A 143,227-nucleotide genomic window follows, 5' to 3' on the forward strand; every position below is an offset into this window, starting at 1 on the left:
AAAGTCAAACTCACGCATCCAGAAGGATTAAAACAAAAGAAAGAGTTTCTTTAAAAAAGGCCTTAAAGAGCATTGGATTGAATTAGCTGACACCTGCAGATAACCTATCTAATACATCCCTCTACTGTACATATACTGTTATGGCCTTCTCCTGCCATAATGCTCCACTGAACACTTGAGGAAATCCCTTTACCATTACAAGAGAGACTCTGCTTCCACTCAGTCCACACTGACTTTTCTCAGTCTTACATGGAACTCTTATTGTGCTTATCTGGTATTATACCAAAGTTCTCATGTTTGCTGGAGGCAAAGAAATTAATCATTACCACCAATACCACCTACAGGGAGAATTTTAAACACCAAAAAGAAAAAAAAGAAAAAAACTTGATTTGTCACATTTTCTGGTTGTCTCACTAACTTTTCACTACTACGACAGTTTTCAGACACTAATTATCATTGTTGTTGATATTCAACAGATCTGTCAGTCTGCCTTAAAATCTAAATTGAATCTTCCACCAGTCAGCTACAAAAACCTGTTCTGCGACTAATTATATTCACTGTTATAGAGCAACTCAAGGACAATTTTGTGTGACCAAGACTTGGTGCAACAAAAAAGCCCAACATTTGACATGAAAGTAAAGCACATTCTCAACAGAAAACATGTCAGTTGCTTAAAAGGCTGTCATCTTGGGGAGCATTTTTTCATTTTCTCTCATACTTATTTTCCACCCACTTTGCATTCTTGTTATTGATCTACTATTTTGTTTATAGCACATCTAAAAATCTATCTCCTTATTTGTAAGCTCTTGAATATTACATGCCTATGACTACTTGTCTTTTACATGTCTTTTTTCATTCCCTACTGCAGTCGTTTTAAGCAGGTTCTTTACTGTACCCATAAGTTTAACACAAACTCCTGTGCTCATGAAGCAGCTGATAATATAACAGATCATCTAATAACGTCTTCAATCTGATATTGTATTTTTTTCCTTACACTGTAATACATTTTATATTAACTAGTAATAACTGCATTGTGAAGGGTGTAGCATCTTTTAAAATGCTGCAATATCAGTTTGAAAACATTATTATGTTCTCTGGAACTTAAAGGGATAGTTCACCCATTTTGAAAAATTTTGTATTTCACTTCTCCCCTAGCACTTATGTAGGACAGTAGTGGTGCTATCTCCCTCTCATTGTTACTGAGTGCTAGATACTGGCTGGATGCTCCAAATGCTAACCAAGGTGGACTTCCCCCTAGCTAATATTTTTAAAAATAACCACCTTCAGTACAGTTAGGCTGAAAACACCATTGCCATCCTGGCAGCTTTGTCGCGATTGTTTTGGCAGTAAACCTGTACGAGTGATAGGGGAGAACACCTATAATTTTTGCATTAGATCTCTCAAATATTGACACATTGTTCTTACATTTGTCTGATATAAACAGCAGAGATTTCTCCATAAATACAAGGCGGTCCATTGTTACAACCCACTCCAGTGCCAGGGAGAAGTTGTAACACTAGCTATGGTAAGATGTAGGGATGGGCATTTTCAGTGATTTCAGTATTCGAATACTCAAAATACATTGTGAACGAGTAATCAATTACTTGCGAATTATATATTTTACTGTAGAAAAAAATAAATACGGGAGGTCTGTACTTAACATTGGTTCTGCTAGTGTTTCCAGTCGGACACAGACCTCCCCAACATAGCCTATTGTTTACTAAAAAGCAGGCTCATGGCTGTCAGAGAACATTATTAGATCATACTTAACCATTTATGTGAATAAACAGCCAACACTGTAAACCAAGTGCAATTCCAAATGCATTTATTGAACAACTGCAACAAGTCCATCAATCACGTTGTTGTAACATTCAGCTGCCAAACTTCACAGCGGTACGGACTTCTGTTCTGTGTTGCTTAACACGCAACTCTCAATCAACAGCCTAAATCATAAACACAGAGTCCAAACAAATCTAATCTCTGCTCTGGTATCATCACATTGGCGCATTATCATCAAGGCAAAAGATGTGATGCGAGGCTGCCTGTTAGCTGTCTCCGCTGTTTTTTCCTTGTGCTTTAAAAGCACATGGTTAAGCATCGAGCTAGTGTTTCTGTGATATACAAGTTTAACGCTACATATCTTGCACTGCACATTATCATCGTCCTTTTTGTCAAAGTATTTCCAGACATCACTCTTCCTGGTCTCGGCTGACATGGCGCATGTGATGCCAAATGAGTTGTAGCCAAAACCAACACACTGCGCAGGCGCTTGAATAGTAAGACGTTACTCCAATACTGACGTCAACAACGAGTACTGGAGTAATCATACCCACCCCTCGTAAGATGTGACATAAAATAGGGCAAATGACCATGAAACAAAGCCTATTGTGGTCCTGATGCTTTCAAACTCGATTTTACCTCTTTTTGGCATTTTAGCATTTTTTAAAATATAACTAATCACACATATTTGGGTTGACATTAAGAAAAATAAATTTAACAAACTTGACTTGAAAGCCACTGTTTGATAACATAACTGCCTAATCTGAGTCACAGAAATGCCCAAAAAAGGCTTTATTTTTTAATTGGGGGTTAACTGTAATATTTACGATTAAAAAAAAAAAGTTACAGCCCCACCCCTTGCCAGCTATTTCATAGCTTTAGCAAATGGAATGGAATGAATGCAATGAATGGAATGCATCAAATTTTACCTGAAGGAGCACCAATCGCTACATGTTAGACATCGACATTACAGGTGTCAATCAACATGTAACACTTCCATTGGTGCTACTTGCTTATAAAAGTCAACAAGTTCTGATTACAGTGCTGTCCATGCAGTGTATCTATCTCTCTCTGGTTAAATTCTGTTCAGTGTGTGAAATCATCTGGTAATTTCTAGTAACTTTTTGGCACTTTTTAGCCACCCTCAACATTTCTTTTGTTATTTTATTTTCGTATTTATTTATTTATTTATTTAAGTAAGTAAGTTCTTTATTAAATTTATTTAAGTTTATTTATTTAAGTAAGATGAATTAGCCTCAGCAATAAGTGGTACACGCTCTACATGGTGTGCCAATGGGGCGTAAATCGTATTTAAATTGTGCAATACTATAATAATGAATCAAAATAATTATAGATTGACAAAAATTACAGAATCGTAATACATACTGAATCAGGACCCAATCATATCTGACTTTCCTTTTCTGGAATACACCACTTTGAATTACATAATATTCAGGAAATTTCACAACTTGCAGAAACTCTGTTACATTTAGCCTATTTGTCAGTAAGAAAACCTAGCATAACAACATGCAAACTGCTCTAAGAAAGTATTAGCAATTGAACCTGCAACCCTCTGGCTGTGTTGACAAAGCTAGAGGATGAGCATGAAGACACTGTGACATCCCTGTATCGCTGCGGTAAATGCCAATAAAGCAGACAGAAAAAGGCATACAGAGTCCAGACCTGTGTGCCAATAAATCCCAACACAGACTCCATCTATCGGCACAGCCCTGAGATAATCTGCCCTTTAGAGGGGAAGTTGTCGGCATTATGGCTGAGTGCTACAAAGCGTCGGATTTCTGTGGTGGCAGCAGCATGGCAGCCTATAGCTGGTACAGAGACCATCGTCTCCCTAGAAAGTCTCAGGTTTGATCCCAGCAAGAGTCATGTGTCCTTGAGCAAGACATCGAACCTCCTTACCTGCTCCTCATTGTAAATCTCTTCAGATAAGAGCGCTAGCTAAATGCCTGCACATGAATAGAAATAAGCAGCAAATACATGCAAACTGAAAAAGAGCTGCTGCTGACACACTCACACACACACACACACACACACACACACACAGATAAGGCTTATTGGTAGGCAACAGGCTGTGCCATCCCAATGTGTTTCCATAAAAGCTGTCATTAGTGATATTGCTCAGCACCATGGACAGCGACATCCAGCTGAAACATGCAGCCCCACAGTTCACATGGAAATCTGCTTCACAAAAAAAGATATCACCACCATATCCACCTGACTAATTCAAACAGAACTCAAACTATTGCTGTGCTGCACTTCCCAGCTGACAGGTCGTACTTAGACCTCTGTGCCTTACAGTGATCCAGACTAGAAAACCATGCAAAAAACAGACAACTGCAAGATATTTTTTTAATCCAATACAGTTTACCATACCACAACAAATGTCATGACATTTGGCAATGTTTTGGAGGGTTTAATGAGTGATGAGGGTTATGTCTGACAATGCAAGTCTAAGTGCACTTTGAGGATTACAAGCATGTCAAAACACCTAATGTCAGTGTGACATTAGGTATCATCCAGCATCTCAGAAACACTGGGAGTGACAAATATAGATTTGCTGCTATGGATTTCAACTTGAAGGAATGTTCTGCTGCATTTTTTGTCCAAAAGAAAAGTTTCAAATTTTGCAGCATGTATAAAATACAGCATAATAATACCACTCAGGACAGTCTATGGCAGAGCAGTGGTTCTCAGCTGGTGGGATTGCAGTCCAAAAGGAACACAGGCCAATTCTGACTGGACCATGAGCGTGTGGGTTCATTATGTCAAAAAATAAAGTTAAATTAAATTAAATCAAATTAAAATTAAGTAAAACTGAAGTGCAGATATCCAGTACGACTCTCGGTTCACTTCAGTCATATATATATATTTTATTATTTATTATGTTATATATATATTAAGTATTTTTTGGAAGAAATAAAGGGGATTTTATATAGATCTCAGAGAGTTAGCAGTGGATGAAAACATTGTGCATTACTGCACTTTTCATTTTGCAAAATCCGACTGTGACTTAATGAGCAGGGACTAATGTGGACACCCCCAGGTAGTTGAGAACCACTGCACTAGAACAAGCAAAGCTACCAGCAAAACAAGCATCCTCCTTGTTATTCATATTGGTGGACGTTAGCCATATGATGTTCACCAGCTGGAGATCAGATGAACCCCCTCCCCTTCCCAGTCCCTTCATTTATCACTACATCCCTGCCTACATGTACTAACTGATCTCACTGACAACATTTTCTTGTCAGTCATTGTTCCACTTGGTTCCCACAGATGTGGGCTAGTGGATGGAAATGGGTTTGGAAGTTTGGCTGGCATCAGTCCCGTTAGTTGCAGTGACTTGTGGCTCAGTGGTGAGTGTATTGATGACACAAGACAGTGGAAGATAAATGGATCACACTGCAGCACCATGGAGAGAGCAACAGAAACGTCCACACTTACTGTACTTTCAGCTCCTAGTCTTAGGATGACACACAAAGGTACAGTCTTCGCGTTCGCGCGCGTGGCTAGGCGTCGAAGATGAGTTTGCGTGCGTGGATGATGAGTACACGTGCAAGCGCGCGAATGCCCACGAGCAACTGCTATCAGGCAGCTACCAACCTATAAGCTGTACTGTATACTGAGAGATGAGCTGAATTTAAAAAAAAATAATAAATAAATAAAAACTAAATGCGTTATCAAACTGTAACATAGAGCAGCCTGACACTACCTCATTGACAGCGAGCAAATAGTGTAGCAAAATAAAATGTAAAATAACTGTGTGAAATTAACTGTGAATTAATAACGCTCAAAGCTGTGCAGTTATTGTGCTTCTTAAGTCCATTTGGATGAAAAAAAAATCCTGTGACATCTGGTTCAAGTGAATACTGTTAAAACACAACAGAATCAAAGTTCAATTCAACTGACGTTTCAGTTAAGGTATTATATAGTAATCAGATACTGTATTGCTGGCGAGGAGTCATACTCACACATACTAGACGCCCGCTCTACTGCCTTGTTCCCATCGACTAACGTTAGCACTCGTAGGGAAGGAAATTAACCGCCAATGTCGGCAGCAGTGTGTGGAAAAGTGCTTTATGCAGACAATTAGTCCGGAAAGCGTTCAACTGAGATTATAACACGCCTATTTCGTGGCCCAGATTAAATCCTGTCAGCACATTAACGGGTGCAGTGATGTTTCGAAAAGCACGGCACACACATACACACACGCGTACACACACACACCAGCGTCGTTACACGGCGTAGCTCCCTCCTTCCTCGCCTCCCTCCTCTCGCTCCCAACACAACACTCCCTCACTCTCCGGTGACGTCACTGGGAGATGCAGCTTTATGCTGCATTCAGGTCCTATGGGAAGGATACGAGCTTACTACTTTTAAGAATTTTTAACATAGGGCTGGGAATAGGAACAAAATCAAATGTCACCATATTTTTGACCCAATAACTCAGTATGAACATAGTGATGATATTGTAGGGATGAATATTGGTGCTTTCACAAAATATTTACATCATGAGATTTAATAGTGTGAATATGATGACCAAGCAGGAAAAGGTAAATCACAGAACAGCTACAACAGTCTGGTAAGTTCAGAAAACACAGTTTTAAAGCCTGTAACACAGGCTTTAAAACCAGGAAAAGACAACAGATATGCCACATCATATCCAAAATTCCAGACGATATCTAATCTCGTATCATGATATCGATTAAATATCAAAATATTGCCCCAGCCCTACCTTCAGATGGTAAATACTACTTGAAAACACCATTCAATTCATCCTTCAAATGGTAAATACCACTAGAAATGACTGTTTATTCAGCAATCAGATGGTAAATACTACTTGAAAATGCTGCTCATGTCAGTTTTCAGCTGGTAAACATCACTAGAAAATACTGGGCTTGGTGATGGACTCAAATTTTGAATGATGCCACCAGCAAGGGAAAATAGGGCTTGCAGGTGCAAACTGCAAATACACAGTGCTTTGCACCTGGTTGTGAACTGAGTTGAGTCAAAAGGGCAGAAAAAAATGAAAAAGGGGGCACGTCCTCTGTGTGTACCAATATGGGGCTCCATGGAAGGAGGGGAGATACATGCTGATATAGCCCCCCAACTGGGTTTGAGTAGTGTCTGCTACATGACAATAATTATAATGTTGTCCTGATTTTCTTTTGAAACTTGAGACAAAATAGAGCATGCAAGTGTCCCATTAGCATGTCCTTTGAAAAACAAAAATTAAAAATGTCTCATGTAACTATCTGGTAGTAAAACAATACACACACAACAGTTTTTGCACTAGGTTCCTTGTGATGTTAGGGCTTGCCATTAAGACAGACAAGACGATCGCATTAGGTCATGGAACCTACACTATTTTAGTTAAGAGTTTAAAACAATAGGGAAAGAAGAAGTGTGTGTGTTCGTAGATAGATAGATAGATAGATAGATAGATAGATAGATAGATAGATATTCAATATGTCAATGGCCCTCATTAATGAGCAACATCAACCGCTCAAATCCCAACTATCAAGTAGAGAAACATCACAACAGAGGGAAGTGAGCTCAGTGGTGGACCTTGTTGCTCTTTCTTCTACATCACCAAACCCTGCATCTCATACTGATGCCAAAAGGGGGCCTTTGGCTTCTAATGGGTGCCTTTTGCATCGATATCAGACCCAAAGCTGCGTGATCAAGCTGCATTATTTGACCAACTGGGATTGACACTGGCCGGTACCTTCAGGTTTTGGTAGGTTGTAATATTGTGTTTGATGCTACAAGCAAATGCAGTGAGGAATACATCTTTATAGTTCTGTGAGATGTGGTCATTTGACAGTAAGAAAGGCTGATGTTTTAATTCAGTTTGGTGTTACCTTTTGGTTCATAACAGAAAATGCAACATCTCCACTTACTAATTTGGCCTCCAGCCAAGCAGAGATGTTGGTTTACACTAAGAGGCCCCTGGTCCCTCCCCGTGTCCCTCCCCTACCAGATGGCATCAACACCTCTGAGCTGTTATACTGGAGGTCCTGAGCGCCCAGAGAGCAACAGTTGTGGTGCTATCCTCCTCTCATTGAGTGCTGGATACTGGCTGGATGCTCCACATGCTCTAAATGAGGTGGACTTCCCCCCAGCTAACATTCTTAACAGTTCAAACTTGACCATTCTAAAACAGACTTAATTTGACTAATATGGAGTTCATGATGACAAAATCTTCATTTAGGGTTGAATCGTTAAAAAAAAAAAAAAAAAACACAGACCACTTGGAATATGGTCCTCATCAAAATTAGACGGACCAAAAAGTTACTAAAACAAAAGCTAATGAATTACTTACGGATATTATTGTGGTTTTTCAGTCTCCAAATTTTTGATTCAATTTTGTTTTAATTTAATTTAATTTTTTTTGTGTGTGTATCTGACAATTTTGTTTTTGTATTTATTGTAGGTTAATATTTTTGTGTCATATGCAGTTACTTTACTTATTTACTGATCTTTACTTTTGGTGTGAGATACAGAGGAGGGGAGATAAAGAAGCAGCTAGCCACAACATTACTACCCAGCTATCTTTTAGTACTCCAGAGAAAGGTGTTATTTTTGCCCTCTAACATACATACAACATGTTCAGTGAAGAACATGGTAGCAAAAAATGATAGCAAATGGTAGCAAACTCAAGCAGTCTGCTTCCCTCTCTGTGGTGGCCGCTGCTACAGACCAGAAGTTAGTGGATCTCTCTAGATGTTGACCAGGACAAATACAGTTATAAAACAGTCATTGGAGCAACTGTATTGTCCGTGTGCACTTGGCAACCACATGTGCATTTCAGTTTTGGAAAACAACACTTGTACAGTGATGTTAAACTTCTGTTGGGTGGATTTTTAAGAATGTTAGCCAATGGCAGGAGACTAACAGTTAGCATTTGGAGCATCCAGCCAGTATCCAGCACTCAGCACTAGTAGAAATGGCTAGTAGTCATTGAGACTAGCATGAGCTGGGTTGCTCAATAAACTTACTTTGAGATATCTGGTTGCTCAGACATCATTTAAGCATGGCCAGTTCTCCCAGTGGACTTCTGCGATGGCAACACAGTTGGAAATTTGTGCTGCAACCTCAAAGACTCTGTACCTGTAATGACGTGAAGGGAATGAGATATTTCTTGCACCTGAAACAAACAAAAGGAGTCTTTTTTTTTTTTTTATCGAGGAAGAGATTCTGAAAATCTATGACTTACTGGATTTATGGTTGAGTTGCGGTGCTTGCTTTACTGTAAGCTCAAATGTATCAGTGACGAAAATATATAGTAAAATATTATTGACCAAATATCGGTCTCAGGTGATTATCAGGGCTGATATTCAGAATTTTTCAGTAACCAGCACTGTAATTTTGCCAGCTGATCATGTGCTGCTTCTCTGTCTGAAGCAGGGCCGAAACCACCATTTCAGCATTGGGGGGGACAGATATGCCTGAACATTGAATTGCTAATATACTCCAGCAATATTTTTGGGGGGGACATTTTTGGAATGCCTGAACATTGGGGGGGACTTGTACCTCTCAATGTATATGGGCGTTACGGCCTTGATCTGAAGGACAGTGGAACAAAGTGATTGGGTGGGTGTGTACCACTTATGAAGGCTGAGGGTCCTGGGTTTGAATCTGAGCCCAGGCCCTTTGCTGCATGTCATCCCCTCTGCCTCCCCTGCCCCTCCTGTCTCTCTCTGCTGTAACTATCAAAAAGCAGAAATGCCAAAAAAAATAAATAAATAAAAAATAAATTAATTAATAATTATACATTTTTTAGTTTTCTTTTGAACATTTTTAATTCAAAATTTCAGGTGATTGATTTGTGTGAGTTAATTTTCTTTGTGTGTGTGTATGTGCTATTGATGATGTTCATTTACAAACAAAACAAGTTTCTACTACTGGAAATTTTGACACTGCAAATTTCAAATTTACTCCAAATGAATATCAGTGGCCTTGGTCACTAATATCAGTTGATCCTGAAAAGAATCACTATGGGCAACCATTTGTCCATAGAAAACTTTAATTGTGGCAACTTTTGACCGCTCAAAAAGTCCCTGCTTTAACCATCAAAAGGTTTCTACATTTTTCTCTCTGCGCACATGAACGCAGCATAAGTGTCCCTCGCTCTGCAGCATGGCCTGCTGCACGAGAATGGGTCGGCAGAGCGGGGAAAATTAGAACACTGATTGGTTGACGGAAAGACAGATGGCACACTCCCATGCTGGATAAATAGTTTAGACCCCCCAGTAGCTGACCAGTCAGCTCCCTCTGCCACAGTGATGTATGTTGTGTCTGCATGACTATAATACAGTCATCCTGCTGTCAGGCTAGCCTGCTGCAGCTCCACTCTGAAGGTAATATCAGCAGCAAGCCAGCACACACTGTCGCTGCCGGAATGATCCGCTTTATTATCTGTTATTTCTGCAGTTTGTGGAGAAAAGCTCTGAGGAGGAAAGCCAAGCGAGCAGAGACACAGAGGGATGAGTCACATAGGTGTAAAATGGATAGTCATTTATCAGAGCTACAGTCCATTCAGCCTCAAATGCTGCTCTGTTGTCAGTGTTGCATCATATCAGGTGAAAGCCTATTAGCCGAGGTGTTTCTAGATGTTTCTATGATTAACCCTCTGGGGAATATGAATATGTCAGATCTGAATCAAAGACAAACACATGAGAGATGTGGTTAATAGTTCTAGGGGACTACACATATTCACTGACTTTTCTTTTCTCCTTGCTCTGCACCAGATATGGTGTATGGCTATGTCTAATTTTTAATAAATAATGAATAATAAGTATATAAATTAAAAAATGAACGAATAGGACAAAGCCACTTTGACTGTGATCGTCTGTGGGCCACTTTACAATACCACTTAAACTGACATGATTAGGTGTGCTGTCTGGGATATTGCTGTTTCTGCCCAATTTCATTTCTTTATTTTTTATTCATTTCTTTTCTTTTATTTTATTTTACAATTGTTTCCATTTTTACAAACATATTTATTTAGTTAGTTAGTAAGTTAATTAGTTTTCCCTGTGTTCATTACTCTTACCATAATGCTCAAAATTACTGAAACAAATCTGTCATTATTTTATTCCTCCACCCTAATCCACCCAGCCAGTGTTTCACAGCAAGGTGCCAGTGCAGGAGATCTATTAGCATCTGTCTGACTGCAGGTCAGTTCCTCTGAGACTGTGTGGATGATCAGTGCTGGTATCTAGCACCAACCTCCCTAAGCCAGTGTGTGAGGGCTGCGGATTCCCACAGCAGACCAGCAGACCTGTGTGAGCTCACGTCTCCAGACACCTTCCAGAATCACAGCTTTAGCCTTCCACACATCTCTTGCATTATATCATGCGTGGGAGGATAGGATGTGTAATCCTGCCTACATCGCATACACACATAGGGATGAACTGCCTGGTGGAGACACATGCAGACTGGTCCATGTAGACTTGGGTCAGTCTGATGCTGTTTTGTGTACACATCAGGCTGATGCTTTTATTAAAGACCCCCTCCAGATCTATTCTAAATGCTTAGAGACTGGTTATCCAATGATTGTTGTATGTGTTTATCCCACTTTAAAAAATACTGACAATGGCTAGAAAACACCTCTACATCCTAATCCTTAATGAGTATGTGAGAATCTATGAATATGCAAATTTCCATTGCCTCCAAGAGATACCCCGACTCCACCGACCCCTTCGCTCAGGAAAACTAGCCAGCAAAATCAGACTTGTTGATGTATCTGAATGCTAGGTTTATTTCCCAATTTGTTTATATCACTGGCACTTTGCAACTGTAATATTTGCTGAGGTTGAGCACTGTAACGTTTGCTAGCACTTTGCACTGAATCTCTAGCTACAGGAGGCTAACTGAACATAGAACTGGCATTTGTCTAGTTAGTGTTGGTCATAGCTTTGATTTGAACATTTGTTTTCTCCCACCAAGTTCACATCAGTCGCCAAGCTCCCCCTGCACGAGGTCTGCTAGATGATGATAATGATCATCATCTAGCGACTTACAGTGAGCCAATTTGTATACCAGGATGATCTGGATGATTAACAAATATATGTGGTGTAAATTAACATGTACAAAATCATTTGTGTTTGGCTATAATGAATATTATACTGCATATGCTCTATTCATTTGCACTTGTGCAGCTTTCATGGTGTGAATTCCCAGCTGTTTTCTGGACCATGGCCAGCCTACTGAGGCTGACCTACATAGAAGCTGTGGGACTGGGGAAGAAGACTCACGGTGGTCCCCTCTCACAAGACTGAACTCTCGTTAGCGTCGTAGGGGCATGAAGTGTGGAACGCACTGTTATGTGTTAGAGCATCATGTTGTCGCTGAATTGCTTGAGTATGTGAACACAGATCAGAAAAAGTTGCTAGATTTGTTGAAAGTTGCTTTTGAGGGATTAAGTTGCCAAGAGTCTGAAAACTCCCCAAATCTAGCAAAGTCGCCATGTTGGCAAGACTGGTCAGATTTTAGGCGCTAACTTGCATGCCTCTACTTTGTAGACACTGACAAGTTCTACTTATTTGTAATGTCACAAATTGTGCCCTTAAACTAGCCCTAAATGTCTAAATGTTGTTTCAAAGGCCTGATAAGTATAGAATTCTTGATGAAAAACGTAGTTCTTGTAGTTTTTTGCATAAAAATTGTCAATTTAAAGACACTAAGGATCAGCTCAAATATCAGCTATATGTAGCTTCAATCCAAAAATGTCAGCATCAGTATTTGTCTTGGGTCTCTTCCTGTTTAAATCCCAATGCAGACATTCTGACACACAACACCTTTCTCCACCAACTATCTCTTTCAAGGTTACAGAAAAACACCAAGTAGTTACTACCTCTTCTTCTGCTACTGCTTGTTTCTGTTCCCGCAGCAGTGTTTCACTGTCAAACTGGCAACGTTTGGCATTTTCATGCTGTGATTATAAATGGATTGTAAATGGATCAGCTTCATTATCGTGCGTATAAACGTTCCTTTTCCACCTTGCGGAAGTCAAAAAGGGATAAGGAGCTGAGCTTGACAAAGGGCATTCTGTCTGCTCTCCATCTTCAGAGCTGTCATCAGCCTCCTTCCCTGTTTTCCATCAGCCCCTGTGTGATTGCTCCCTCCTCCATCATGTGTCACCTTCACTCGCTACAGCCCTAAAATTACAGTCCGTGGCCAATTTTTCTTGTCTCGACTTGCCCCCACTCTATCTCTTCTCTCCTCTTTCACTATCACAATCAATTATCACATTTTCCATCCCCTTACACTCCTCTGCTCTCCATCTCATCTCCCCCTCTGTGCACAGTCTGTGGTGTATTTATGTCACTGCTGAATAACTGAAGCCCAGAAGTAGATCACTGTTAAGTCTCTATTTTCTGACCATTAAACTGCCACTGTGTCTACAACACAACAATATAGAGGTTGTGTAGTTTGAGCAATTTCCTCTATCAACCCAGCATGGATCTGTTATGGAGGTCCATCAGGAAATTGCGAGTTTGTTAATAATGTCAAATATTTAAGAAACATGTAAGAAAAAGATAGATGCTGGAAGATTCTTGTGGTGTATGTGAAGATCGAATCAGTTTTAAGTAAGAGTTTTAACTAAAAGTGAATAGTCTGGTGTCAGTCAATCAGAAATTAAACATAAAATTAAATTTCGACACTCACCATCTTACATTGTTTTGAAATGGTTGCTATTGTTGACATAAAGGTAGTGGACATTCAACATAAAGAAAAATAACATAATTGATTTAAGGCTTTGACAAAGGCTTTATTTAAAAAAAAATAATAATTTAAAAGTTTTTCAGAAGGGATGCAAAAGAAGCTACAGAATTTGCTCCCAAATTTGTCATACAGCAGGCTAGTGAATTTGATGGATCATATAACACTGGATTTTTTTGCTGCATATACTAGAAAAATCTTTGGCAGAGGCATTAGGGTGAGCTAGACAGCTCTGCTAGAATTTGTGGATGACCCGAAGGGAGGCATATATATCAAGAACAGTAGAGGACCCAAGACTGACCCTTGAGTAACACCACAAATACACTGTGGCATAAAGGATGAGGTATTTCCGTCCTCCAAAAGCAGAAAAGATTCTGTTGCAAAGGTATCAATGTAATAATGCAAGAGCAGAGCCATTTAGACAACAGATGTCTCAAAGCAGTGTAAGGTAGGGAGAACAGTCAAAAAGCTGCATTCATATCTAACAAGACAAGGAGCAGAGACTTCCATCTGCTGTAAACAAAAGCTTGTGTGTGCCCTTACAGCCAAACTGAACTCTGGTGGAGTGTTGGGTTGTAGTTATCTGGACATTATTTAAATGCACATGGTGACGTAATATCCTCAAGTTGCTCCATGCTTCCCTGGACTGCTAATCTAGAATCCTGCATTTGTGTCTCTCTATTCACTTCCACAGTGTGGCAAAACAGCTGCCAAAATAACTTTTAGCACATAAACCAATACAAACAAAGCAGATCATGCCAAAATAAAGGACAAGATCTGATACCCGTTATTTGAGAAAATTAAATACCTTGTTATTTTTCTATTTGAAGTTGAAAGTAGATCTGACAGGTTATGTCTGCAGCAAACTCTTGTATAGCAACCTTGTGCCAGACCTGATACACATTAACTAATTGTAGTTCCACAAAATCATGGGTACTAGGACTTGTTGTTTTTGAAATAATCCACAACACTTCTGTACTGTTCACTTGTGAGACTAATCTCCATGTAACTTACCTCACTGATACTCATTATGTACAAAGCAGAGGCCACCGTATTGGGATACTTGAAATGATGAACTACATATGCACATCATTTCAATTCTGTGGACAGTGAACAGTCAGTGAAAATGTGCGTACAGAATAATGACAGAATAAGAGGGATGTGTCACTGTGAAGAGCATGTTAAATAAAACTTTAATAGTTTAACACAACGAAGTTCCATAAAATGACATAGCCATATTACATATCTGATGTTCAGCATTATCATACATCTACTTCTCTTGAAAATTTACATTCATCTCTTACATACACAAATGTTTTAGTATGTACTGCAAGAAAGTTGGCCAATGGCAAAACAGGGTTTGGGTTCATGTGATTAAATACAACGAAGATGTCACGTGCAAACACGTACAAGTTGTGCAAACCCACTTTCTAAGTTTTAAATGAATTAGAAATTGCACAGATTTACAAAACAAAGTATACACAACTGTTTTCAGTTTTAGTCCGTAAATTTCAGCCTTCGCCAGCTTTAAATGTACTTCTGACGTAAATGTGGCAAGTGAAATGAGAAAAAATTAATTTCAGTGTGCATTAAAAATTGAGACACCCTACAGCAGAAAACTGCCACACTGCCCTCTAGGGGTTGAAACTTTCAGAAGCCTTGCTGAATGAATTTCATTAGTCTGGGTTTCAGTGGAGGGATTTAGAGGCAACACATGATGGCAGCTTCAAAACAGACTCTGGTAACGGCACTGGCCTTCAAAATTCCATATTGGTCCAACCCTAATATCAAAGTACATGCTGTTAGTTGTCTACATTTTATACTGACTGTCACTGACCAATAATGGTTTTAATACATTCAATTTCAAATATCTGACATCAAGCCCTTGGATTCTTTTGTTGGTAGGACATTTTTTGGCTGAGAGGAAAAGATTTAGGACCCAAAGGCACTTTGAAAAAATGAGCAATAAAAAAATATTCAAATTACTATGTTATCATCTATTTGGCTTTTTCTATAAATGTGAAAGGGGTAATGGCATTGCAAAGTAGCTTTATGTGAGGAGATCTTCCATTAAAAGGATACTTCAACTCATTTATTTAATTCTGATGTTAGTGGTGCTATCTTCCTCTCACTGGATGCTCAAAATGCTAACTGTTAGCCTCCTGCCATTGAGGTGGACTTCCCTGCAAGATAAGTTCTTCCGGACATTTGGAAAACACAAGCTGCCTACACACAAACTGGATTTAGCTGGTAGTTCCACACAAATGGAGGCACAGGACGTCCAGAGCGAGACGGGCCTGTCCCGAGCACAGCTGGTCAGGCTCCAGATGGTCAGGACCTTCCAGCCCCCGCCAGTGTGGAGGATAAGGACCCGCCACAGCCACCCGCCTCACCGTCTGGTCTCAGTCTGTCTGCCCACAAGGTTCTGGAGAGTAAATGGTTCGACAGCCTAATGATCTGCTTCGTCACACTGAATGCCATTTCGCTGGGCATCGAAGGCGAATGGTTGAACGGTTTCAGAAATACCCGAAGGACTCAGACGTCAGGAACTACTTTAATGACGTGTTGAGCGCTTGTTGTACGCTGTCCATCGTTTTCACATTTGACCACTGGATGGACCTGCTGCACTACATCATCAGCAAGACTCCAGAAAAAGATTTTACTTTTACTGGACGTGCTTCATCGTTCTGTGGCTCCTGCTAGCAAGCGTCCTCATCTACAACCTGATGGTGTCTGTCCTAGTCAAAAGTATTCAAACCCTTCGGACACACCTGGATGAGGAAGTGAAAAGGGCCAGGGTGAAGGCCGAAAAAGACATTGCCATGGCCAAAAGAGTGCAACAATCAGGGGAGTTAGCAGGGGCATCAAGGGCAAGGAGGGAGAGGTCTGCATCTGCTGAAGAGGACCGTCCAGACTGGGAGAACTTGGGGACGTACATACAGACTGAAGGACGGCAATGGGACCAGGACAAACTCTTGAGGTACTTTGAGCTGATCGAGGACCTGCAGTGCCATGCTGAGCAGAGGGAGAGGTTTCGCCGACACTTTGAGCAGTGCACCCGGCGTTTTGAGCAGCACGTCAGGAATCGCCGACGACAATGAATGAATGAGTGATTTTTGGGTTAGCACTTTGAGATTTGTTTTAAATGTAAAGTGCATTACAAATAAAAAGTATTATTATTATTATTATTATTATTATTATTAACATTATTATTATTCCAAATGGGTGAATTATCCCTTGACCTAAAGAAGAGGGGGTTACATCTTCAGCTAAGCAGTGTATAGATGTAGTTTCTTCCGGATCTTAAAAGCTTAAACAACTTTGTGAATAGCTTTCATCAAACTGAATTACAGAAAAAAATCTTTGCTCATGATCTCATCAGTACCTAGCTCACATCATCAGATTATCAATCAGAGGATACTTTTGAAGCCATATAGCAGTCACCTCATAAGTCAATGAAAAATGGCTATTTGGCCACAACACTATTTTAAACTTGAAAACAGACCTCTTATAATACACAAGATGAAGACTGCACCCTGCAAAATTATTCAAATTCCACTTCAAAGGTTTGCAGAGGTGAATGAACATACCCTCTTGTTTTTTTTTTTCACTTGTTTTTTTTTTACTGTGATTCATCTCTGTTGTTTAGTTCTTTTTAGCTGTTCATTTGTTTTTGTATGTTTTTGTGCTTGAGTGATTTCTCAAGTGCACAGTAATGCCTACATTAAAGACTAAGGTTATTTGTCCACTACTAAAATGGTATGCAGAGATTTTAAAATAAAGAAACATGAATAAAAACAAGCACACTTCTGCGCTATTTCTAGGTTTTGCCTGGTTCTACTTTAGAGCAATTAGACTTTTGCAACCTGCTGTTCTTTTCATGCACTGTCACTGATACTTCAGCGTGCGGAGCAACAGAGGATCAGAGCATGAGATCTCTAACTCCCAGAGGAGGGTTAGTGCATTTGCTGGGACTTCTTGCTCTCTTCATTGCTGTCATGCAGGCACTCGTTAATGTGAGCCTGGTGTACCGGCCAACCTTCCCTGGTTTTTGTAACTGCAGTGTCATCATGATGCTGTGTCAATCAGTGTCAGCACTCCACGTTTCAAATTCCTGGCAGCTCTTCTACCCTCCCAGAGTCTCAGTTCCTCTTCGTTCCCCTCTAATTTCCTCACCTTCTTCAGCATCACTCATCAGCCTCCTTATCCCAGTGTCTCTCAGAGGCTAACGCTCCTGTGGTGCTGCTTGACGAAGCTTTCCTGCCGCTCTTTACCAGCCGCTCCCTTCTCTTGGTTAGCTCTGTCCTGCAGCGGTTCGTCTGTTGCCCCCTCCCTGCCTGCTAGCATCTGCAGTGGCTTTGTATTCCTGGCCCTGTCCCAGTCCTCCCCCACCAGGCTTCCGGTGTCACTGAGGTCCCCGAGGTGCTCCACTGAGTCACACTTCTCCAGGTCGGAGGCAATGGTCTGCAGACTGATGACGGACATGCAGTCTGATACGGCCTGCTCGGCCTCAAGCCTCTCCCTCTGGCCCCAGCCAGACTCGCGGTGCCTCTCCACCCACCGCCTGGTTTTCTCCCCGTCTGCCCAGTCACTCTCTATACCACTCACCCCTCCACAGCTACCTACATGAATCCCAACAGCAGCTCGAACCTCGGCCTCAGCTCCAACCGGGGAGCTTCTCCCCCCACAGGCTGAAGGATGCCCCCTGCTGGCCAGGATTCGGCCCCTCTGGGCGTGGATCTGCTCACTGATCTGCTCCAGGTTGCGCAGAGCCACAGAATAGCGTGTTTTCACTTTGGCCACCCGCTCCTCCAGCTGTATCACCTTAGCCTTATGTTCCTGCAAGCAAATAGTTTCAGGCTATTAGTAAGGATGAGGGTAAACCCTTATCCACATAGGACGCATATTTGATCCATTTCTTTGACAGGTGTGAGATATGCGTCTGCTGTGACCGAGACGCTATCATTTTATTCAGCACTGCACCATGCATCCTGTTCCACTGTTTACACACTTCAGGTGTATTTTTTTTTTCTTGGGCACATCAGAGAAGAGTATACTGTCTGTGATGCATTTACCTATAAAGAAATCATATACATGTACATGTATTGTCAAAGTGTGTTTATTTTACCCTATATATTCAGGCTACATATACAGGTCTTATTAATTCATTGTAGGACAAATTCTAAAAATAAGTTACTTAGATTTTTCCTTATCTATTTTGCCACCTGCCACTTACTCATAAGTAAAGTAACTGAGCCAAGGCCTGGCTCTTACTAAACTGTAGTACTAAACTGTCTTCTTCTACTTTTTCCCTGGTTTCCACTTGACTCCACAGCTTTTGCAATTACTGCTGCCTGCAGTTACAGCCAGGAATTGCAGCTTCTAATGTTAAATTTAAGGCGCTGTTGTTGCAGCCTGGTTGCAGCTAGTGTAGATCAAAAAACCTAACACTACTGTGATGCTCACGCTTCACTTGCGCAAGGCAGCCTGCACAGATTCCGGGTAATACATGTCCTGGTGGCTACATAACATACCATGTAATTGAAGACTTGAATCTGTCCCAATAGAATGCAAGCAACAGGACCAAGAAGATGTTTAAGTTGAGGAATCAGGGAAACTCAGCTAGTGTATGACAGTTAACAAGCTGTTAACTAAGCTTATAATGCTGGACCAAAAGTTAGCATCAAGTACTACAGGCACAATTCAAACTGGAAAAGGCATTTCCCCTGGTTAAATTATGATCAAGATCAAAATGTAATACTTTGCTCGCATGGCAATAATCCCTAACATAAAACAGGCATCAATTTTCAAACAAGACAAGTTAATAAAGCACAGTAATACAAAGTGTCATATTCTTGGTAGATTGTGCCAAGTGGCTGAACCAAAGTTTAATTAGCTGAAACAGTACTTGAAGTAGCTGAGGCTAAATCTTTGATCACTTGTTTGTATATCACAAAAGTATCATTAAAGGTTTACGCCAACGTTTTGGGCAAAATGTCCCCTTTTTCCGACTTATGTTTGATCCCATTTTCACCTCTGTATGTCCAGTGCTTCTGTTCCTATTCCTAGCATTTCATGTCAGACAGGCATAATGATTTAAAATCTATCTGCAGCAACTCTGAAGCGGTCTTATGCACACAATTTATTATGTGTATATGAAATACATGTCTTGGAATTAAAAAAAAAAAAAAAAGTTATTGTAGGAAAAGTGGTTTGATCTAAAACCGCTGCACACGTTTATCCCTCTGTCTAGTGCAGTGATCCATGCACCGCTGAAGGTACAGGAAGACCCGGCGCAAAATGTGTGAATTGGTGCAGATTTTTCTGTGCAGATCACTGCGCTAGACAGAAGGATAAATATGTTCAGCAGTTACAATTCCACCATCTAAATTCTCCTAAAACTTAATTCCAAAACATGCATTAACACCTTTCACATTCTGTTTGTGTTAATGATAAACTTCAACACTTATGGGGATCAACACTATGAAGAAGCATTATTATGGGCTTTTCATCTCAGTGCTACTATATTTCAGTTTGGGCTCCCACACCAGCAAATTCTCTAGCAGCAGCGCGAACTGCTTAATGCAAGTCCTGTTTAAAAGTAACGTTTTATGAACTGCATGCTGGCATCTGATTTGAAAACCATCCTCCTTTTTGTGGAAGCTGTGGGCTTGCCTGATCGCAGCGTCCTGGGTTTGAATCCCACCTCAGGCCCTTTGCTGCATGTCCCCTGCCTTTCCTGTCTCACTACTGTGACTGTCAAATAAAACAGAAGTGCCAAAAAACAATCTTAAATAAATAAATAAATAAATAAAAGCTAAGAGTATTCTTGAGTTAAAAGAAATATGAGAAAGAATCTCTTGTTAAGTTTGAGAATAGGAGTAAAAGTGAAACATATTTTATTGATCTTAGACCTATAGCCCACGTTGGGCCAATGTATGTGTGCTATCTGGGTAATTTAACAACATTCTGATTTTAGCAGTGTGATAAACATGGACCCATGTTTTGGCTTGTTTGTTCTCCCAAACTCAGGAGTCCCTTTGCTCTGCGTATTTGTTGATCTACTCAGCAGAGAGAAAAAACAACGTGGCACAGTGTACAGAGCCCAATCCCTCCCTGTCCGCCCAATATAGTGTACTGTCTCACCACGGTTTGTTTCCGATCAAAAACTTCACTGGTCATCTCTAGCTCATCAAAACAGAATCACATTTAAAAAAAAAACAAACAAAAAAAACAATACCAATGGAGTGAAAAATGAAAAAATGAAACAAACAAAAAAAAAAAAATACAAAAAAAGATTCCCCTGTTCAAAACTTTGTGGCTGCAGACCATTGTACAGATGCAATTTTAGTCCATTGTACTATCCACAGTCAGGATAGAGCAACCCATTGGTCAAGCTGACTGTGTGAAGGCATGACTGTTTCTTAAGTTACTGAAAAAGTAACTCAAACAAATAAAATGTCACTTTACAAGCACATGAATTCACTTATGTCTGCAAAGAACACACCTCCAGAATGTGGTTGAACTGTGCCTTGAGCTCAAAGTAAGGCTTTGACTTCAGGATGACCTTCTTGAGGGCTTTCTGGAGTGTCTGGACGCGAGCCTCGGCGTCCTGGCAGAGCTGGGTGACCCGCTGGTGCTCCCGTTCACTCCGGAGGCGCTCCTCCTCTGCCTCATTCACCTAGCCCACACAGAAAAGATGAAACCATGCAGCCATACTTCATACTCACCCATGTCAGTCATCGCCTGTCTGCTACACGAGACAGGGTTCCCCCCTAATACCCATAAATGAATGGACCAGTCTCCATGATGGAAAAATCTTCTTCCTTCCTGGCTTGCTAATGTTGTTTTTCTCTAAAAAATAATTAACTATACGTGCAATATATAACAATGAGATGGATATAGGAATAAGATGAAAACATTTGCATTGGCATCAAATATACACAAAATGCCCATTATAGTCACATTAATAGGTCTACAGAGGCCATGTCAGTCTTGTTTATCTTGTAGTTTACTGTAACACAGTGAGCCCTGGAACATCCTCCGATATCCCTTAGCTTTCCCAGGGAACTAAATTTCCTGACTTTCCCTGTCTGGAATGCAGCATAAATTCCATGATATTCCATGACCAGTAGGGAGTCAGACTACAGAACAGAGTGAAGAACAGCAACAGCTCCTGCTGAACTCTGCAGCCACCTTTACCCACTCCCATCAATCATTCAAATCGCAACGGCACAATGACCTTTAAAGTTTAATACAGTGAGAACAGGATACCTCATTCCCCTTCACATATGCTCCATAGTTTCCCTCTGGCAACATGGGAACACTGAGTATTACTTCAAAGATGTACATGCCTTGTGAGTGACTGAGTTGAGAATCTCTGCAAGTCATTGTGGATGTCTTCACTTTGTAATATTATGAATACTTAGAAATAACTGTACAGGAGTGCGCAATTATACTACATAGAAGATTTTGTATAATGGGTGCGTTAGAGGGGAAATTAGTGTGTGAATGAGTACACTCAACCTTGATGTAAGAGTAAGTGCACATTAATCATTATTGATGAATGACAGAGAGCACTGCTCTGCGGTGGTCTTGGCCTATGAACAAATGCTGATCAGATTCCTCACGTTATAACTTGCACTGTAACCATTTTAGGATAAGATCAAACTGTATCTGATCGCTATAGACAAAGTGGGTTGTTGCAGCATCAATTAATAATAAAGATACAGCAAGGACAAAAGGGAAAAAACAAGAACAGTGCAAATAGAGGTTACCGAAGAAGATATGCTGCTGACAGGTTCAAAATTAGAACATACTAAAGGTGCAGTAAGTATTTTTTTTTAACATAATAATTCTGTGGAAGAGCAGAGGTTCATTAACCCCCTGAAACCTCAGTAAATTCACTTGCTTTCTTCAAAAATACAGAAGAAAGGTCAATTTTGAAAAAGACAAAAAAAACATACCTGAAAATTTGGCAAAAAATATTTTGAAAATACAAGAAAACCATACACTATTTATAATTAGTAAAATTATATATTTAAATGTTAGATCAGTAATCATGGATTGAGGTCAGATATCTTTGGCTATTACATAAGACATCAAACATATAATGGTAGATAAAACAATAAACAAAAATAATTACTGAGAGAGAGCTCCATCCCTTTCAGACCTGGTCTTGAGACTGATCTGTATGACTAACAATTATACTGCTGACAGCTGCTATCAACAAAAGTTAAATAGTCTGTCTGACTACTGTCTTCTCATTTTAAAAAAAATCCCTTGTTTTTACTGGTGCCTGGTAATAACACAATCTGTTTGTGTTCTCATGTGAGTTTGGCACATTGAGTTTGGCTCACATTACATTTGCCACAGTGCTGTGACCTGTTGCTACTGTACAAACAGGAGAAGCATGCAAAGACTACTACAACTCGGGCTGGCTGATATGGCCCAAAATGAAAATCTTAATTTTTTTTTTTTCCAAATATGTCACAATCTAGATTTTTCTTGTTCTTCACTAGCTACTACTACTAACTGATAGATATCTTTGTAGGCATGATCATAGGACTGGCGATTTGCACATAATTCTATTTTCTACACAATCAATCAATTAATCAATCAAGAGGGAACCACATTTTATACTGCTAGCTACTATAATGTTATAACTTACACAGATTTAAAACATAAATATGATTTATTGCCTAGCCCTAACTACGACTGTCTAAAAGTTCTATGTGGAAGCCTTTTAAAAAACATAAAAGAACAGACAAAGGCAGGGGGCCATCAATAGCTAGCTTTGTCTTCAGATGAGGCAGGTTTGATGATAGGCATACAGAGAAACCCGCCCTCATCACAAGGATGATAGCCAAAGACATGTAAAAACATCAGCTTCATCGAAGGTGAGAGGTTTCAGGGGTTGGGGTGGCATTTTTGCCTGAACTCCCCATCCCTAATTCTTAGACTCCCACAAAGAGCTGATCAAACTCAGCACATTTCCCTGCCTGAGACACACCTCTAAACACAATCCAGGATAAAAAGGAAGGCTGAGTTTGTACCTTAGCCGTGGCATGGTTCAGCATCTCCTGCCAGGTTGGGTCCAGGGTGTTCCTGTCAGCCAGAAGGCCCTGCTCTGCCACGTACACCATCTCTCTGGCAGCGGTGTGCATGGACACAGCCCTCTCATACCTCAGAGCTGCCTTCTGGGTTTCCTGTTGGGCCTGGAGGAACAGTCAGTGACAGCTGAACAAACCATGTCCAAACCAATCCAAAGGTAATCCATGGCATCGCTAACACAGTGCACTCATTTCAAGGCAGTAAAATAGCCAACCTAATACCAAAACCAAAGACCATAATCTATCCAGTACACACACTGCAACAACACAAATACAGATATACAGTACAGGCCAAAAGTTTGGACACACCTTCTCATTCAATGCGTTTTCTTTATTTTCATGACTATTTACATTGTAGATTCTAACTATGAATGAACACGTGGAGTTATGTACTTAACAAAAAAAGGAGAAATAACTGAAGACATGTTTTATATTCTAGTTTCTTCAAAATAGCCACCCTTTGCTCTGATTACTGCTTTGCACACTCTTGGCATTCTCTCCATGAGCTTCAAGAGGTAGTCACCTGAAATGGTTTTCCAACAGTCTTGAAGGAGTTCCCAGAGGTGTTTAGCACTTGTTGGCCCCTTTGCCTTCACTCTGCGGTCCAGCTCACCCCAAACCATCTCCATTGGGTTCAGGTCCAGTGACTGTGGAGGCCAGGTCATCTGTCGCAGCACTCCATCACTCTCCTTCTTGGTCAAATAGCCCTTACACAGCCTGGAGGTGTGTTTGGGCTCATTGTCCTGTTGAAAAATAAATGATGGTCCAACTAAACGCAAACCGGATGGGATGGCATGTCGCTGCAGGATGCTGTGGTAGCCATGCTGGTTCAGTGTGCCTTCAATTTTGAATAAATCCCAAACAGTGTCACCAGCAAAACCCCCCCACACCATCACACCTCCTCCTCCATGCTTCACAGTGGGAACCAGGCATGTGGAATCCATCCGTTCACCTTTTCTGCGTCTCACAAAGACACGGCGGTTGGAACCAAAGATCTCAGATTTGGACTCATCAGACCAAAGCACAGATTTCCACTGGTCTAATGTCCATTCCTTGTGTTTCTTGGCCCAAACAAATCTCTTCTGCTTGTTGCCTCTCCTTAGCAGTGGTTTCCTAGCAGCTATTTGACCATGAAGGCCTGATTCGCACAGTCTCCTCTTAACAGTTGTTCTAGAGATGGGTCTGCTGCTAGAACTCTGTGTGGCATTTATCTGGTCTCTGATCTGAGCTGCTGTTAACTTGAGATTTCTGAGGCTGGTGACTCGGATGAACTTGTCCTCAGAAGCAGAGGTGACTCTTGGTCTTCCTTTCCTGGGTCAGTCCTCATGTGTGCCAGTTTCATTGTAGCACTTGATGGTTTTTGCGACACCACTTGGGGACACATTTAAAGTTTTTGCAATTTTCCGGACTGACTGACCTTCATTTCTTAAAGTAATGATGGCCACTCGTTTTTCTTTAGTTAGCTGATTGGTTCTTGCCATAATATGAATTTTAACAGTTGTCCAATAGGGCTGTCGGCTGTGTAGTAACCTGACTTCTGCACAACACAACTGATGGTCCCAACCCCATTGATAAAGCAAGAAATTCCACTAATTAACCCTGATAAGGCACACCTGTGAAGTGAAAACCATTTCAGGTGACTACCTCTTGAAGCTCATGGAGAGAATGCCAAGAGTGTGCAAAGCAGTAATCAGAGCAAAGGGTGGCTATTTTGAAGAAACTAAAATATAAAACATGTTTTCAGTTATTTCACCTTTTTTTGTTAAGTACATAACTCCACATGTGTTCATTCATAGTTTTGATTCCTTCAGTGAGAATCTACAATGTAAATAGTCATGAAAATAAAGAAAACGCATTGAATGAGAAGGTGTGTCCAAACTTTTGGCCTGTACTGTATACATAGCACCTTAATGTACACAATCGGATTTCTTGCCTTGTTAAGACTGTTAATTGGATGATATTTTTTGCAACAATAATCACTGATGAAAGTTGTACGTAACTATGTACCTTATGTAACTTATGGAGCTGAGCCCAAAGTATCATCAAGAGTAACTAAACACTAACTCACATAAGGCAGAAAACCTCCACTGTACTGCCCTCGAGGCCTTGGTTGAAACTTTGAGCCATGCAGCACTTGTGGCCACCACATCAGTGATGTGGCAGCAGGCATTTTTTAGCAGCTGTCAATTGCAAAGTTTCAACCACTAAAGGGCAATGCAGCAGAAATTTCCCGCTTGGGTTGTCTCTCTTTAAAAGACAGGTCAGGAATAAAATGTGACTACAACTAAAATGTAGTTTAGTCAAAAGAGTTAGACAAAAACTACATCAAAACTAGCTGTCCAAATTTGACTGAATTTCTGTCATCATTATTTGGCCGTAATTATGATGCCCAAAGATATACAGTTGAAACAAAATAGTTCTGACATTTCTGGTGTGACTATTTTATGATTATTACAGCACCATCTCGTGCCAGTTGGACTAACTGCTAGTTTAAACTGACAGTTAACCCTAAAACAACATCTGACCCATAAAGACATCTTGACCCTGGGCCTGCAGGTCATGCAGACTGTTTTTAACCACCGAGGTCCATATAAAAAGCGTGAAATCCATGGGGTCAAAATTTTCTGCCTATACCATGTCATTACACACAGTAAATGTCAGGCAAATTCCAGCAAATGTTTCTGTAGCTTGCAATTTCTGGCAGCACACATCCTCATTCACTGGTCAGTACACAGTCATTCTGTACACAATTCCAGAAAACAGCACAAGGATCACTGATCAGACAGCAAAGAGTAGACGGACTAATATGCAACCAACGGAAACAAGTAACAGGTACAAAAAGAGCTGAGTGTATTCCAGTCATGCTCCTCAGTGAGTTATGTCAAAGCCTGGGTGGAAGTGTGTCTGGCTGAGTTTGGGAGCAGACAGTTGAAGTCAAGGTGACTCAAATCACATGGGGGAATGTGGCCAACATCTCTGCATGAGGAAACAGCAGGAGGGCCTGGCTGGATGCTGAAGGCTACCCAAATTTTAAGGTCACTGCTAAAAGACTGATAACAGCTTCAGTTTGAACATCATGAATATCCTTTTTATGATGTGGAATCTTAAAGGGATAGTTCAGGCATTTGGAAAAATGTGATATTTCACTCCCCTCTAGCTGTTGTGTAGGACAGTAGTGGCTCTATCTTCCTCTCATTGTTACTGAGTGCTGGATACTGGCTGGATGCTCCACATGCTAACTGTCAGCCTCCTGCCACTGAGGTGGACTTCCACATGGCTAACATTCTTGAAAATTCAAACTTGACAATTCTAAAACAAACTTAGTGAAAAGTGGACTGACATGGAGTTAATGATGACAAAATTTTCATTTTGGGTTGAGCTGCTCTTCTAAAATACACAGACCACTTGGAATACGCTCCCCAGCAAAATGAGACAGACTAAAAGAAGCTTTTCTTTTAAAAGGTTACTAAAAGCAACACTGATGAATTTCTTATAGGTATTACTATGGATTTTCTGTCTCAGACTTTTCAATATATTTTTGTTTTAATATTTTTCTTTTTATTGCTATCTGACAATTTTGTTCCTGTATTCATTGTAGGTTACTATTTCTCAGTTATTTTACTTATTTACTGATCTTTACTTTTGGCTTGTTTTGGTCTTTTAGCGTTATTGATACAGTATGGTTTTAATTAATGCTTGATTTTATTGTTGCTGTTTTTGCGTGGACCCAAAGAAGATTAGCGACCACTTTCTGGAATGCAAATAAAGAATAAATAATTAAGAAAACAATCAAGACCACTGCTGCAGCCTCAAGTTTAATTTGACTGAAGGTGCCTTGAGGTGGACTTCCCCTACAGGTAAGATTCTTAATAATAACCGCCTTAATACACTCAAAGAAGGTTTTTTGGATAGAGTTCCTCGGTTGTGGTGGTTATTTTTCAGAATGTTAGCCATGTACACAATCGGATTTCTTGCCTTGTTAAGACTGTTAATTGGTTGACATTTTTTGCAACAATAATCACTGATGAAAGTTGTACGTAACTACCGTATTTCACCAATTAATCACCCGGGCATTTAATATGCAAAATCAACTTGGACCCCGGGCGTTTAAAAGAACCAGGCGGCTATTCGCTGCAGGCGAATAGCCGCAGCCTTAATACACTCAAAGAAGGTTTTTTGGATAGAGTTCCTCGGTTGTGGTGGTTATTTTTCAGAATGTTAGCCATGTGGAAGTCCACCTCAATGCAGCAGGCTAACAGTTAGCATTTGGAGCATCCAGCCAGTATCCAGCACTCAGTAACAATGAGAGGAAGAGAGCAGCACTACTGTCCTACAGAACAGCTAGGGGGAAGTGATTTTTTTAAATAGGTGAACTATGCCTTTAACATGACAGCTTCACTAAGTAGGTCTCAGACTTGCTGTGGCATCTGGTGTGCGAGCCACATCATGAACAACAGCAGTGTTTCAGTCTTACACAGTGATATGAACACCTCTGAATCTACAGTGACGGGACGTTCTCATTTTTCATCTACATTCTGATAACTGTACAAACGACAGTGCTAACCAGTTCAGATTTATTCTCTATTATTTGCTTAACTATTTTCAGTGAGACCCCTGATCTGTATCCACACCATTCCCATTAGTTCAATTACAGTTTTCTAATTACCCTTCATAATACTGATTGAACATGACTGTCACTCCTGCCCCATTTCTTCAGGGGTTAAAGGTTTTACATAATCAATTACAATTCATTAGAGCCAAATCATCCACACTGAGCAGTCACTTAGCGGTATGACAGAGATCACATCTGCATTACCAGTATTTAAAATGTGCATTTTGCAAAAACAAGTACATATACTGTGGGTCATGTATGTGTATGGATTATAGAAACACTATGACCAAATGGATACATTTTAATCATAAGCTTTATGAGCACAAGACTCACATGTATGCTATTCTATGGCCTGTGCAGTACAGGATTTTCAATATTGATTTGGCACAGTATGCAGAATTCCTAATTAGCTAATGTTTTTTTTTTACAACTCTAACTCATTTTCTCACTCTGCTTATTCCAATTTGCTTCTGAATGAAAACTGTGACAATTGGGTCTTGTAGGTGACCTCTTTTTCCATTTGACAGCTGTTTTAATTTCTCTATCTTTTAACACCAAAATTATTAGCTGTATATTTGTCCTTATAGAGTTATGAAATTCTACAAATGTATACCGTTTTGTGTCCCAATAGTTCTATTTTGTCCAAATACAGCCTATGCAAATACACTGCACACGCACCTCTTTGGCAAGTCTTCGGGCTTCATAGTAGGGCCTTGCTTTCTCAATGCAGGCACCCAGCTGGGACCCTTGAGCATTGAGCTTCCGGGCAGAATCTGTGAGGATTCTCCTGTAGCTCGACCTGGCATCCTGTAGGGAGCAAAGACAACAAAAACATCTAACATTACTTTGTTATGCATTTCCAGAGCCCTGGCCATGTCACTCTGTGATATCCGAGCTTGTGGTAGTGCATTATGAGTGTGCAGCCTGTGTTGGATGATATCTGACACAAGCATTGTGGTCTAACACAAAGAGCTCACTCACATCCAGCTGCAGCTCCAGCTTGTTGATCTCATCACTGGCCTGATTGAGGTGCTCCAGCTCCTCCTGATGAAATACAGGAAAACATATACTATCATATCATATACATTAACATCTATAAAAGCAATGGAGATATGACAATATGATAGCCTTTTATTAAAGATTTGCAAACCAGGAGTAGGCTTAATGTTGGATGTTTATTAGAATGTAGTCGTTTGACCAAGAGAAAGGACTGAATTTAATAACATGAAATTAAATGACTTATGTAAGAAATCATAGCACCTCATAATGGGCTACATAAGCACATCCAAATAAGCTGCAATATAAGCTTTTTCAAGAGGCCAGTTCAATAATCATGTTTCTGTATCTAACATGCCTGAATTCTTGGGTCCAGTTCCTCTTCATATTTGCCACCCTCCTCTTCATCATATCCAGCCTTTTTCTGGTTCCCTGCATCTCCATCATCCTCTGCTTTCATCTTGCCTGCTGTGTCCTGGTCCCCTCCTCTTCCTCTGAGCAGCACGGTGCTGCGCTCTCTGTCCTTTGCCTCCTCCCCCGGGGTTTCCTCCCTCAGGTCGCAGGGCTCGGGGCCTCCGGCGCCGGTCGGACATTCACGCGAGGTCCCCGGCTCCATTTGCGGCCTGTCGCTCGGATCCCTCCCTGACAACTTAACTCAGGCGTGAATTTGAAAAGACAGCGCGCTGGTAGCGCTGGTGATACTCGAAGCACACGCAAAATACACGGATATGAAAAATATTACAAAGTCACGCTGTTCCCTCAGTCTGAACATCTTGCTAACGCTAGCTAGCCGCACCGCTTCGTCTCCAGTCCCTGCACTGCTGAGTGAAGCTGCAGTTCACTTACCAGTGACACAACGCTCTGTACTTTACTGTATGCAATACTTGGTTTTTTCCTAAATTGTTCTTTTATGTATACTTTTTTAACTGTTTATCCTTTTTATAAATCATAATTTGTCAAACTTCTCTATTGTCATGCTTTCATCTACCGAATAATCTGACATCATTTGTCTAATGCCCAGTTTTATTATTCGATTTTTGAAATGTATTTTCCTTTTGTCCAACAGGATCCCTTTGTGACCCTAATGTTCAGATTCTACGTTTTTCCTGTCAAACCAACTATTTTTTACTTCTGGATAATTCATTTATTTAAGTGTGCTTTCCATCCCAGCACTCTAAAAAAAAAAAAAAAAAACACCAAATGCAATGAATACATGAAAAAAGGTTGGAAAATACACTCAGTTGTGCCTGATATTCTCCAGAGTTAAAAATGTCAGTTATGATCCATAAATCCTGTGACCTGTGGGAACGCTTTTCAGTGGTTGCCCTCACCTCCAGGAGGACACTGTTATCCAACACCACCTGTATTCCTTGCTTTATGCAAACAGGATTCAGTACTTGCCTATGTACAAAATACATCACTATTCAAGAAGAACCAGTAAGGTGCATTTTCTCAAGATGACCATTTAATCCAAACCACATGCAAAGTCAACATATTATGAAACATACAAAACAACTCAATAATCTTTTACAGTCCCGGTCATTCTGTCTTGCTGCGTTCACTGAACAATCTGCAGTAGGAAACCTTTAGGTCATGAAAACATTTAAAAATCGTAGTCCGTGGAACAGCTGTCCTCCAGTGTGAAATCACGGCTCCTTTTCCTGCTCCTCTGGTTATGTGTGAGACTTCTGTCGTTTCCAGAACCTCTTGACCTCGCTGTGTCCTTGCGGTGTCACCACCATTACCCTGTGAGCAACGTTTTGCCACACCAGACAGCCCAGACCCTGCACAACGACAAGGGTTCAACCAAAGTGACTAAGACATCATAGCGTATCCAACAGGTACTGCAAATCTGTACGGGTATAACTGCAAGAAGGCTTGATCATAATGGTACATGATGGCAATGACACTTTAGTAAGATGAAAAGGTTAAGGGTTAAACTACTGATCCTGGAGGGGAAACTGCACTGCTGCAGTAACAAAAAGTAATAGGATACATCAGAGAACTGAAAAGGGAAGGGTTTGTCTGCAGCCTGGAGACTAGTCCAAGGCATCATTTCCCCTAACCTTAACATCAGTGGTGTAGCCGTACCTTGTACTGACATAAGTGGGTGTGTCTTGTACTAGCAAGGGCATTTCTAGTCCTCAAAACAGCAAGAAGCCATGTGTCGGCAGCTCGGGCAAAAACCCAGTTGAGATGCATATTGCGCATGTACTATGTACATGTCCAAAGAAAACCCTGAATGATATTAGCATAACCCACTTGCCTTAATTAGAAAATGCTAAATATTACCAACCAGCAAATTACTGTCTGTCTACTGTCAAAGCTCCTCCGATAAATTTTAGTCACGTTCAAATGGAAACCTATGTATTAAGAGGTAGATCTTTACATTTTGACCTTTACCGGGTACCGTGGGCACTATTATCATGATTATTTATTTATTGTCGAGTGCTCCTAGAGTGAAAGTGATGTGCTTTTCACATGAGTATGTGTACATACCACAGTACACTGCTCTGACAGTCTATTGGTATGGACATATTCTCATATTCTCATATTCTCAACAGTCTCTCACCAATTTAACTGGCAGTGGTAACTAACTAGTTATACAGCTTGTTGGGAGTCTATCTTCAAAAATGAAAAACATGAACAGAGCCTGATCCTAAGTTTTTTTAGGTGGAGAACTGTACTGATATTTCAGGTAGCCCCTCCCATCTCTGTTAAATTGGGAAGAAATCACAGATATTCAAATCTGTGATTGGTAATTAAATGTTGGTAATTAAAACTCCAACATCCCATCCGAATAGGGCTTTGGTTGCATGACTTAACCTTAACGCTAATCTTAACCAGCAAATCTGTTCATCTAAAAAAGGATTAAGTCTATGTTTTCATGTCAAAAAATACTGATATGTGAACAGGGCTTGAGGGCAATTTCACCTTCACCATAATAGCCAATTATCACTTAACATACTGTTTGCTACAGTGTTAGCATGGAGCCTATCATTCAACATAGTGTATGAGAAAGTGTTAGCGTGGACCCAATGCTATCACTCAGCTTAGTGTTCGCTCATGTCTTAGAGCCTACATATGATTTTGGTGTCTATGTTTGCATGCTGTATTCCTTTAAGCAGAAATGTATGCAAATGTATGTTCATATAAGCAACAGTTGAATTTACTCAGATAAAAAGACAATGTGGGATTTGTGCATTATACAATGGTGGAAAAATATACATATTATAAAGTATAATAGTGGAAATAGCAAGCAAAAATTCCAACCTGAGCCCTGTCTCGCAGCACCTCAAAGTCAGCCTGGGAGAGGAACTGGTTATAGAGCACTCCTGATGGAGATGGAAGAGCAGCAATGAACACACTAACACATGAGAAATGAGGCTAAAGGCCAGCAGAAAGTCAATACCTGTTCACTCTGTAACAGTTTACAATTCATTGGAGGGCAAGGGTTACATCTCAGCCTTATTGACTGAGTGCTATCAGGAGACCAAGGCCAACGTCTGTCAGTCATAACCTTCAGGCAGGACAAATGAAGAAGCCCCAAGAAATCAATCAGCTTAGTAGCTCTCCGGAGAGCCCAGGCTCCACCAGAGAGCAGTTCAGCTTTCAATTAGGTTTCGTTTGCGCAAATTGATTTGAAATTCCCTTAAGCTCCCCTAATAATTTGCCCTGAGCAATCATTATTAGATTGTGAATAGAAGATGTTTGACCCCTGTCGCTAAAGCCAAGACAAAAAAGAATGTAAAAATCATAATTACAACTGCAAGAGAATCATATATTCCCCCAGCCACACATTCATATACAAAATGTATCTGTATCTTTTATGTATTTTACAAGTTGCGGCACAAGTTTCCCTTCAAGGGATAATGAAGTGAAGTGAAAACACACACACACACACACACACACACACACACACACACACACACACACACACACACCTTCTGTGAACTGTAGTCGATCTCTCTCCAGCTCCCACAGTCTGATCTGATCTGTTATGGTTGGAGGCAGTACCGGGGTCTGAAGGACAAAAAAAGGCATTTAATACTGAGTACTCTGGTGAGCCCGGCACAGGTCAGCCAGTCATTATTACTGGAATTAACAGTGTGAAAAGGACTGGTAGGTCTAATGTACCTGTTTGAGCATGACAGGGTGGGCTCTGGTCCTTAGAAAGTGGATAATCTAAAAAGCAAAAGATTTGTTATGCATAATAAGGTGGAGTAGACAAAGTTGCCAAGGGAAAACCTGATCTCAGAGTGTCTACAGGTATCAGAGGGAGTACAAAAAAAAAAAAAAAAAAGATTTTGTAGACAAATCATCTTTTTCTTATTCAAATAAGCATTGTGGACTACATATAAAGTTCTATATAAATGGTCCAGTGCAGAGGGTAGGTTCTGACCAAAATGCATTTTTCAACATTATAAGAGTTTCCTTTAGGTTTTATAATATCAAAAATTTTGCCTTGGATGCACAATTTGATTCATTTTGACAAAAACGGATAAAAAAAAAAAAAAAATAGATTACTTTTTTATAGAAATGAAGGCCCAATAAATTCAAATTTGAGACTGTTATTTTGTAAGGCCAAACATTTATAAAATTTAAGATAAAACAGTAAGACTTTTAAGGACCCTCAGGGGTCCCTTACTGTGAGGCTAAACGCTGGTCCCTCAGACAACCTGGATCTACTTAGACCTGGTAGCTGTGTCTGAATAACTTATTTGGATGAGGGGAAACTAAATTTAAAACTAAATAACTAAATATTAATGCAAGGTATAAAAGCCTAGAGCACACACTGCCTTGACTATGTGATGGGATCTGCCCAGAATGAGCTATATGGAAACACAACCCACAAGTGTTTGCATTTGAGAAAGTGTCTGCTCATGGTGTGAAAACGTCATTTCCACCCACAGACATAAACATCACTGTTGTCTTTGTTGCTGCCTTGCTACCTGTTCACCTACCTTGCCAAAAAAAGAGGTGTGATCACCATGTGGACAGAATGCACACAACAAGAATGCATATAAACCAGGGTGTGGCTGTGATCACATTATTCATTATCCAGACAGCATATCCAGATACAAACTGCATTTTAATAATGTGGAAATGAGGCCATAATAGCAAGTTACTGCAAAAAAAACCTAAGACATGCAGGAAGTATATGAAGAAATATAGCTATCTAAGGAGACCTCAAGACCTTGAGCGAATACTGCATTTAGATGAGTACCTGCTGTGCGGTGATACCATTGGCAATGGCCTGCTGTACTGACTCCCTTGTGACCTGAGCCACGACTACATTAGGGAACCGGTACAGCATCTCGCTGAAGAGAGCGACAAGAGCAATCTGAAGTTCAGAGTCTAGAAACGAGACACAAATGCATTCAAGTCAATAGAAGATCTTAAAAGCTTAAATGTGATCAATTACTGTGAACAAATGAGGCCATGGCCGTGTAAAGCGGTAGCTTTTAGGGCTCTGTCTAGGGCTGCCCCCCTGAAAGTTTATGCATTGAATCGAGTATTAGAGAGACTACTAGCAATATACACTCTGGCCACTTTATCAGGTCCACCTGTACAACCTAATGCAGTTCAATGCAACAGCTCTGCCATCAATTCTACCTTTTAAGAAAGTTTATAGCGTTCAGTTTGTGTTGACATTGTGGAGAATGTGTGAATTTAATTCTGTGTTTATTACTGAGGCTGTAGTTTACAGAGTTCTTGTACTGGACTACATTATATTGAGAGGTGTTTCTCGTTTTTTGTCCTCCATATTTATATACATGAGGGGGACAGAATAGTGGAAACAGCTCTCAATAAAATGCGTTCCAGTCCAACAGCAGCACTAACTATGAGTTTAATGCCAAACACAGAAGTGATTGAACACCTCTATTACCGTGACAACAAGACAAGCTGAGCATTATAGGCAGCAGAAAAGGAAACTTTATGGCACAACAGTTGTATTGGATTGTATTAGATGGTACAGGTGGACCTAATAAAGTGGCCAGAGTGTAGAGTCAAGGACAGAGCAAGACAAGCGCACAGACACACTGCAGCCTCTTGTGTTCTTACAGTATTTTGACATTCAGTAGCATTGCTACTGCTGAAAATGCACCCCAACACACAATGCTGCCTCTTGTAGAAAAAAAATAAGCAAATACTGAGAGGGCCTGGGAATAGGGGCCTATATAGACCTAAGTTGTTTGTTTACATTTTCTACTGTTAAAAAGAATGAAGTTACGAGAGCTTCCTTTAACCAGAAATATGTGTGTGCTGTCTTGTTATTCTGACAAAGCTGCACAGCATTTCAGATCATCTTTTTGAAGCTGTCTTGATTAATTTGATTTGATAATTTGAAATTTCATTTGATTATTATTGAAGACTACTTTGATTATTATTATTGCTGATGGTTTTTCTAAGGTCTACCAACAGTACATTTTCTCCAACTCTAAAAGCATTATTTCGAAAAAGGGACCCCTCTTCCCACTTCATGCCATAAAACAATCTTATGGTGTGCTGTAGACACTGTTGATCTTCAAAGCCATGATCTCGTTTGTTTACTCTCTCAACAATAATGTAATCATGATTTATTGATGATGACATGCTAAATATCCCATGTTGTGACATACTTGTGTAGGCATAGATGCGATAGTTGGTTTCTACCACGATAAAGCCTGTGTCTCCGGTCCCAGGGGTGATACTCATGTTGGAGGAGGACGAGGAGTTGGTAGTGACTCCTGCAGCTAGAGTGATGGCCAGTCTTGTGGGATAGTATCGCCTTGACTTCCTCTGACATGGAAAAGAAGGATTTTAGAAATTTTATATATTGTATATTTTGCATATATACAGTGGCTATAAAAGTATTCAACTTGCACATTTAAACAATCACAAGTATTGTTACTGCTCCTTTTATGACTACTACTATGTTATTGCTACTCCTACTTCAACTACTATTGCTACTCTTTTAAGTACTTTTACTTCAATGCTAGCTCTTTTACTTTGTAATTACTTTGGACTAGAGCTGAGTAAAATGACTTCCAATCAACAGCACAATAAATTCAAACATTTACCTTGATAGCAATTAATTAACAAAAAATTGTTTTATGTGGATTTTTTTTTTTTTTGTTTTTTTTTTGTGTAGTTCATATAATACAGACACACAGAGCGACTATACTGGCTGTATTTAACATACTGCACAATTCACATTTAGAAAAAAAACTACAAAACTTGGAATATTTACCAGATTTTGAGCTTCATATTGCATATATTTGTATAACTTAATGTCACATTGATTTTAATCTCAAGTTTGCAAATTCATGTGATATTAAAGAGCTGACTGTGCTGCTGTCATTTGGCAATGCAGAGAGCCTCCCACTGTGCAAACTATAGTCAAAATCTATAATGTGCTCCAAACTTGCTTGTGTTAGAAATGGTATTCATAAACTGTAACTTGACAATTTTCACAGCTCATGAACACCTGCAGCAGTGAAAGCTTTTACCAATATTACTGACATGAGTACAAGTCAGTTGGTGAGAGGTTCAGCCTCTGCCCAGCCCTACTTTGAACTTGCCTTCTATTTTGTTGTCTTGTCTTGTTTTGTTTTGGTTCCTTGTACCTCTTTTTTGGAAGCATGCTTCCTAAATAAAGTTTTATTAATATCATATACCAATGTTTACTTAAAAGTTATTCATATCCACTTTCTTTATTGTATCCTAATACTATTTTGCTGCAAGAACGATCCCCATGAGGATGATTACAGTTTCTTTCTATCCTAAAGAGGTGTTAAGGAATTGAGGAGGAAACTGTTTAAGTGTTATTAGTGATTCTTTTCTCAGTGCCCTACCTTCCTCTGGAAAACCAGACCAAACTCCCGTAGGTGCTGCAGGAAGATGAGTAATGACTCACTCATGCCCTCCACTGAGTAGTCCTGAAGCACACAGGCAAAGCATCATCAATAAAAACATCAAAATTAAAACTAAGCATGAATTGCAGAACTTTGAGTGCTCCATGACGACACCAATTTACGCTTTTTTGGAGCAAGTACATACTATGTTTTGAGAATCAAATATTACCAAAATGCTGTGCACTCACTCTGCCAAGAGTGGAGAAACTGAGCTGGAATAAGAATGACAAGATCTCCACCAGGTCCATTCCCCGGGACTGCAGGAGAGAAGGAATCAAAAACGGTATAGAACAAGAAATTGCTTTTCAGGCTTTTAGTATAGCAGAGCTCTTCCACTATACCCTATAGCATCGTGCTGAAATGGTTCAATGTAAGAGCCTGATGGTTATGTAAAGCAGTGATTCTAAATGACTGAACTGCCACCCAGTACTGGGCCATGTAGTGCTGGCTACCAGGCCACAACGATGTTATGTGACAGCATTTTCAAAGTTATTGTCTCCATGTTCACATGTTGATCCCACCATGTTGTCCTATGTAAGTGATTACCATCACTCAGTCGTGTGAAACTGCTTACAAAGGTACAGTATGTACTAATTTGTTTGTTCAAAAGCACAAATGACCATAACACAGCACAATGGCTTCCTAAGTGTTGCTGATCAAGACCATCAATCCACTGTTGTTACCATGGTGATTGCTGAGATTTTCAATCCTGATCAAATTTAATCAATTTGAAGTGATTTCAATTTTAACAATTTGATCTTACTGATCGTGTACAATAATTTCTAGATTAAATATTATTCACAAACTACTATTAATACATTTCCTGGTAAGATTGCCATTGATTTTCACATCTTCCCTCATTTTTTCTCTAAATTGGAGCAGGGCTTAGTATTTCAGTGCGGCTCTGATTTTTCCTTTCCATTCATGTTCTCCCTTTGTTCCAAGTAGGGCATGACAGAATGATTAGCAATTACATTTAAATGCTATCATCAGAAGAACAGAGTGGAAGTCTGATTGGGTCAGCTGGAAATAAGGTTCGGATATTAGGCCAGTTTAATTTTTTAGTAGAAAATTATAGGTTACTCAGAGCTGACAGAACAGAAAGTATTGTGATTAATTTACCTACTGCTGCAGAGGCATTTTGCAGCAAGGGAATTAATAGCCCCTTGTTGCAATATGATAGCAATAAGAGTGTTAATTAGGCTCACTTTGTCCTTGTTTATTTCACATTCATATCACTCCAGGCGATACACATTCTGTCCCCCAACTAAGCCATTGATCAGGATTTTACAAGCTATTAACCACTGGCTGGTACAAAAACATGAATTTCAGCAATAGTCTATTACATATTCCTTCAACCATGTACCACTATGACACAGGAATCTGCAGGATTTCATTTCAACCAAACACTATAGCGGCTGAGCTCAATCCTCTGCATTCGAAGACGTGCTAATCAGTGAAATCAACTGCTATTGTGGCATGAATGACAATCCACTCTTAGCTGGAATGCACTACAAGACTTCCAAAATCTGCACACAGATGGAGAGCCCACACACTGACATGATGTTAACTGATTCTCATACTTCTGTTTGGTGAAGTACTCCCGCCAGAAAAGTTGACAAATATGGTCAAAATCCAGTTTTATTCCCTAATTCCCCAATATAATAAATAGTTAAGTAAAATTCAACAGTGTTAGAACAATCCAGATTTACAAGCTCCTATATATGTCCCTTAACCATACCACTTTCTACAGTACTTTCTACAGTACAGTCACCTGCGTTTAGTACAGCAAATAACAGCTAGCCGCGCTCAGGTATGACCATATCTTGGGAGCTGGGAGAGGATAACTGTTGGGAAGGCCCCCTTCCATCCAGCAGCAGTTTTTCACCTTCTCATGGGTGCCAGGAGAGACTAGACTTTTGAGCTTTTAAATTCGGACTGTGGTAATGCCTTTTTTCCTGGTGTTTGTTTTTATATTATGAAAAAAAACCTGAATTTGACCCTCTGTTCCTTCCCTGAGGCCACCTCAAATGTCTCAGCTTGACTCAGTAAGCACCTCACAGCACTATTAGCAGGGATGATTCTTGGCTTGGTTAAGCCGTGAACCCAGAATGCCCCCATCTTTGTCTGAGAGGTTGGAATAGGTGCTGGTAATCCCTCATTTTGTGTCAGCTTTAAGTCACAATGTCACGCTTGATAACTACTGATCTGAACGGATAAGAGTCGTATATGAAATAAGCAGGTACCTGCACAGTGTTGAGGTACTGTAGGGTGAAATACCAAAGCTGAGAAGCTGTGTCTAACAGGAGGAACTGGAAACCAGCTGAGGTGATGCAGGGTGCCTCTCCTGGTTCACTGCAGGGGGGACAACGCAATGTCAGGACCTCACATGGAGATTAAAGCAAAATTGAACTCTGGTGTCATGGCAGATGGCGGTAACATCAACAGGTAAGAGGTAGACAGTGGAAGAAAACAAGATTTGTCTCACATCTGCAAAGAATGAACAGTCATACTAAACAGGAAACTACCTGAGGGTCATAGCAAGATTTTTTTTTTTTTCGTGCTGCCCCTTGCAATATGTTTTGTTATGTTAAATTATGTTATTCCACACATATGCCTCATTTGCTTAAACAGATGTTATGGCAGCACACCTTAATTTGCTTGATTTCTATGGTGCATCTAATTAGTCCTTAGCAATTGATTTTGAGGTTTTATAGAAATGCGGCTACTGACTGGCAGATGATCTCTGGGAGGTTCCTGGGTATAACCATTACAGCAGCGAGCACTTAGCAACTAAGATGGAAACAGAATTAAACTAAAACCCTCTGATCTTGCAGGTCAGCACTATAGGGCTACGGTCTGTGAGTGTGAGTGTGTACCTTCTCATGAGTCCTGCCTGTATGAGCAGCTGAGCCAGGTCCTGACTGACAGCAGCACTGGGAGAGCCCACCATGAAGTGCAGGATGACCTCCCAGCGCTCCATAGCGTAGCGGTCCAGACTCTCTATGTCCCGTGCATGGCGATCAGGGCCTAGAGTGCTCCCCTCATCTGCCCACGCTCTGCCCCTGTGCATGAACACATCAAGGGAAGACTGAATAGAAACACTAAGAAAAATACAGTTTCTCTATACGTATTGGACGTTTTACTTAAAATGATAGTTCACCTGCACATGTCAGTGCAAACTTTGAACAGGTACCAACGATACAGCAAGCTACTTGCTGCAGTTCCCTGTCAACTCTCTCTGTGATGAACAGGCTCTGAAAATTTAGGTTGCAAACTGTTTCCATTCACAGTGAACAGCCAGCCAGTAAGAAGAGAAAAGGAATCTCCCTTTACTTCCTTGGTGACCTATGTTCTGTGAATTTCAAATTCTGCAATTAAAAGAATCTAGTTTGAATTCTGTGCTGCGGTCCTTTTGGAGTAACATGGAGAAGATCCCATGTAGCTCACTACATCTTAAAGGGATACTCCAGCTATTTAAAAATGTTGATATTATTTCACTTCCCTCTGTTTTGTCATGCTGTGAAAGTGAATGAAGGGACAGTAATACAGTATTTTGGAATATCAGCCCAGAGAAGCAGGGAGCATGGAGCACGTCCAGGTAAATGTTGTGTAAGACAGCGGTGGTTCTATCTTCCTCTCATTGTTACTAAGTGCTGGATACTGGCTGGATGCTCCACATGCTAACTGTTAGTCTACTGTCATTGAAGAGGACTTTAACATTCTGAAAAGTTCAAACTTGACAATTCTAATGCACAAACTTGAATGAAAAATTGACTGACATGGAGTTAATAATGACAGAATTTTCATTTTTGGTTGAACTATTCTTATAAAAAACACAGACCACTTGGAATATGCTCCCCATCAAAATTAGATAGACTAAAATTATATTTTCTTTTAAAGTTACTAAAAGGAAAAATTGATGAATTTCTTTTAAATATTGTTGGGATTTTTCTGTTGGTGATTTTTTAATTTAATTTTTTTTTTTATTTTTTGCTTTTTATTGTTGCATATCTGACTATTTTATTTTTGGATCTTTGCATTTGGCTTGTTTTGGTCTTTCTGTGTCATTGATACAGTGTGATTTGAACTGCTGCTTGTTTTTATTGTTGCTGGAGTCCATGAAGATTAGTGACCACTTTCTGGAAGCTGATGGGGATCCAAATAAAGAACAAAGAAAACAATAAAGACCACTGCTGCAGCCCCAAGATTAAAACCTGACTTACCCGCCAAGCAGCGCTATCCTCAGGTTGTCTTTGAACACAGGATTTAAAATGTATCCCTGCAGACCACCCTGCAGCTGCTGACTGTGCCACAGGCGGAGTCCTGACAGCACTGACACACATTCATCATGGTCCCTGCCGTTTGAAGCCACAGACAAAAATGATCACAGTTATCAGTGTTAAGCCCGAGAATTTATTATTTTATTTTACTCCAGTGTTCCTTGACCAGTGAATAGGTGTAATCAGTCACCCTCCCTTAAAGCACAATTTCACTTGGTGTTGGGTGGTGTAGTTTCTTGATGGTGGGAGTTCATATGGTGGTAAAATATCTTCAGTAGTTGCTCCATGGTCCCCTGGATTGCTAATGATAAATGTAGTATTTCTTTGTCTTCATTCACTTCCATAGTGCAGCAAAACAGTCCCACAATAACACTGATAGCACATGAACCAACACCACCAAAGCAGATTATGCTAGTATAAAAACAAGTCCCAGTACCCTTTTTTTTTTTTTCAGAAAATTAAACATCTCTTTTCTTATGGTTGAGCAAACATAAAGAAGCAACAGGCAAAACACGGTGTTCGCTCCTAATAAAGTTACAGTAAAGTCATTTCAATATGCGGTGGTTAATTTTTGTATTCATCTCTTTACTTGTGATTTTCCTATTTGAAATGCAAAGTAGATCCAACAGATCGGATCTGCATGAAACTTCCACTGCTTGGGATGGGAAGATATGACCCAGTTGTACATGTAAAATAACTGTAATTACACAAAAAACGGGAACTAGAACATGTTGTTTTTATATTGACAGTCCACTTTATTCACATTCATTTACATGGTAAAGTATTATTTTGGGACCTGTTTTGTTGCACTGTGGAAGTGAATGGAGAGACAGTATTGTGGATTGGCAGGCCAGGGGAGCACAGAGTAACTCATGAAGATATTTCACCACAATGCAAACTCACAACATATCCAGGTACAAATGTTCCGTTTTGCTTAAAGGAGTTGCTGACCCACATAAAAAACATTCATTTGTCTCAGTTTCAGTGGAGAGTTTTAGTGTCCCATGATGGTGGTCTAAATGGCATTTTGGAGGCTTTTCCACCCTGACGAGAATAAAACTCTGGGAGAAACACTGTCCCAAGCTAAGATTTATCTGTAGCATCCCACTGTGATATCAGAGCCGCAACAAAAATACATTTGCACCCTGCAGACAGTAACAGTCTAGTCTGCAAGCTACATGCTGCTGGGTTTGAGACAAACTTGTTAACTCACCTCTGGCTGTCTTTTTTCACCCAAAGAGCCACCGCTGCCTGAGGCAGGGGCTGATCCAGGAACAGCATACGCATCACATAGTTCTTAGCCAGCGCAGGGAGCTCTCTGTAAAGAATCATTGCACATCATCACGCCTAGAGCCAGACCCATAGCCTATATTTATTCATATACTGATATTCCTGAGTATCACGCACCTGTAGACAGCCAGGCATGTGGCTGGGTGGTTGTACAATCTGTCCAAAATCTCAGGACTCAACTCCTTCAGGTATTCATGTAAATTCTTGCACTGTAACTGCACACGCAGCTTCATTTCCCACGATTAGATAATTAAATGTAATCAAACAGATCTAATGGCCGCCAGTTTCTGTGGAAACAAATAGATACATCAACATACATCAACTATCAGCACGTCATCAGTCACAGCCTTGATACGTCCCGTTTCTCTGGAGGCTAAGTCACGCCCCACTCCATTGAATATCTATCTATCTGGAAAATATACATACCTGATAACACAAGAGTCGGGACGTTTTACGAGTGGTTAGGATCCACATGTCAATTCGGCATACATGTTATCGCCGAAAAAGTACGAGGCTTCGTTATTTTAAGAACATGTAATCTCTATCAGCTTTAGCTCGCTGACTGGTGAACTATGTGCCGGATTGAAGAGAGGCTTCTTTTGATTCACCACCGATAGTGTATTTATCTTTCCCGCTGCTCAAGATTATACCCTAATCACAGGTTTTCGAATGAAGTTTGGCCACACTCAGCTAGCTAAATTACCAACAGTGACAACACACAGGGAGGTAAGGAGAGAAACGCAATTTGATGAATTCATAACAAACGCAAAAACGGACGGGTTACCACACAAACTGATAACTACTCGCTGAATTCCTGCTTCTAATCACCGAGTTTTCATGAGCTGCAGCATCCTCGTCAACTTTTCACCAAGACGCCATGTTACCTGATCACGTGACCCCTGCGCGTCTTGCTATTCGTTGAAGGGTACCGGAAGCTTTTTCTTTCTTTCTTTTTTTTTTTTTTTTACAAGGCTACCTCTTTAGTCTTAAAAGTGGATTGAGTGTCATCAGACTTTATAAATAACAGCATATACCCTCAGCTTTTCATGAAGAATAAATTATCCAGTGCTCCAACTGAAACACCACTTTATTAAAGACTACAATGAATACCTCAAACAACCGTAAGATTCATTGACAACATTCAAATATTGTATGATGGCATGTTAACTAGGCAAACTTCATACCAGGAACAACAGAATATTGTAATGTAGATTAAAAACAGACATGAATACATAATATATACATATATATACTCCCCATAATCAATAAAGGAGTGCATGTCCTCTTTGCCAGTGGATTTCTTCATGTGTGATCAGCATTCTGGAAAGAAGCTCTCACATTCTGAGGGACTGACAACAACAAAAACAACAACAACAACAACTCAAACTAAACTTGGCCAGTTAAAAAAATATACCAGCCAATGAAACAGACTCAGGAAAGTCAGGTACATCATCAGTAGGGTGTTAAAGTGTTGTGGGTTGAATTCTTCCTTTAAAGGTCACTTCATACACACATCCTGACACACAGCTGCTTAAAAACAATGACAAAGTTTGCAGACATAGTAAAAGCTGAAGGCACATCTACAACTGGAAGTGAATTTAAAAGGGGTCAGTGTCAGCAGCAGTGAGTTTCTTCAGCTGCTTTATGCAGAGAAATAGGCGGAGGGTAGTGAGTGTTTTGACGCCCTCTGAGAGAATTCTTTCTGCTGCAGGTTAGACAGCAGACCATGGAGTGGAATGCTGTCGTCTCTCTTCTCAAAGTATTTTGACTCCAAGCCTGCAGGCTCTCTGCTGTGTGTGCTGGCTGGCTGCATCGTGCACTGTTCAAAAGGGCTGATGTCGACGGCCTTCATCAGAGGCACGCCGGGCTTGGGCTGAAACTGGGCCCTCAGTCCAGCCGTCCCGGGCAAAACAGAGGGCGTCTCGAAGGATTCAGGACCCTGCGGCGTTCTGGACAGCTGCTTTTCGTTCAGCTGCTTGTTCAGCCAGCTTATAACATTCTCGTTGGTTTTCAACACCTCCCTGCTTTCGTTCAGTTTCTGCACCGTGGTCTCCAGCTGCTCCTTCAGTTTGGAGACCAGCTCGTCCTTGGTGACCAGCTGCTGCTGAGCGTCTTGCAGCTCCTTTTTGGTGTTTTGCAGCTTCTCCGATGTTTCCTGGAGCACCTTCTCCTGCGACACTGTCACCGTGTTTTTGACTTTGATTTTTCCAAGCAGCCCTCGCAGCTCCCCTTGCAGGTTCTTAATAATGCTGTTGGCCTTTATCAGCTCTTCAGACAGTGACTTCACTGTGGCATCCAGTTTTCTGATTTGAAGTTCTTTACTTTCAGCATGTCCTTCCACCGATTCCTTCTGCTGCTGGGTGGCTTCCAGCACCTCTTTGGTGCGACACATCAGCTGGTCCTTGTCTTTGATCTCCTGCTCCAGGACGGCTATTCTCATCTGCAGCTGGCTGACCAGACGCTCCTTTTCGTGGCACTCGGCATCCAGCGTCCCGTTCTCCCTCCGCAGAGACAGGATCTGCTGCTTTGACCGCTGACACTCCTCCTCTGCACCCGCGACTTTAATAGTCAGGTCCCTGATGGTGGATTCGTTCTTGTATTTCCTCTCTGTCAACTCTCTGTTGGAGGTTTCCAGCTCGCTCACTTTGCTCTGCAGCTGGCTGGTGCTCTTCTTGTGAGCGCTCTCCAGCTCGAGGCGGAGCTGCTCATTCTGCTGCTGCAGCCTGGTCTGGACCTCCAGGGCCTTCTCTCTCTCTGACATCATGTCCTGAGAATGGCGGCTGGACAGTGAGCTGGTCTGGCTCGTCCATTCTGACCGTAGTTTGTCCAACTCTCTAGTCTTCTCTGACAGAGTCTGCTGCGTGTAACTCAGCTGCCTGGACAGATCATCCTCAGTCTTCTTCAGTTTGATCTCTAACGTCTGCTTCTCCCCCTTCAAAGAGGACAAGCAAACCACCAGATAGTCCTTAATCTCTTTGTCTGTGCCTTGAAGGAGCCGTAAAGACAAGTGGTTGAGGTGTTTGAATGCATTTGTCTCCACAACACTGAAAGTAGCAGAGCTGTCGAGGGCTGGAGCCTGACACAACAGCTGCAGGAGGAATCTCGGGCTGTCTGACTCCTGCTCTGACATGCACAGATTCAACAAGTCAATAAACTTCTGAGGAAACGACGAGAAGTCTATCAGCAGCCCCTGCTGAACTTTCAAACTCTGGAAATCCTCTTCTGATATGGACAGACGGAACAGAAAATATGGGTCTGCGTCATCTGTTAGCCTGACGAGCAGGTCTTTCTTGTGGACGGGGCTTGTTGTCAGCTGGAGTTCAATGGCGACTCGGATGTTCGCTTTCCTCTCATCGCAGTCTTTGCACCTCACGTTGACTTGTAATAGTTTGTTGAAAAGTTCTTCCATGGTTGTTTTACACGGCAAATATCTCCAACTCACACGCCGGAACAAGTCTGGAGTAGCTTACCTCGGGTTTGTTTTCTGTATTTTTTGACGTTTGGCGCTTTACAACCGCCAATCCAATCGCTGTCGAAACGGAACGATAATATGAGATCGTTACTGAAGAAGAGGTTACACTCTGAGAGACGTAACTAAACTAAACTAAACAGATATAAATAAGAGAGACTATATGAAACGTCACATACTGTCCTGTTATTTATATTTATCACTTGTGTTTATTTTTTTCTAAATGTATATATATATATATATATATATATATATATATATATATATATATATATATATATATATATATATATATATATTTCGCGTGTAGAGAGGTATATTTTATGTAGTCTTCTATAGTTACTGTGTAATGTCTGGTCAACCTGCTGCTGGAACACAAGAATTTCACAATTTGGGATCTATCTATCTATCTATCTATCTATCTATCTATCTATCTATCTATCTATCTATCTGTCTCTCCTCTCTGCCAAATGTTTGCTCTCCCACTGTAAAAATCAGCGAGTGAGGGCTCTGTTCTGGATTTTTCAATATCTTTGTGCAGACTTCCGGCCGACCAGACGGGGGGGTGTGGCGAGTGAAAGGGTTTTTTTTTTTTTTTTTTTTTTTTTCAATCAATCAACGTATACACGCACACACACGCACACGCGCGCGCGCACACACACACACACACACACACACACACACACATACACACACACACATATAGATACACATACATACATCATTTAAGTATAACTTATTATATGTGATGGTGAAAGTAAATGTTGAAAGTATTTTGATATCATTACCACTGAAATTAAGAAAAGTGTCAATGTAGTATAATCACTGAAGAAGCAAATCTTCTCCCTTTGACATATTGTTGCCATTTGAAAAAAACCATGATAACTGTCTTTATCATGAAAATTGAAAAAAATATTTTTTTCCCTTGCAACATTTTAATGAGAAAAAGAAATATATCATTATCAAAAAGCAAACTGAAGAGAAAAGTCTGCCACTAGGCAACTCCATCAAGTGAAATGTTAACTTGTCCCCTTATATGAAAGAGGAGGACACATGGGATATTTGAGCCTTTCATGAGCATTTAAGTTAGTTAAGTGTGATTGAGGAGCTATTGGCTGGCATAGTAATGCATAATCAGGCAAAAGAGAGTCAGGTGATAAATTTGATTCATTTATTATGCAAAAAATTCCTTCAAATCAGGAGGTAGGGCTGGGATTGCTCAGACACCTCACACATCTACAGGCTACTTAGAGAAGAGTCATCATCTTGCTCGAATTCCTTTGGGTCATTGTATGTTCACACACAGCAAAATTTGCTGTCTCTCATAAAAGAAAACTGTTTCCATTCACTCTGCTCAAACACATACTCACATACCCACACATTAAAATATGATCAATAAGGTGCTGTGAAAAGGATAAGATAAAGTGCATATGCAGCGTCCTGAGGAAGTATTGTCTCTATTGGGCCTTTTTCACCAGCAAAGTGGAGTGATGTTTAGCGACAGGTTGTTCACTGCACCACCATTGATTTGCAGACTTCATCTCTGTAGGTTATCTCACTGCAGTTTAAGATGAGTCCCACCAATGTTGTGTCATCTGTAAATTTTAGGATTGAATTTGTGGGGTGTGTAGGTGTGTGGTCATATGTATAGAGGGAGTACAGGGCGAGGGTCAGACTCGGGGAGGTGTAAGGGCTGAGTCTCACTGCCTGTGGGCAGTTGCTTAGAAAGTCCTTAATCCACAGACACAGTTGGTTACTGAGACCAAGGTCCTGTGCTTTCCTGACCAGCCTGCTGGGGATATTAGTGTTACAAGCAGAGCTGTAATCCACAAACAGCATCCTAACATATGTCCCCTTCTGCTCCAGGTGTGCTAAGGCAGTATGGAGGGCTGTGTTTATGGCGTCCTCAGTGGATCTGTTCACCCTGTATGCATACTGCTGGTCTGAGGCCGGGAAGAGGGTGGATTTGATGCGCCCCAGAACTAGTCTTTCAAAGCACTTAGAAATGATGGTGTCAGTGCAACTGGTCTGTAGTTGTTCAGGGAGCTGACGCTGGTCTGCTTGGGCACCTGGATGATAGTGGCAGTTTTTCAACAGGCCGAGCTAGTAGCATGCACCAGGGAGAGATTGAAGATGTCAGTATCAGTGTCTGTGGCTCCTTTAGTTTAACTAAATGTCATCTTCATATACACTCAGTGGCCACTTTATTAGGTCCACCTGCACAGTCTAATACAATCAAATCCAACAGTTGTGCCATAAGGTTTCCTTTCCTGCTGCCTATAATGCTCAGCTTGTCTTGTTGTCACGGTAACAGAGGTGTTCATTCACTTCTGTTTGGCATTGAGCTCATAGTTAGTGCTGCTGTTGGACAAGACTGCATTTTATTGACAGCTGTTTCTAATATTCTGTCCCCCTTATGTTTATAAATAGGGAGGGCAAAAAATTAGAAACACCTCTCAATATAGTCCAGTACAAGACCTCTTCAAACTACAGCCTCAATAATAAACCTAAAATTAATTTTGCACACTCTCCGTTATGTCAACAAAAACTGAACATTAGAAACTTTCTTAAAAGGTAGAATTTATGGCAGAGCTGCTGACCTGAACTGCGTTAGACTGGACAGGTGAGCCTGATAAAGTGGGGTATGTATACACCATATCATACAAATATGAAGAAATACCACATTTTACAAATGTTTGCATTTTACAAATGTCTGATGTAAGAAAACATCGCAAAATGCTTGAAAATTTGGATTTTTTTTTTAATGAAAAGCACTTTATTCAGTTTTATCCAGTAGCAAATTACAATAAATAAAATAAATGACAAAACAGGATAACTGGAAAAAAGGTAAATAAAAAAAAATTGCTAAAAAGAAAAGGAGAACAATATATGAGACTCACAAATGATTGCTAATTAAGACAAAAATAATATAATAAAAATATAATATGGGCTAGGATGCTTTAGACCGAGGAGCTGATGGAACAGATCTTGTGGTGACAAAAAGGAACAATGTGTTTCTGACAACAAGATCCATGTAATAAAATCTTTTTTGTCCATTATGAAAAGTGATGTGGTTAATGTGAGAATGATATGACAGTGTATTGGGGCCACTGCAGGGAGGAAAAAAAACATCAAGATTAAAGTGGTAAACTTACAAAAAAAAAAACTCAAATTTATTAGAACATTTTAAAGTCACAGAAAGAAAAAGAAAAAAAAAAACTTTGAAAATTTGTGACTATAATTTTATAACTTTCAAGTTTTTTCTCATAAATTTGTGAGTTTCTTCTCATATATTTACCACTTTAATCTCTTTTTTTTCTCGGAATATTATCCCTCTCTCCCAAGCTCCATGATTTTTTTTCTAACTAACAATGCCACTAAAACGCTGTCGTAGGATGATCTTATGTCTAATCATGACTGCAAAAAGACACCAACAGAACCAAAATAAATGATATTTTCACAAAAGCAACAGTTTATGCTATGATGCTAAGTGGGTATTTCTGTCCTGCGGATTTCTATCATCCTGAAACATGCACATATACACACCGTGTAAACAAACTGCATTCAACATTGTGAATGCAGCTGAAAGCCATTGAGATGCTCTGCACAGGGCAGTGAAGGGCATGAGGTGGCCATTTGCTCAAAGTCAGCAGATGGGAAAACAGAGGCAGGTAGGGGAATGACCGGGAAAACACTGGCTCTGTCCTCTCAGGAATCCTCTTTCTCCTGATACCTGGAATTCACATGAAAATCATGAGGAATCATCACACAGCAGGAATGCACTATGCAGAAAATGTCATTATGAAGTTACAGACAGCATGAGGGTTCACACTGCAGATCTGACTGTACCAGCTGTAGGTGGCGCACCAACTTGATAACACTCATTCTGCATGACAAACACTACGTTCATATTCAATACCTGCAATGTATACAGGTGAAGAAGACAGTCTGTCCTTCATCTGCTGATCTCATTTGTTTGGTTTGGTAAACCATCCCCTCTTTATTGCATCGAGAGCAACGTCTGTCAATCTAGAGAGATCAATTGTCAAAACAAAGGCTTTATTAATATATGCAGCACACAATCTGAGTCCAAGAAGCAGCTGATAGGAGTGAGTTATTCTTACCACAGGTCCCTTCAGTTCTGAATCGTTGTCCTCTGCCACTATTGACGACTGCTCCACAGGGTTAAAGATCACTGTGGAGCGGATCTCCTGGCCTGAGAGCTCTGGCAAATAATTACACAGACTTACACATTGGGTTTTTTACATTATTTTTGGCATTAGCATTGGTATTTTAGAGGGAGACAGGAAAGGCAGCGATGAGAGGAGGAATGACATTTGAGTGCGGATCAGACTTCATATATTTGTCAGAACCTGACCTGAGATGGGAGCATGCTAACTGAGCTTGACTCGAACCTGACAGGCTTTCTGTTTGTTTGTGTCTGAACCCAACCCAAGCTCCAGATTTTGCTTGTCCTCCATCACTAGGTTACATTCATCACCTGAGATAGCCTACATGTTGCCTTTGGCATCATCACATAAACTTCAGCACTGTACAGGAAGTCGCCCTGAACTATGACTGCCTAATAAAGCAAAAATGTCCAAAAATAATCTAATTTAAAAAAATAATTAAAAAAAATCCTCTAAAGCAGAGGTGTCAAACTGGTGCCATGGAGGGCCGAGAGGCTGCAGGTTTTCATTCCAACCGAAAACTCCACCAGCTGATTTCACTGATCACCCCACCTCCAAGCAGAGAGGAGGGACTAATCAGTGAAATCAACTGGTGGAGTTTTCGGTTGGAATGAAAAACCTGCACCCTCTTGGCTCACTATGGCACCAGTTTGACACCCCTGCTCTAAGGGGTTTCCTCAAAGGTACTCTCCAAAGTGCCAAACAGTCACGATATATAATCACACCACTACAATATATTGTCAAATAGTCTTGCAGGAGGCAGGAAGAGAGACAAACACAAGATGAATGCAATATAGCCACAGGCTGTATTGCACTGCATCAATTTATGTGCTGAGCCACGTCCCTATTGAAGCCTCATTGGACTGGTACCTCGGACGGGCAGGCTGAAGGCGCAGCGCGGGCATCTGAGCGTGTCCCGCATCCCGGGCACAGGGAGCACGCTGCCACACTCAGGGCAGAAGTTGGGATCCCCGCTGAAACACGACATCACTGTGAAAATCAATCATAACACGTCAGAGGCAGGCCTGTCACTGCAGCTGCAACTGCTAACCTGCCCATTACTTCATGTCTAAAACATTAAAACTGATGACTTCTTCCAATCACACCCAAATCAGTGTCTTCAACTCGCTTCTTTGGCCTGACTAGCAGGCAAGAACACCAAGCTTTATTTTGTAACAACATGTAGAAGAGGTCCCTCAAAGTAAGCAGAACGACCTGCTTTTTACCCAGATTCCCCTTGGGACTCAAGAAAGGATCTCAGACTCTGATTTTTTACATTTGGTCTACTTTTGTTCCTGTCTACAGGCGTACAGATGACTCTGCTGTGCAACAATGATATGACCCTGAGAAAAGCAAGTCATACTTAGCATTTAAAGCTATAACCAGCAAATGTTTAGAATCTTTACTTGATAAACAACTACAACAATTAATCGATGATCACATTTACAATACATTTTCTGTCATCGAGTACAGGTTGACCGACTAATTCATTTAGCTCTACTGTCCATGTTGTGTTTCAACATGTTCTACTCATTCAACAGTGTACGTGGATAGTACAGGATTATATTCCAGTGTTATAAATGGCACAACACGTGTGCCGAACATCTACAATCAGGAGCATTTAAAAATGTAACAATTAAACAATTTTATGGTCACTCGATTTGAAAGGGGTTTTAATGAACCTAGATTTTTGCATAGTGTTTCCCAAGTAAAATCAAATTGTTAACCAGGAATGTTTGTTTAATTCCGCACGAGTTGAGAGGTCTGTCACTTCAGCACGCATTAGCAAACTAAAACGTTACATTCAGTTGTAGCAGCGTCGTCAACACATCATCATCGTCATCAGATACAGGGCGACTTACCTGCTGGATGTAAACAACGTCCTAATAGCCAGAAATAACTACGATTTATCAGAGGACTTCTGCGAAACTTCCCGCGTCTCTAGTGCCAGTCAGGCACGTGTACGGTCGCATGGTGTGGGGTCCTTCTACTCACGGTCGAGAGCGGATGACGCCAGAGGAATACGATAGCGCTTCACTTTGAATCGACGACGGGGTTTATTTTTTATCTGTGACACTTAAGGTAGGTTGCTGAAAATGAATATAAAAGTATTGCATGTAACTTCCAGTCGGCGGTATATTTTTCAGAAATGTTAAAGTGACGTGTGGGCAGTCAGCTGGTGCAGGAGCCGAGCTGCTGGGCTGCTCGCTAGCCTCCTAGCTGAGGGCAGCTAGCTAACAGATGTTTTGGTGTTAGCCAATGATGCACGACTGTGGTGTGTCAAGTGGTGTGTCAGTGTGCAGGGTCCCACTGCGAAAACCCGTTTCCTGCGGTAACTCAAGTTGTACCATCCTTTGTCCGATACGTTCCTCTCCGCTGTAGGAAAACATTTTACACAGGGTCTTCTGGATAATTCGGCATACATAGAATATACAAACTGCAGCTTTTTTCAGTGAAAAACAAACTTGCATTTCGGTTTTGTACACCTGTCTTAATACAAGTGTCACGTTTCTGTTTACTAACATCGTTACTAACACTTGGACGCTAGGTGCAATTTGCAGAGTTTGAAGTATTATTAGGTTTTCCTAGCCGACAGTACATTCATAAAGGGCTGTTACCTCATTATTGCAGAAGAGCCCTTTTCATGTAGGTCTACATTCCTTAGGCCTAGGCTAGCCCTAAGCCTGAGGGATGTGTATGTTCTGTGGAGCGACCAATCACGTTTCTCTATGTGTCGGTCTGATGGACGAGTCTGGGTTTGGTGAAACCAGGAGAACGTTCCCTGCCTGACTGCATTGTGTCGACCATAAAGTTTGCTGGAGGAGGGATAACGCTATGGGCTGTGCCTCGGCCCCTCAGTTCCACTGAAGGGAAATCTTAATGCTTCAGCTCACCAAGACATTTTGGACAATTCTCTGCTTCCGGCTTTGTGGCAACAGTTTGGGGAAGGCCCTTTTCTGTCCCAGCACTAACTGAGCCCTAGTCCACAAAGCTGCTGGCTGAGTTTGGTGTGGAAGAACTTGACCGGCCCGCACAGAGCCCTGACCTCAACCCCATCCAACACCTTTGAGATGAACCAGACCAGAGATTGTGAGCCATGCCCTCTGGTCCAACATCAGAGTCTGACCTCACAAATGCTCTTCTGGATGAACGGGCAAAAACTCCCACAGACACACTCCAAAATCTTGTAGAAAGCCTTGCCAGCAGAGTGGAAGCTGTTTTAGTTGCATGTTTCTATCCTAGTGTTGAGAGGTGTATTTTGTGTAGTATATATTGTGTTGTCCCTGTACATCTATCTATCCAGTCCATGAAACAGGATTAGAAAGTTAGCAAGATAACTTTAAAAAGTGTCACTGAACGTTGTCTGAAATTTTGTCTATTAGGCCTAATCGTAACTGTCATCAGGGATAACTGGTTCATTATGCCAAAACTAACATTCAGCCTATCTTTTTTAGACTGAAATCACAATCACTGGTATTTAGTATCATCTGTTGCACAGTTGTCTCACTAACTTTCTAATCTTGAACCTTGTTTGCCAGGCCTTAGATTTAGCAGCTCAGTTCACACTTGTACTTATTAACCCAGGCCTTACAGTGGGCTCTGGGTTCAGGCTTCACGCTTGACAAAGCTCAGGGTTAATGTCTTCAGAACACTTTTGGCACATTTTTTATTGGACACATTTTTTATTGTTGTTTGTTTTGTTGTTTGTTAAATACTTTTGTTCTAACCTTGACTCTTACCTTTGTTCTAACCTTGGCTCTTTACCTGCCAAATGTGGGTAAAGTTTGAGTTTGGCGGATATATAAATTGTGGTCACTAGCCAGGTGGCCACTAAATAATTTGGAATTACCGTGCAGGGCCAGGTTTACATCACTGTGTTTTTTTTTTTATATGTGTCAGCTAAGACTAATGTGACCCTCATTGTTCACCATACCTATTGTGATGTCAGCCAATCAAATTAAAGCTGCCTATGCCAAGTTCACACTATGCAACTCTCAAAGTCATCAGATCACTTTTGTGTTCACACTGGACAACTTGAACTAGCAATCTTCAGTCATGGTTTTCACTCCACATGATTGAGCGGTGACAGGGTGGTCACACATTACATTAGATTTACAGGCGCTGAGTGAACGCTGATTTGCCTCTGGTCTGGGGTTTTTGTCAGTGAGCTCCAAAAACCGTTTGCGACAGGAAGATCAGGCCAAGTGTGAACTTGGCATTACCACTATTTGGCTCATTCTACACCATGTCTCTCCATGGTTTTGTCGTAAGAAACATCTGCATTTATGTCTTATTAGAGATGTGGTGACACATTTGCAGTATTAGGCCACCAAAAAGACAACATGAAAGCGAACAGAGACGTCATGGAAGTTGGCATTCTTACAAGAGGTGTCGTCTGAACGACGTAGGAGCCCTGATATCCTGGCTAAAATATTAAGCTCCAAAGCACAGTGTTTAAACAATGCATAGTGCAGTTTTATGGCTGGTCACAAATGTTTTTGGCTTGTACGTTTTCTCAGTTTACCTGCCTTTTGCAGATGTATCAAACACTTCATTTTAGACCCTGCCAAGTACCAAACCGATGCCAGTGTTTAATTAATAAACTCTATGCCTCACTCTATTTTTGTGGAAGAAACTGAGATCATTTTATGTGTAAAGCAACAAAGCCACTCCCTTTGGGAACAGAGCCAACAGGCAACAACATCACTCCAGTGGCTCACATGGCAGAGCATGTAGCACTTATCAAGGCTGATTCCTGACTACAGCGGCGTGGGTTCAGGTCTGAGCCGGGCTGTTCACTGTGTGTCATCCTCATCTCCCCTGTGTCTCGTTACTGTCACTATCAAATAAAGCAGAGATGCCAAAAACATAATCTTTTTTTTTTATTTTTGAAGTAACATAAATGTTAGAAGTAGTAAAACCAACACCAATCAGTCCTTAATACACACACGCACGCACACACACACACACACACACACGGAAATAGATAAATAAATAAATAAATATACATATGCATACACACACATACGTATGTATGTATATGTATCTGCACCATCTGCACCGTCTAATATAATCCAATCCAGCTGTTGTGCCATAAAGTTTCCTTTCCTGCTGCCTGTAATGCTCAGCTTTAGCTAAACAACTTTAGGTGCAGCAGTGTGGAGGTTGGTGAAGTCAGTCACATCTACTGAACAGACCAGAGGCCTGTATCACGAAGCAAGCTTAGTTTTCGCTGGATTAGCCAGACCTGTCCGGATACACTAATCGAGATCATGGTGATCAGGGATAAGCGGTATCACGACGCTGGTTATCAACTCGCTCATTCGATCCAGGTTTGCCTCATCAGGAGCCGTGAACGCGCACGTATAAGGGGCGGAGTCTGAGGCAGCCGACCAATCACAAACATGAGCGATAAGGAAAAAAGCACAGCGTATGTCACGGCGGAGGTGAGGCATGTTAGAGCCTACTGGAAAAGTATGAGGAGGAAAAACAACATCTACACACTAAATCGAACGCCGCGGCTGCCGCGAAGAGAAGGCAGAATGCTTGGCAACGAGTTGCCGACTAAATGCGCAAATTGCACATCGGTGGCTTAAGTCCACATCTGACGCTGAAACCTATGAACTCACTGCACTGCACAGATGTGCTGCGTGTATGAGAGATATTTAATTCGTCCAGGTGTAATCCCTCAAGGGTTAAAAGAACGTGGGACCAAGTAAAAACACAAAAACACAAGAATATCATTACATTTTGTAAGTTTGTCATTTTATTATAGGCTACATTTATTTATTGCCATTTATTATACAGGCTATAATAAAATGAAGCGGACGCCAAAAATTAATCACGTCAGTCAGTGCATCAGGTTGACAGCCTGAATAAAATCAGATACTGAGCTGCGATTGAACAGGAAAAAAGGAAACTATAAATGCCTACTCGCCCTCTTGAATGAAGGGTACAAATGATCCTTTTTCATATTTGCATCAGCGAGCTGTCAATCTGGCCCATTCTCTCACCCAGGAATAATTTGCCCCCCAAAAATATTTAGAGCTAATTAATTGAGCCATTTTAAATGTCCCTAAAATGTTGTGAAACGCCTCTAAAAAATACTTTTAATTATCAAATTAAAAAAAAAAAAAAAAAAAAAACAGAAACGATTTCTCATTTCTGTTTTCCTCTCCCACAGAGTGTCAGCGCTGTACAGCAGGCAGCTGTTAGCCAGGCTGAAGTGCTGCTTCACATTAATATTACATACTCTCTCTCATACAGAGAGTTGTCGGCAAAATGTTACGGATATGGCCGGTCAAGGAAAATCCTTTAATGCCGTAATGCTCTCCTTATTTGGACTCGTTGTTCAATGGGATCGTCAATGATTGGTCAGGCCACGGTTTGGCAAACAGCTGATTGGCCAGGGGGCGGTGCTTTATGTAGGATTCAATCCTATCCTGAAAGTTAGCCTGCCCCGTAGCAGGCTAGCGTTCAGGATAGGATTAGGACAGGTTTTCTATCCCGATCAGAGGTGAACCAGCTTTGTGATACAGAAAATCCGGAGTTGAGCCTGAAGTTATCTCGCTAACCCCTTAATCCAGCTTCGTGATACAGGCCTCAGCTTCACTATGTGGTGGCTATGGCAATATTGTGGCAATGTGCCTCAGATGAGCCTGTGTATGGGAGACACTGCTAGTTTACTGACAGCATGAATTATCTGTGCAGCTTTGGCAAGGATGACTGAGAATGATGTGGACAACGAGCTGTTGGATTATGAAGAGGATGAAGTGGAGGCAGCGGGCGTGGCTGAAGTGGGGAGTGGGGACGGCATGTCAGTAAGGAAGGAAGGAGTGAAGGGCTCCTATGTATCCATTCACTCCTCTGGATTCAGAGACTTCCTGCTGAAACCAGAGCTGCTCAGGGCCATAGTGGACTGTGGATTTGAGCATCCATCTGAGGGTAAGTAACCTAACATTCTTACAGCCTTACGTGTGATATCTCAGGAACCCCTTGAGGGAATTTCTTCAAATTTGGCACAAATGTCCACTTGGATTCAAGGATAAACTGATTCGATTTTGGAAGTCAAAGGTCAAGGTCACTGTGACCTCATGTGTGTCCCATTCTCATAAACATCATATCTCAGGAATGCCTTGAGGGAATTTCTTCAAATTTTGCACAAATGTCTACTCGGACTCAAGGATGAACTGATTAGTTTTTGAAATTTTGGTGGTCAGACATCAAAGATCAAGGCTCCTGTGACCCCACAAAATTCATTTCTGACCAGAACTGAAGAAGTCATGAGCCAATTATGACAATGTCTCACACAAATGTCAAATAGGATAAAATGATGAAGTGATGACATTTTATATCCAAAAAGTGAACCGTCAGATTCAGTGTGACATTATTATCTGCAAAAACATTTTTCTGGCCATTATTCTATGCTGTTACTCAGCATTATCACTTCACTTCCTACTTGGGTCTACCATAGGTTCATAGGTCTTGCTGATATTGAGCTTCAGTATTAAATTTCTGGACAGTCTGGACAGACTTTCCTGGTACAGAAAGACAACTGTAAGGTTATAATTCTAGTTTCAATATGTTTTTACCTAAAAATGTAAAATGATGGACCCAATCTACACAAACCATTCCACTCAGTCAGTGTAAATTTATTAGAATTCTTTTTCACCAAGAGTTGAATATTGTAATTAAAATGTCTTCAACTGGCTCTCAGAAAGCTGAATATACACGATGAACCAGAATACCTTTACCAAAGCATTATCAGGTCTCATTTTACAGATTAATGAATTACCACATTAATCTTATACTCTTAATTTGTTTTTCTCTGGGCAAAAAATTGGATTGTTTGGATTGGATTGTTATTTTTTTGCAGTTCAGCATGAGTGCATCCCGCAGGCAATCCTTGGTATGGATGTACTATGTCAAGCTAAGTCTGGGATGGGGAAGACTGCAGTGTTTGTTCTGGCTACCCTGCAGCAGCTGGAGCCTGTAACTGGACAGGTAACCTCTTCTTCCACCCAACAGTTAATGTTTCCCTGCAGAGATGTTGGACAGTTAGATGTTTTCACTTCCTACCTGGAAAAATGCAACAGAATATCCCTTCAAGTTAGAATTTTAAATAGGGCTGGGCAGTGTATCAATATTATATTGTTATCATGATATGAGACTAGATACTGCCTTGGATATTGTCATATCATGATATGGCATAAGGTTTGTCTATTGATGGGTTTAAAAGCTGCATTACAGTAAAAGGAGGCAGTTTTCTTTCATTTATTACACTGCTTGAGTCCTTTTGGTATCGCATGTCACAAAAATAGTTCGTATTGGACATACAGTAGTGCTACAGTCCCAATGCAGACTTACCAACCATAGGAGGAACTTCATCTTAACTGTCATTCTGCTCATCCCCTTCTCTTGTTACAGGTATCTGTCCTGGTGATGTGCCACACCAGAGAGCTGGCTTTTCAGATCAGCAAGGAGTATGAGAGATTTTCCAAGTATATGCCAACTGTCAAGGTAAATATTGTAACCCAGTGGTTTTCATTTATAGCCTCACTTTTTATTGTTCCACAGCACAGCTGAGCACCGAAGGTTGGCCTTTTTTTGGCACCAACCAATTTTTAATATTTTAATTTTCTTTTATATGTTATTTAACCATGAAATGCCTCGCTGACATTAGAAATCTCTTTCACAGGAGTGAAATCAAATCAGTAGCAAAACATGTTAAAGGGATACTACACTCATGCATAATTTTTGTATCAAGTACTCACTGTGTGCTGCTTTCAGATGCCGATGAAGAACATTTTGCTCACAAGCTGTTTTGGTAAACTGATATTCATAAAACACCAGCCATCTCTGATCCGATGGGGAAAAAAAATAGGTACAAATTTTCATGATTTTACAACAGCAAAACTATATCAGTTCAGTTTAAAAAGCTCACACTCATCAGGCTGTATAATCTAAGTCTCTGACACTGGTGCTCACTACTTCCCAAACACCTGTGTTTTCACCCAAACCTTGCTGCATCCATCCAAGCTGCTCACTCAGTGAAATGCACACGCCTCTGTAAGCACACTTTTGCAGAAGTGGTCTCTGCAGCAGTCGCAATGTGTCAGACACCATGCATCGCACATTTAAAAGGCAACACATAGCAAAGGCGGTACACCCAGGGCGATTTGCACCAATTGTGGGGTTGTGGTTCGTGATACAACTTGGCTTTGTGAAATACTCCATTCTGATTGGTCAGTCACAACATTTCATGGTCCAGTACTTGTGAATGACTATCGTTATGAATAACTGACAGTGGCTTGAAGTCCCTACTAGCAGGTTTGGTACATCTGATCTATTTACAGCCATTAATTAAGTTAATAAATTGACACCGAGCTGCAGGAGCCAAAAATCATTACAACATGAATATCACTTGCAGTTTAACATGACTTGCAGGGTAACATGAAATGTTTGGTACATGGTTGAACCCTGAAGTATCACTAGAAAAGAGAAGAAAACCAGATGAAAACAACAATGACAAGGTAGAAAGCTTGCTGAAATGTTACAAAAATGTGTAGGCATCCAAGTTTAGTTGATGGTTGCAAATTTAGCCTATAGATTGGTTATTTGAACTTCTTGTTTTGACATAGTCTTGAAGGCTAACATAGTCATTTCAGTTTTAATATTTTTTGTCAAATTATTCCACTCTTAACCTTTTAATAAGTGGGATAATGTATAGCCTGCTATTCATTCTTGCAAAATAACACCTGACATGGTAATCAGCACCTTGAGTAGTCTTGTATTGTCATGCTGGGCTGGCTGTACCGTATTTCTTACACAATCCATTTGATGTCTGTGTTTGTCTCCAGGTGGCCGTGTTCTTTGGCGGTCTGTCCATTAAGAAGGATGAGGAAGTCCTGAAGAGAGAGTGTCCTCATGTAGTGGTGGGAACGCCGGGCCGGATCTTGGCACTGACTCGCAACAAGACTCTCAACCTGCGGCACATTAAACATTTTATCCTGGACGAGTGTGACAAGATGCTTGAGCAACTTGGTGAGTAAATATGTCTTTCTTATCTCCCCATATTTAAAGGAAAAATCCACTCTAAAGCTCCACTCTTTAACCATGTAAAAGTAATAGCTATTGTGGATTTATCTTGCATTTCTTGGCCCTTTTTGATGCTTGAGTGGTGTATTTTTCTCATACCTGTAGATTTACAGTGCAGGCTCATTTGATAGCAGAAACATTTTCAGCTATCTAAAACATCAATGGTTAACAAAAAGTTTTTGTATCAGTCCCTTAAAATCATAGAGCAAGAGCTTCTTTCTAGGGACTCTGTTTTGCAATAACATTGAACAATCATACAAGAGGGAAACTGTCACAGAAGTGGCAGAGATACTAATTGGTCCACTGACAGTAACCTCAATAGACCAGAATGCAAGACATTTTGTGTTTTGCCCTATCACTCTACCTATATACAGTGTCTAAAATTAACTTCATGGCTCACCTGCCCAAGGCTGGTAAACCAAAAACATTTTACTTGCCAAGAGTGTTTTTCTTAACCTGTGCAGCATGATTAAAATAGATATTTTAGACAAAAGGTGCTGTTTAAAGGGCCATATCAGTGATTTTGCATGTTTATCCACAAAACATATATACTTCACGATTTTGCTGTTTTTTTTCCCAAAGCAAGCAGTCATATTTTGGAACTCTGATACCATTTTTCCTACTTTTTATACAGCTATTTGATTCCATTTATGCCACCATGATATTAAAATGAACATTCAGTATCGTCAAATTTTCTTTACACCAGTATTTCATCACCATAATAAACTCACCCGCTTAAGTTTTCCTAAAAGGAGCAGCACTGTTGTGTTTTGATGACTTGAAACTGGCCGGACTGAAACAGTCCCTCTCTCTGCCAGTAAAAAGTCCCCAAGGAAAAATTGGCGAATTATCTTTTTTGTGGTATATGAAGGATGACGACTTTGTTAACTGTAGAGGCAGAACATTATACAGTTGGTGTTTGAATCAAAAAGTCATGTTTGAAAACAACTTTAGGTGCAGCAGTGTGGAGGTTGGTGAAGTCAGTCACATCCACTGACCAGACCAACTTCATTATTGCATGACTTGCAAAATGTTTTTTTTTTGTTTTTTTTTTTTGTAAAATCTGGGTAAATTGTAGTTAATGGACCAAACATTCATAATCACTGGTATGGTACTTTTTATTGTATACAATCAGGTACTATTTGAAACAATTAATAAAGAGGAAAGGACAGACTAATAGCATTAATTAAATGCTAAATTAAACTTTACAGTTGATACTGAGCTACTGTTTAGCTTTGATTTCAAGGAGCCAAGCTCTGAGAGAGCATACATTGGCCAGCAGGAACAACATTTGAGACTAAAGACCAGTGACTGTGCATCACTGCCAGTCACTGAAGTTGAAGTGGGCGAGGGAATGTGGCTACATCAAAAAGGAAATTAGAACACTTCATCAAATAATTCCTCTTGGAATTCACTGAGCATCAGGGTGTGAGGCTTGAGTTTTTCTTTACTATCTTATGTGTCATTCCTAATGTCCTATTTTGATATGGCATTAACTGAGCCAATTCTGACATGATTCACCATTCTCTCCACCTCATGCAGACATGCGCAGAGACGTCCAGGAGATTTTTCGTATGACACCCCATGAGAAGCAGGTCATGATGTTCAGTGCCACCCTGAGCAAAGAGATTCGTCCCGTCTGCAGAAAGTTCATGCAAGATGTAATTACGCCTCTCCTCTTGCATTCACCATGCCTGTTGTTGGTCCCACCACACCTCCACTTCTCCCTGTGTTATGCCATGCCACCTGGAGTGGGGGGGCACAGAGTCGCTGTTTCGTCACGACCTCCATGAAACCGAGTTACAAGCAAGCAAGATATTTTTTCACCGTGCCCCACCCAGGCCCTTCAGTGTTTGGGGAATGTGGGGAATTGGCAGCCCACTGTCATGTCATGGCTCTTTTAATTTAGTGAATGACCAGTGTTTGGTCACTCACTTAGCCTATGATAACACAAGCAGCGACTTTGTCAGTGCTTTTTTTGCTGCCATTTTTTGCCATTGAAACTTGACTTTTTTGTTGAAGTTAAGTGGGAGTTTCATAACCGTTTTTGTGTTGTTTAGTTGTAGAGATCTCGTTGCCGTCTCCTGTCTCCCTGGCCTCTCCGCAAGCTCTATTTGAAGTAAATGACCAACCGTCGCTTACTAAGACAAAGTCGCTGCCTGTGTGAGTGCATGCTAAGCCTGCAAAAACCCTGCAGACTCCCACTTACTTGACTTAAAGCTACAATATGCAACTTTTTACCCGGAGACACAAATTTTATTATTAGTCCTGTGCTATTTTAGTCAAATTCCTTCCCCAGCACTTGTCACTCATCTTGATGAGCTGTCATCCAGCCTGAGGTTGAGCTAAATAGCATCTGTAAGCCTCTACAGGCATTGAAGAGGCAGTTTCTGAACACAGACAGTTAATTTAATTTGCATTTTATTTGATAGGTACATTATTTGAGGTACATTGCAAATAACAATTATATTTTATAGTTGAAATACAAAAGTTGTGCTGCACAAAGAATTTATAACTATTGCTAATTTCTAAACCTTGTCCCTTGTTGAGCTTTCAAAGAAAGTACAGCTGTTTAGATTATACAGTAAATACAATATACAGCAGTGTTTCCCCTATCATTCTATTGGCGGGGTGCAGCTCCTCGCCAACGGAGCCTCCTGCCTTGCCTGAAAGTCACACTAAATTAATTTAATTTAATTAATCTTCAAATTTAAAAAATAAATAAAATCACAACAGAAATAATTTAATGTCACATTTCTATAGAATATGTCTATACTGTGTTTTTATCAAATAAACTACATACGTTCAGGTTGGTTATTAATCTAATGTATATAATGTCAGTATGGGGTCTATCTGGTGGAAATGCACTCTGCTGTCTTGTGAGAAGGAGGGCAGGGCTCTGCACTAATCACACAGTCACGCACGTGCACACGCGCTTTGGGGATCCCCCCTCTCCAAGCCAGAATCCTAGGGGAAAGACTGGACAGTGTGATTAAAAAGTACATAAGCTTAAAAATTCTACATAGCACAATATCACAAAATGCAATACTACCTAATCATCTGCACATAAAATAGCAACACTAACAATCACTGTTTTTTGCTGTCATTCTTTTCTTACCATGTTCCTACATTGTTGTTGCTATGACCTCCCTGCTCTAAGAATGCTAGGCTCACTTTGATAGACACAACCAGATCACTACTGATATCACACCCACAGCAAAACATTCCAACATCATTGAAAAGCCACTTTCAGGGGAGAAGATTTGCATAAACACACAGTGTCACAGGTGCCGGTAATTTAAAATATATCCTGTTTATTAAGTCATTTAGCCACTTTAATGTCATAAAACTTGCATATTGTATCTTTCTGGTCAAATTACAATATAGCGCATTTGCTATACAAAAAATGTCTCATTTGACATGATTGTACTCAGTGTTTTCTTTGCTTATGGTTAGGAGCCATAATGGACTGTAGTTTAACTTGTTCTGGTTGCCCACATGGTGAGAGGCAACTGTGAGGCAACCAGTGTCCCAGACCAGGAGACCAAATGTCCTAGTTTGAGGCTGGGCTGAAAAGCTTTAAGATCTGCTACCCTACACATGTAGCTGTGTTAGCCCTTCACTGCTAGGTCAGATGTAGTTCATCTGTTTCTAATCAAACAAATATATGTTACAGTTTGTTCACCTCGTGATTTCAGTATCCAAATACGACCAGTACTGCCATGTGTACTGGTGGTGACAGGGAACTTTGCCTCCTTGCCCTTACTGCTTAATGCAATCAAACAGAAGCAGATAGCCTTTGAAGTGTGTGGTTTTGCAGAGCAAAATCAATTAGTCATATCTGAACTGTCAGGTTTAGTTAGGAATGACACTATTAATTATCTTGGCTGGGGAACCAAAGCACTGCTCCAGATTTCTCATAAGACCTATAGATGTAAGCAAGGTCTTTCCTGATCTTTAACTTTAGGTAATGCCGCCTACAAAGCTCCCAAAGAGAGAAGAAAAAATACACAAATATAAAGCATTATCACAAAAAAGGTTCAAACAAATAAAATAACCATGTTTAGGCTGCCCATAGAAAAACTGAAAGCTCAGTCACTGAGGGTGAGCCAGACCATGGCCAGCTCTCATGGCACTGGCAGTTGATCACTTTTCCAATGTCTTCATTTGTGTTAGTCCACCAGCCTCACTAGAGTGCACTAGTAGCTCTATGTCAGCTGAGTCTACTTAAATGTAGTTCAAATAACTGTCTTGAGATTGACCAATAACGTAGCCTGCACACAACTCAATCTTGGAAAGGAGTCATCTTTTGGCCTTGAACTGTAATCCTGGTATTGTAGTTTCAAATGATAGCAGACACAAAGCCTCTCAAAGACAGTGGCACGTAGAAGGAAACAGGAAGTGTAGTGTGCAAATGTGAATAAATAAGAACTGATAGTAGCATATCTGAAAGAATGAAGGAGGAATAAAAGAATGAATAAAAATAAAGAGAGCAAATACATATTGACTGGAAAAAGTTCCACTCTACCATACTTGCTCTAATATCACAAAGACAAAGAACAGCTAGAAGAAAAAAATGAAAAGATGAAAATCGAGTTTAGTTCTGTAAACACTGTTATACTACTGTATAGATGTCGCAGTAAAAAACTCCACCTGACACTCCTAAAATTTGAATTTGGCAATTAGTAATAACACAAATGTCTAAAAGAATAAATTGATGAAGTGATGACATTTTATATCCAAAAGGTCAAAGATCAACCTCACCGTGACATCATAGTATTCTGCAAAAACATTTTCTGGCCATTATTCAGTGCTGTGACTCCATATTTTCACTTCACTTTGTCTTGATAACCAATGACAGCCAGGACAGGGAGCCTCCTGTTCCTCTGGGAGTCCTCCCTAGGCTCATTGATTTTGCTGATATTGAGCCTCAAGTGATTATTGTTGCTCCATGTGATAAAGCTGTTTAACAGTCTTCTGTACTCCCTGGTAAAAAAAAAAAAAAAAAAAACTGCTATTTTGCCTAAAAATAGACTTAATACCTTAATATGAAATTCCTTCAGTCGTCACTGTAAATATTCTGAGTGTGGAAAGACATGGATGTAAACTACAATTTGGCTGGTTGGCCATGGCACACTAAGCGTGAGGCAGTATTTCTAGCTTGTGTTTTAATCTTAGCAATAGCAATAGGTCTGTGTGCGTGTGTGCGTGTGTGTGTGTGTGTGTGCGCGCACGCGTGCATATGTGTGTGTGTGTGTGTGTGGGGATGGAGCTATTTCTTTCTCTCTCTCCCTCTCTCTCTCTCTCTCTCTCTCTCTCTCTCTCTCTCTCTCTCTCTCTCTCTCTCTCTCTCTCTCTCTCTCTCTCTCTCTCTCTCTCTCTCTCTCTCTCTGTGCATGTGTGTGTGAGTGTGTGTGCGCGTGCCCTCTGCTGATACCTCTCCATTGGTATCCTGCTACTTTCTTACTCTTGGTATGTCTTCTTTCACTATACCCTATTCCCTTCAACTGCTGCCACATGGGACTGTTTGTTATTTATACATTGCTCCATCATGTATCTCAAACTTTCTTTGATCCATGCTAATTTTTTCCCCACATAATTCAATAACCTCATTGCCTGATACCTGAACTAATCACTCCCTCTCCTACTTTCTGCATATCGCCCTGTTTAACCGATTAAATCACACCATCACATTCCCTCTGTCCCACGTCCACATCCTCCCTTCCATCTTCTCATTGTCCCTAACCCTTTCCAACTCCTGCCTGCTCCAGCCAATGGAAATCTTTGTGGATGATGAGACCAAGCTGACTCTGCACGGGCTGCAGCAGTACTACGTCAAGCTGAAGGACAACGAGAAGAACAGGAAGCTTTTTGATCTGCTCGATGTGTTGGAGTTCAATCAGGTACTAGTTGATATTCATTATTTTCTACCCATGGAGCTAGAGGAAGTTGTGGAATAGTGATTCTGCATTCATGGCACAAAGGAAATAATCGCTGCCACAACTTGGTAGAGCTTACACAAGCTGTGGTTGGTTTTATTGTACATTTGACTGTGATCATCATGCATCCGCCAGCGCCCCCTTGAGGCTGTCTTGTGAAAGCTCCTGAGACTACAGTTCTTGACCAGTAGTTTCCAGGGATGGAAATTTTGATGTTGATTACTCCATTAGATAAAAAATGAGAACTTGAGTACCTTTGTAAAAAAAAAAGAAACAAAAAAAAAAAAAAAACCCTGATATGTAAATTGCCCTTATCCCAAAAGAAGACAGTATTCCTACTAAGCTGTTAAAATGGCTAATGAAGATGAATATTCCACCAAAAATCCTGTTTACATGCAGGCTTGCATATTTGTTGTTTGACTGTGTGATCACAGCCTCTTTCATTCTCTCTGAAATGGTCGGTGGTGCCATATTTTCATATATCCAGTAACCTGCTGATATCCAAGTCTTTCATAATGTTTAAAAGTAAGTGTGTTTCTCCTTCCCACCAGAAATGTGAGCTTTTTTGTGAATGTTTCTCTACCACAGCCTTGCAAAATTTTGGCTTGTTTTTTTTTTGTTTTTGTTTTTGTTTTGTTTTGTTTTGTTTTTTTACACAACGCATACACACAGCTGACCTTAAAATGGAAAGAAGCCGTGTGTCGCAAACTGCAGTAAAAACCCCAATTGAAATGCATATTCCTGATGCACTGTATACATGACCAGAGAATGCTCCTAATTATGAATAATATTGACATATCCCAAAGGTCTTAATCGGAAAATGCTGCATTCAGAAAAAGGTCTAATTTGGAATATCCAGACGGAATATGCTGTTTACATGTCCTGTATCAAATTAGGAATACTGACAGAATAATATTGAAAAATTTTAGTGTACATGAAAACAAACTGTGTGTGTCACAGTGGTAAATAATAACTTCAGAGTCTTTTATGTCATCAGTTGCATGCAGAATGACTAGACACCATCTCTTTTGCATTAAATTTGCTATTCGTATTTGTTGGGAAAATGAAAGCCTATGGCCAGCGCAAAACCCTGCAGCTTTTTAGTGGGAAAAGGGCTTTTGAATTCAGGAAGTCAGAGAAACCAGGGTCCATCACCAGTTTGCAGTTGGACAGTTATCACTGTTTTAGATAAGAACACTGGAATTCTATCCGCTCTTCTTGGGTGAAGTTTATTTGGCACTCTAACACAGCGAAACACAACATAAATTGTAACCCTTCTCTGACAAGAGTCCCCAGCCCACTGTTTTGACACACTGGTCCTGAGGACAAAAGACAGAGTAAAGACGGTGTGAACAGTGTGAGCTCAAAGGTCTGTCCTAGATAGTAAGGGCATTCTGGTTCTTGCAGGTACTTAATTTGCAACACAGCACTTAAGTAACATAAATTAAAGCTACATTAAGCAATATTACATGCACTTTGTTGCAGTAAAATGATCCCCTCCAGTTTGCGAGTCATCACCTGTGGGTCTCGTGGGTCCACCGTACAGTTTGTATCCCGCCTGTTGTTATGTCCTGGTTAGAGCTTTCTAAATTTGTGTATCGGCCTGACAAGCTCCTCCTCTGCCCTGCACTTCACTCCCCCACTGCTTCACCTTCATTAAAAGTGTCAAGTATGTCAGTGTGCTTCCCTCAGAGATTCCCTCTCCATGTTGCGAGACACTTATGAAGCGAGGTCAGTTAGGATTGGGTGTGCCTCAGCTGGGCTACAGGTTACTCCTGGCTCTCCACTTTCCAGTGGAGACTTGATCCCTGCCCTGCTGGCCACACTCGTGTTCTCAAGTATTATTCATGACCTTAAAACAGAGCTGAATAGTGCTTTACGAGTGTATTTACTGCCTGAAAGCTGGTATATATATATATTGTTCTATTTACTGGTGAAAGCTCACCTGATTGCTCTTTTCTGTTAGAAGGCTCATGTCTACCATCTTTGCTGTGTGACATGAATGCAGCAATACTCGTATTAAGTGCTGTTTGCATTTTTGTATTTATTACAACAAGCATGTTAACATGGAGGTATAACAAGGCATTAATCGCTCATTTGAATGCACAAATCGAGTATATGAATGGCACCAGAAGCCATGCTAGTGCATTATTCTGTTCTCCAGGTGGTCATCTTTGTCAAGTCTGTCCAGCGTTGTGTAGCTCTGGCTCAGCTGCTGGTGGAACAGAACTTCCCTGCTATTGCCATCCACCGAGGGATGCCTCAGGAAGAACGGTAACAGTTGTCTGGAAATATAAAATGTTTAAAGACGCAGACATATTGAAGTTATAGATCAAAAGTATTAACCCATACATTAATGATTTTGACACAATTTGCGTCAAAAATCGCATCACAATCTGCAACCTGACCTGAGCCCGATGGGCCCTGAGGAAGAATGCCAGGCTCTGGTCAGGTAGGGCTTTTTTTCCTCATCTGTGATGTCTGGCCTAGTCGAGCACTAGTATTTGTTTATTTGTTTGTTTGTTTTCACATTACTGCCCCCATATACTATAATATAAGCTTAATATATAAATTCCTTTTACACTAATCTGTCTCCGGTGCTCGTGACGGGGTCACAGTAGCACATGTCCTTGCAGTTGTACTCTTATTAAAAATTAATTTGGGCTCTGCTTGGGCCTCAAATTTCATGTGACCTGACGGGCCAGATCGGGTATAGGTGGGCACGGTAGGGTTTGGGCCAAAATTCTAGTCCAGTGCTGACCTCTTCCCTGATCAATACTCAGTCCTATTTTAGACAGACTTTTATTTTGTTTGTTCAAGGTGGGAAAAAATGTGGCCGCTTAGATTTCAACAGATGGTGATGTGACCTGTTGCACCCCATTTTGGAGTTTAATAAACCAATCAGTCCACAACTCAGAAATCTTGTGATCAGCTCAACTCATCAGTTCTTAAAAAGTCTCAACTGAGGCACACCCAAAAATTATGGCTTTAATCATTTAAAGGGTAAAGATGCGTCAGACATGAGTACTGCTGTATGCAAACTATGCCAAGGAAAATTCATTGATTGTTGTAATTCCTGGTATGTAATGTTCAGATTAGTCAGGAAACAGCACCACACTTTTTGTTTTGCTGGTTGGTTTCTATCCAGCTCTGAAGTTATTTTTGAAAATTCAGTCAAAGTAAATTTGAATGACGTGCCCATGATAACTGTCTTTGGAAGTATGACTGAAAAACAAGCAAAACTGGCTTAAGGTTGTAGTTGAACATGCAAGGGCCTGGAATTTCTGCATTGTCATGGAATTCTCAGAAGGTATGGGGAATTTTTAAGTGCTCTGGAAAAGTCAAGCCATATCAGAGAAGTTACAGATGGTTAACTGTCTAGGAAAGTAGTATAATGTGTTTTGTAAACATTTTCACACAAAACGCTTTAGTAGTTTTCCACCCAACCGGAGTAGAAAGTAGAAAGTAGACTGTTGGAATTAATGTCCAGAAAGAAGCATTAACATGAGGAAGGTTAGCAATATAGTTTTTCATTTGATACATGAATTCTAGAGGTTCACTGATGGCAGCTCTCCTCCTTCATGCCTTCTCTAGTTTATCTCGGTACCAGCAGTTCAAGGACTTCCAGAGGAGAATCCTGGTGGCCACCAACCTGTTTGGTCGAGGGATGGACATCGAGAGAGTCAACATTGCCTTCAACTATGACATGCCAGAAGACTCAGACACTTACCTCCACAGGGTAGGTCTTAAACACCTCCCCACCACACAAACACGCACACACACAAACACATACACACACAGAGAGAGAAATAGCTCCATCCCTGTAATGCATATCCATACAGTCTGTATCTGAATATATATAATCTGGTTAAGGCAAAATAGTAATTACTTCCAGTTCTGTAAGTATGGGCATAGCCCTCTAACAAGCTTCACTTTTGGAGGTGGTACAAGCACAGCTCATTTCCAGGCAGATGAGCCATCTGGAGCCAGTTACTACATGGTCAGAATGTTCTGACATGAGGGGCCAAACAACAGGCAGCAAAAACACACAGGAAAACAATGCATACTGCCAGCTGGGCAATGAATAGCTGCATACCTTTATCAGAATTTATCAGGCGTGTGACGATTCAACAGTGCATCTAGATGCAGCAGGTTTCATGTCTAAGATGTGGCTGCAGTAACTGAGGCAGCCTATATCAGCACAGAGGTGAAAGAGGGTAGCAACATGTTTTATCTTTGGCAACATAAACAGTTTTATGTGGTTGACCTCTCCTGCTACCCCAAAAAACCCTTTACATTTCCAGTTGTAAATGTGGTGTGTGTGTTTGCCAGGTTGCTAGGGCTGGCAGGTTTGGCACCAAAGGCCTGGCCATCACCTTTGTCTCTGATGAGGGTGACGCACGCACTCTCAATGATGTACAGGACCGCTTTGAGGTGAACATCAGCGAGCTGCCCGATGAGATTGACATCTCCTCCTACAGTAAGAGATTCACTGCTGATTATCATTCTTTCAGCTCTTAAATTATCAAAATGCAAGGCCTTAAAATATTAAAGAGTAACTCAACACTAAATCACAGAAGGTGGAAAACCTCTGCTGCACTGCCCTCTAGGGGCTCAAACTTTCAGCTATTCAAGCCCTTAGGGCAGTGCAGCAGAAGTTCTCTGCTAGTGTTGTTTAACACTTCAGAAATGGTTTCATGAAAACAGAGGTCTTACTTCTTTTTTTCATGTAATGCAGGTTTATAAGGTTTCCATTTAGCAGTCATAGGGAAACCTATTATTATTGCTGAAATACCTATTCAGTATCATTCCTTTTTCCTGCTTCTTGCTGAATAATTCAGCCCTACATGCTGAACTTTTTCTGTTTCAGCACATGGACAGTTTAGCCTCCTTGGTACTTGGTGTGCTTATATGATAGGGTGTTAAATCCAAATAGCTGTCACACTGACATGGTTACCAACTGTGCCAATCTTTTTTTTTATTATTCCCATCATGTTGGATGTTTGAATACTTGAATACTTTGCACAAGCATCAGCATGACGATTTAGTAACAGCCAGCCAAGTATGACATGTTGGCATTAAAAATGAAGGAATTACAGCCAGCGTAAATTCAGACCACATTTTGGATGTCTTCAATTAAGATGAAACATTCGGCTTGGTCCATGTGTTTCTACTTAAACATGACAGCAAGTGACTCAAACATTAACTCAAACTGTTAAACCTACAGATAAGCTTGTAACTGCTTAGCTCACAAAGGGAGGAAAAAAAGCATGGAGTGTTTAATGGTTTAATGGTCAGTAAAGCAGCACCTTAACAAGTGATCTCCACTCTCTCTCCCTGCAGTTGAACCAACACGATAAAGACCAGATGGATCACTCTGCGTTTTGCAGACGCTTTGTTTTGTATTTGCAATTTAACACTGATGATAGATGCAGTTTGTCTTTATATCAAACTGGACATGTCAAACAACATATTTTCCTAATCCTATGACATAATTTGTTTTTGAATGATTAAAACTGGACACAGGATTGTTGTGTAGCGCCTTCTGCAGATAGAAATAAGGATGTCAGAAAATTGACTTTTTCATTGTTTGTTTTTATTTTGGTTTGTTTGGTTTATTTAAGTTTCAAATGTCAGTACTTGTCACTGGATATTTTATTATGTTGTCTTATGAAGCACAGGTAGCTCATTTTATAGGTGTTATAAGTTAACTTGTTACCAGAGGCAGTTTCTAGAACTGACAATAGAAAAGAGGAAATGTATGTAGGGAAAAGAAAATGCTGTTTAGCACTGTGTGGATTAATAAATCTGTTTTTTGGCTGATAAATTTAATCTCCCATTTTTTGATATAACTCTGTGATTCCTACAGGCTGCTGTATGTTTGTTAATCATTCATGAAATGTAGGTTGTCTTAGCACACACACTATATGTTTGACTGTGATGGGAGTTTGGAGTTTGCCCTCATGGATTGAAACCCAGCTGGTGTTTGAAGTCGTCAAGAACTGTCAACATCTGAAAGACCGCAATTCTGTCATGATGATCTTGAATTTCAAGAATGAGACTGAATTTTAATTTCCATTCCTCAAGCTTTACTAAATACATATGCAGGCAGACTTACCTCTGAAATGTTTAATCTTGGATGAAAAAGTCACTTCATGACATGAATGCAGGTTTTTAACTTCAAGTGGTTTTCTCAATGTGCATTTCCTCATCTCTGTGCGAATGTCTTGGCTTGGAAGCCTTGTTTAATTTCTCCACTACTGATAATCTGGGTTTTGGGTGTTTGTAAAAGTGCAAGTAGGCAGGAATCCAACAGGATGACAAGTGAAAGGAAGCAGGGACAGAGAACTTCCTATCACAGGTCACTTAACAGAAGCACAACCACATTTAGATTTTTCATCTTTGATGCATGAACCATTGTGCAGAGGAAGGATTGTACAGCTGAATAAACACTATTAATAAAAAGGCACACCCTACTCAGGAGGACAAATATCAAAATAGTCAATTTTATTTGCAATGTATTAAAGTTATAAACACGTCAGGCAGTGGTTTTACACATCAACATACAGACATGGGAATCAGTCAGTCAGCCGTCCAGAGGATCTCCCAAAGATAAATACAGTACAGTGATTACCATTTATCCAACTCTTGGCCTCTCATCAGACTTCTTGCAGAAACAAAAATAGTAAAACAATCATTGGTTTTTCAACAAACCTAACCTTACCAAACCATGGTTTGGATGTCATGTAATTACAACTTGCATTGTATTGGTATTCATGGTGATAATACTTGAAAAAATGTCTGGCTTGGTAACGTTTGACTCAAGTCATTGCAGCATGGCAAGCTTGTTAGAACTCATTGCAAGGACAGTTAAATAATTCCCAAATGTGATCATTTTTTAGCCTTCATATCTAATAATTTTATCCTTCATATACACAGCATTTCTTTCAAGTAAAATCAATTTCCTTTTCCATTTTGACACTAAGTTCATTCACTTGTGTTGTGTCCTGAAAATGCAGATTCTTGAACCCTCAGAGAAGCAGAGGGCAGTTGTAGAAATAAACTTGGTCTCTGGCATCTGATACCATTCGGGAATGAAACAAAGCAAATCTCTTCAGCCATCAGATTGATGGAATTAAATGGTGGGCTACTCAAATGTTTCAAACATCACAGAGAAAAAAATAGGACCTTCCAAGACCAGCTCAAGCAGATCAACCATAATACTACGAGACTAACTGTTCATTTACTGCTGTGCCCTGCCCTTACTGTCAAGGATGATATTCATAAATTATCTAAGGATAGTGGTGCTGATAATTAAAAGGAAAACGCTAGCCTTGGATACTCCCCCATTGTCAGGTCACATTAATTAGTGATATTCAGTGCATTCCACAAGTTATTTATGATCAAGAGTCACAATTACATTTTCTGGCTTAGCTGCTAACCCTCTTCCTGCCTGATCTACTTCTACTGAAGTTAGTGACTTCCTGCATTCCCCAAAAACAAACGTCCTGTGGCCTCACTGCAATCTGGTCTACTGAGGCTACTGTTAGTGAAGAAATTGTTGTCTCTGCACTTGTGGTAGGGATTTCTCCCTTTATCACTGCTACATATCAGTATGAAATGGCAGATCTAGACAGAGGCCCATACTCTTTGATTCTGAATGACTCCAAAACCTACTCCATTGTAGCTATCCTGGAAAAATCTTGACATGATACCACGTCTACATTTGGCCATGTATACCAGGAAATATGAAACTGAACAAAATGCACCCATAAATGCAAATATCTCATTTTGACAGCGGTAAAGTGTTTAAGCATGGAGTCTTCCTTGAACAAAAAAGTCTGAATACCGTCCTTGTGAAATCTATTTGGCCATTTGACCTAATCACTCTAAATCAGCACCCTATTTTAGAAGCTTTATGAAAACAAACCTGGGTCTAGGCTTATGAACATAGTTCTCCCATCCTGCCCTGTTCTACCGACTCCACTGATGTACATCCCCTTCTGTTTTGCTCAACTAATTTGCGTTCAACCATTATGTCTAACTATATTCTTTGGTTTGAGAGGGTGTTCCTCTGAGTAAGGTTCTCTCCCCTCTTCAACACCATTCACATTTCAGAGTCTAAATCTAATCTCTCAGCTCCAGCTAACATCATAGTGCGTCCAGCCCTCTGGTGGCGCCAAGAATACCCTTCGACCCCGGGACAGGAAACTGACGATGCCTCTGTAACCTGTACGAGGGACACCTGATTTCAAGTCATCCATCACCCCTAAGTTTCGAGCAAAGACCTTGAAACTATCCCGGCTAGAATATTGCACTCGATATGGACCTGTTCCCCTTAAACTTCCCCCTTGTTGCAGGTCCTCAATCTTCACCAGTGGAGCACTGTAAACCTCTTTAATGAAGGTTTCATCGTACTTCTCCTTCAGCAAATAAGACAAATCTTGTTTGGTAAAAGGCACAAAATCAGTGTTTAGCTTAATGTAGCGCAGGTACTGGTCAAAGAACTGACCTAAACTGACGCCTTTTCGGCCAAAGGTGATAGTCCGGGAGATCTCCGGTCGGATGCAGGACCGATCCTTGCGCTGCTCCGGTTGACGCATCCAGTCGTCCCAGAACGCAGACGGCCATTTGGGTTCCAGTTCGTCCCACAAATCCTTTAGAAGCATCCAGCCCAGACCTGGGAAGAAGTCCGTTCTGTAGAGGAGGTCAGCCTTGCCTGGATCCACCAGGGCATCTCTGCCATTGTCGTTCCAGGCAGAAACACACCACAAGGTAGGATCAGAGTGTAGGATGGGGTAGAGCGCTCGGAAATACTCAAAGAAATCCGGTGCTACCTGTAAGAGAAAGAGAGAGACGTAATGAGATGCTGGCACTTAAACTGTAGCGCATCATTTCTGCAAGATGACTTCTGAAGGGGTGGTTAGTCGAGAGCAGAGGTTTTCAAACTCTTTCATCTTCTGGACCCCCAAGTTGATTCATTAAGCCCCAGACACCCACTTGAAATTATTTTGCCCATGGGACACTGATTTGAAATTATATTTTGGTTTTGTGTTAATTGTGGAATTGTCTAGGTGTCTTGTGAATTGGCTGTGTCTTCAAAGTGGAGAGATCAAAACGTAAAAAATTATCACTAGTACATATTGTGTCATAGCAGTGTCTGGGGAATTAACCCTTTGAAGCATGAGCAAATTCGCTTGATTTCAAAAACATGAGGAAGTCAGAAAACATGAAAAGAAATGAGAAAGAAATTAGTCAGAACTTTCAAGAAAATTACCAAAGCAGTTGTTTATAAAAAAGATTTTTTTCCATGAAAAAACATGCCTTCTTGCTTTAGAATGCCGGCCCTACACCAAATGACTTATCAAATAATTTCGCTGTTGCAGACGGATGTCCAATGTGGGCATAAAATCCATAGAGTTTTGATATCATCTGCACCAATTGGTGTAAGGTCTTCTGACTCAGTCTTTTTCTCATCTTGACATTCTGATAACATCAAACATGTTTATTATCAGAAGTCTTTAATCTTGGCTCATGCAAAGAGTCAAGTTCAATGATGAGAACATTGTTAACAGCCAATAGGAACGCTCTCTCCAGCACTAAACAGGAAGCACCAAGCAGAACATTAGTGAAAAACCAATTAAAGAAATTACCACTAAATCAGAAAAAACAACACAAAACTAACAAACAGGAAAGAAACAACCACCAAGATAATTAAATAATACAATTTTTAAACAAATTATAAGTATATTTATTAAAATGTTATTTTAAAAGGTCACATCACTGATGCTGGATTGATGTCGGACCTCTTGTGTGTACACACACCTTTCATAAGGATTTAATACTGAACACTAGCAAAAAGGCTAGTGTTGAAAAAAATGAGGGACAATATGGGGCAAAATCACTTCAGATGGAGGCATGTGGCTTATTGAAAGTTGACTTGGGGGCCAGAACATGAAAAGGCTTGAAAATCCCTGTATTATAAGATAGGTGAACTTTATAAGCAAGAGAGGTGACAAATGATGAAAATAAAACCTTTTTACCACACTGAAAACTTATTGTGATCCACTGAGCCATTAATGGTATGATGTGTTACCTGTTTTAGCTGAACTTTGACTGCAAAGTTTAAAGGGGTGATCCAAACCAAACATAAAAATAGTCTGAGTCATCAGTGTTAAAAAATGTGGAGGGGTGAGTAGAGAGCAGTTACATAAATTAACCCAGAGTTTCCTTCTTCACCTCCAAAACTGTCAGTTTTATAGGGTGAAGTTTCTCCCTGCAGCTGCTGCTTTAAGTCAACAGTTATTCTGAATTTTCTGAAACTTTCCTATTGCTAAAGCAGTTTTTGCCCCAACTAAATATTCAATCATATGGATATTTATCCTGCTCTGCTTGCTATGAAGAGGGGTTTTGATGGTTTGCCTACAGATGTTCTGGGCAGTGCCACCACAGCCAATCCATTAAGATGTTAAATGTGCTAATCTGAAAATGCAAACTCGGATTACAGCTGTTATTTCTGACGTTGTTTCTTCTGTAAACACACAGACACCTTTCTATTACTATAGCTGGGGACTTTACACTAACCTAAACCTAAGTCTAAATTAACCTGTCGTACACCAGGAAAATATCCTCACTGTGGGGTGATTTCTTCATCAGTTAATCCCTGTGAATATTTGGTTTATATATTTGGTTTAGATAACTATAGTGACTACAACCAAACACACACACAGTTGGATATGATGTGCATGGCACAGAATGGCACTGAATGGACATTACAGTAAGCCTTAAGAGGACACTGAAAGTTTAACTTGGGTAGATACAGTACTGCAGTTACATAGTATAAATGATCCATGCTGCACATCATTTGTTTTAGTTTCAGTAAAAGCAAAATTGAGGGAAGGAAATGTTTTCAGTAATGTACGCTGCAGACAAATGTGGAACATTATGAGACCAGCCCCAGCCATTATTAACCCAAATTTGAATTTGAGCCAGATATAATTACACCATTGCCATCAAAAGGGCTACTGAATTTGATGGAAAGTGCTGAGCAGTCAGAAAGTCTAAGTACAACTGGGCCTGGGCCACTTAATGCTTTATTTAAGAACGGGTGGCTGATTGCCTTATTAAAAACTGAATCTTGTGGAGTGCATCACCATAAACACGATACAATCTGAGCCTCAACACAACTCCTGAAAATGATGCACTTTACATTTACATAGTATAAGAAATTAAATTAAATGAGTCCTACAGGAAAAACTGTCTTGGTAGTAGAAAAAAAACGTGGATACAGTAAAGGAAAAAAGATTGCACAAATGAACAGACAAATTGAAAATACACAAAACATTAAACATTTTATTATATAATGTAGAAATATATGGCTCAAAGTATCAAAAAGTATGGATTCCAGAATTAAAGGGTAATTCCGGTGATTTTGAATGTTCATCTCTTTGACTATTTACAGCCATCTTATAACGTTCTGCTTCAGCACCTGACAAAGCTGGCATTGTTCGTAAACCAGGAATGGACAATTCTCCGTGAAACGCAAAAACGCAGGGACTAACTTTTGGCATAGGGAGTGTTTCACTACGCTCAATTTCGAGTGACGTCTCTGAAAATTCATTTTCACATCATAGTGGTATCACATCATAGTATATTTTGTAGATATTGGGCCAAACATGCAAAACCACTGATTTGGTCCTTTGAGAGGTTTGTAAAATCGCAGCAGCTTGCCTGCTAACGAACTAAATAGGTACAATATTTAATAAATGATAAGATGTATTAGCCCAGAGTATGCCCCCTTTGATTCCAACCTGATACCATAGCCAGTGATTTCTCTGAACCTTGGAGCAGAGGGACCTGGCGTGGGATTGCTTGTAAATGAAAGCTTTCATACAGTGCTCTTCCATGGAGCCTCTTCTACCAGCCACAAATGGTCAGAAAAGAATGACATCATCAAATAAGTCACTCATGGCTATTATAATGAGCGATGAGTGGTAACACAGTGATTAGAGTGCTTACCTCCAAGTCATCTTCCACTATGACCACAGTGGAGTGGGAAAAAGTGTTGAACACTTGGTTGAGGGCCCAGCGGTAATGTCTGGCGATTTTGTAGTATCCTTGGAACTTCCTGTGCTCTGGCCGGACCCTGATGTCCGACAGGTCTGGTTGGCTGATGTGAGTCACTTGATCACCATACGAGTCAATCACACGGGCTGTCTCTGCGTGACCACAGTCCTGGCTGACAATGATTGGATAGAGTTCAGCAGAAGGGCGGTACTGTATCAGTCTATCGAGGCTCCTTCTTACAGTCACTCTGTCACAGGCAATAACTAGAATGGGAATGACAACTTGAGGGCTAGCAACTGTAACCTCCAATTTACTGTTCTGAGCTGTCTGTTCTTTTATGTCAGGGTCCTGTTTCTGCTCTGACTTAGAGTACGGTGCTGCTGTAAGAATCACATTTACTGTAGTTTTTGCTTCAGTTTGGTCCTCATGAATCAAATTGTCTTTTGGAGGAAGCGAAGGTTCTGGCGACTGGTTAGTGTTGTTGTCCTCTTCCTTCTGCTCCTCTTTTGTGCCATCTGTTTCTCTTTTTTCAACGTCTTTCTGCTGAGCCCACAGTGACCTGTGGCTTTCTATCTGCTTGAGTAGCTTTTTCTGAGTCTCAAGCTGGATTTCAACTTCCTCAGCCAGTCGAATCACCTCTCCGGCCAGGTTGACCTGGTCTACCTTTCCTTTGCCCATGCCCCACTCCTCCTTTCCCCCTGGTTCAGCTCCTCCACCTTCTCCGAGGCGGCCGATTGGAGGACGTCCCCAAAGATAAAGCAGCAGTAAAGCATTCCAGGCAACAAACAGGAAAGCTCCACACAATATGAGAGAACCTTTCTTGCGAACCATGGCCCAACGACGCCAAATTAGGAAATGGGTTGAGGAAAAGGCTTTAGGTAGGGAACGAGTAATTAAACAGGAACTCTTGTGGGCCGGGGTCACAATCACAGATGAAGGAGAGATGAAAACACTGAGCAGGAAGCTGACAACTGATCACATTCTAATTATGAAGAAACTGAGACTCATCCTGGCGTTAGGCCTCGATGGTATCACGGTGACACACAAAAATTACTTTATGTTATTCTGCATCCTTGCACAGAAATGTGAAACTGAGCTGGGACAGGGCAACACACAAAAGTTCAGCAAAGGGGTTGCGGAAGTATGGATAAGATTAAAAAAAGGAAAATGGGGGTCACTTTGGGGTGAGGGAACGTGACTCCTTGGATGTTATCCTTCTGCCATCATCCTGAAAACAGAGAGGGGGGAGAGAAGGCATAAGTAATGAAATACATGCAGCACATTTTACTGTTTTGAGACGAAGCAAAGACAGAGGTGGTGAGGTGGTATTTGTACAGGTTCTCTATCCTCAACAGTCACTCTATGTGAAAGGTCCAGAGGAGCTGACAGGATTTCCTGCTCTTCTGCATGTGATGTGCAGGCTATTACTACACAGCTGACTTCAACAAAACTGTCAAAAGATCAAGATACCCTTCCTTGTATGCACTTAACCAATCAAGATAAATTCTATTTTCCTGCCCACTGATCATTTGAATGGAAAGAGTGACTTGCAGCAGCAACAGAATTTGGTTACCAGAGGTAGGTTTTGACCGATGTGTTTTTGGAATGCGACTGATACATATAAAGGTACTTTTAAAACCAAGGTGATCACAGGAGACGTGCAAATACTACTATAAAAAATAATTTGAGTTATTTCATATCAGTACACAGAATTCATGTGACAAAGTTAGGTATTGACTGATGTGCTTTTTTTTTTTTTTTTTTTTTTTTACATTAATTTTGGGGCATTTCTGTCCAAAAAAAATCATCAGAGAGAGGGGATGACATGCAACAAGACATGGGCCAGACTGGAACCCACGCCGCTGTAGCTTAGCCTTAACATGGTATGCATTTTTCAAGGCTGCTGTCAGTAACAGTGTTTGTGGATGGAATCATCCATATAACTTACAATTTTGTGGTAATATTCAGTTTCTTAAATGACTGTGAAAGTCAGTGTTTAAACACAATTTTCTTTTAATATTGTAAAAAAAAAAAAAAAAAAAAAAAAAAAAAAAAATGACCTCTGTTCAGGCTTATTTACTAATCACCTTTCCCCATGTTTTTGAAAGAAATCAAGCAAATTTGTGGAGGTTTTGAAGAGTTAAATCTCACTTCTTCTTTTTTTCCAAACCATAAAAGTATTAAATGTTTCATCTAAAATGTTATCCTTGTTAGGGTGGAAATGCCTCTCAGACTACATTTGGAACATCATGAGATACAAAAATATTCACATGAAATCCAACATAATAATTAAACAGATTTTATGTACTGGTGTCTGCCTCAGAGTAATCTGTTAGCCTTACCATAGACAACCGGTGTAGTACTGATTGATTCTTCTGGACCAGGTCTGATTTTCAATTAGAGGCAAGTACCAGTGGTGTATTGGAAACCTAGTGCCTGTCTGACCTTACTAAGAGCAGCCTACATCTCCTAGTGTTAGTAATACTGTAAATCCTCTGGGTTATCTCCAACACTCAGTGATCAAACTTAATTAGTTGGGAATTCTCAACCTAAGTGCCATTTCTGTTTTAAAGCTGCGGTTCAGGATCAGGAATTTATAGCATGAACAGTTTCTACTTGGTCGAAGAAAAAAAGAATAAACACATAATAAAAACATCAGTTGTATGAAGCTGAATCATTAGCCTTCCACTTCTGTCTGTCAATATCTCAAACTGAGCTGAACAGTCAAAGTCCAACTTCCTATAAACAAATAGGCACCTATGAAAATGTTCTGAAAGTTACATAAGGCCACGTTGCCATCCCTGATCAACCTGGAAACATTACATGTTCAAGAAAAAACAGTGAATAGCTTTCTTTGGTGTCTAAGTCTAGTTGACAGTTAATAGATTAGTTGTTTCTGCAAAGAGAGGGAGATAACAGCAGTTACTGACGCTTAGGGAGGTTACACAGGAGATCCTCAGCAACGGAGGTGCCTAAACCAATTACTGCTGATAAGTACAAGCTGTAATCTTGTGAGGGTGGCTGCTTTACTGTTAACTACCGAGCACAAACCATCGGATGAACTAAGGATCCCAATCCGTGTTCAACCCAATTCCTATAACAGACCAGTCAAACCTGTTTATGTCCCCATTACATTGACCCTACAGGGAAACAACTGGTGATATTTCAGTCCTGATAAGAAAACTACCAGCAGCCAACCTTCAAAACTGTAATGACAATGAATAGTACATCACAAGTACACTATTAGGCTTCAAACAAATAGACTTGTATGTGGACACACTGCAGCATTAGACAGCAAAGGCTCAGTTAAGGCAGAGAAGCAACAGAAAGAATGCAAGAGGCAGGGGAAAGAGAAAGATGCAGCCGGACAGTGTTAAAGGAAATCCTGGACATTGTGGAGAGTGACAGAAAAGGGTCAGACTCATCTAAGTCAGAAGTATCAAAGCAGTTGTCTACAGCAGGTAAGTCACTGACAGGAGGTGAGCCCCACAGCTGAGGTATAAAAGGTGCTAAAGTAACTGTACCTGAAGCGAGAGCAGCCCACAGATCTGCCATGTTTCCCTTTCAACGCTTTAAGAGGCTTACAGACAACAGGAGGCTGTGAATGTGAGAGAGGGCGGCCGGAGTGGGAGGGAACTGTTGCTCCTCTGACAAAACGGTACCAGCTGAAACTGTGACTGAAACTCTATTCTTGTTTAACATCCTCCTCCCTCCTCCCGCAACGTGGAACTGACTGGTAGGATCATTCAGAGGAGCATGCGGCCAGGGACGGAACATGGCATCACTTCTGTAGCCTCTGGACACGGTGTAACCAACAATCACAGCTACTTAGTTAGCTAACACCGCGGGTGCTATTTAGCTCCAGTCAACAACACAGCAAGCTATTATGAGACCAACGCTAGCTGCCTGCTCTGCTAGACGAGCCCCGGCTCTTACTCTTCTCATACACTAACAAGTTGACTAGTTGTGCAACGGTTAGCTAGCAAGCTGTTATAAGGCTAGCGAACAGCAAACACATGAACAAAGTTGACAAAATGACACAGTCAGATGAGATGTGGTTCGATACATCGTGTGCAAAATGTTTCTTATTTACTGTGCGTCGGTAACGTCAAAGGGCTACATCTTGATAACAAGCTAACATACAGTGCTGACGTGCCACTAGCTAATCTTGCTAAGCCCAAGCAGCGGCAGTGAAGGTGTTCTCATTCATAGTCCGAGCTGGCTGCTTGGATTTAGCCTGGAACAAAGCTGCCTCACCTTTTACATGGCTTTCTGCAGGAGTCGGAGTGGCTTGCATCTTCAAAGGAAGCTGGCATCAAGCTATAACGCTGGCCGGCCGGCTAGCTAGCTAGCTACTAAACCCACCCTTGTGTTTCCTTCGGTGTCACATTCACAACACATCTCTCCGCTGCTTCTCAGCGATTCCAGTGCCGGCTGGACCTCCACCTCTGGCGCCCATTCCCCCTGCTCTTTTAGCCCGCATTAACTGCAGTTAGTTGGCTACCGGGTTAGCGCCGCCATAGGTTCTGTTTGTGGCAGCAGATTGTGTATCCACAGTGTCACTTTGCAGGAGCAAGTCCTCTACTCTGCCATGGGTGAGTTTCCCTCAGTCTGCCAGGCTGCAAAAGGGACTGACAATCACAGTTCCATGATGTGAGGTGACGGCATTTTTCATTTGATTCGGCTTTGTACACAAACCACACTTCCGGATTGCCTGGAGTCCCTCCTCTACAGAAACAGTCCCCGCCCACTCCCCCGCTGCTGCCATACCTACTCACCTTCAGCTCCTGTCATCAAACACAAACCCGTGCTTGTCCTCTGTTTTGCTAGCTGCTGCACACTACACAGTGGCAAGTGGGAACATAGCACTAATTCATCCATATGTTTGAATCAGAAACCGATTCAGAAGAAGAGCGAATAATATAGGGCTGAGACTATATCCTTTTCTCCCGATTCCATACTATCATGATACCTGGGTGCCGATTCGATATGTATTGTGATTCTACAAGTATTGCAATTCAATTGTACGATGTATTGCGATTTTTGTCCTTTAAATTCTCCTCTAGTTTGTGGTTGTAAAGTTTCATGTAGCTGTGATTATCATAACGGTCACAGTGGGTATACAGTGATGTCAACAGTGATGTCAAGTTGCAAAAAATGGTCTGACTATAATGAAATGGTTACTGTGGTGCTAACATCATCACATATGAATCAAATGTGGCTCACTGAATCCACAAGAGTCTCAGCTTTCCAGTCAAAGCCAACTGATGCAACTCCCAGACTGTTTAGGCCCCAGTATTGTGGTTGAAAACCCACCACTTAGGCCAGATGAGTGATGGCCATTACACCTACTTTTATACTTTTCATTAAGTCCTGCTATTGTGGGGCCAACATCAAATCCCCTTCTGCCTATTAGGTTTACAGTCAAAGTGATTTTTTTACAGCACTGAAACTTCTTAACCAACAAATGACAAATGACTTACATAATGTTGTCTAGGGCAGAGATCTTCAACAGGGGGTCCGCGACCCCTAGGGGGTCCACAGAGGTACTGCAGGGGGGTCGTGAAAATTTTGGCTGATTAGACAATTCATATATATATATATATGTGTGTGTGTGTGTGTGTGTGTGTATATATATATATATATACACACACACACACACACATACATATACATCAATCAATACATCAATTACAGCTTGAAAACAATGTCTCATGCTGTTCACAAGTGGACTTATTGTCTGCTGAGGCATGGCATCCCACTCTTCTTGAAGGGCGGCCCTCAGGACATTGAGGTTCTGGGGTACAGAGCTCCAGCCTCTACACGGTGACTCAGCTGATCCCATAGGTTTTCTATGGGATTCAGGTCTGAGAAAGTGCAGGCCACTCCATTTGAGGTACCCCAGTCTCCAGCAGCCGTTCCCTAATGATACGACCTCGATGAGCTGGAGCATCAAACACCTGATGTGAATTTTGCTGTTAAACTCCTTGTTAGAGAACAGCAACTTGTGCAAAAAGTACTGAAACATTGAACAGTTGGACATGTGCATTCAAAAGTTTACAGAAGGTCACATTAAGTTCACCTGTAAAGGTTATAATGCATTTTAGGTTCATCCTGAAATTTCACCCGAAAGCCGAATATCCCTAACTTTTTGTGAGTAGTGCATATATATATATATATACACACACACATACACACACACACTGACACACATATATACACACACACATATATATATGTATTGTTTGCAATGTTACAGATGTTGTTTATTCATGGCAGTGGCGCTAATAGGCCATCACTTATTTTTGTTTCCACTTCCACTTCCACTCACCTTTTGCTGTCACTTTACCTTGCACCTTTAAAATAAAAACTTGAATAAATAAACCTGTGTATTATTTGAATAACTTAGTATTGAATACACAATAACAAGGTACATTTATACATGTCACTAGGCCCAGTTTAATATAAAACACAATCTTATACAATATATATTGAAGGGGATCCCTGCTCCATCACTCGGTCAGTTTGGGGGTCCTTGGCTTGAAAAATGTATAAGACCCCTGGTCTAGGGTTTGCATGCCATCCAAAAAAAAAAAAAAAAAATGTATATCTAATAAAATGAATACATCATCAGGTTATATATCATGAGTACTATCTGAACAACTACATACTTTCATAAAATAATGTTGCCCAGTCTGCACAAGTACACCATTTTACAACAGGCCAAAAGAGCACATGTGGACTGCAGGCTTTGGGGCCCAAACTGCATGGGATTAGCAGAAGGTGGCCATGTCTGCAAAGGGGAGAGCCATGGCTGCCCAGAGAACCCATTTTCATTCAGACATCTGGAGGTCAGAGGTCAAGGGACCCGCTGGAAACAGACAAGCTAGTTTTTCCCTCGCTGAAATTCAGTTGAATATTGGAGCAAAAGTTAGTCTGTTTGCCGACAGCCTACCATGTCATGCTGGGTACCAATAGGATTCCTTAGGTCGTCTAGTTACTGATATGCAGTGTTGGGGTTGGTACTCAGAAAAAGTCATGTATTACACATTACTTGTTACTTTAAAAAAAAAAAAAAAAAAAAGTAATGCATTATTTACTTACTCCCTGTGGAAAGTAATTTGTTACACTACTCATTACATTACTCATGTGTTACTCTGCAACATCACCTGAGATGCATTGTCACATAATTGAAGGTTAACAGTATAACATTAAACCTTACATATGCCTATGTATCAGCACTATTCCCCATCCTAACATGACGAATATACATAAGATATTTCTTTTCTGCTCTTTGATAAAGAAATAGCACAAAGCCAACAGCAAAGCCGGTGAAAAGCAGCCCATTTGATGTTGTGTTCACAGCAGTGGAGAGCTGTTTCTGGCTTGGGCACAGTTTGCACTTTATGGGCACATTCTTCTTCCATAACGCAACAAATCTGAAGCAATGTGCATATCTCCACCCCGAAAAAGTTGAAGACTGCTCTGCCATCTTGTCCCATCCCCCGCACCAACTCTAGCCAAAGTGAGGTGATGACTCGTGAGAGGCCACAGGTCAGGTGACTGTTGGGCAAGTATGCATGAACACGTTTTTTCTATCCACCCAGTATGTAGATAATTGAAGAAGTAACGCCACAGTGATTTGACTTGCCAATGTAATGTGATTACTGAGCACAGGAGCAGTAACATGTTACACTACCGTGTTACAGGTGAATGTAATATGATTGCAGTAAAGTGTTACTCCCAACACTGCCAATATGATGGATGCCAAAATCTTTACTTTAAATCGACTTAGTAATAAAAAAAAAAAAAAATTAATTTAAAAATAGTTTTAAAAAAAATCACAATACTTAACTGAATTGATTTTTTTCCCACCCTTAAAATTACAGTGTTACGTACAAGTGGTAATGTATTTATGTATTGTTCTCTTCAACATTTTAATGTTCATTGTCTAATTTGCTGTGTATACCATTTTCCAGACATCGTTGTTCATAAGGCAATGCAGCATCTCCCCAGCGATCTTAATTACATGATCAGAGAAACCTACAACACTCACTCATTCAATCAAGCGCAAAAGTGACTATCGAGTTATCTCTGAGACCATGAACAACGGGGACTGTCCACTGAAGATGCCCTCAGCAAGTACAGCCCGTTGGTTTGTTACAGCTGACTGCATTGACAAAATCCTCGCTCAAGAGAATGCGCTCAAGTTATACTTCACTCTGGCAGCAAATGCTGAGCACTGCTATGCTGCGTGACTCCTGAGTGAGATGTATAGTGACAAGACTGTCACTACAGTATTTATATGCATTTTCTACATCCAGTTTTGCAGGAAATCAAAATTGTAAACAAGTACTTTCAGTTGGAAACAGCAGACAGCCTGAGTGTTTTCAGGGACCTTGACAGGCTGTTCATGTCAATGCTGAGACAAATAATCAAGCTGAGCATATTGCACATGAATACCAACCAACAGCTCAGGGAACTGGACCTAGAGTCCCTGAACATATTTATATTACCTCTTGATGCTGACCTGAGGACCTCTTTCAGTCAGAAATGTGAGGCAAGTGCCCTGGCACTAGAAAAAAGCAGATCATCCCTGCACACAGCATGGAGTTTCTTAAGTCCTGGTGCAGTATCAGGTGCGATTACCTGCCTCCTCAGAGATGCTGTGGAATCTGGAGCTACTGAGCTCCTCCTCTCTAATGTCCACCATTAACAGGCCACGGCTTCAAAACTTACTGATGGAGTTTTTCTCATGTCCCCTTGATGCACTCAAGACCTGGTGGAGAAATGTGGCATCAGAAGGTTTCTTATCTGGATCTGAATTGGGATTCAGAATGACACCAATGCCATGTTTAGAATAGTAACAATAATAATATAAATAATAATAATATAAATTCCACTGTCTCTGATAACACTTTGTGACAATTTGAGACTGTTCCCAAACAGTTATTTTAGAGTTCACAGAATAGAAGGAGAAAAGACAATAACACAATAACCTCTCAAAGTATTTGCATCAAAACTAGACAAATTTGTAAGTAGTGTTTGTCAATGTGAAAGACACTGGAGACAAATACGAGGAAAAACGTGTTCATTTCCAGTAGTAATTAGTTAACAAGCAAATATGAGAACACCCTTTTCTCAGGTCTCATCGGGTATCCCATCTGTCCTCTTGGTTAGGCCACAATGCTTCATCCACATTCCAAAAGACCACATAATTTGGCAAATCAGGGCTCACCACTCCCCTCTCATCTGCAGGGATGAGCTGATCTTAAGGCCCTTCAAGAAATCAGTGAAATGGTCTTGGTTTTAAGGGTCAATGCAGGGAACATGGTGGATTACACTGGTGTTTGAAATGGCAGCACACGCTGATATGCTCCACTGTGGCTCGATGACCAGTGATGTTCCTGCCATGTTTTCGGACCTTGTTTAGGTTGAATCCTGCATCATCGTCCACACACACAAATATATGTGGAGTGATGTTTGCTTCCGGCATACTGTCATTAGCAAGACGGTCATGGTGTCATACCAAATATTACTGTACTGTTTGGCCTCACCTGTACATATTGATATCGTTGCTCCTTCATCATCTCTGAATTGCTTTCAAATGGAGCGTTCCAGAGTTGTTTCATTGACATCTGGTGTTGCCTCAGCACCCTGTCTAAAGTGGAGACTCACAGAGCCATTGTTCTGAGAGACACCACTGTCTTCCACAACAGCAGTCTGGAGCTCTCGAATGATGGCATTGTTGGCTCTGACCATGTTGACTATGGCAGTCTCCTGATCAGGTGTGAAGACCCGGCCCTGCCCACCAGCAGGGGTTAGTGGTTGAATTCTATTACACAGATGTTACAGAATGCTAGTTTACAGGGACACAGTACTGCAATATGTAGTAGAGTGTATATTGTTGTATACTGTGCCTGTTCTCAGTCCTACACAGCTGTATTATGGACGCCACAGAAGACCAATTCAGCTGAGGCTGCACTCTTCAACGTGCCTCAGCCATATGACTCCTCCTCCCTCCTCCTCCTCATCCCCTGCCTCTTCCCCTACCTTCCTTTCCCCTGTGTGACCCTCTCCCTCCTGCCAAACCACCACCATGCATTTGGACGCCTCTCCAATGGCCTCGATTAACCCTTGCTCCTTGCTCCATTTTCACAAACAATGCAAGGTGGTGCAAGCTGCTTGTGAGTGTGTAGTGATCACGGTTTGCACTTGTGGTGTGGAATTGACAACATGTGTTTTCCATTACTCTCTCCAATCACTTTTTATGCTAACCTCCTCTTTTGTACAGACACAATGCTCATTGTACATAGTGTTTTGCATGTAATATTTTACCCAATGAACAACCGTGTTAATGCAAGCGGGAAATTCCGGAGGACGCCGTTAGAACACCGGGGTCTCCGTGGATAGTTCTTCCCAGTGACAAGTCCAGGAGGATACGTAAACAAGCAAAGGAAACAACAGTTATCAGGACGTTTTGAGCTTGGGATTGCGCTGTGGGATGCCAATTTCACCGGACTTTCATCGCTGCCAGGACATTCCGGAGGACGCCGAGGCTGCAGGGCCGGCGCGTTGACACGGCTGAAAGGACAGCCCTTTGGGCCACCGCCTCCCAGCTTTTTCCAGCGCCAGGTCCATGGCGAACACGGGATGACGAACTGTGCTTGCACATCCAACAAGTGTTTCCGTGAGTGTTGCATTTTTTCTGATATCAGAGACATGGCTGCAGCCATCTATTACTGTACTTGGCTATTCAACTAGCAAGATGCACGATGCTTTCTATTCTCCCCTGCACCGAAAGGACTGAGCCCTAATTTTGTTGCATTATTATACGTATATGATTGTGCAATGACAATAAAATCTATCTATCTATCTATCTATCTATCTATCTATCTAAATGTACATAGCCAACTGAGAAAAGTACAGTTTGTTTTGAGTGGCATGTCAAAATACATTGCAAATTGCAGCTACACAATTATGTTTGCGTTTAATAAACAATAATGATGATGATGATGATGATTACTATTTCCACATTAATTGTTCAGCTGTGATGCATATATGTACAGTAGGCGACTTGAGGGGGGATGTCATCCCCTTGTGTGGTAAAATGACCAACATGCATCCCCCTTGTTAATGTGCCACCTCACCTCTCCATAGTGGCAGAGTGTGTGCAGGGGCAAAGGGGTTGTGCTGTGTATTGATAAACCCATGGTGCTGTCCATGGTGCTGAAGTAGCATGTAATTCCACCTTCTTTTCTCAGCTCTGCCCCTCTTTCAGTTTCGTCTTAGATCTGTTATATTCTCTAAACTATATACTACAAATACTCAACTCAATACTTCACTGTAGCCTATATTCTCTGTAGAGTAGTGTCACCTTCATGATCAAAGAGACAAGCAGGAACATGGAGTCGTGGAGGAGCAAGAGGATCATATGCCCCTTTTCCAATAGTACCTACTCAGCTCGACTCAGCTCGACTCGGCTCGACTCTACTCGGTTTAAGAGCTTTTCCATTAGGTCGTAGTACCTGCTAGCAGGTCCCATTTTAGCACCTACTCAGCCGGGGTTCCAAGCGAGCTGAGTCGCGCTGAGTCGAGCTGAAAATGTGACGTTAACGCCGTGCAGGCAACTGATTGGACAAGAAGTGACGAGAGCGACTCCCGCACGAAAACAAAACCCGACATTTAAAAAAAAAAAAAAAAACGGCAACAGCAGCCGTGCGCATTGATCATCAGTGAAGTTGTCAAAGTCGGAAAATGGCAAGCAAACCGCTACCGCGGTCAAATAAAGACGTGGAGACTTTTCTGAGCTTGGTGGCGGCCCAAAGAATCCAGAGGGAGCTGGACGGTGCGCCGTCGACTCCACCCACGGCGAGGTGCTACTCAACTGTAATGGAAAACCACCTAAACCATGTCGAGGCGAGTAGAGTCGAGCCGAGTCGAGCCGAGTCGAGCCGAGTAGATACTAATGGAAAAGGGCCAATAGAGACACAGTGCTGCCTGCAGTATACCTATACTATTTATATGATGATCCAGTATCATCTGTGCTGCTGAAAACACACCCCAGACCAAGCCAGCACTTTTACGAAATATATTTTAAAAATATGTAGCAAAAGCACAACTATTAGCCAATATGTAGTCTGTTATGAGCAGCTAAATGATGTAGGCATTTTTTAAAAATATTTTAGTTATTTAGAAGAGTCATTTATTTCCCTTTCCATGGGTACTCCCATAACTTTTTTTTATTATTACAAACATATACATTAACATTATACATACAATACCGCAGTATCTCAAGACTGAATCCAATGAAATCCCATTCAAGCAGGAAAAAACATTTTGATTTAAATGTCTATATAAATAGTTGATCAGTATGAGGTCCCAAGCTTCTGTGTTGACTTGGTAATTCTTTTCATTACTTTAAGTTCTGATGTCCTGTAGTCCACCAGCAAATTGTCACTTGCCATTTATTGTAGTTTTTAGGTTGTCTGAGTCTCTTGAAGTGCTATCAGCTGGTCCTCGATGTTCTTCAGCTCCTCCTGCAAGGCAGAGATCTAAACAGACATGGGGTGGAGGGAATGAAAGAACACAAAGGCAAGTTAGAAATGAGAAACAGTGCATACATTTTTTCACGCTTAATGCAAGCTAGTATATACCTTTTGACAGCCATACAGTGGTATGACGGCATTTTGTACAATGTACGTGAACAGCAAAAATGACAGCAAAATGGAATCAACTTCAAAGCTCAAGTATTCAAGGCAGGACTGGTGCCAGGATGAAACCACAGACTGGTCAGTTAAAAATGGTGAGTGGGCAAACAAAGTCAAAAAAAGTCTTAAAAGGTCTCATCTTGCTATGCCTCTTATATTCAGAGATTATGGCTGGCTCACATGGGGAATAAATGTCTCTCTATGTCAGTGTCAATACTGATTGGGGTTTTACTCAAAAATGCTGATGACAAAATAAAATGCGTCAACTTCTTTCAGTCTCTGGCATGTAAGATACAGAAGAGGACAACAAGCATACTATAATACAGCAACTCTAGCCTCTAATATCTGCTTTTGCATAGCCACTGAACAGACAGCAGCAACAACACAAACTTCACCAATGACAGGGCTGACAGTGGTAAATGATGCAGTTTTATTTTATTTTTCATGGTGTAGGAATATTTGCAGCACCTTTTTTCCTGCTGGAATATCTTCAGATCTGCTTAATGCCATTGGCAGGTACCAGGAAGCTGTGTTGCTACTCAACAAGAATTAAACGTCCGACCGGGATAGAACACAAGGTGGATCTGGGTTGGCTTCTCTCTCCTGAGGTGGTTAGGGCTAGGAGCAGTCAGAGATGAGGAGAGCTCTCGAGCCATTCTGATGGCCCCGGGCTGCTGGAGCTCAGCCTCGGCATCCTCTGTGGCTAACGGAGCTGACGTGGGGTCCCTACAATGTTTTGTTTTGTTTTTCTGGTTAGCCATGAACTGACATCCATCCTGATTTCTGAACTGCATTCAAGCTACGGCGCTAACCAGCTACCTCACTTAGCTTGGGTTTCAGTGGATTTTTTTTTTTAAATAGCAAGTCAGGAGGATGAAACCTATCCATTGTGTGACATACGCAGACCACAACACAACACTAAAAACACTGCCTGTCGTTCTGAAACAACATCAAGTATCTCAGGCAACATTTTGTTGTTTTCTGCCATTTTTTGACATAGGGAACATAAGAAGCCAAAGTAACGAGAAGAAGCCACATTAACACCCTTCCAGGAATAATATAAAATGCCATTGACCAAATTCCCACTGTCTGCACTTCAGTGACTGGTTCTGTAGAAAAGTTACACACTGAAGTAGCCATGAGCCATGTCAACTCCAAAAGTGCCACCACCACATATGTGCTTTTTACACAGAAATTTTGAGAATGGAGACCATAGCCAGTTTAGAGAAAAGTCTTCTATGGTTCCAAAACAGTCTTTGTACAGACAGTGAGAATTGGTCAGTGGCATTTTACATTGCCCCTGGGAGGATGTTAGTAGGGCTAGGCTACTAACAGGCTCATCATGGAGACTAACACCCTGGAACAGTGGAGCTGGACTGAATATACTTGATTGATGGTGGCTTTTGCTTGCAAGTGTGGTTCATATATAATTTGGCAGTGTGATCTTAAAGCTACCAACTAAAGATGCAACAAAATAAATTATTCCATGTCGGCTCTGTGAAAAAGAACATGCTCAAAGCAACAGACACAATTTCAGTCTATTTTTAAAGTATGTGGGGTGCTGAACCCCAAGAAAGAATCCATGAAAAATACCACTTTAAGACCAAGCAAGCAAGTTTTAAACAGTGCTTTACATGAGCAGAAACTTTGTATGCATGTTTCATCTCCAGGTTAGCTGGTGTTTCAATCTTTCAACTTGACTAAAACACAACATTTTCATCTCTTAGATCTCATCACCTTATTCTGCATCTCCTGCCTCACATGTGCTGGTACTTTCTCAAGGTACTCTGGTGATGTGGTTTTGGAGAGCACCTCCTCCAGCTTGGGAAGAAGCTTCTCTTTGCGCTGTGAGAGATGGAGGATGTGTTTGCCAATGTTCACTCCATTCTGGGAAGAGAATAACAGAAGATATTAGAAAATAATCATCTCCATCATCACCATCATAAGGATTATTAAAGGTGAGGATAAGGTCTCACCCAACAAACTGTTGAAATTGAAATTGGGTTGTTACAGCAGCAAGTAGTGCTGTGATACAGCTAAGAACAAAATATAAAAGCACAAGAAATAAGAAGAGATAGAAAAGCACAGTGATTGGGTATTAATCATACTTCAAGTAACAAGTTCAACATGAGAGCATGTTAGGTAAAATTTATCAAGGCAATGTAAAAAAATCAAAACAAAAATAGTAACTTGAATTGCATAAGACATTGTGTAAAATCACAGCTGTAGAAATTTCTGAGTCAAAGAAAAGTGAATGCTATGTGTATGGAATCAAAATATACCAAACGTGAAATATACACTATATGACAAGAGTGTATTAAATAGAAATTGTGATATAATCGGTGGAAAGTACATGAAAAATGTAGAAAACATGAATTTACAGAAAATAGACGGGGTGTACAATTACATGACTGCAGTCACATTCACAATTTTGTGAAATACTTTGTAGTCAGGTACTACAACAGATGGCAACAGTCACATTCAATGAGGAGGGCCTCTTCAATAGCTGGCCAGAAGTTCATCACAATGTTGGTAAAATTCAAGCCATCCAGCCAGTACATCATAATGAAAGCAATACTATATTTAAGTACTGTCAGAAATATCATGAGGAATTTAGTGTACACGAATGACAACAATGTAGCATATTTGACCGGGAAAACTGTATGCAAATGTAAAAAATTAGCACTTTTAAATTTGTATTTTTAGTTTGTATAACTGTTAGTTGCCACGCGACCTTGTACATAAGTTGCTTGTAAGTTTTAGAGAGAAGCTGTAGTTAGCTACCTTAACAGCAAGGTGTAGCTGACACGAGTGATTCACCACGCTGACGATGCTTCCTTTAGGTGGAGGAGGAGTGGAGGGCACGGAGGGGAGCCCGTGTTCTCCCTGAGGACTGTAGATGTGGAAATTGCAGACACGGCTTAAAGTCTGAACAGCTGAACCAAAGTGAAGGAGGGTCTGGGCCTGGCTGGGTGAACACACTGCCCACACTGAAACACAGCGCAAAGAAAAAAGCTCTGAAGGAATTCAAAACTCAAAAGACATCTGAAACACAGTCTTAGTAATATAAATTAGTAGCATTCTATGTTATTAAAATAGAACTGTTAAATGTAATTAAACCAGTTTTGCTGGTTAGTTTAGTTTCACGAAATATAATTAAAGGGATAGTTCACCCATTTGAAAAAAATAGTTTTTTTTTTTTTGTTTGTTTGTTTGTTTTTTAATCTTGTTTCAATTCCCCGCTAGCTCTTATGTATGACAGTAGTGGATCTATCTTCCTCTCATTGTTACTGAGTGCTGGATACTGGCTGGATGCTCCACATGCTAAAAAATCAATGTTCAGTCAGCAGGGACAAGAAACAGTAATCTGTTAGCCGCCTGCCATTGAGGTGGGCTTCCTCCCAGCTAACATTCTTAAAAATAACACTCAAAGAAGATTTACCATCACTTTACAAGTGTCACTTTCAAAAACTAAACTGCAGTAGGGTTAATTAAAATAATATAAAATGTTTAAAAACTGGTGAACTTTCCCTTTAAAAACTTTCAATACATGTAATTACACTAGTTTGCATCATGTAATTTAACCATTGCCAGTCAACAGTTCAAAACTTGAAGTTCCCAAATGTCTGAAAAGCACCTCCAAGACATATCATACATGTTACTTCTAACATGTTTAAGTCTACATGATAGTTGTATGATCATTAGTTAGTATGTTACAATATTACATGTGTTGTTTCTAGCATGCATATGTCTCCACCATGATTGTAGGACCATTAAGTAGTAAATTAGAAAATCACCAAGTTCATTTCTTTGTATATTATTAAAAGATCAAAAAGTATTATTTTCATTTTAAAATTTGAAATGACTTACTGTCTGGCTTTTCTTTGGCCATACCACACTGGGCCCGGAGGGACCGTGCTACTCTTACTACATCCTGAACCAGTGAGAAATCTCTTTCCTCTTCAGGGAAATGCCAGTGTGCCTGGCAGAGTTGGAATGGTTGAAAAAACAAGTCAAACAACACATAGGAAAATCAAGGCAAACGATATATACCATTTAAATTGAAAATTGAACTAGAGTGTTGGGATGTTCTCTTGGCGAAGCAAAAAAAGCTCCAAAAATATTTTTTGGGGACCTTTTTTATATTATTACAATTATAAGTGAAAGTACTATCAGATTGTTTCTTCCTGGTGCAAAGTTACTATGTGGAAGTTTCCAATAGATGCTACCTGCCAGATCTACTTTCCAGTTTGAACGGGAAAATAACAAGAAAAGTGACATTTCATTTCCTCAAAAAATGGGTACTGGGGCTTGGTGTTTATATTGGAATAATCTGTTTTGTTTGCATTTGTTTATGCACTTGAAGTGTTACTTTGGGAGCTGTTGCCACACTATGGAAGTGAAGGGAGAGACACAAATACAGTATTCTGGAGTAGAAGCCCAGGGGAGCAAAGAACAACTAATAAGGATATTTTGCTACCACGTGGACTCAAATAACACCCAGGTAACTACATAACCCAACTCTCTACCAAAGTTCAGTTTTGCTTTAGGAGTAAAAATAATCATGGCGATGTAAGTTATGTATGTCAAAATTTTAATTTTCAATATAAATCTTTTATCAAAAAATCAGACGTGGTCTAGTCAGGATTGCCCCCAGATGACAAAATGACTCCAGACAAGTATTTATCAATATATGTATGTGATGATTACTTGTTTCTTCCATATCATCACAAAAGTAAGGACAATAGACCTGAAAGGACACGCCTGAAATCTCCCAAAGCAAGAACCACCACAATAGCAGACATCAAACCTACTGAGTCAGGTATGAACAAGCGTTTAAGATCCTTGACAAAAGCAAAATCGATATTATCACTGTAAACTCTTAGCTAAGTATAATCTTTTAAGCTAGGAGAAACTTCTGAAATTTACAGACACATGTTTAGTTTTTCAAATCTTAGATGTGGAGGCTGTAGTGGACATCCAGTAGAGCCAGGGGCATCTGCTCAGTACCTAGGGTCTAAAGACTACACACGTCTTCAGACCCTCCCATACTTGGAACACTGTACCTATAGACCTAAGAGTTTGAATGTGAGAAATACTGACTCATTTTCCAAAAATTAAATAAATGGTTAATGGATAGGAGTATATACACACAGATAGATTTACTATATCCAATAACAGAACAGAGAGAGAAGAGGACATAAGGGTGTTATCTTACTAGAAATCTCATTAGTTGGTAGTAAAGCATGTAAATCATTCCTAACCCTAACCCTAACTGTAAAACAATACCTTAAAACAGTCCACTGTTTATAATGCATTTTTGCAATGAGATACTGTGTTCCATATAATGACACTGTTACAGCGCTGTAGCTTTGGTGATAGAATTTGACCATGCAGAGGAAGTGGGGTGTGGAACATTTTGATGGTACCTTTACTACTTGCAGCTTCAGTCCAAAAACATCACTGTCATGATTACCTTCAAATTTGTTCTAATCCAACATGATAAGGCCTACCACTTTATTTCAACATCAGTAAGCTTTGTGATTGTTGTCGTACCAGTTGAGTGGAGCTGGGATACGGCTGTAAACACAGGCTTGCCTTGGCAGCATCAGGCCTGAATGGCTGAAGTCTCTGCCACAGCTCCTCCGTGAGGAAGGGCATGAAGGGGGAGAGGAGGGCGAGGGACACAGAAACACAGTGATAGAGGACATTGCTGGCCACCTGCTTTGCTCTGCCACTATCCTCTCTGTGGATCTGGACCCCTGCCCTCTGATCAAGCTTGCCCAGCACAGGCTTTATACACTCCTACAACACAGAGAGAGAGAAAGTCAAGGAAAGAAAAAAACAGAGACAGAGAACAACAGTCAAATGAATCAATCATTCTTAAAAAATGTTACAAGAAACCAAAGAAAGATCAAGATCTTACAAATCAGGCATCAAGGATAACCTTACCCCAACCTTAACCAAATCAACAAAACCCATACCATAAAAAACATGCCCAACTGTCATCCAATTCTAATCTTAAACTTTTAGCAAAACATAGGTATGGAAAACCTGCCCAAAACCTTAACCTACGGCAAACCATAATCAAAGCCTGATCATGTAACTAAAATAACCAAAATCTTAAGCGAATCCCATCTTGTGTGGTTAATAAGAAAGAACCCCAGGTACAGCCTTGAGAGACTGGCCACTCACTGGGAGACCACTCACTGTGTTTGAACAGCCTCTCATTCAAATTCTAATAACAATTGTATAATAATATGCTAACCATAATCTTTTTTTCAAAACCAGTCACAAACCTGATGCGATAGCACTAGGTGACAGCATAATCCCATTATAACTACTGTTACTATACATAACTTAGATCACAGGAACACCATCAGTTGCACCAGGTAAAGAGGAAGGCAAGCAGCTGACTCCATAAGTCCTGACCAGGTCTGACAGTTGCAGCCATTCAGTACTGGGCAGCAGGAACTGCCACATGGTTTCAAGTTAACCCTGATCCTAAGAGGTGTGCTGTTCTACACAGTCGTGACAGATGAGTCATGGATGTTGGGTCATTGCCCTTTCTCTAGGACTTCCCCTTGAAAGTCGCCAGTGCTGGACTCAAGGCTATCACTTCCTAATCTAATCATAACCATAAGCGTAACCTGGGAATCAGAGCTGCTTTAGCAGCAACATTTGGGGCAAAAAACATTCCTGCAATTAAGTCACTTTATGTTTCACAGTGCAACTACCATGTCACGCTTCTTGCAGGCAAACTACAGCCTCTGATCAGCAATGCTACTTGACTTCTACCACAGGAGAAACAAAATATGATCCAAATTCCTATCTGTACAATGCTGTTTTTTGTCAACATAATTGTACATTGTACAGATTAAGATTATGGGTACATTTTGATGACAATACAATGTACTGACATCATAATGTACCCATAATCCTACAAGCATCTGATGGTGACACAACAAATGTGAAAGCAGCAAGATGTTTCCATGTTACAGTATCCTGTTTAAAAATGGAGCAAGCCATGCATCTTGTCTAACAGTAGAGTATGACACTTCCCTGGTTATTTTGACTGAGTTATGATGTGGTTACATGTGTTGACCCAAAAATGGTTAAGAGGGGACTTCTCCCTGCATGGAAACATAGCCACTTTTGAAGATTTGATCGAATAGCCTTTATTTCCCTCTTCTGTACCAATAGTGATTTTTTTTCTAGATACTAGTTACTTACATCCTAGTCAGATATATCAGAGCTTTCAGAAAAATACGAGATTCCTAGTTGTAATTATAAGTTGGATTTGGTGTGCAGACACACCAAATCTGAAGTCGAGAAGTCGATGGATCCTATTCTTTTTCTATGGGGAGTGGGAGAGTCGGCCTCGCGGTGCAAGATGGATACGGCGCAGCAAGCTGCCCTCAGCTTTATGCAGATGAGGTTTGTCCGGTACACTGCACCAGACTAATGAAACTCAAACTGTCAATTGCTGATCAAATATGAATAAAGATTGGAAAGAATGGGTGGGGGTGAATGCTTCAGGGGCTCGGTGTTTAGAATGTTTAGAACAAATGAACTCAGGTGCTCTTCAAGGGAAAAATATCCAGACACCAGTTAAGAGAAAACTGACTGTCTTGCTGAAATGTGTGCTGCAGTCATGGAGGGAGGTCCCGAGGCACTCTGGAGTGTGAATGTATAAAATCCTTTATTCGAACTGGGAGACCCAACGTGTTTCGATGATTACATCTTCATCAGGGGTGTGTGAATCAAGATTGCGTTACTGCATTGCCCATTTCCCACGTCAAATGGTTCAGAAACAATTCTTAGTGTACTGTTTAGCAGTAATATGCGGTAGACTGTATTTGACCCGCCCACCATATTGAAAACAGTTGAGCCAAAACCAAGGACTGTCCATCATTCATCCAATAAAACAGAGCATTCAGTAGTCTGGGACGTCCAGATGCATCTTTGCCAGATTTGGTGTGTCTCCACTATAGCGGTAAATACCACATGACGTGAACATGTCGTTATGCCACCTGGAAACTTGCTATAGAGGAATGATGTAGTATGATTGCAAATAGGAAGCAAATAAACAAATAGGAGGACTGATGTAATTGGCTTTGGTAAAAATACAGAGCAAAAAGATGATAATGCTTGAACCGATCTAAGCTGTTCTTTGTTTGCTGTAGAGCTGTTTCTCACCATATAGGTATCACAGAGACTGTGCACCCAAAAGGAATACAGGGCAGATGTGACAGCATGCAGCTCGTAGGCTTCAAAGCCTCGTTCACATTGTAGAACTGTGCTGTAGAGTCTAGAGCACACCCACCGGTCCACACTGCTCAGAGGAGTAGTCTGAAAATTGTGAAAAGGGAAAGTGAGTCTTCACTTACGATGGGAGAGGCAACATTTAAAATATATTCAGTAAATTACTTAAAACCATACCAGTGAATGTTCAGCATAATATCTACTAGAGACAAAGTATTACAATATCCAGAGACTTCAAACTTTCTTCACACCAGTATTCCAAAACTGTAATAAAGTCGTCCACATTAATTTTCCTAAAAGCAGCAGCACTGTTGTGTTTTGACAACTTGAAATTGGTTGAAGTGAAGTACTCCATCTGCTGGAGTTTTGCTTTAATACATCCATCTATCCATGAAGTACCTCTGCATGATTTTCAAAAGTGTTTTTTGCTATGTAAAATGAGGGTAAATTGTACTAAAAGGGACAAACATTCAAAATCACTAGTATGGTCCTTTAAGACTGCTGCATTATTCGAGATTGTTACAACAGATGTAACTCCATTACATCTGTTGTTGCAGCCTAAAGGCTGATTTATGATTCTGCATCTAAATGTTGTGATAGTTTGCATTTACACGTAGTTCTGTGTGTAGACTACAGCTGAAACACTAGACGACAAGGTAAGGTTCAACTTGTTTCCATGCCAACAAAACACAAACAAAAACATTAATAACTATTAACAGAAATTGTGTTTATATTCTCTGAAACAGAGAGTGTCTACTGTCAGACACATATGGTGTTTTCCTGATGTTTTGGATATTTCTTACTATGAATTTAGTTACTTTAAACAATCTTTATAATTTGGGAATGAGGTGCTGCAGAAATGGACGTATTTGTGAATCTCCTCAGCTTGTCCCTCTGGCTCAATGTTGAAAATATTTAGTTCGTTAAAGTCATTTTACATGATTTCTGGATGATGAAATCCTAAAAATTCAAACAGTTACCTCTCACTGACATTTGATGCCACCACAGACTGAAACTGGAACAGTGCTGCTATAAAATAACATGAGTAGTATTAGTACCAAATCACTGCTGTGCAGCAAGGGTAGCAGTTTCACTTGTGTCTTTCTGTTGTTTATATTACTGAAGACAAATACTTTGGTGGACTATGCAATTTTAAGGTTCAATGTCTAGCCTTTTTACAGACTAATTTATGATTGTCAAATTAATTGTGATATCTGTGTTGGTAGACTACACAAATGAGGCCATGATGGAGATGACTGGTATCATCTGTCTCAGACTAGTGGCATTGTCACTGCTGGTGACCCCATTTTCCACATGCTCTCGCTTCTCAACATGATGGCTTTCACTTTACTGAAGAGGATACACATGTTGGAAGTAATTTTTCAACTGGCTTTTCACTCTATGCACCATTTGCCTTTGCCAGAAATCAAACACTCTAGCTTTGTTAGTGAAGGAAAATGGTGTCATCTTCCTGTTTTGTGCTACAGAGCAAATGACACAATGTAAAATGCAGTGATAAGTTGTTTATGGTAATTTTACTCATGGGAAAAGATGTAATTAAAATTTGTGTGCTAATGACTTATTGATGTAAAAATGCCCAATGTGGTGCCTTTGAAAGGATGGTACACCTAGTTAAAAATGGAAATTTTCTTATTTAGTGTTATTCTTGATCATCATCCATCAAGATCTGAGCATTTCTAAAAGTCGTTAACTGTAAAATGTAATTTTTGGGGCTGTATTTCCTAAAGCAATCCATTACAGTAGGACTGGGATGGCATTCCCCTCATTAGGGTAATGACATTTTTGTGACTCATCTCTCCAGGAAAGAGGATAATATTCCGCTTGCTGGAATGCGGAAGGCTGAAACAGCTATCTGTCTCACTAATCCTCCAATGGTATATTAGCTTATTCACCATAGCTAGCACTGCTCACTTACTAAAAACGTTGGAGGCTTGTACTAGTAGAACTGATGTGAAAAAATCCAAATCTCTTGCCATCGCTACTTAAAGCACTTCATATTAAAGCGCTTTGCTAAGCCTCAGTTCCTCTGATAGAGTATTAGACTGATAAAATAACAGCTCAAGAGTCAATCAAATGGGAGCAGGACGAATAAAAACAAAGGTGTGTTCTGATTGGATAGCTCCACTTTTGCAGGTCAAAGTAGCTTACAGTCGCTGACAAAACTGATCATCTGAGTCAGGAGAAATCGTCTCCCAGGCCCCTCTCTGCATAAAAAGGGCTTCAGATTCTCACAGTTTGATGATAAAAACATTTTAATGAAAAACTGCATATTTTAGTATATCATACCTTTAACGTAACATAACGACCTAGCTTAGCATTTTCATTGCACACTAAATAGCACAATTAACAGTGACAACAGAAACTACTACCAGTCCTCTTGTCATACAAATGAAGCTGCTTGCTCTGCTGACTGTATTGTAAGGCAGCAGAGCAGAATGTCTTTGTTCTGTGTCTACATTACCTCCTCCAGAGTTCCCAGTTGCATTTCTTTATCGCCCAACACTCCCAGGGTGAATCTTAGTGTCTGCCACATTTTGTTACAGAAATGTCTGCAGCTCAGAACCTGAGACACAGACAAATTGATGTCCTCCCCTGGTGGACAGACAGACAGCCAAAAGTAGTAAGATGAGTATGTTGTTATGATTTTTTTTTTTTTTTTTTTTTTTTTTTTTTTTCTTACAACAGCTCTACAAAACTAGACACTTCCTGTACAAATGTAGGGCTTCTGTACTGATAGTGTTGTTATAATGTACATTCTGGATATTCTATATACATGCTATATACTGTAAACTGACTCATTTTCCACTACATTTATATAATTTGGTAGATTTTCAAAACTTTCTTTCATTCTTTGTCTGCAAAGAATTATTATTCTGCACACCCAAATTGTCATCTTTTCATTTCTACATAAGTTGTATTTCAGTTCTGCATAACATGTTTAATGTTGAAAATTTTCAAAGTGTATGTTTATGGAAGCCAGATTATATTCTTATTTATATTGTATGAGAGGTGATTGTTAAGTCTGTGGCCTAAGTGAGCACAGTTTTCTCTTAATTTCTGCGCAGTTAAACTTGTTAAATGATTACACACAAGATTTAAAGTTGTTTTTCTGTTACAAATACCGTGCAAAAACCTTGAAAATCAGTGGTTCCTGAGAAAACATCAGCCATCTTGCAGTCATCAGCTATCTTGTTCTCAAGGGCTTAACACCCAAGGAGGTCCAGAAGGACATGGTGGCCACCCAAAGGGAGGATGACTCTTCATAAAGCAGGTAAATAAGTGGACTGCTGAGATCAAACATGGCAGGGGGAGCCTGGAAGACTGTCCTGGTGAGTGTGACACCGACACTGGGCATCTCCCAGGACTGCGTCCATGCATCATCTGCAAAGAACTCCAAATGTCCAAAATGCTGGCTTGTTGGGTCCCAAAGCTTCTTGGACCTGACCAGAAATGGATTTGGTACAACATGTCAAGGGACAATGTTGCCACTTTGAAGCAGATCCTGAGAATTTTCTCCAGTGATTAATGTATGGGACCTGCATCCATCACTTACAACCAGAGATGAAAGAACAATGGAAGCAGTGGAATCACCCATATTCTCCACCTCCCAGGAAAGCAACAAAGTGATGTCTGCAGGCAAGGCAATACAGAAATGTGGATTCGAACTAGTCTCACACACACGCACTATTCTCCTGAACTGGCACCCTCTTCACAAAGATTAAAAAGGAGCTTGGTGGTTGGTGTTTTGCCTCAGATGATGGTATAGTTGATACTGTGGATCAAGATAGTGGCTGCTGCGAGGAAGGGATCCATATGCTCCATGACCATGGGACAAAGTATGTTAATGCAGGATGGGGCTATGTTGAAAAATTAATGTTTGATTTTCTTATACTGACTCCTACCTTAGGCCATGAACTTATCAATCACCCAATGTACTTTCTTGGCTGTATCATATTAATATATTCTGCTTGCACTAAAATTTTATCTTATCTCACCTTACCTTAGTTTATTTTCAAAAGAGTTAAATGTTACTGGTACTCAATGCTGCTGTAGTGATTTGTCTTTACCTTCCTGTTACCAGACAATATAGGACCGACCATCACCCACTTTTAAGCTCTCTGGGTTATTGCCAATAGTAAGGCTAAATACAGTAGACACAGGTGAGTGGCTTTGACAAATTGTCTCTTTTATTAGATAAAATGAACAGAGATGAGAGTCACTCACCCTGCATCTTGTAAGAGCAAAGGGCAAATCGCAGAGCATCAGTACCACACTGAGGAATTCCCTTAGGGAAGTCTTTCCTCTGTAGGGAAGGAGATGAAGCAGAGACAGATGAGAGGGGATGTAATGAGTGTGCTCTGTCATCCAGAGAGAAGCATTTATGGGGCAGGGGTGCTGACCTGTGCTTCCATGGCAACAGTCCTTTCTCTGGGGTGAAGATTTCCATCCTTCACTTTCTGATGAAGCCTCTGAGAACAGAAGAAAAAATAAGAGGCATTTTACCACAAAATAGCATTGTCTTTGAATCCACCTAAGTGGAGACCGGCGTCTCAAAAGGGCTATTTGCCAGAAAGCTGCCATAAAACTCACTGCATTATAGTGTGCCTCTTCTCTGCTCCTATTCATAGCCAGAACAAGCTTATCAAATTTATAGTGTGTGGCTGTCACAAACTCTTACTTTTGAATTTGGAAGTTGTTAATATGACATGATGTGCACTGCATGCTTTTGGTCCAAAATAATTTTCTTATTTTGGAGCACACGTTTTAGTGGCTGTTGTTTTATTTTAGAAATCAAACACTGCAGAGTTTCTTTATACTGCAGCATCAGAATGAAGAGAATAAAATGTTCATTAAGCATGAAACTGATGTATTAAATGCTTGTAAAATCCTTTCTGTGGATTTCTGGCCCAGTTAGAGGCTAGAGAGTCGCCACCATAACACTGTTCATTTTGTGTGAACCACTGTGCAAAACAGAAAGCCATGTTTGCTGTTGCACTGGGATTGTAAAATGGCAGACAATGATACAATCTACAGTTTCTACACTTCCACAGCATACATTATGTGACCAGACAGACTGAAGATTTAACTGCAGTGACACTGCACAGATCAGTAATAGGGATGAGTTATAGTCCAAAACCTCAAGTTTGTTGTTTTAGTGCCACCAAAAGGTCAGCTGATGTATTTTTGTTGCCTGAGTACTGAGTGAGATGTCTAAACTATCTGCAAAGTTTGGTGAGTGTAGCTCTTATGGTTTTTGAGATACAGATACCTTTAGGGAAGATTAAGAAGATGGAAAAATAATAGTATTCCCGCACTTTGTGTATAGACCACTTCTAAAATAGAATATCTAAGGCCCACCTGTATGGGGGCCTAAATGCAACTTGGGTATTGTATTTACCACTTAGCTGGATCACTAGTATGCACTCAGCTTGTCAATACAATATTTTCAACAGAACTTTAAGACAGCATTAGAATCCTGACCCTTCAATGTGAAGTCATAAACTGTGACGTCTTTGCAGGCTGAGCCCACATGCAACTTACCTCCAGAGATATGCCAGATATAACATCTAAAGGGTCAATTACATTTCCCAAAGATTTACTCATCTTCCTGCCATGTTTATCCCTCATCAGAGAGTGAAGCAGAACCTGAGAGCCATAATGAGAACAGAAAGGAGAGAAAGAAAAACAAAAGGACAGGCTGAATGAACAGGCTCATGGTTTCCACATCTTGCTAAATTTCTTTTGTTGAACCTTTGGCTGTATGTTTCCCCTTCCTTTCTTTTAACCTTCTTTTCAGGATGATTGAACTTGAGCGGAGAACAATGATTTGTTGTTTTTGAGTTACACAGCCAGTATGAAGGGATAGGACTTGAAAAGCTTCTGGCTTCTTCCTACCCCTTTTGAACATGAACTATATTATTTTGGTTGACGATCGGCCAATTTAGCTTTTGTTTCCTCATATCGTTCACATGTCATACTTCTGTTTGTTTATCCCTGTCTTATTTAACATGTTGAATAAAGTATAATAATAATAATGTCTGATTTTCTTAATTTCAACATGAATAATAACATGCACACTCCTGAGGTCATGAGACAGGGGGTATAGAAGTTTTCTATGTCAGCAGGATTACGTCTCTCATTAATAAATTAACAAAAGCTAGTAGGTCTACTTCTTACGTTAGTGGAGGAAAAACATCACCAAATACTGCAGGCATAACATGATATTTAAGGTAGGATATTTATGGTTTTCCAATTAACCAAGACAATGAAAAAAAAAAAAAAAAATCACAACATCGAGGCTATCCTAGCCATCAGCCAACAAGGAACTGGTTCTGTTCTGGTTTGCAAACCAAAGTTTGAACTATCTGAGCATTTCGTCCAAACATACACTGGTGCGGGACCCAAAAAGTTGATTCCCACCTGGAACCAAAAAAAGGTAGAGCTGAAATGGAAACTGTGACACATCAAGAGTGGGCGTCAACAAGGAAAAGGACGAGTGAGAAATCAAAGAGCTTGCGTTGGTCTGCCGATTTTGAACATCTCCTGGATTTCAGGAAATGATGGAAGGGAGGATGAGAAAAAGTCATAATCACTGAAGAATTGGCAAAGGCTAGGTTTGTTAGAAAATAGGACCAAATTATCAACAAGTTTAAAAAACTGAAGGAGTACAGAGACTAAAAAGGACCTATCAAAAAGTGGCACTGGACAGGTTTATATGGGAGAGTATTATGAACCTCTTGATGGCGTGCTGGTCGTAGACCAGCAAACCAGCAGACTGGGGCTGAATTCACTCACAGCAATGCTGGAGTGTGACCAGCGACCTGGCAATACCTCCGTCACAATGGTTCCACTCCAAACTGACGCAAAAACGGGCCAGTTCACTAGTTAGCATCTTCCAAGAATCCTGAACTTAGCTGGTTCAAGAACAAGAGCTGTTTTGGTCAAAAAGAGGTATAGAGCCTGATGAATGATTTTTTTGCACTGTATAAATCCATCTTATGGATTACCTTTTTAAAGGGCAACTGGCCTGTTAGTTCTGTGCCCAGCATCACCATCCTTGCCACCCAGAAGAAGATCAGGTCACTTCCTGTCTCCAAAATGGAGTTGGGGTAGTACTGCTGAAGGTCACTGGTCTACAGAAAAGACATGTAGTTATAATACAAAGTGACAAGGTGTGTACTGCCTTGGTTTGTCACGACTTACTGTTGGTGCAAGAGATCCAGTACCTGTTCAGGCCAGCCCAGCATGGCAAAGGGAAAGAGCCCAGAAGAGAACCAAGTGTCCAGAACATCAGTGTCTGACAGAGCACATGTGCAGATATTAACAAGGAAAAAATGCTTATATAAACTGCAATTATAATTTACTACCAGTGGTACTACTTTGATTAAAATATTAACATCTAAGTAGTAACAGTAGTAGTATTCTATAACAGTACAATATTATAAAAAGTGCAACAGTAGCAGTAGCAAACACAGTTCATCAGTAGACACTTAAGTTGTTCGCCAATGCAATTAGTGAATACATTACTGAATGTAATGGTGCCATCTGATCATCTTGTGGTGTGTGCTAATGGACATGAGTCACCTCGAGTCAAAGTGATGGACTCCATCTTTACTCCATATTTGATGGCAGCTCTCTGTCTAGCCTCGTCCTCACTCCTTCCCCAAACCCACTGCTCCTACCAGAGATGACACAACACATTGGCTTATACCAGACAGTTACACTGACACATGAGGTCAAATTTGGCTTTAATCAAATATTAGATATCACTGTTGTCAACTGATATGGTAATTCTTCCCTGACCATGGCCAGTGAAAATGCATATTATTACTTTTATTTCAGATACCAGACAAATCTGTGTGGCATGGGAGGATTTTGCACAACAGTCTGTGAGACCTACAACAAAACCTTACTCACCCTGCCCTTTAAAAGGTCCCTTTCAGATCCCTTTAAAAGAGTTTTATTGTTCTTTGATTGTCTAAATGCTATTTTTGAGCCTTTTCCACACATGAGAAGAATATAACTCTTGGGGGGAACACTGACACTTTTTGTTTCAAAATGGTTGAATTTAAATATATTGACTACTGGCGGACAAAATATGCGTTTCTAATCCCAAAACATCCTTATCAGCTGTCAAAAACATACTGCATGAGCCCTAGTCTTCTCCACCGACAGAGTGGATACAAAGTATATTGTGTTTCATGACAATGCTATTGCCTATAAATGAACATTTCTTAACATTCAATGACAGCAACATTCTAGAAATATACAACATCCTTAACCCCAACCTCTTGTTTGTCAGAAGAACTGGGAAGCTCCACATGGTAAGCAGGGATCTGATGACCCCACCACAGCTGCCGGGAAATGCACCAATCACTGCAAATGGAACACAAACAGAGGTGCATTATTGACACACCATACACTGAAACAAGGACTCTTTTATCTCGTCTCTACATTAGAGAAGAGGGCAGTGACAAAGATGGTTGTGTTCTCAAACCATATAACCTGGTGGTGCCACTTTCCATTGTTGTCATATCAGTAGTGCACCCACAAACTCTTCCTCCACACACCATTTTCCAATGATTAGTATCAAATATATGAGCTTTTTTCAGGTGAAACATTATAAAGATATTTAACACATTTTGGAAAATTTGATGTAACTTCCCTTCCCTCCTAGCTAGCTGTTGTGTAGGACAGTAGTGGTGCTATCTTCCTCTCATTGTTACTGAGTGCTGGATACTGGCTGGATGCTCCAAATGCTAACTGTTAGCTTCCGGTCATTGAGGTGGATAATGAGTAATAATAACCGCCTTAATCTACTAAAATATTTAACATCACTGAGGCTGTACCCAACTCACAATTTCCTGAGACAACATCACACAGTATATGTTTTGCTGCTTCAACCAACAGGATACCAGTCCTCATTTTTCCTCCACCCGCTCAGTGGGTGGCATCAAATTTTGTATATATGTCACTGGGACAAATATGAGCTCGCAACAAGAGAGGTCAAAAACAGAGACTAAATACACCAACTAATGAGACACATGTGAAACAAATCAGGGCATCGCAGCAAAATCACAATGGAGGGAAACACACAGGGACAGGAAGTTAAGCTGTCTGAAACAAAAGAAGAGGAAAGTATTTCAAAATAAAACAATAACTGAATAATTGAAACAGTGAAACAAGAAAGACAACCTATGAAGCAGGGCAAAATGTTACAGTGTTGGAGGACAGAAATAATTTACTCCAGAGTGCTAAAAGATAGCTGGCAAATAATGCTGTGACTAGTTTCTTCTTTTCCTCTGCTTCCCTCTATTAGACATGTTTCACGTACCTTTCATGCACCTGCTAGCCACTGTTGTAACTGAAGATCAGCACAGAGAGCTTAGACCACACAAAAAATAGTTCTATCATTGATATTCTTCAACATTTTAAGGCATTTTAGGTTGTAAAATTTGTTTATTTACCAATTTGAATGGATTAAGGCAGTTATTTTTAATAATGCTTGCTGGTCCACCTAAATGGCAGGAGGCTAACCATTTGGAGTATCCGGCCAGCATGCAGCACTAACAATGAGAGGAAGATCGCACCACTACTGTCCTATATAATAGCTAGGGGATAATAAGTGAAATAATATCATTTTTTTCAAGATAGGTATACAATCCTTTTGAAGTCAAGACAAGCTACCTGATGTTGGACAGCCAGTTTTTCCATGTTTTGGTATAGAAGTGTGGGATGATTTCCAACTGTCCATCCTCCACAGCCTGAGGGAGAGAGAGTCACACTTTAGTATTGTATAAATGTTTATTCAAGAATGTGGAGGACTTTCAGGTGATGCTAATCTCTGACAGCCATACTGGATGTCTTCAGCTCTTTGCCAATAGTGGCTGAGAAGAAATGGTTGAATCTCTTAACACATCTGACGTGTACTAGTTAACATATATTGTCAACACTAGTAATTTACTCTTAGCTAGGTAAGAGGGCGTTCATGTTTTCTGCTCCTCCTACATGGAATTTGGTTCAACCATCTATACACAAAGTTTAACCTACAAAGCAAAATCACAGAAGAGACAGCTAACTCCAGTTACCTGTATGGCTCTTTTAGCCATCTCATCACAGCGCAAGAACCACTGCTTCTTTAACAGAGGCTCAACAATGTCCCCCGAGCGGCTAAGAGGGGGAGAGAGGGATGAAAAACACAAAATACTTACACATGACAGACATTAGATGCACAGAAAACAAGTATGGATGATCACTTGAACACAGTATAGTGCATCTTATATTGCCTGGCACCTGGAAAGTGAAGGCTAGTGAAATACAAGCAAGAAGATGCCTCTTATCATCACTGATCATATTATGTCATATCACTGGAAATACTTATTAAACATGCAAAATCATTGGTATGGTCCTTTAACTTGGCTTAAGGCTGGTGAATTCTAGTCATGGTTTATATATCCTAAGACGATTAATTCATATGATGCCAGACTTTCATTATTATTATTATTATTATTATTATCATTGTTATGTAACTTGTCTTTAGGCAAACACATCTTATTATCTTGCATTCTTATCATTCTTCTTCTTATTATTATTGTGTGCTTGCCTTTAGGCAAACACATCTTAGTCTCTTCCATACTTATTATATGCCTGCTTTGCAGTGCAAAGAAGGCATATATTATAATCTGCCATAACTCTTCATTATTATTATTATTATCTTTATTATGTGCTTGCCCTAAAAAGGCAAAACATCTTATTCTCTTGCATACTTTTTATTTATTTATTTATTTATTTATTTATTTCACCAAATTTCATCACATAACTCTGCTCACAGTTTTGCCATTACCTCTATACATCAAACATGGAAAAATGTGTGATTTTTGATTAGAAATTAATTGCTTTAACTTTTGCGAGGCTCTATGTCGCACAGATTTTGTGCTACGTACATGCGATAAATACGAAAAAAAAAGCAATTTTCGCAGTTGCGGATTAAAATTGCAAATTTTGGCCCTCATTGAAAATGAATAGGAAAACAGCCAACACCCATGCATTTTCAAACCCTCACAGCTCCCTCATATGTTATGCTACCAACTCCATTCAAAGCTTAAAGATACAGATACAGAGATACACAAGCAGCTATTGATCTTTCCTTTTCTGTCTCAGTGGCCACTTGCACTGCTGCCACTACGACCAGGCAATCACCCCTAGCACCCTAGCAAGTCCCTAGCAACCACTCCAAACACCATAGCAACCCTCTAGTGGCCATCCTAAACACCCTAGCAATGTCCTAGCAACCAACCAAAGTACCATAGTAACCGTTTAGAAATACCTTAGCAACCACCCACAACAGCTTAGCAACTGCCCAGTAACGCCCTAGCAGCCATTAGGAGCACCATAGCAATGCCCTAGAAAACACCCAGATCATCATAGCAACCGCCTAGCAACACCCGCAGATACCATAGCAACCACCTAGCGACCACTCAGAACATGATAGCAGAAGCCCGGGAATGCCTCAGACACAATCAGGAACACCATAGCAACTTCCTGGTAACGCCCTAGCAACTACTTAGAACAGTTTAGCAACCATCAGGAACACCATAGCGACCACCTAGCAATGCCTTAGCAACCATCAGGAACACTATAGCAACTGCGTAGCAACACCATTGCAAACCCCCTACAACACCATAGCAACTGCCTACATCAACCACAGAGACCACTCAAAAGACCATAGCAGCCGCTAAGCAACCACCAGGAACACCATATTAACTTCACAAAACAGGCAACTAGCACAACAGCTACAAACCAAACACAACCTACATACGGCATAGCAAAGGGACAGGTGGTTTAGCACATCGCCACACGTTCGGCAAAGGAGGCAAGTACATTTAAAGTTTCTTTAGAAACTTTAGACAATTCCAGTTATTATTATTTATATTCTACTTAACTAGTGTTGCAAAATTCCCGGAATTTTCAAAGTTGGGAAATTTCCATGGGAATTTTCAGAAATTAATGGGAATTAACAGGAATAAATGGGAATTTTTGGGGAATTTTCGGGAATTTATATTCACTGCATTCACCCGGTCATATATATGTATACATAATAAGCATTTTGGTTTGTTATAAGCAGATATGCATGCAAACATGTCACATTATAATGAATTTCCAGGGAATTTTTGGGAATTTTCCCTAGCTGAGTCAAACTGTCGAGAATATTGGCATAACCAGAGTGCGAAATAAGGGGGAGCAAAGGGGTGCACAGTTCCCCTGGTGGTGACATGAGCTCCCCTGGCTGGAAACATTGTGAAATTTTGGGGAGTGGTGCCTGCTTGGTGCCGGCCAGCACCGCATGGAGTGCCTGGCCACCCGGTCATGTCTGCCGGATCTGGTTGATTATTATTATCAGTTCATTATTGATTGTGCAATGCCGCGATTCACAGTTAATCGCGCTGCGCGCATTAAACAATTTTGTGGAAGCAGGAGGATGGCATGATTTACATTGTGCATGTGCTCGTGCATGAGCGCCCGTACCATACTGGAGCACACCCCCTCCAACCGTGCCAGAGTAATTTTAAGTTGATTTAATTAAACAGTCAAACGTTACTTTGGTGGTCCGTGGATTCATTTTTATCATGTGGTAGTCCATATAAATGCTCGGGAAATCTGTTGTTCAAATGAAATTAACCTGATCCATCGGGGCGTTTTATGTAAATATCCTACATTAAGATATTAATGGTATCACCCATGTGCAACGAATTTTCTCTTTATAATAATCCTATGTCTGTTCTGTTGTAGGATATTAATGCAACGACCAGCAGTTATACAGCGTTAGTAAGAGGTTTAGGCTATTAATTCAGGCATAGGACTGTGTGCAGTACTATTGTTAAGGTGTGCATATGAAGTGGTTCAAACTACCCATTAAATGCATAGAAATGCAGGAAATTGAATCATGATGCTGATGTAATGATCGTCTCAGTGGAAGTGCTGTAGCCTAGTGGAGTATAGGCTACTGATTGATGATGATCAAATGTGCTCGAAATTAATTGCATATGTGAATCATGGTGGACAGTTGAATTTGCATTGAATCATGCAACATATTTGTTTCTACCAAAATGCAAAGTTGACTGTTTTTATTTAAGTTTTATATTCAAGTTTTATTTCACACACTTGGGTATGGGGATGATGATTTTACAGTATGCTGGCATTGTGGCCTTTGGGTTAGAGGTGAGTCCTGAGTTCAGGAGATTAGGGTTTCCATTTCCAAAATGGTGATATTGATGTTGACATTCATTTTATTGATTGTTTATTTTTTCCCAATTCACCTTAAGGTAACAACAACAAAAACGAAAATTTCCAAAATTCCCAAGCTCAAATTTCCATGGAAACTTTTTAAAAACCTCATTCAAATTGATGACAAGAAAAAAAATGAAAATTCCCAAATTCCTGAGCCGAATTTTCCTGGGAATTTTCGGAAAAATTGGAAAAAAAGTGACAGCAAAAATCTCCTGAAAATTTCCAATATTCCAGAGCGAAAATTCCCAAGGGAACTCTTGGAAACTTTCCGGGAAATTTTCCGGAAACTTGCCACCCCTTTGCAACACTATACTTAACACATGTTAAGCACTTAGCACATGCATAATGGATACTCTGGATTTGTGACCGTCACATGACCTCTGCCATGTCCGAAACTGTCCGTAGACTCCTAAGGCTACAATTATTGACCAATTCTTTCAATATTTGGCATGGAAATGGGTTGTGCTTAGGGAACAATGCCTATTGATTTTTATTGCCATGAACAAAATGCAATTTCGTGCTGAAAACTAGATCCCCACACACACATTGCTTGTGAACATTCTAGAGGTCACAATTTTGGCAAATTCCCAGTCCAAAGTATTAAAAATGTTGACAAAAACTGCTTTGGTGAAAACTATTTTGGCCAAAGTGCCTAACCTTGTCTGGGGGACATACCCCTGTGTTGGACCATACATTCCAGGTACTATTTAAGGTCTCATAAATGTCTTGGTAAGGGAGTGAACATCTTTATTTAATTCAGATTTTTCACTAAAAATACTAAGAAAGGACTAAGAAACTTTCGAAGGAGAAACTGGCTAATCTATAATCAAAACTTCTCAAGAATCTGCCAGTGTTCTACTATAACCTAATATTCTAATATAGTCAAAATGTCTATGGTGAAGATAATAACTGATATAAAAATGTTTGATTTGACTGTGTCTTCCTTTACCTGCAAATGGGTAAACTCATGGCGTGATCCTTCTTTCCTCTGAGCAGCTTCTTGTCTGCCAAGGCATCCAGAACTTGCTGTCTGGCATCAAAACGCTTCACCCCCTTAAAATGGACACATGAGGGAAACACAGACCGCTAAATCAAATTTGAGGTTGTGAATTGGCTGTCCTATGAGATACTAAGGTTTCTTCTATGTATGTTTTGGTAGACCAATACTTTGGATTCAAGCTGCAGACAGCTAATTTCGTTTTTTAAATATGACCATTAAATATGACCATTTTCATTACCCCAACAGTTTACGCATTCACTGTTCCCCCATAAATTTTATATTTTATATATTTATAACAGATGGAAATTCTCTGATTGAGCAATTAGACCAACGAGAACACTATACATCTCCATAAAAAATCAATATTGACTAAAGATATCACATTGTTATCTAAATTCCAGTCTCAGCCAATATACTAGTCTGACTGTATCAGACAATGATGATGATAATCATGCACCTTCAACCACTGTCCACAGTGAGGCATCATAGTCCCATCTCCTCCAATTACAGTAAGATGTGGAAGTGAATGTCTCTGCGCAAGTAGGAAGTCCATGTGGTCATGAGCTGGCGTAACCTTCACTGCACCTAGAAAACATATCAGTAGGAAACTAAGGAGTCACGCTGCTCAGAGGATAAAAGTTTCAACAGTGCAAAGTACATTAAACTAACAATGTCCCTTTGTACATATAAAACCTGTAACGTGCTGACCTACTACAGTGCCATTACCACATAATACTGCTTTCGGTACCTGTTCCTAGCTCCATATCAACCATTGTATCGGTGACAATGGGTATGACTCTGTTGGTGAAGGGGTGCCTGCAATGCTTTCCATGAACATCCTAAAAAAAAGTTGGAAGGTGAAAATGATTATCAGTTTACAGAATCTTTGACCCTTTGGAGCACTGCAGTCCTAAAATCATGGTGATATGCTCTCCATGGCTTCAAAGACACAAACCTTGCTAATAACTTCACAGCCAGGGAAGAGAAAACTGACCTGTCTCAAGCGTAAATCTAAACTCAAAAACATATGGCAATATTTACCTCCTTCAAAATAACTCAAGCAGAAGTGCAGCAGATGTAATTGATCCAGTTCACCTGGCTTCATTTCTGAAATTAGAACAGGTCCTGCTGCTGTGCTATCAACATAGTGCATCTACAGGATTCATTCATTTCATATAAATGAAACAGCCACTCGCTAAAGGCAATTAATTAATGGCAATTTATGTTAATGAAGTATGTACATGCTAAACAGTGGCAGTGGTATTTGGCACAGTTCAGTTATGAACACGTGTCTTCATGTTGTGATGATGATGTTCCATTAGAACCATTAGTTCCATTAGAAAGACCATGTAAAGTTTATTAAATCTTAGAGTTAAGTAGGGTAAGTGTCAACTTAAGTATTATGAATAGGAATGTGTCTGTGATTCTTTTCTTCATAAATATTAGCATCTGGGCAATATGTTTGGTTATTTCTCCTTTCCATTTTTTTTTCTGTTCATTGATTTGTTTTTTTTTTTTGTTTTGTTTTTTTTTAATGTTTGTTTTAACACAAACATTAGCATAGTAGATTGTCTCATGTGGATGTATCATCCTGGACAAGTGTAGGCACTTTGGCCAAAATAATTTTCACAAAGGTCAATAATTGTAGTCAAAAGAAAGCTTCTGCCGACATGGCTGCAGACATGTGACAGATGTACATGTTGCACATTTGTTTGTTTGAGACTTTTTTTTGTTATTGTTTCTTTTTGTTTGTTTTTTGATCTGTGCACAGATTTGGTAATTTTGAAATCAATGTACCTTATCATCATGTCACATCAATATTATAGCACTGTTAAGCTAAACCAAGCTGAACTAGAGAAAACTAATTCTAAAAAATCATCACAGGGTTCCTATCGCAGCTCTGAAGTAATTCCATAATAATGAAATTGTCGAACAAGTTGGAAAATAGCTTCTGCTATGCCTATAAAGAGACCCATTTGAAAAACCTACTAACTTCCCTACAGAGTTGATCAAATTTCCTGGCTTTCCGTGTCTGGAATACTCCAATCTAAATTCAGTGATATTCCAGAAATCCATGTCCATTTGGAAGCCTGACAACAGAAACTGTTTCACTGGTACTGGCCTTGTATCGAGGATCATCAGGGTGGACAGCTATGGCCACGTCTCCCAGCATTGTCTCAGGGCGAGTGGTGGACACTGCCACCTCGCCATCTGAAAATCAAAAAAAGAAAACCTGACATAGAACAACCCAAAACAGGATATGGCTTGAATTATATGAGCAAATACCCACCGTGGCCATCTATAGGGTATGCAAAGGTAACCATTGTTCCAAACTCCACTTTCTCTTGATAACCAGGAACAGACAACATGGTCTGCCCAAACAGCTCCTTTGATTCAACCTGAGAACACAAGATGTAACACAAATTTAAAATTAATTTCCATCAGCCATTGCGTATATTTTAAAAACTACTGAATGACCAGCTCCTTAACCCCTTGAACTTCGATTTTTCCTTAAATTTCTCCTTAAATACCTCACTTGAATAGTCGAACTCAAGATGCCATTGTTTCATGGCTGCACCTGTACATCAAACAGAAAATAGACAGGAACGCTTTTCTTTCAATTTTTTTTTTTTTGGCAAGTAAGACATGGTAGTAGCACTCCGGTGCTGTCTTACTCACAAAAAAAATCTGAAAGATACAAACTGAAAGAATATAAGACTAAAGCCATCTGTATAAGCACTTTTTGAGTGCAGTGATCTGTTATTTATTGGTTCTATGGCTGTATGGAGTCTTCTTGGTGTCACCAGCACCTTAGAGGAATATGCAGCAGTGCACAGGACATGCAATGCCTATTAGAAAATATCTAGACATCTTGTGTGTCAGTTTATACACACTCCCTTGTAATTCAGCAGGACATAGTGGTATCTTTGAAACCTTAGGATCTCCTCTAAAATAATAATAATAATAAAAAAAGCATTCTGTGGGTTTGAGAGAAGCTCAGCCATGCTTTTACAACAAAGAAGCACAGAACAACATGAGTGAAGATCATACCTAACATGGACAAGATGGCCAAAAAAAAAAAAAGGAAAACCTGAGCCCACTTCATCATATCATACTGTCATGCTGCATCTTGAACTGTGTGTAGTGGATATTGGACTTGATGGAGGTGGACATTTTCCCATAGAAGTTTCTTTGACTTTCTCTTTAAAAATGGATGATCGAATTTTTTCAGGGTTTCCTAGACCCTTTGTTTGAAAGGTGCTAGAATTTGATTTAAGAAAAGTACATTTTCAACCTTGAAAAAAATAAAAAATTAAATTTAAAAAAATTATATATACTCCAAATGATTCTTTCACTTCTTCATCACATGAAATCAGATGCTATTGTGCTGCAAACAACCTGTAGCTGCCTTCTTACTTGTGATTTGCTTATGTCAAAGTTGAAGTCCTTTATGTATAGTTTTGATTATTTTGTCTAAATTCTGTGAATGCATTCATATAAAACTTTGATACCTCTATGTCGGAGATGGCAGATTCCAGAGCACAGCTCCAGTTAACCAGACGCTCTGAGCGGTAAATGAGATCAGAGTCGCAAAGCCTTACAAAGGCCTCAGTCACAGCTTTGCTGAAACCCTGAAAAATACACCAAAACACAAGCCACTTTAACAGATCATACCAGTGACTTTGAATGTTCATGCTTTGAATATTCCACATGACAGCACCATGTAACTGCTTGAATTTCATTGCAGGATTTTACCCAGGAATCCTGTAAGGTGATGTTCGTAAACTAAACAGCTGTTATTCTTCTCATTACTTGTGTACTTTCTGGTCACTTTCCATGAGCCTATGTAGACTTTTATACTACTCTTTGTCATTGATACCAAGTGATTGGTGTCTTACTGGATCCATAGTGAAGCAGGCTCTATTCCAGTCCAGAGAAGCTCCAAGCTTCCTCAGTTGGTGGTAGATCTCATCCCCCTTACTGAAATACACAGGAAAAAAAACTTTCCATCAGCGAAACAGTAAGTACACCAAAGAGTATAACAGTAACATCAAATAATAATGTGAAGACAGTGGACTCACTCATTCTTCCATTTCCAGACTTCCTGCAGAAACTCCTCCCTGCTCAAGTCCCTTCTGTGCTTCCCTTCCCTCTGCAGTCTCTTCTCCACCACTGTCTAATGAAAGCACAAAAGACTAAAATAGACAGGAGGCACGAGGTGTTTCCTCATATCACAATGCAGAAATATCCTAAGACATGTCTAAGCTCAAATTTCGAAAATTTTTATATTATTTCACTTCCCCTCTAGCTGTTCTGTAGCACAGTAGTGGTGCTATCTTCATCTCATTGTTACTGAGTGCTGGTTACTGGCCGGATGCTCCAAATGCTTTGTTTCAAAATAGGTGAATTATCCCTTTAAAAGGAGTAGCCCATGTTTTTCTGATATTGCTTGGTGATCAACTTAGCTGTAAAATGATGAGAACACAAACAGAAACAATTACTTCACCACAAACAGAGAAGGAGCTGCTGTACCTGTGTGGCAATCCCTGCATGGTCACATCCAGGGACCCAGAGCACTCTGTAGCCCTGCATCCTCTTCCTAATTGATTAGAAAATGGAAATTTATTGTTCCAGCACCCCGATGAGCCATTTCAAACAAACTGATTACATTTTCAAAGACAGGCTTTATAATTAACCCAAAAGATTGTCTATGTTGGTGATAATTACCATCGAACCAGGGCATCTTCTATAGCTACAGTAAGAGCATGGCCCAGGTGTAGAGAACCAGTCACATTTGGTGGGGGGATACACAGAGAGAAGGACTGATCCACAGCATGAGCTAATCTTTCCTAAAGAGGTATGAGAACACATATTTCATTATATATTTTATTACAACATGTGTGTTATTTCTATGAGATTCTTACAGTATGCAAGACATGTTCATTATGAAAGATAAAGATAAGCCAAAATAAGCTGTGCTCATAAGATAAAGTGTGTCAGCTTGCAACATAACTTCATAGCTTGCAAGACAAATGTGTAAAACAGAAAATGGCTGCAAATGTTTAGGAGCAATTAGTGCTCACAACGTCAATTACATGCTTAAAAAAAACAAAAAAACGTACAGTACATGTTGCAGTAAAAAGCGCTTTTGTTCATTGTACTTACTTAGCCAAATACTTAGCACAAGTATAGCATAAGTTAACAGTAAGCAAACAGTTAAGCAGATGGTGGTGCAAGGCCATGCTAAGAAATTTATTCTTCAACTGTAAAATATCAAGCTTCCAGTATATGTTTATTAAAGCTATTTGATAACTAGAGTTGAGGATTCCTTGCCACAAGTATGTGTTTTATGTATTAAAATAGATCAGAAACATATAGGTACCAGAAGTCCCCCCCCCAAACAATGGCATTGATATGGCCTTAAAAAATCCAGTATCAGTCAGGTTCTATATCACACACACACCTGTACGTATTTTTGCATTGTGTTACAAGTTTCCAAGTCATGTTACAATGTCATGCATCGTACAACTGATTTTGTGCAGTTTCTAATTTCCACAGCTCATATCGAACATCAGCGTCATTCAGCACATTACAGCGGCTAATGGTGAGATCTACGACAGTGGAAAATTTGTTCCACAATCTGTATTCCATGCTCTTTAACATTAACATATTCCACTGCAGTGTTCTTTCAGAGAGGGCTGTCGTTGCCTATCTGTGTTTTAATCCTCACGTGATGCTCTGGAGTGAAGAATCCCTCTTTCTCCCACCACTGATACCAGCTGGACTCCACGTACTCTGGGCTGTAGGATGATGGGAAAGGCACAGTGGTGTCTGCCAAAGAAATGCAAAGACAATTTATTAACTCTACAGACAGAAAGACCACTAGTAGGCAAGTGGCTGCTGGGAAAGACTGACATCTTTGATGGGAATTAGGAAAAAAAAATATGCAGGAAGTGTATTACCTTTCTTCTGTCCAGGAGGTGTTTGAGCAGTGTATTTTATCTCCTCTTTCTCGCTCCATGTCAGTTCATGATCTCCAGTGTTCTATAAAAATAAATAAGTAAATAAATAAATTTATTAAATTCCAATTAGCACTGTCAAACCTGGCATATTAAAAAACACTGCACACTCATGTTTGCATGTTTGTAAGTGTTTCCATTTTTTCTCTCCATTATATGTATTCAATGGGGTAAAAACCTGATTAAGAAATTAATTTACATGAACGCTGAATAAAAATAAACCTGCACCTGGAAAAAAATGGACAAATGACGGTCTTTTTTTTTTTTTTTTAACTGTCCTAACTATAACACAATCACATAATACTGAGGAAGAATTTTGAAAGATGGCTGCTGTACAAGTGTAATTTTGATTTTAGTTTATTAATTTGAAACCTGAGCAAATTCATTGGATATAGTTTCAAAAACATGGAAAAAAGGAGAATACCAAATTAGCAAGAAATTATCTAAAAATTAGTGAGAAATTAGTAAAAAGTTACTGGAAAATGTCCAAAAAATACTTGGGGAAAAAACAACAACAAACTGTTGGCAAACTGGTAAAGCATTACACATAAATTACCAAATTTTGTGTAAAAAACACAACAAAATTACATAAATACCTCCCAAAAACAGTCCACCAAAAAAATGAAAATAAAAAATAAAAAATAAACGATAATAGAGTGAAATAAAACCTTTGAAATTTACATTGCGTCAACGGGATTCTGTGTTTCAAAGGATTCACCGCAAATTCACTTAGTTTCTCACAAAAAACAAAATAAAATGGGGCGCACCGGTGGCTCACCGGTTAAGAGCGCGTACCATGTACCAGAGCTTAGAAGAGAACAGAAGCCTTTATTGGCTTAGTCCCAATCGCAGCGACCGGGGTTTGAATCCGACCTCAGGTCCTTTGCTGCATGTCATCCCCCCTCTCTACCCTGCCTTTCCTGTCTCTCTGCTGTGACTGTCAAATAAAGCAGAAAATGCCCCAAAAAAAAAAAATCTAAAAAATTTTTTTTAAAAAAATAATAACATGGAAAAAAAATCAATTAGCAAATTAGAAAAAAAAAAAAAACTGAAATTCTGAAAAAATTACAGAATAAAAAAAAACTGTTAAAAAAAACAAGAAAACTATATTATAAGTATGAAAATTGCATATTGTATAAATGTCAAAACACTGATACTGGATCAAGATCAAAGTGTTTGTGAAAGGCATCTGAATGCAATCTATTATTACAGTTATTTATAATTATTAGAAATATTTCTATATAAATGTTTAAATAAATTAAATGAATTACTTAATAATTACATTAATATTTTAATTAAATTAGTAGAAAATTACAGCAAAATTGTCACAAAAAGTAAAAAAAAAAAAAAAAAAAAAAGACAACAACAACTACAACAACAAGACCTGTTAGTTAAGTAGAAAATAGCTCAGTTACACCAGGTGCATTGTAAACAGTTCTCCAATTCAATACTACATCAACATCCAAAATCTTGCCATCTTATACTCATCATATATGTGTGTGTGTGTCTGCTTGTGTGTCTCTCTGTGACATGAAAACGACAGTTTCTCATTCTGACATCTTATGAATCCCCTAAGGGCATCGCATTGGTGTCTCCACCAGAGTTACTATGGTTCTATATGTTTTATTAGTTTTTCTTTTTTACTTCATGTATTTGTTTTCAATTCAGTTTGGTTTCAGTTTGTTTCCAGAGTGGGTTTACTCGCTTCAGCTTAGTTTTTACTGTTTGTTTGAGTTGAGTTTTTCTTAGTTTCAGTATTAGTTTGAGTTAGTTTTTTTTTTTTTTTTAATTATCATTATATTTGGAATATCTGTCAGGGTCTACACTGAGGAGCTTCCAAAGCCAGTGAGTCAGTTAGTTTTAGCTTTTTTCCCTTAAGTCTCGTTTTTAGTTTTATGGCATTTAACCACAGTAACATCGCTGTGGAGCCCGCCTGCAGCCACAGAGGCAGAAAGCAGCTGTCTGAGGAAGTGACGCTGACTTACGCTGTGCTGACTGGACAGTATGGCCCTCTCCTTGACTCGTCTCCTTCTCTGTTTCTCCGCCTGGCCCCGGAGAGCCGGGCTGACAGGTGAGGAAGAGGAGGCTGAGGGCTGGGCTCGGTTGCTGGAGCAGAGTCTGTAGGCTCCCGCCAGCCTACCGCACAGCACGCGCCGTGCCCTCCACATCCTGCTGGCGGAGGAGAGGCACGTGCACATCAACACAGCACCTGGCGTACAGGGCAGGGACACTCACGCTGAGGGCTTTATATCGCTTTACATACTGTTGAACATTTTTATCGACGCTCAAGGAGAAAAAAATCAACGAAGTTCACTTACTGTACTGTCAGTGTGCTGAGCTATGACAGCTACGACCTTTCATTTACGTCCTCCTGTAAAGACGTAAATACATTTCCAGAATGTAATTCATATGCACATACTTAAACCGTGTTTTCACAAAACTGTAACGTGTCCACTGACAACCTAAATCAGTTTTAACCCGAAATACTCTTCAATACTCCCCCTAAGAATGTCGGTATCTGACGGATTATTTTATCCTACGGACCGACGGAAGCAGTCGTCCGTCGGGAAAAATCTTCCCCTCAACAGAGGAAACAAGCATCAAGCTAGCCAAAATGGAAAACAACAACAACAACAACGTCATATTTAATTTTCAAAATAAAACGCCTAATGACATAACACACACCATCAGCTACATTTTCACTCCACGTGTAACCAAATGACTCAGCTAGGTATTTTAACACGATTCTCTGTTGTTGCGCTACACCAGTACTTACATAATTATACTATACATTCGCATATATTACCAACTATTGAAAATTTAAAACACAGAAATCACAAATTGGCAATTCAGATTTACTCCAATTAATTAGCAGACCCTGAGGTTTTTGATTGTTTCTGTCTGTCTCTTTCCCTACATTTTGTTATTTATTGTTCATTGTAATTCATTGAATTTTTTTTATTATTATTTTTATACTGGCGTATATTTACAACATTTTTGCAACATTTTTTATGATGTAAAAATGTATGTAACATGTATACTTCATGCACTTGACTTGAATTTTCTGAAATAAAGGAGAAAAAATGTTCCAATCGAAACAGTCCATGCTTTTAGTTTGTAAGCGGGACAGCTTCCGGCCTGCTCGTGCTTGCATGTGAGCAGCTTGTCTGAGCTCCACTTTCTGGTCCCCACCACAACTCACATCAGTCTTTAACGGGCTTCAGTCGGGATTCGGGTGTGATTTTATGAGGCGAGGTCGAGTACCAAGGCTATAATACCGCACCTCTCCACACACTGTCATATAGCAGCGTCCGTCTCCACCTCTGTTTTTACTTCTGAAGCCACCTAGCTAACTAGCGTTTGCGTTAGCACAGCAGCGTCAGGGATGGCGGAGGTTCCCGGGACTTCGAGTGAGACGATAACGGAGACCGTTCAGACGAGCACGCCGCCGCCGCCCCAACAGGTAAACGACAAAGACGTAGTCACCAAGAGCCTTTGTCCGTCTTCTCAATCCACCGCACATTAGCTAGCTGTGGGTGTTAGCTTGCGTTATTATTCTGAAATGACACCACATCCCGCAGCACTACCATCTCCAAGTTCCCGAGGCCTGTTATAACGGAGAAGCCACCTGGATATGACTGCTTGTTTTACTCATATGAGTTAAGGGTTTTTTCACCAAATAAAAATAGGGAGGGACATCCACCTTCATTTGGTTATCATATTCTTATTTCATATGACATTAAATTAATTGTTTACTAAGACTTGTATTTGGTCCATCTGACTGGAGCGCGGGGTCAGCAAGGTGCAAGTCACCTGTCTTGCTATAGAGTGCGTACCTGGCCTGATTTACCAAGGCTACAAATAAAGAGCAGTAAACTGAAGGCAGATCACGCGTTATTTCTGTGCTTTGCGGCTGATCAACCGACGAGACGTGGCTAAATGATAACTGGTGCCAGCCGGATGGAGTCAACAGTGTGTAAAGGAGGGCTTTGCCTGTTTTAATGAGCTGGCAGGGCAGTTCCCCTCGTTATATATACATCATATGCATGTTACATATACATCAAGTGTCCCACAAGGGTCTGGTACACTCAGTCACACAACACAAGTCACTGACATGTATTAGAGTGCTACACAATATGGACACAATGTCATAACTCGACACTTAGGCTGAATATCTCGTAATGACTATGGGTTTACACTTATCTCAGATTTTAAGTGCGGTAACAGTGAAAATTGAGATGCTTCTTAAAAAAAAAAAAAAAACAGCGTAGTAATACAAACTGGAAGTAGAAAATGCAGTTATTTCACAAAGTATTTTATTGATAAGAAAAGACCAATCAGCGTTTTTAGGTAACACTAACCCTAAATTTGATATCGTTCAGTATTAGTATCTTGCATGTTCATATCTAGATAAAGATATATCATCCATTCAGCAAACATCCAGTCAAAGACAAAAAGTAGACCCCGACCACCACCGTGGTTGTACTGCTCTACTTTTGGGGAAAACTGGAATACATGTCAGTAACTTGTTTTGTGTTGTGATGAAGTGTTTACTAGATCCATGTGGACCAGCTCATGTGTATGATGTCACTTGTGGACCAGTCACGTATAAGCAGGTCAAGGTTTATTGTAATTAACACACCTAAGGAAGACCAAGTGAGGTCAAAACGTATTCACAGATTCATATTTTGGAGCAGCCTGCTGTTGTGTGGCTGAGACAGTAGTACCATATTTATTATATAACATCAGAAATGACTCATGAATGGCATCATTTTATACATCTCACAAATTATTATAGTTGTTTTTATATCTTTGTGAGTCTGTTATATTGACCTCTATGCCTTTTCTTACAGCCTTTCCCAATTTTTTCAGACCCATTTTTATTGATGGACAAATTGAAGCCTTTCCCTAATCTTCTACATAATCAACACATGCCTAACCCAAAGCCTTGCCCTAACTTTAACCTTAACCTTAACCTAAACCTAAACCTAACTGTACTGCTAACCTTAACCATAACCAATAATCCAGAATTTGCCTTTGTTGTTGTGAAGACTGGCCAAAATGTCCTGACTTCCCAAAAATGTCCCCACTCTGTGGTTAAAAATGCATTCGGGTCCTCACTATAAATAACATTTCCAAGTGTACACACACACACACACACACACACACACATACACATACAGAGCCACAGCCATGGCATCACCAGCAGAAATCAGACTGTGTGTGAATGAGTGTCCCACCTAGATTAGGTTTATTCATAAACTCATAATAGACCTGTGTGCATGTCGCAGGAGGGACGAAGCCTGACAATCAAGCTGAGGAAGAGAAAGACTGAGAAGAAAGTGGAGTGGTCCAGTGACACGGTTGACAACGAGCATCTGGGAAGGAGGTCTTCAAAATGTGAGTTCCTCTTCATCGTCAGTGAACATAGACAGTATTGATCTTGCATTTTTTCACTTTACAAGCAGAGTATGGTAAAAATGCAGATATAGGTTCCTTTTTTTCAGCACAGGTGTGAATATGGCATTTCATAGCTTGTGACCTAGGGCTGGGCAATTAATCGAAAAATAATCGAAACCGACATTTAGGGCCCTTAGCCGACATAATCCTGCCCGTGTCGGTTATTCCGGTTACCACACCACAACACATCACATCACAAAATGCTCCTGTTGTCATCTGTCCTGTCCGTTCCTCCTCACTCAGGCTGTACACTGCAAACTTCAGGCAGTTTAAGCAGGAGGGATTAAAAAGAGAGACGCCAAAAGAGCCTCACTGCATCGTTTAGCCCACAACCAGCACACAGCTTGGCTGCTAAGACCAACAGAAGCTAACTGACGTCATGACGTCATACGTCCATCGCTCCGTGATTCTGGGTAGTGAATAAGAATAAGAATAATATAGACATGATAATAATATATAGCCTAGATACTGATGATTAATTATTCTACTACTACTACTACTAATAATAATGATAATAATAATCATTAGGGAGCAAAATTCTGAGAAATTAATATAGCCTGCTTACTATGCAGCAGGGCTCTTAAGTCTCGTGTGTGAGACACACGCATTTCAACCCGTTCACACGCTCACACGCCACACCTTATATTTCTCACAAAGAGAAATTACCAAGATAACGCCCACCAAGTTGCGCTGCTATTTTTTTATAACAGTGATAGGGCCCTTTAATTTCCGCGATCACCGAATGGCGGACGGAATCACGGAATTAGCCAAACAAAACGGAATCTATTTTTAACGCGGACTATCGCGGAATTTGACGTAATTTGAATGATATGCTGTTTTTGTGTGGAATATGGACATATGTCTGGCAAAGGCAAAGAAATTTTCCAGGTTACAGCAGCGCACTGACATGGATTGTGTAACAAATCGAAGAGTTGCCACTCCGCTTTATTTTCACTGGCTAACAGCAGCACACTGGCTTAGCTTGTCTATTCAGAGAAGAGGTATCACTTCGGCTTATTTTTCAATCTATGTTATCACATGCATACTACTGCTCATTCATTGGTAGCTGAATTGTTAGGTCTGTTTGATAAGTAATTTACATTTTTAAAATAATAATAATAATTTAACATATTGTTAAATTATTGGAGTCAAATTGACTTTACTGTTTTGTTTGCAAAAGATTCAAGCTTTAATAATCGGTAATAATCGTTCATTAATCGTAATCGAGGTAAAATGTTCAATTAATCGTGATTTTGATTTCTGCCATAATCGCCCAGCCCTATTGTGACCCTTACAAGTGTGTTGGAATTTTGGAAATATTGTAATTTTGATGAATGAACACTGAGAAAATAAAAATAAATAAATAGTTAAATAAACATCAGTACTGTTCAATATCAGTACAAATGTAAATACAGAATACATTTAAAAAATGATCTCAATACAATGAATGCCTATTACGGGTACTAATATCATCACAAATGAATCAAATGTGGCTCATTGAATCCACAAGAGTCTCAGCTTTCCAGTCAAAGCCAGTTGATGCAACTCCAAGACTGTTTAGGCCCCAGTCTGCACAAACACACCATTTTACAACAGGCCACAAGAACACATGTGGACTGCAGGCTTTGTGGCCCAAACTGCATGGGATTAGCAGAAGGTGGGCCATCTTACCAACCTCCGAGGATGACATGCTGGGTCCTCAGGTCATTAGGCTTCCTTAGGTCATCTAGTTGTTGTGCCCGCTACAAATGTTTTTATATCAGCGCACACTGGTCCACCTGTATGACAGGAGGCTAACAGTTAGCATGTGGAGCATCCAGCCAGTATCCAGCACTCAGTAACAATGAGAGGAAGATAGAGCCACTACTGTCCTACACAACAGCTAGAGGGGAGTGGAATAATATCACATTTAAAATAAAGAATGTGTGAACTATTCCTTTAAGTGTGCTAAAAATAATGTTTAGAATGTTAAGGCAGTTCACTTTGTATTTAATGATCAAACCCAGCATAATTAAAACTCAGATCATTAGTATTGCATCTATTATATTGTCATTCTTTATCTCTCTTGTCACATTTTTATAGCCACTTGTAAGATGTTGTCCCACTACGTTGTACAATTTTTTTATTAGAAAAATGTTGGTGAAATCAGATGGCATGCCTGATACTCTTCCTGGTCACTTCCTCCTCTTCATCCTGCTGCTACAGTATTAAGTAACTTTGTGCAGCAGCTACCAGCATTACCCATGCTTGTTACAGGCTCCCTTTTGTTCCTATGTCTGACCAAACACAATTGAAATAAATCACAAGTTGTCATGTTTTCTGCCATGTTGGGAAGTAGGAGCTTATCAGGAGGCACATCATCTGATTCTTTGCCACTTGAGGCTGTAGCTGACCCGCCCCTCGTGTTTCAGGTTGCTGTGTTTATGAGAAGCCCCGACAGTTTGGAGAGTCTTCTTCCGAAAGCGAAGGAGATGATGATGACGAAGGCTGCGGAAGTGCACACTGCATCTTGGGCCATGGAAGAGGAGGGCATGGACAGAGGGGTGGCGGTGGGACAACAGTGCCCCCAAATTCTGGAGGATCAAACACCCACTAATGAGCACTGCTAACTTATTTTGGGGAATTTTAGGGATGTCTGACCATGACAATGTCACATCACAAAACTACACTCTTTCTGTTTAGTTGCGTCACTGAGTTACCTGGACACAGGCCTAATGCTGCGTTTCAGTCAGAGTTGGGAGTCAGAAATCCCCAGTTGGTAGGTTATAATTACTTTTGTGCGTTCCAAGTTAAAAAGAAAAAAAAAACAAACAAACAAAAACATAGATGCTCCAGAGAATGCATTTGACCAGCCTAAAATCCTGATCCCCATGCAGCAACTAATATAATAATCAACCTTGTTAGCTAGCTAGTTGGCATAGACTATCACAACTGGAAATGCAGCTTTACATTTCAGATTCGTTTTTACCACTCATTTTTACAGATTTAAGGTTATTAAATGCTGGAAATCAAACCTAGATGTATTTTGGAAATTAGAATTCTATTAAAAGTAATGCCATACAGAGTTTACAATGTGTGATCCCATGTTGGTGTGACAAGAGATAAATGCATCTCAGAAATCTGGACCATTTCCCCCCATTCATCCTGTCTTGGAATTCCACCTTGAAAGACTTCCAATGTATTTTTCCCAGGGGAAAGTCAGAATTTCTTGGTTTCCAATATAGCTGGAACGCAGCATAGTGAAAGAGCTGTAATAAGATTTGAATAGAGGGGGAAAACATGTCTCTGACTAAATACGTCTACCTTTTGACAAAATGGCAGAGTTTATTGTATATAATACAGCGATTTAAATTTTTTTTCTTAAGATTACTTATTTATTTGCTTGTCTTAATGCTTGATTTAATACTACTTGACATGCAGTTGACCATAGGCTGTGTAGTAACATTGTAATTACAAGGTGAGTGCTCAAAGCATTGTACTTGATTGGAGTGTTATCGTGAAAGACAAAGTGAGTGTTCATTTGCATAAGAACAAAATTCTCACTTTTTTCACTTTCATGATGTGTTAAGTGAACACTTCTTTAGACTAAATGCCAGTTTCAAAGCTAATGCCAACCTTTGTCATTATTGATGTCACAACATTGTACATAAGGGTGTAATTATATTATTACTACACATACAAGTTTGGCACTATCAGTATAATCTGCTATAACAAACCAAACAGCATTCAGAGTCCTGGTAGTCATGTTCCCACAGCTCAAAAACCAAACTTTAGGCAACACAACCTCAGTGTTGAAATTGGTCCAAAGGATGCCACCACTGTTCACACTTCCCTGCCCAAGACCCTTTTCAAAGTGATCATTTTAGTGTCCTTTCATCTTATTTCCTTGTGTGGCAGCATTAGATTTCATATCAGTAACGGTGTTTATCTTTAACCTAGAAATCCTTTGCAGAATAATCCAGTATGGACAATCTTACTTTAGAAATTCAGAAATGTTTCACCAGGAACAAAATCATAATGCAGTACAGCAACATTTTTTAGTCAGTGTTTTTTTTTTTTTTTTTTTTCTTCGATGACATTGATTTGACGTTGCTCAGGAAAGCGGAATGCTATTGAGTAAAGTGAGAGTAGAGGAACAGTTGTCAGCATCAGTGATCCAGAAGGACCACAGAGCTGTGGACAAACAATTGCTCATTTTTGTTAGTGCACCCACTTCCTTCACTCCACGGAATGATGCTCCAAAACAATACAGTTAACTTCAGCTGCATGTCGGTTGTGCAAATCTGCAATTTGAGATGAAAGACTTTCTATTGTACTCAAAGCCTGTGGGTATTAGTGCTTTTACTGCTGTGTTCTGCAGAGAAACCAATGTTTTATTGGGGTGAGGTGAGTAAATAAAGAGGCAGCATTCTCTTATTTTGGGTACGTCCCCACTATGCCGTATATATGTTACTGGATATAAAACTATAAGGCATACAGTATAGATCAACTGAAGGTGCATGATTGCTGGCCCAGGCTTTGAATTTGTGTGTCAACTATGACCAAATTTCACTTTGCAAATTCTGCATCATCCCTAATAGGTTCAGACAGCACTTACTCGTGTTTGATATGTGACAATACTGTGGATTACACAAAGTTCATGCCACCATTTTATACAACATCAGTATACACAGATTTACATTGTTAGATATGTACATTGTTCTTGTACTGGTAATACACCATTATGTATATACTATAAAGCATATGAGAGCTGATTTAATGTGAATAAAGGTTTTGAAGTGTGATTAGACTGGCTGTTGTGTATTAGCACAGCAAGGGCTGTGGGCTTGCTGGACCCCATCTGTCGCAGTGTTTAGATGTCGCCACTAGGAGGCTCCACTGTTACTTGTGAGACAAGTGTGGTAGACTGCTGCCTGGTGCAGTTACTGGGCATATTTTGAGATGGTGAAAAATGCTCATTAGTCTCTCCATGCCCCTCTGGGCTGCTAATCCTAGGCTACTGCATGTGTCTTTCCTTTCACGTCTATAGTGCTGTAAAACAGCTTCCAAAATAAACACTTTTTAAGTTAACATAAACAATGTGAATAATGCCAATGCATTAGTCCCAGTACCCATGTTTTCATGTAATTAGTTATTTGTGCAAGTACTATCAGGTTGTTTCTTCCTGATGCAAGGCTACTAGACAGATGTTTTTATGCCGATGCTATCCACCGGATCTACGTTTCCATTCAAACAAGAAAATAAGAGCCACTCACTTTCCTGAAAAAATGGGTACCGGGATTTGTTTCTTCTCATACTGGTATGATCCACTTTGACAATGTTAACGTATGTGTTGAAAGTGTTATTTTGGGGGATGTTTTGCAACACTATGGGAGTGAATGGAGAAATAGAAATACAGTATTGTGGATTAGCAGCCCAGGGGAGCACAAAGCAACTAATGAAGAGATTTCACCATCGTGCATACTCATAAAACCCAGGTATCTTTATAACCCAACACTAAGCTCAGTTTTGCTCTAAGAGTGACTAACATGGAACCTGTTGTACAAGTTGAGATTCATCAGGTGTGTTCCTCTGCACCGGGTTCTCACTGTAGCCCTGATCTACGACTTCTTCCACTACTTGTTTCTATGAGCGAAAAATGTTCTTCCTTCATGGTTTGTTAATGTTTTACAGTCTACGTCCCATTATGGTTGAGCTGACATAATATCTAATGCAATCAATGGGTGAAACAATTCTAAAAAAAACAAAACAAAACAAAAACATTCTGCTATATTCCCATAAAACAGCCTGGTTTCCCCTGAAAATTACTAGCATTTACAACCATACTAGCATTTATTTGGTCCCAAGTACATCAATCCAATCTAACACAAAGACACCCCCTTCATGTTGTCTGGTCTTAACATAAAACCAATACTGTGGAAAGGGCTATGGTTTAAATATATATGAGCAATTCTCAGGCTGCATTTGAATCCAAGTGGCTAGTAGCAGCAATATTCTTAGCTTCTGCTACTCTCTATTGGTAAGGATGAGAGATCTCTTTTCCTGAACTGGCAGACTCAAGGGAAGAACAAAAGCATGTCAAAATAACCACACATGCCTCATGTACAGAAGACAATGGACTCCAGACAGTGAATAGAGGAAAAACAAAGCTGACTGTATAGGAACAAACTCAAGACAAAGCAGAACAGTTTTATTTTGCCAGTAGGACCAATTATCAACTCAGTGTACAGTGACAGACATGGCAATTTTATAAAATGTACAGTTAGAGGTCTCAGCAGATACTTTTTCTACCTCAAGTTATTAATGTACAACTAATATGCTTGGGATTTTCCCTCATCCAAGGAATTAGATCTAGATGTCATTCACTACAGTGATCCAGCACTTGTTAAGTGTATTGGCTACCCTTATTACAAAAATATCTTCCTTTACAAAAGCTTATCACGGTTAACATCATTGGGATAACATCTTTATAACACGGGCAAACAATCAATTCAAGGCAAAGACCTGTAGACATTGTATCAGTTTTTTGGGGTCCCACTGTTACTGTGAATTTGTGAAGCAGACAGCTTCAGTTCCACTTTGCTACAATACAAAAATACCCAAGACCATTTCCAACATTCTTAAAAGCACTGATGCAGGTAGGCAAACTCAAAATCAGAATACTTATCAAGAAATAAATCAGGGGCTTATGCTATAGAGAAAATTATAAATATTGCAAGTCATATGTAGTTACAGATATGTAGTGTGCAAAATGTGCTATTGTGCACTTAGACCAAATTAATTTTACAATTTGAAAAACATAGGATTTTATCATTTGTGCCTTTGGAAATAAAATGTGAAAAAAAGAGGAAAAATATGAGGATACTTGTAGTGAAGAATTGTGGCTTGTGTTTCTGATAAAAACAAAATATTGTGGCACAGAAAAATGACATAAGGCAAAACAAGTCAGTACAGATAACAGGTATCAAAAAGTGCTGGTATTGTCAATATTCAAAATATTTGAACAGATAAGGACAAGCAAGAGCAATATTGTGAAGTTGTCAGTTTTCATATTTGAGAAATCTCTGTAATGTTTTTGTGTAGGAATTGTGTGTGTGTGTGTATATATATATATATATATATATATATACATACATACATACATACATATATATCTGTGTGTCACTATAACTGACATTTTGATACCACTTCAAATGCTGTCAACAAAGACTGAATTCTAAAATATTTATAAATGTTCACTACTTCAACAACATTGTGAGCCTGGAGTTAAAATGTGCTTTTTAAAATTGTTTTATCCAAATATTCATGCTCTGATTCATGATATGATTCAAAATCCCTCAGAAAATTTTACAATTCCAATGTCACACAAGCTGAAGTTTATTTTTTCAATATACCCTCTAGAGGACTTACCATACAGACTGGGATAGTTGAAGGAAAAGGATTAGCATAGACAATCTCAGTGTGGCTCTCAACATTGGACTGCAACGGTGCAGCCAGAGCAGAAATCATGCTGACAGCATCAAACAGGAACCAAAAATGATACAATTTCAGCAAAAGAGCTGGCAAAGGCAAACTGAAAACACAATCTCTGTGAATAAGTTTGTGTGATGTTCTGTAACACAACTTCTTGAATAAAGACAGTTGTTGCTGATTTGCTGTGGTAAGGTAGTGGTATCATACGTTTTTAGATATTAAACAGTGTAATACCATTAAAGTCAAGCAAGGACACTTGAAAAAAAGGGGAGTGGGACAATAGTATTGAAAATAACATGGAATCAGTACACCTTTGTGAGTTTGTAGTAAATGTGTTGCAATGCCTAACTTCCATTGCAAGTTGCAGTCCAGCAGTGAAATGTGTGCTTCAGTCTCTCTGCAGCTTCACTGTACATCATGCCAAACATCTGGAAGGGATTTAATCCAAATAGGATTCTCCTGGCATTAGTGGTCTCCCGAAAATGATGGCGACCTTCCTCAATTTAAGCCACCTGTGATAAAAAAAAAAAGAAACATTGTCAATTAATAGATAATCTGGAGAACAGGGCTCTAACAGAGTTGCTAGTCCAGTGTCGGTGCCTGGTGTGCTTGGGATCTTGCAGTTATGGACGACATATCACATTATGTTTAGTTACCCCCAAGACATTTCCAGTCTAACTGGTTGAGGCCAAAAAGGGGTGGGGTAAAACTGGCAATCGCCAGTTAATGTTTAACCCTCTGAATCCCAGGAGTCTGTGGGTGGGCTTTTATGTTAAAAGACTTTAATTAACCCTCAACATGCAAAATCACTGGTGTGGTTCTTCAAGGTGTCCTGACATAACCAATCATAGGCCCCGTTTCCATCTGGCATTAACATCCGTTCTGGGTGATCCAATCACAAGTGGACAGATCTAAGTACAGGTGTAAACAGCACGCAATGCCTTCATGCTCAGGCAACAGAAGTGGCCTGGGACTCTCTTGTCTGCATCACATTTGAGGTGTAAACACATGGGGCCCAGGACGCGTTAACATGATGTCCTCTGTCTTAAGCTCTGGTCCAGAACAAGATTTTTCGACACCAGTCAGACAATCACTTTTCCAATAGAAAAAGAATCTTACATCTGCACTCTCAGCTGATGGATCAAATACAAACTGAAGTGCAGGTTGACTACAAAGCAGCTGTTTAATGAATAAAAACAAATCCTGACACTGATTTCATCATCCTGAGGGTTTAGGGTTTTTTTTTTTAACCTCGTCTGTAATTTGTGACACATCAGATTCACTGTGGAAGAGTCCCGCCCACCTGCATATTCAAACATTCAAGTTCAGTGTCAGGTTCAGGTTGATTTATCCACCGCAGTGGAGAACCCGACTCTCTCCAAACCACTGTAGTAAATAATCTGACCCTGAGTGTGATTGGGTCCAGCCTGTAATCATTTACAGATGTGAAATATATCATTAGTAATTGACAGCACATTAAAATAAGGCTCTAGTGAGCAAAGATGTCTCCTTTCCTTAAATGCCTGTTAAATGCCACTTTATTATTACCTCTATTTTTTAGTTTTTGTGTGGAACAGAACTAGCAAAATAGGAATGTCAGTGTACAATGTAACAGTCTGTTTTACTGTACATATGACAATAAAACTCTCCCCCTCTCTTGCCTAAAACAAACAAACAAACAAAAAAAGAACAAAAACAAAAACAAAACACTAGCAAATGGAAATGATATATGCTTATCTCGGAGAGCCTATCACAGGTGGGCAGGCCAGACGCATGTTTAACACCGGATGGAAACAGGGCAATAATGTGACATCATCTGTAAATGCAGCACCCTGAACACATCTGGACTGGTCAGGCAAACTAGAAATAAAAGAATTCCAGAAATGCTTGGAAAAGTAGGAGGAAAACACTTTAGAGTTAAAAAAAAAAAAAAAAAAAAAAAAAAAAAAGACTTGTTTTGGTACATGGCCTCTATCCTGTTCTGGCCAATTCTGGACACACAGTATCTGATGCAGTTTCCACTGCTTTGTCACAAATTTTTTTGAAGACTTTCCAAGCAAAAGTTAAGTCACACCACAGTAATTAAGAAGCTAAAATCCCAAATAAAAACTTCACATCACAAGACCATGAGCATCCAGATCTGGCTATTTGTTCAGACTTAGCCATGAGTGAGTTCATAAAGCATTCTCTTGTATTTGTACCAAAGGTTTTTTTTTTTTTTTTTTTTTTTTTTAACATAATGGAGGAAAACAAGATCACTGACTTTGTATTACACTGGAGACAGAGGATAATTAAAGATTAAAAATAAATGATGTGAAGACGTCCTATTCATATCAGCCTTCTCCTACATCACAACCTCAGGCAAATAAATTCAATTATCTCGCTCTCCCAGAAGAAGGGTAAAATTCTCTCAGTGGTTCCAGTTGGTTTCACACCACTTGGAGAATGTCACAGTTCCTTTTTCTCTGGTTGCAAGTTTAAAATAGCTCCAAGATGGGCTTCCTGAATGTGAATGGGATGTGTGCCAGATGAGAGCAGTTCACATTTTAAATGTTCTTTTTGCACCTGGCCTAGAAATTCACAGAGCAAATGACAATTAAAAGCCATACATAAAAGCATCACTTCTGTGCTGCATTCTAAATGATAAAATGTGATCATTCTACTTTACTTCATTTATTTGGGTACTTGCATTAGCCTGTCAACCAAAACACAAAAACACAACATTTGTTAAGAGTTAACATTTTCAGCCAGGTACTTACCTAAATGACAGCTGTTACTCAAGGCATAATCTTGTCTTTTGCAGACACAAGCTTCTCTTTATGATCCCCGTTATCTTTCACTTCTTCATCTTCCTTGTCTTGATCATCTTTTTCCTCCTCCTCTCCTAGGATCACACTCTGTCGCACACTGACAGAGATCACCAAGGCTTGCACGATTCCATAGATCAAGGCAAATTGTGGAAGATACTCTTGGATCAACCAAAGCAATCCTGCCATTCCCACTGTGGAGACAAAAAACATGGCCATCCCATGAAACCACAGCTTCAGCGCTCCATGGACCCCCAAAACCTCCAGGATCAGCTTTGTAGGAGGGGACACAGTCCACAAGAAGCCAACCACGAACAGGTCAAACAAGTGGCGCAGAAAATTGAAGCAGATCTCATAGTGCTCCGGTAAAATTTCCCCCTTCCAGCTGTGTACAAAGAGTCGTAAAGGAGACACCAGCTGAGAGGAAGGAGGTGTAGGAGATGGTGGAGGAGTTCCATAGTCAGAAAACTCCCCGTCATTATCCGAGTCCCAAGCAGCTTGATTCCAACCAGCTATTTTCCTTCGTCTCACCCTACTTGGCTGAAGCTTTCCTGGCCAGAGGAAGTAGTTAGATGGATGAAACTTATCCCACCACCGAGGAGCGTGTTCTACTGTCTCCAGTTTCCCAGGACCAAGATCTTCAATTTCCATGGGCTGGAGCTTCTCCTGTGCCTCCCAATATTCTTCTACCAGACTGGTTTGGTCAATTTTGCGAGCTCCCCAGATCCAGGAAGTCAACCCCCTGTAGCCTTGGCTGCTGACCTTCTGGCCTTCTGCTGACACCACTGTGGTGTTCTCTGACACAGGAGATCTGCTCCATGGCCATACCCACCCCCATACTCTACTCATCACAGCCCTCATGTCTTTTCACTGGGTTTGTTTCACCTTGATTAAATGTGAACAAAATCTGGAGACATCAAGCTTTATGTTCTCCTCGTTTTAGTTGAGTGGGCAGCTCGGACAGTTTTATTAAAAAGCATGAGGCTAGTTGCAATACTTGTTCACAAGAGTTGAAGCCAGGCCAAACTTAGCTCCTCAGGCCATGGACACACCTGTGGGTGTATTTCAACAGTTAGGCTGAAACAAAGAGCCACCCCTCTTCACTAGCCACGTTAGCTCCTATATGCAGGAATGTCTTCAATTACATATCACCATTTCCCTTGGCGAGCTGGTCTGGTTGACCACAGGCTGTTTGGCTTGGTTCTGCTTTTACGTTTTTAGAAGCAGTAGTTGTAGTTATTTTAGTGGTCCAACTTTCAGCATATCTTTTCCCAAATGGCTTTCCTCCTCTCCCTGTGCCTGCCAAGGAGAAACCTTGTCAGTCAAGCATGAAAAAATTCCATTTCCACGTTAACATCGAGTAAGACATAAAACATTAGCAAGCCAACGCCTAAACGTTCTATGTTCAGGTCCTGACCAGCAGCTAGCAAATAACTCGAGCGAGTTTGACGTTTTCCAGCTGTACCACTTCTGTGACCTTAGTCACCAGGTATCATCCTCTAACGTTAGCATTAAGCTGGGGAAATGAGCTAGCAGGTTATGAGTGTTTGCAAGCTATTTTGCCCATTGTGTCCTCTGAGTTTCTACAACAGGCTACATCAGTGTGATAATGGAAGCTCACCTTCAGTAACGTAGTTTGCATGGCAGATCCTTGCTAGCTTTGTTAAGGTCCAAATCACGAAACTGCCGGTCGCTTCTTTCCTTTTAGTTCAGCCAACGTTCAGCCTTTAATACAGACACCTCTCCCCCCAGGTATCTGGCTACATTACAGTATGTAAATCTCCCTGCCACTTCTGGCAACACCTAACGTTAGAGCTAGCGCTGCTAGCCTCTTAGCTCATGAGGAAAGTCTGCCAGGTCGACGAAAGCGTTTGCTTAACTTGTCCAGCAGCCAGGGGAACACGACTACCGGTACCGACCTTCAAAATAAAGCCCCCATGTAACAACATCACCACCGATTAACCAATACCAGCACCAATGCTGGGGGCCGCAAAACCCCCAGATGACTATGAGCAGTGACCTTATGGAGAAATCTTGAGTACAAAAAAAGATGTAATTGCCAGTCCCAGATGTAACTTTCAACACATAAGCATTTACGTAAGACACCACTCATACAGGGCTTCCAAAACTATGTTGAAATGCTGAAGCATGTTGCCATTTTTTTTAAAAAACCAGTATTACAAAAGAGTCCATTTTCATTTATTTCAATAATAATTACTGTTAAAAGGTTGCAGAATTGGAGCCTGAAGAGTCCTTGGGGTCAGTCTGGCCATAAAATAATGAGACTTGGTTTAGGATGTTGGGAGGCAAAAGTATTTTCAATTGGTCTGCCACGAGTCCATGGGCCAAAGCCCAACATTTCTCCTTTCTGTACCACTCAAGGTGGCAATGTCTAGTTAATATTTTTTCAAAGAGCACATGTCTGCAGATATTTTGGTAAGTGGTAGTTTTTCTTTTTATATTAACCACCCTGTATACTAAATTAAATATTTGGTGTATATCCAACTTCAGGCTCAATTTCAAAGAAATAATTCTGTGATGTACTACCTAAGACATTGAGAAGGGTTATTTGGGCCCTAGCACACGCATACAAAAAAAAAAAAACTTCAGGTTTTACAATTTAGTCAGCCACACCAGATACCATCAGCTGAACTGGCAAGCTTCAGTGGTGGTAGCATATTTTTAGGAAAAAATATGTAACCCATGCTGGATATGTGCCAGCACCAAAAGCAATTTCAATGTACAGTGTAATTAAATTCATATCCAGAAACAAAATCAGAAAAGTCTACCACTTACAAAAGGTTATCATTCCAAAATATCTTCATACATGTGTCCTTCAAAAAAATTTTAATTCTACTTTGCAATCTTGAGTGGTACCAAAACCTTGTCTGGCCCACACACGTTTGATTTGCCCAAGTCCTTTCCAGGCTGGAAACATGCCATACTACCTGCCAAGCAGCACCATTTCTCTGTTGATGCATTTTATGGCAATCACAATTATTGAAGTCCTTAGAAAGAACTCAAGACACTGCTTTTCCATCACCTTTTATTTGAAAAGGTCATACCATAAACAAAGCTGCAGTAATGACAGATTATGTTATCACAAACAATACACTAGTTACAATTCATGATAAAACCCTTTAAAACCACAAGGCACCAGGAATGAATAAATTGCAATCCTATCTTGGCTTTTCTGAGGCAAGTATCAATTTAATGGGTTATTCAACCTTGTTCAGTAAACAGATTGAGTATAATTACAGCCTAGTGATTGCTTCTGTCACAGAGAAATCAATTTTCAAATTCTTCATGTACAATGACTTGACTTTCATTCTCGCCCAGACTTGTAGTTCCACTTCAGTGATAGGCTGCTGCATCTGTCAAAAGAAGCATTGTGAGCAGTGTTACATGGACATAGAAGTTTGGCAGCAATGCACTGTAAATCTAAGTCAAGCTTAGTCTGAAGCAACTTCCACACAGAACACATCAAAGACTTACCAGTTACAGACAGCTGCTGACTGACCGTGGCTCATGGATCTAAATAGGGCAAGGGAATGACAGTTTAGAACTAATTAAACCTGAAAACAGTTTAATGAGCACAGTACTGCTTTCAGTGCACTGTGAAAGACCTTCATGTTGTATTCAGAGACTCTAGTCTTACTGTGATCATCATTGAAGCATGTGACAACTTTGCATAATCATTCAACATGCTGCAGACTTACCATCCACTAGGTACACCATCTTCACTCAACCTGGAACAAAGCCCAAACAAACTGATGTCAAATTTACTGAACTGCACCCAAAGCATGTCTTTCAAGATACTCATTTACTTCTCTGCATTTAAAGCAATCAAAGTGACTCTGGTGGCAAAGGTTAAAGCTCAGGGCAAAACATGGCAGACAGGGTTAAAGTAATGACTCAAATTCAAGAATTTGACATTTTACTAACTCACTTTTCCATCACTGATCATCAATGAACAAATTAGACTGCCTTTAATATGCAAATATTCATACACATTACAGTGAAGACACTACAGCGTAATACCAACCTGGTTCATTCATTGTACTCCGACACTGGGCTTAGACTGGCATTACTGCATACCTGACAGAAAAACCGAGGTCACATTTACAACAATCTAATATGAATGAAAGCAAAGCAAAGGTGCAATAGTCTGAGTGTCTCAGTGCGCTGCGAGTAGACATCAGATAAGATCAGGTGAACCAAATAATGAATCATCATGGACACATTTCAGACATTAAAGTTCTACAGGAAACCTTGGACTACATACTTACATATGCAAACCACAGCACTGCTTGCTTTGAAGGAGTCTTCACTGGGAGGAAACTGCAAACACAAATGGCATACAAAATGCTGAGTGCACGGGGAACACATCATGCTTCCCCCAAAACCTATGCTTAATGAAACCAGCCAAAAGCTCAGAATGGAGGCAACTTACTTGTAAGGGTGGTCCTGGCTTAATCGTATCACCCATCATCCCACTTGACTTGCCTAATGAGCAAAAGAGAAGGTTATAAGAATCAATCCTTCAACGCTCTTTGTAGTTTCTATTGAAAAATAATATGCTTTCTCAGTGCACTGTGAAAGAGCTTCATGTTGCATTCAGAGACTCTAGTCTTGTGAAATCATCATCGTAGCATGTCTGTTTCACAACACCCCCCATCCCAGTGGCATCCCATCACACTCACCTTTGACCAAATGCCCTCAGCTGGTCTTGCCATTCTGTAGTGATCCTGAAATCAGACCAAATACAAGCTTTATCTCCATCACATTAAATATTCAAACTTGTGACCAGTGCAAGAAATATTGGTCCCTTGAACCTTAATTTTGCAAATTTGGCTACATTTTACAGTTTGGCAATCATGTGCTAGGACCACTGATATGGAGCCAAGTAAGGAATTGCAAAACAGTGACTGACTGCATTTCTATAGTGCTTTTCTACTCTACCAGCCCCTTAAAACACTTTACAACGCTTGCCTCATACTGATGTGAGAAGCTACCATGCATGGCAGCAAGCAGCCCATCAGGAGCAGTTGGGGGTTCAGTGCCTTGCTCAAGGAGCAGACTATCAAGCCAGGAACCCTCTGATTAGACAACTGCTCTGCCCCTTGAGCCAAACCATTCCTTGCAGCCACCCATCTTTAGAAAAATTAAAATTTAAATGGTTAGGGCCTAACTTTGGAGCGATATTTTGTTCCCTTGCTGATAAGCTAGCATGGCATGCTTTGTACCAACAGAACCTACTTTAAATCGATTAAGTAATTTAAAAAAATAAAAAAAAGAATCTTTTCCCCAGCCCTAATACATTTCTTTCTTCCTAGAACCGCAGCTGCCGTCTGTTAGCCAGTCTCTTGACCACGTGTTGGGACAGGCGGGGTCCTGCACAGCACTACAAGCCAACATTACTCTGCTAAATGTCATTTAAAGTCCTTTCAGTTGGCCAAAACAACCGTTTAACCTAAACAACACGTGAGCAGGACATAATACAAACAACTGCATTTACCCTCGATGCTCTCCAGAGAAATACAGATAGTGGAAGACACAGCGATCCCCCAGCAAACACATCTCTCGCCGCCATTAGCTAAAGACAGAAACAGTTTCCGCCCAGGCTTTATATAACCCTACTGGGGTCTTTCACAGTACGTAGGTGTCCCAAATACTGCCTGTTTTGTAGTGTATTTTGCACCAGCTGGAGGCTGCAGCTAGACTTACTTGTAGTATGAACGTGGTTTTGAATATTGTGAAAGTTTATTTATGAAATTGATGTAGTTGATATACTCAGGGAAACAAAGTGTGTATGCTAAATGTGCATATAATAAAAAACGAAACAATGTGAATCTTTATTTCAAAGAAGATAACATTGCTTATGAATAGATGAGGCACCAAGACACTAAAACAGATTAGTGCATATGAGAAATGCAGCAAAAACGAAACAAATCTGACAAACCTGACCTGTCATTGTTTTGAGCTTTTTTGTTTTGTGAGAAAGAAATCGTTCACATGAATGCAAACAAAATAAATAATTGCAAATGGTATTGTTCCATTTGCTTCATAAATACAAAGAATTGATTTATTTATTTTGTTTGTCTGTACATTTGCATTAGTGAATGTGAAAAAAAAATTGTATATTATACAATTATTAACATCTTTCCACAGCGCATATATACAAGAGCAAAGTAAGTGGGAGCAAATTCCAGGAGGCAAATTCACATCTGTCACTCTCTGACACTTGGAAGAAATATTTCACTGCGTCAACGTAAACCAGACCTCTTTTGCATTATTTGATAGAAGGAGTTGTTTTGGTGAGGACCAAACTATTTCCCAATCAATATTACTGACACAGTTCTTCATATTTATGAAGCAAATGCACAAATACATGTCAGTGATTCTCTCTCACAAACCAAAAAAGCTATCCAAACAATGAATGTATGCATATTTTCAAAGTCTTTACGTGAGTTTACAGTTGTTATCTTCTTTGTTCATCCTTTGAAATCACAAAACAGTTAAGAGTCACACACACAGAGAAATCCAATTTACAAACGCTGCCTGCTAACGTTGGCCAGAGCCGTCTCTCCAGTCAAAGTGCAAAGTCCATCCACCGTCATGTGTTGTAGGGTTGCCAGGTTTGAGAATGACGCCGCATTTATAACCCCATGGTTTTTAGACACATTTATAGGGGGTTAAGCAACTCGTACCTGGCAACACTTCAGTGCATAACCCACACTATTTATTATGCTGGCGTCACTCAGGTCAAGTAGACGAAATGAAGATGGCGACCGCCTACGAGAGATACAATTTGTAAGTACAGATAATATAGTTCATCGATATTTTAAATTAATGGCAAATCATTTGAAAGGCGAATAAATATGTAAAGATTGTCAGAGAGGAGAATTGTGCGTTGCATGCTGCTTGTCACAACTCGGTCACACATCGGCTGAAGTTCGACTGAAGGCTGGGCTGGTACAACTGGATTCAGTCAAGTTTCCCTCCCTGTACATACATTATGAAAACCGGAATAATCTAGATGGACTTCTCGGGCATGCTTCAGAGTGATTAGATCATGAATGCCAGTGCATATTTCTGTATCGAACACCACACGTCCCACTATGGATTCAATTCACAAGTGGAGGGAAGAAGTTGATTAGCTAACTTTGCTAGCTAGCAGCAGCACACTGGCAGGGTTTTAGATGTATTAATGTTGCCACACCAGTCTGACCAGTCGTACCCAGGACACGCTGAGGAGTGTTGAAGCGGCACAGCTCAGATGTTTATTTAGACGTTTGTTTGACAGTCAAGCTGTCTCTCCGCCCTGGTGACTAAGGCCGTTCAGTTGACTGTGCTCAAGGCCAGCACAACTCCGTGCTCTTTTCCAGCACGACCCGTTTCCTAAGATGCAGCTCCTCGCAGTCCCACTGGGATTTTACCAGTACCACAGCCACACACAGTCTTCTAATGGCCTCCTTATGGCCGCTGAAAATCAACTTTTACAGAGAAGGTCTGCATGAAATGACCTCACATGACGTGTAGTTCCTGTAGAGCCTTTTAAAAATCAGTTTCTCTTTATCTCACTGACAGTTCTTTCACTTCGCCCTTTTAGCAGTGCTAATTTTGCCTTGTTTGCAACTGCTGTAGCTATGTATTCTTCTTTTATTGCCATTTGATTTTAGTTGTGTCCCTGTGTTTTGTATG

The 143,227-nt window shown here is 40.2% G+C and overlaps 10 protein-coding genes and 1 long non-coding RNA gene across 16 annotated transcripts in view; 3 read left to right on the forward strand and 8 right to left on the reverse strand.

The window, feature by feature from the left end:
* Nucleotides 1-14,691: 14,691 nt before the first annotated feature.
* Nucleotides 14,692-30,059, reverse strand: sh3bp5lb (SH3-binding domain protein 5-like, b). The gene is made up of 6 exons (XM_030063248.1): nt 29,606-30,059; nt 29,233-29,295; nt 28,930-29,058; nt 23,583-23,744; nt 21,035-21,208; nt 14,692-18,366 (listed from the first exon to the last, which is right to left on the reverse strand). Exons 1-6 carry the CDS (start codon nt 29,861-29,863, stop codon nt 17,746-17,748), a joined length of 1,407 nt encoding a protein of 468 aa, XP_029919108.1. The 5' UTR covers nt 29,864-30,059; the 3' UTR covers nt 14,692-17,745.
* A 631-nt stretch (nt 30,060-30,690) lies between these two features.
* Nucleotides 30,691-43,614, reverse strand: gtf2h4 (general transcription factor IIH, polypeptide 4). The gene is made up of 14 exons (XM_030063249.1): nt 43,145-43,614; nt 42,836-43,005; nt 42,642-42,746; nt 41,372-41,503; nt 40,025-40,210; nt 39,392-39,500; nt 37,334-37,402; nt 37,086-37,169; nt 35,871-36,030; nt 34,475-34,605; nt 33,385-33,432; nt 33,192-33,270; nt 32,521-32,582; nt 30,691-31,031 (listed from the first exon to the last, which is right to left on the reverse strand). Exons 2-14 carry the CDS (start codon nt 42,949-42,951, stop codon nt 30,921-30,923), a joined length of 1,392 nt encoding a protein of 463 aa, XP_029919109.1. The 5' UTR covers nt 42,952-43,005; nt 43,145-43,614; the 3' UTR covers nt 30,691-30,920.
* Nucleotides 35,390-46,263, reverse strand: sass6 (SAS-6 centriolar assembly protein). Its single transcript, XM_030063244.1, has 2 exons — nt 44,232-46,263; nt 35,390-35,401 (listed from the first exon to the last, which is right to left on the reverse strand). The coding sequence occupies exon 1, from the start codon at nt 46,125-46,127 to the stop codon at nt 44,361-44,363; it is 1,767 nt and encodes a 588-aa protein (XP_029919104.1). The 5' UTR covers nt 46,128-46,263; the 3' UTR covers nt 35,390-35,401; nt 44,232-44,360.
* A 3,156-nt stretch (nt 46,264-49,419) lies between these two features.
* polr1h (RNA polymerase I subunit H) lies at nt 49,420-52,377 on the reverse strand. Its single transcript, XM_030063283.1, has 5 exons — nt 52,240-52,377; nt 51,248-51,367; nt 50,312-50,412; nt 50,107-50,216; nt 49,420-49,920 (listed from the first exon to the last, which is right to left on the reverse strand). The coding sequence occupies exons 2-5, from the start codon at nt 51,363-51,365 to the stop codon at nt 49,896-49,898; spliced, it is 354 nt and encodes a 117-aa protein (XP_029919143.1). The 5' UTR covers nt 51,366-51,367; nt 52,240-52,377; the 3' UTR covers nt 49,420-49,895.
* ddx39b (DEAD (Asp-Glu-Ala-Asp) box polypeptide 39B) lies at nt 52,321-72,236 on the forward strand. Its single transcript, XM_030063252.1, has 11 exons — nt 52,321-52,459; nt 57,089-57,322; nt 58,254-58,381; nt 58,805-58,897; nt 60,238-60,421; nt 62,018-62,136; nt 66,247-66,378; nt 68,579-68,688; nt 70,009-70,153; nt 70,747-70,894; nt 71,758-72,236. Exons 2-11 carry the CDS (start codon nt 57,100-57,102, stop codon nt 71,772-71,774), a joined length of 1,299 nt encoding a protein of 432 aa, XP_029919112.1. The 5' UTR covers nt 52,321-52,459; nt 57,089-57,099; the 3' UTR covers nt 71,775-72,236.
* Nucleotides 72,237-72,898: 662 nt separating this feature from the next.
* mgat1b (alpha-1,3-mannosyl-glycoprotein 2-beta-N-acetylglucosaminyltransferase b) lies at nt 72,899-83,195 on the reverse strand. 3 transcript variants are annotated; one of them, XM_030063246.1, is made up of 3 exons: nt 82,738-83,195; nt 78,433-79,708; nt 72,899-75,251 (listed from the first exon to the last, which is right to left on the reverse strand). In XM_030063246.1, the coding sequence occupies exons 2-3, from the start codon at nt 79,309-79,311 to the stop codon at nt 74,550-74,552; spliced, it is 1,581 nt and encodes a 526-aa protein (XP_029919106.1). In that variant the 5' UTR covers nt 79,312-79,708; nt 82,738-83,195; the 3' UTR covers nt 72,899-74,549. The 3 variants fall into 3 exon arrangements, with proteins under 3 accessions (XP_029919106.1, XP_029919105.1, XP_029919107.1); XM_030063245.1 differs by lacking the exon at nt 82,738-83,195 and adding an exon at nt 82,005-82,714; XM_030063247.1 differs by lacking the exon at nt 82,738-83,195 and adding an exon at nt 80,823-81,993.
* A 7,463-nt stretch (nt 83,196-90,658) lies between these two features.
* Nucleotides 90,659-122,342, reverse strand: vars2 (valyl-tRNA synthetase 2, mitochondrial). Of its 2 annotated transcripts, none has more exons than XM_030063231.1 (30): nt 122,102-122,342; nt 121,769-121,955; nt 119,727-119,808; nt 119,495-119,595; nt 118,492-118,613; nt 118,297-118,363; nt 117,846-117,940; nt 117,663-117,744; nt 117,276-117,395; nt 116,054-116,162; nt 115,886-115,974; nt 114,512-114,602; nt 114,221-114,348; nt 113,713-113,816; nt 109,565-109,646; nt 109,164-109,240; nt 107,765-107,852; nt 107,061-107,154; nt 106,703-106,773; nt 106,484-106,609; nt 105,018-105,122; nt 103,877-103,945; nt 103,701-103,779; nt 101,938-102,068; nt 99,390-99,542; nt 96,747-96,995; nt 95,061-95,172; nt 93,975-94,180; nt 92,928-93,077; nt 90,659-91,034 (listed from the first exon to the last, which is right to left on the reverse strand). In XM_030063231.1, exons 2-30 carry the CDS (start codon nt 121,949-121,951, stop codon nt 90,960-90,962), a joined length of 3,240 nt encoding a protein of 1,079 aa, XP_029919091.1. In that variant the 5' UTR covers nt 121,952-121,955; nt 122,102-122,342; the 3' UTR covers nt 90,659-90,959. The 2 variants fall into 2 exon arrangements, with proteins under 2 accessions (XP_029919091.1, XP_029919090.1); XM_030063230.1 differs by having other exon boundaries at nt 121,769-121,992.
* Nucleotides 122,343-122,938: 596 nt separating this feature from the next.
* Nucleotides 122,939-130,027, forward strand: ppp1r11 (protein phosphatase 1, regulatory (inhibitor) subunit 11). Its single transcript, XM_030063282.1, has 3 exons — nt 122,939-123,246; nt 125,075-125,183; nt 127,655-130,027. The coding sequence occupies exons 1-3, from the start codon at nt 123,169-123,171 to the stop codon at nt 127,837-127,839; spliced, it is 372 nt and encodes a 123-aa protein (XP_029919142.1). The 5' UTR covers nt 122,939-123,168; the 3' UTR covers nt 127,840-130,027.
* A 1,385-nt stretch (nt 130,028-131,412) lies between these two features.
* c11h6orf47 (chromosome 11 C6orf47 homolog) lies at nt 131,413-137,412 on the reverse strand. Of its 3 annotated transcripts, none has more exons than XM_030063264.1 (3): nt 137,145-137,412; nt 135,476-136,816; nt 131,413-133,228 (listed from the first exon to the last, which is right to left on the reverse strand). In XM_030063264.1, the coding sequence occupies exon 2, from the start codon at nt 136,382-136,384 to the stop codon at nt 135,494-135,496; it is 891 nt and encodes a 296-aa protein (XP_029919124.1). In that variant the 5' UTR covers nt 136,385-136,816; nt 137,145-137,412; the 3' UTR covers nt 131,413-133,228; nt 135,476-135,493. The 3 variants fall into 3 exon arrangements, with proteins under 3 accessions (XP_029919124.1, XP_029919122.1, XP_029919123.1); XM_030063262.1 differs by having other exon boundaries at nt 135,476-136,822; XM_030063263.1 differs by lacking the exon at nt 131,413-133,228 and adding an exon at nt 134,915-135,286 and having other exon boundaries at nt 135,476-136,822.
* Nucleotides 137,413-138,552: 1,140 nt separating this feature from the next.
* Nucleotides 138,553-141,145, reverse strand: LOC115367498 (uncharacterized). The gene is made up of 8 exons (XR_003928922.1): nt 141,042-141,145; nt 140,227-140,271; nt 139,977-140,029; nt 139,813-139,864; nt 139,569-139,621; nt 139,243-139,272; nt 139,019-139,057; nt 138,553-138,897 (listed from the first exon to the last, which is right to left on the reverse strand). It is a non-coding gene; the product is annotated as an uncharacterized LOC115367498 (long non-coding RNA).
* A 1,116-nt stretch (nt 141,146-142,261) lies between these two features.
* The window catches only part of sacm1la (SAC1 like phosphatidylinositide phosphatase a), a 21,675-nt gene continuing 20,709 nt past the window's right edge, over nt 142,262-143,227 (forward strand). Inside the window, exon 1 of the mRNA XM_030063243.1 lies at nt 142,262-142,336. Coding sequence (XP_029919103.1) covers nt 142,302-142,336 — 35 coding nt within the window. The 5' untranslated portion in view covers nt 142,262-142,301. The remainder of the gene's footprint in view (nt 142,337-143,227) is intronic.

The sequence above is a fragment of the Myripristis murdjan genome, chromosome 11, assembly GCF_902150065.1.
Source record: "Myripristis murdjan chromosome 11, fMyrMur1.1, whole genome shotgun sequence".
NCBI lineage: Eukaryota > Metazoa > Chordata > Actinopteri > Holocentriformes > Holocentridae > Myripristis > Myripristis murdjan.

Bases quoted from the DNA above. Each gene is read 5' to 3' on its own strand.
- sh3bp5lb (XM_030063248.1), bottom strand. From the start codon at position 29,863: ATGGAGCCGGGGACCTCGCGTGAATGTCCGACCGGCGCCGGAGGCCCC. The intron at 23,745-28,929 runs GTGCGTGTGCAG...CTGTTCCTCCAG, and splicing joins CCCGAAGACTTGCCAAAGAG to GCCCAACAGGAAACCCAGAA. The intron at 18,367-21,034 runs GTGTGTTCTTTG...ATTTGCTTGCAG, and splicing joins AGTTCAACCACATTCTGGAG to GAACATAAGGCTAAGGTGAT.
- gtf2h4 (XM_030063249.1), bottom strand. From the start codon at position 42,951: ATGAAGCTGCGTGTGCAGTTACAGTGCAAGAATTTACATGAATACCTG. The intron at 37,403-39,391 runs GTACCTGCTTAT...TCTCTCCTGCAG, and splicing joins AGTACCTCAACACTGTGCAG to TCCCGGGGAATGGACCTGGT. The intron at 34,606-35,870 runs GTATGTCACAAC...TCTCGTTTCTAG, and splicing joins TCGCATCTATGCCTACACAA to ACTCTGAACTTCAGATTGCT.
- sass6 (XM_030063244.1), bottom strand. From the start codon at position 46,127: ATGGAAGAACTTTTCAACAAACTATTACAAGTCAACGTGAGGTGCAAA.
- polr1h (XM_030063283.1), bottom strand. From the start codon at position 51,365: ATGTCGTGTTTCAGCGGGGATCCCAACTTCTGCCCTGAGTGTGGCAGC. The intron at 50,413-51,247 runs GTACCAGTCCAA...ATTATTTGCCAG, and splicing joins CTTCAGCCTGCCCGTCCGAG to AGCTCTCAGGCCAGGAGATC. The intron at 49,921-50,106 runs GTATTGAATATG...TGTGAATTCCAG, and splicing joins TTCACCTGTATACATTGCAG to GTATCAGGAGAAAGAGGATT.
- ddx39b (XM_030063252.1), top strand. From the start codon at position 57,100: ATGACTGAGAATGATGTGGACAACGAGCTGTTGGATTATGAAGAGGAT. The intron at 57,323-58,253 runs GTAAGTAACCTA...ATTTTTTTGCAG, and splicing joins ATTTGAGCATCCATCTGAGG to TTCAGCATGAGTGCATCCCG. The intron at 58,898-60,237 runs GTAAATATTGTA...GTTTGTCTCCAG, and splicing joins AGTATATGCCAACTGTCAAG to GTGGCCGTGTTCTTTGGCGG.
- mgat1b (XM_030063246.1), bottom strand. From the start codon at position 79,311: ATGGTTCGCAAGAAAGGTTCTCTCATATTGTGTGGAGCTTTCCTGTTT. The intron at 75,252-78,432 runs GTAAGCACTCTA...TTTCTCTTACAG, and splicing joins TAGTGGAAGATGACTTGGAG to GTAGCACCGGATTTCTTTGA.
- vars2 (XM_030063230.1), bottom strand. From the start codon at position 121,981: ATGTGCACGTGCCTCTCCTCCGCCAGCAGGATGTGGAGGGCACGGCGC. The intron at 113,817-114,220 runs GTGCATGATTAT...GTCCATTTTAAG, and splicing joins ACTGTGGACAGTGGTTGAAG to GGGGTGAAGCGTTTTGATGC. The intron at 96,996-99,389 runs GTGAGAAACAGC...TCTGTGTTGTAG, and splicing joins GTCTCTGTGATACCTATATG to GAGTGTATAAAGCCTGTGCT.
- ppp1r11 (XM_030063282.1), top strand. From the start codon at position 123,169: ATGGCGGAGGTTCCCGGGACTTCGAGTGAGACGATAACGGAGACCGTT. The intron at 123,247-125,074 runs GTAAACGACAAA...TGCATGTCGCAG, and splicing joins CGCCGCCGCCGCCCCAACAG to GAGGGACGAAGCCTGACAAT. The intron at 125,184-127,654 runs GTGAGTTCCTCT...CTCGTGTTTCAG, and splicing joins GGGAAGGAGGTCTTCAAAAT to GTTGCTGTGTTTATGAGAAG.
- c11h6orf47 (XM_030063264.1), bottom strand. From the start codon at position 136,384: ATGAGGGCTGTGATGAGTAGAGTATGGGGGTGGGTATGGCCATGGAGC.